The sequence below is a fragment of the Pseudonaja textilis genome, chromosome 1 (genome assembly GCF_049901715.1).
Source record: "Pseudonaja textilis isolate UNSWEBS1 chromosome 1, rPseTex1.2, whole genome shotgun sequence".
Taxonomy (NCBI): domain Eukaryota; kingdom Metazoa; phylum Chordata; class Lepidosauria; order Squamata; family Elapidae; genus Pseudonaja; species Pseudonaja textilis.
Window position 1 is genome coordinate 47,111,140 of NC_141990.1, and position 144,179 is coordinate 47,255,318.

The 144,179-nt window shown below is 37.5% G+C and overlaps 1 protein-coding gene across 5 annotated transcripts; it reads left to right on the plus strand.

Moving 5' to 3' along the window:
* The first annotated feature begins 28,894 nt into the window (after window positions 1–28,894).
* Window positions 28,895–101,627, plus strand: PROX1 (prospero homeobox 1). Of its 5 annotated transcripts, XM_087933343.1 has the most exons (7): window positions 29,440–29,751; window positions 32,052–32,199; window positions 37,974–39,764; window positions 49,544–49,652; window positions 51,335–51,472; window positions 57,420–57,614; window positions 93,677–101,627. In XM_087933343.1, the coding sequence occupies exons 3-7, from the start codon at window positions 38,041–38,043 to the stop codon at window positions 93,860–93,862; spliced, it is 2,352 nt and encodes a 783-aa protein (XP_087789469.1). In that variant the 5' UTR covers window positions 29,440–29,751; window positions 32,052–32,199; window positions 37,974–38,040; the 3' UTR covers window positions 93,863–101,627. The 5 variants fall into 5 exon arrangements, with proteins under 5 accessions (XP_087789466.1, XP_087789463.1, XP_087789471.1 ...); XM_087933340.1 differs by lacking the exon at window positions 32,052–32,199 and having other exon boundaries at window positions 28,895–29,751; XM_087933337.1 differs by lacking the exons at window positions 29,440–29,751; window positions 32,052–32,199 and adding an exon at window positions 28,895–29,432.
* Window positions 101,628–144,179: the final 42,552 nt, after the last annotated feature.

Here is a 144,179-nt window from a genome sequence, read left to right on the forward strand (position 1 = left end):
AAAAAAACAAGGCTTGAGGGGAAAAACCCTGTGTTAATTTCAACAAAATCCAGCATCCATTGTCCCTTGATAGTGCTATATTTTTTTCTAAATCTTGCTATGTTTCTAGTAAAAAGCAGAAAGATTTTTACACTTTAAAAACAGATTATAAAAGAATATTCCTTGAAATTTTCTATACTTTTTCGAATATTTTATACCATTTTGTTTTCAGAAAAAGAAATAAATGCTGTTTGGCACTCATGTTTCTTTTTCCATACTGCAAAATGGAAAAGTGGGGTTCCAGTTTTCATAACAATATTCCAGAGTTAGGAAAACATTGGGATTAAGCAACAATCTGCTTCCTCCCTAATATACACACATATAAAACATGGAAGCATGAACATGGAAGCATATATGGATTGGGTGGAAGCCCCCACCCAATCAAGTCACACCCCCACTAGCAGTTAAAAGGAAGAAGCAGCTGCAAGCTCACATCACTCTGAGAAGCACAGAGCCGAAGACACAAGCCTGAAGATGATGAATGAGACTTCATCGAAATGTTGCCTAGATACTTCCAATCTTACGCGGGAGAAAACCTGAATAACCAAAGATATATATATGTATATGTATATGTGTGTGTGTGTGTGTGTGTGTGTATATATATATATATATATATATATATAAATAAATAAATAAATGTAGGTACTATAATATTGTTCATAACCACTAATGTGAATTTTAGACACATATATAGTTTATTGTTTCTCTAATCGGCTACTTGTCTCTCAATATGATCCTGTCAAATAATGGAAATGAAACCCATGATAAAGAACATCCTAAATTATGTAGCTCAGTTTGATCAAAAGCTGTCAAAAGCTATAAGCTCAGAATTAGGAACATCAAGCTATGGATGTTGTTTCTCCATATGTTGTACGACCAAGCTACAATTTAGCATGTAGTTATATATTATCAAGTTTCAGACATTTCCTACCCATATAGGTTGTTCATAGAAACAATTCCTTGTCTGGGTACAGGAACACTAGAAATGGGAAACAAGCGGTTTTGATCTATGACTTATTCTAGAAAATAAACACGGAGAAGACAGGCAACCACTAAATGGACTAAGTGTGCTGACGATGACATACAACAACAAAAGCAAAAGCCAAGTATCCCGAATAACAGCAGTTGCACAGAGCTTGACCCCTGAAGCACCAAATGAAAGGGCTTCAGCTATAGAATACAAAATGGAGCAGTCAGCAGATTTTGAATGAACAAATGCATTGCAACTTTGGAAAACTCTTCTCTGTCATATTGTAGATTCTCTTTTAGCTATTCCATTAGATCCCAGGCTTAGCAGAGTTTAGGATTCTAAAGGCTGAATATTTCAAAGTTCCACTTTGTGTAGCTATGATTAACAGCAATACGTGCTTTGAACTTATTGGCATTATGTGAAACAGGGATAGCAATAGCTGAAGAGCAAATATTCAATACACCAAACATGACTTTCTATACCATGGAGATAAATTACATCTGTGCCATACTAACAAACTTTACAGCCATACCAGTAGTGTATATTTGATAGTTCCTTACTTGTGCTGATTGCTCTTGGAAGAAATGTGATGCCTTATAATGTAACAGACAAGCTCTACATATAACCCCTGGATAGGGGTGACTTTATCCATGAGGCAAAGATAAAGCTTGGAAGCTACTCAAAACTTTAGGATAGGAATGGACAACTATGTTTTTTTTCTTTCGAGTTTCAATCACACGATCACAGCCACCATCTTAACTTTTCATTTTACTTCTCCATAGTCACTCCCTATTTCCTGTGTTTATGTTCATAAGCTTAAATTACTACTTTTAAAGTAGCTATAACACTGAAATGAAAGTGTCTGTGGAGATTTTCAAACATCCAGGTCATGGTTGTCCTGAAGAGGCTTTTCAAAACTGGACTGGATTTTCTTGGGTTTTGTTTTTTCTTTGAAAATATTTCACTTCCCATCCAAGAAGCTTCTTCAGTTCTGAACTGAAGAAGCTTCTTAGACAAGAAACAAAAGGTTTTCAAAGAAGAAAAACAAGAAAGTCCTGTTGCCTTTTGAAAAGCACCTTTAGGTCTGTCTTTTTATATTAGTGTCCGCACCTTGTTTTTGTTTGTTTGTTTTTAACTGTACCTTGCAGACACCCCTTTCCATTATGGAGCCCTTTCCTTCTTCTGTAAAACCCCTAAGAACAATTTAGGGATAGAAGCAAACAAGGAACATATTTAAAGCTTCTTATTGCACACAATGCTCTCAGGCCAGATCAGGGCCTGTGTTCTTATTTCCAGCAAATAGCAAAAAGAGGACAGTTGTATACACTATGAACATTTGAGGATATCTTGCTGTTGAAAAATCTTATGTCTCTCCAGGAATCCCCAAGCTCTGAAATTCAGGAATGTATGTTAAAGATCTTTAACAAATAGTTCTCATCATCCTCACAGTCTTTAAGATTTAGGACTGAAAGGGAAGCAAAGATACAAGTCTTTCTATCAGCAGGATCATTTCAAAGTAGTTGTTAGTTATAAAATAGCAATTCTGGTATCAGGCTAGAAACCATCATATACAAGATTAATGAAATATAGAATAGTACATGATAAAAAGATCAGCAACAATTTCCATGCTGTTGGCAGAACTACAGTTCCCAAATTCTTTGCAGGAAACCACCAGAGCTAAGTATTAGACATTCAACTTATTCATAGCTCTGAATGTGGAAAGCAGAATTATGTCAGTGAACTCTGTATCCTGACCTCTTTCAAATAGGTAAACAGAACTATCTGTTCATAATCTCAACCTTAGCCTTTTTTCTTTAGAGCATGCAGAGTTTAAACTAGAAGCTCACTTACAAATATACAGATATCCCAGAATAGGGGATGGGGGGTAATTTCTTTTGCTGAGAAACAGTGCAAAACTGAAAACATTATAGAAGTAATTTAGCAGTCAAAATCTCCTCTAGTAGATTTCCAAAATACTAATGTGCAAGCTCATCTTCCAATGTTTCATTGCAAATCACAAATAGGCTTTTAAAGAAACTAATTAAGTTACAGTCCAACAGCAGAATGCAAATTAAATAATAAATTAGGAGTAACAAGTAAAAGCATGTTTTCAGGTTTCACGGAAAATCCTTGTAGCCTTATCTCTATTATTTTACTTGCTGCTAAAACACACAAACATAGAAAAAAAAACCTCAGATCGCTGCTTTTGGGTGCAATGTGGAAAACAACTAAATATAGCAATACTATACAGTGGGTGGGAATGGAAAACTACAGAAGTAGAAGTCGAGTTCCTGCTGAGGTAACATCATTCATTACATTACTATAATCTACATTGCCCTCTTCAACTATTTCTGGATATTACCCCTTGAAAATGACAAACATCTGATTAATGAGATAAATTCTGTTCTTTCATGTCTCTATAGACAGCCAATGGTTCTTTCAAGGATGATTTTTATGTGGGAGGAATAATTCACATTTCTTAGCTGGAGGATTTAGAACAGTTAACCTGGCCACTTCCACAAACGTCTATTCTGTCGCATGGATCAATTTTATGTCCCCCTTCCTGTCTAATATCCCAAATCCCTCTCACCTAAATACATTCTTTACTATTGAAAAATGTTGCCTTCTTCCAAACTTTCATCTGTGCAAGGATTTATGCCTAGCAGTAAGAATGACCCATTGACTTCAGGCACAAAATGTTCTTGAGTCAGAGTTACTCTGCTTTATAAATAAATTAATCAGGCAATTGTTTGTTGTTTGTATCACCGCTGGTTTCACTGGTTTCAGCCATACTTGAACACAGGCCCACCTCAGCTCAAATATATAGGAAAATAGCTTTGTGCAGTGGCAGTATCATGGCCAATGAGGTTTATCTGAGGGGCAATTATTACTTTTCCCAATATGTAAAAACAACAATAGAAGCAGTTATGTCAGGCATGAAAAATTAGATTCACACATGAAGGTCAGAGGTGGCATTCAGCAGGTTCTGACCATTTCTGGAGAACCGGTAGCGGAAATTTTGAGTAGTTTGGAGAACCGCCAAATACCACCTCTGACTGGAGATTTTACAGTATACTTTCCCTGCCACGCTCACCAAGCCACACCCACAGAACTGGTAGTAAAAAAATTTGAATTCTACCACTGGTGAAGGTTCAATTGAATTGATTTATTGCTTTAAAAAAATCTATGTGCAGGAATCTTCTCAACTAACAGCTATCACTTGCTTGGAGTTAGATAAAGGTAAACTTAATTGGGAGGGGTTGGACTTTGCTTGTGGCTATGTAAGGATTCAAGGCCTACCCCTCCTTTAACTCTGCCCCCGGTTTTGCTCTTCTCCTACAAGCAATTATTTTTTAAACAGTAAATAGTAAAAGCAATAAAAATTCTGCTATTTTCTGAATGTTATAGAGTGACCAACTTAATGTGTCAGAAAGAGTCAATAGAAGCTTCCCTCTGCCTCTTAATTTCTCTTTAATTCCTCTAAAGGGACTCCCTTGAGCTCGATTCTACATTTGTCCTTGTGATTTTCTTGGCAACACAGGCCTGTGTGGCCTACGAATCAGGGTTTCCTGGTGGCCTATCATCCATGTCCTAGCTAAGCTGTGACCCTTCTTCTCTTCTTCAGGACCACCCAAGGTCAGCCAGATGCTGCCATCAGCAAGTAGTGGGCAACCCAAACAATTGAAAAGCACTTTGCAAATTAAAAGGGCTTTGGAAATAATTGAAAACAACAATGCAGAGAAGAGGGTGACTGATGTGCTTAGGTTTCTACACATCATCAAATGACTTACAGTGAAATATTGCCAACTGTTATGGATAACAGGACAGTTCAAGATTAAATCAAGGATTCAGGGCATGTCATGAAGTTGACATACAGAAACTGCATGGCTTGGGGGGCTGTTGCTCTTACTGAACCGGCTGCCGGCCAATCCTTCGAGTGTCACTTACATCAGCTTCAAAGTAATCTGTTTGCCTGCCCTTCAAGCAAGAGATAAGATGTCACCATCAGTTAATAGAAAGTGGTAAGAAGGAATAATAGTAGATGGGGAAGCGGGAGGAGATTAGGAGGGCATGAACCATTTTTTCCCCTTAACAGCCATGCCCACCAGGGCCTTTCAGCAAGAGTCATTCATTGTTCTCCAAACCATGGTTGATTAATTCAAAAATAACTGCTCTTGAACTAAATAGGACATTTGGATTTTAGAAGAACTCCATAGAATCACCCTGTCTGTTGTTAATTAGGGCATCCATAGAGGCTGGTCAAAGAAAGTAAAGGGGACACTGTGGCTATGTGACAGAACTCTTCCCCCCCTTTTTTACATATATCATATCTGTAATACTAATCAAAAGAAGTGGGGTTTCAGTTGTGCAGTAATGGCTCCTCGCCTGACTTTTTGGCCTTCCCTCGTGTTCACCAATTCTGATAATTTGGAGAGTTAACCTAAGAAAAAAAATTGGACAATGTGTCTTTCCAAATGTGCCGCATAATGCTGTTAAGGTAGGCCTTTTGTAATGACACAGTAACTAAAATAATGATTTAGCTTCTCAAATATGGCACTCATGGACCCAAATGTGGTCTTAGACACCTATTTTGGTGTCTGCTGAGTCTCAGGCTATATTCTAATTTTTAATTTATATTATCTTTTAGCTGAAAAGAATGTTAAAAAGACATTATGTAGAGGCTTCGGGTTCTGTCTGTTATAATCAGATTGATTATTCTCTGAAAACTGAATAGAATTCAGTTAAATTTGGTGTGTGTGTGAGGGAAGGGGAAGCAAAAGAAAAATTGAGGGAAAAATGGGTGGACCTAAAAAATGGGAAGGGGGTCCCCCTACACATCCTTTTGGAAGAGGTCATTGGGTAACAGTTTGGAATGTTGGCAACTGCTCCATTCCAAGTCCCCTCCATCTTCCCTCCTTCTCATATGACTCTAAAAAGATAATTATAGCAATATTTCTCTGCAATTTAAGAAGTATGGACTCCCAGAATTTCCAAGGCATACATCTTAAAGCTGCTGAGACTGAGGGCAGCCCACCCTTTGAGTCCCAGTATATGAATACACACAAATACAAGCATAAGAGGGGAACAGAAATCTTGACACACCACTGCAATTGTCACACATTATTTATTATACAGAAGGAAATACATATACCCCCTTTGTCCACTGGTAATAAAGTACCTATTGAAGAGAAAGATTGGGGGTGGTGGTATCTATGATAACTGTTTTCCAGTACTTGAGAGGCTGTCATAGAGAAGAGGGGATTAACTTATTTTCCAAAGCACCCGAGGGCAGGACAAGAAGTAATGGGTGGAAGCTTGTTAAAAAGAGATCCAACTTAGAAGTCAGGAGAAATTTTCTGACGAGAACAATTAATCAATGGATTAGCTTGCCTCTCAGAGTTGTAGGTCCTCTATCGCTGGAGGTTTTCTAAAATTGAGTGCACAACCATTTAACCAGGATGGTATAAGACCTCTGGGGTCCCTTCTACCCCTATGATTCTATGTCTAAGTTCTACACTGAAAAGAATTCTGACAGGCATTTTCCTCACCTGAATTTTTTTTAAAAAAAACTGGAATTCTGGCAAACAAAATACAAACGTCTAGAAATATCTTGATTTCCAACAAATATTTAATTATTTATGATATCCTGACATTTCAATGCCACTCTACTCCAAATGGCTCTGAACAAGCACACAGCAAAAAAAGAGATTAATAACAAAAACAAAAACAACTCTGTATAAGCCATCTTGTAGTCACCTAGGGGCAGCTACATAAATTGGTTAAATAAATCAATAAAATTAAAAAAATACAATACAATACAATAAAAAATAAAATAAATAATAGAATAGAGTAAAAAATTAAAATAAAAAATAAAATAAAAATTATCCAGAATCTGATCATGTGAAGAATTTTGTTGTGGGTTAAACTATGCTAAATCTAAAACTTATCTTATGTTAGAAATTATTTTTGTAATGTTTAAGTAAGGGTAGAAGCTTAGAGTATGATTAATCCAATTAAAGGATGAGAAAAATACTATAAGGCTCTGGAGATCCTTCCTTTCCAGCTTTTTCTACACAGGCTCATTATCCCTTTCCTCTGAAGAGCTGCATCACTGAAAGGCAAAGTAAGAAAAATACTTCTTTGATACCACTTGGATCCCTGGTGTCTTCGTGGAGTTGACACTGGCATGCCAGGCTTTTCACAATAATACAAAAGTAGTTTGCGACTGTTTTCTTCTAGAATTTTTTTTTTCAATTTCCCAATTGAGACCATAGCCCAGGGATTTCCAGTGCTTCCCATGTAACAGCCCACTACAATAGTGGTAGGATTCAAAAATTTTTACTACCGGTTCTGTGGGCAGGGCTTGGTGGGCATGGCAGGGGAAGAATACTGTAAAATCTCCAGTCAGAGGCAGTATTTGCCGGTTCTCCAATCTATTCAAAATTTCCACTACTGGTTCTCCAGAACTGGTCAGAACCTGCTGAATACCACCTCTACACTACAACCCTGTTTAGCTTTTTGAAATCAGCCAATGTAATCTAGGTGCTGCCACCTAGCTGGAAGGGAGAAGGAACATATAAAACACTTGGTTTTATTGACAAAGTTATATCACATGTATACATCTTAACATAGTTTTATTGACAAAAAATGTCAATCCCTTTGTCAATAAAATCATGTCAATAAATCTATATATTCCTTTGATGTCTTCTTTTGCTGATTGTTCTAAGTACTTCTGGAAATTCTTGGAAGTCCGCTTCTCTTCATGCTCTGTTCACACAAAAATATTCTGTTCACATTTTAAGTTAAATAAATATGACTGAGAGAAGATGAGCCTAACCTATTCCCTAGAAGGAATTATGTATTCATAATTATGTATTCATGATCCATAAAAACTTTAACTCTCCTTTTTTATCTACTTCCCAGCTAGGTGGAAGTACCTAGATTGCAATTCAAGGGTCTCTTCCCTCACCACAAAATCATGGAAACCTTCTGGACAATTTGTAGAGATTGGGAATAGGGGAAACTGTTTTGCAATCGTTATCCTCGTTTCTCTGAGTATAGTTCCATTTAGTAGTAGTAGAGGAAGAGTTTTTATCCTAAGGTCCTATATTTTGGTTGCTTCAGATCTGTGCTCTTTCTCCTATCCCATTTAATATTTACCTAAAGTGGATATGTGTGTGTGTGTGTGATCTGCCAGCATGGGGACTGGAATCATCAATATGTAGATGATAGATACATATTTCAACCCTGGGTTGAAAGAAAAGACCTCATCCCAATGCCTGGAAATGATGAGGTATGGCTGAGGAAGAACAGACTCAGCTCAATCACAGGAAAGAAACATTACCCCTGGGATTAAAGCATTTCCAAGCCTGTTAGGATTTAGGACACAAAAGCAGGTAGAGTTCCTCTTAGAAGAAATGTATTATTACTTATTAATAAGTAATATTACTTATATTAATATTAAATTAATTACTTGATAATTATCAAGTAATTATCTAATAATCTAATACTAATTATCAATTGACTAACACTAATAATCAATTGACTAATAATCAATTACTTGATTACAATTACAAGTAATTGCAACCAATTACAAGTAATTGATTATTAGTTAAGTGTCAGGATTCCGGCAGTTACTCCAATTAAATCATGAGCCTTGAGCCACACAAGATTTATTTAAAATTAATATTCTATGTCTGGCATTTACCTGGGCACAGCCAACTCTGAGATACATAATTCACTGTCACCCTTGATCCTGTTTCCCCACCCCCATCCTTCTGGGTGTATCATCCAATGAAAAACATCCATAGCCAAGAGTCATCAATCATGCTCTCCAATTAGATTTTTGCCCCGCAGAAGCTTCAATCATCTAATCAGTCTTTGAAGAAAATATGAATGGAATGTACTTTCAATTCCACACTGCTGCCCGCTCTTTGAAACTCCCCTCTTCTTTCTGTTGTCAACTATAAAACATATATACAAATGTTTTATGAGTTGACATTAAGAAGTTGTGAGTGTATTCTTCACACAATGGTCTGGTTATATTATTATTCATATTATTTTAAACCTTTGTAGTGATATGGAATGTACATTGCTTAAAGTAATTTTTTAGCAACATGGAAGCCTAAATAATAAATGAAAAGTAAAGAAAACCAGCAACATAAGAGTAATGCCATAGGAAATTCTCAAAGGACAGAATAATCCATGCCAAACCTGTGGCTAGGCTATTCTGTTTCCTAAAACAATTACCATATTACTTGATCTATGTTAATACTTTTTTCCTTTCTTTTTTTTAACCTGGAAAACACAAAGGGGATTGGCTACTATGAAATGTCATCTGGTTTTTAGCAGCCAGGCATCCCTTCTTTGGGGTCCTTCATTCTGGGAGGAGCTCTACTGATTAGGTTTAATGAGACAACTGCAACTTGTAGTAGATTCAGGGGAGCAGAAACATTAATGCTTCCCATTTCTCTTAGTCATTCCAGGCAGAGGAACAAGACTCCCCTCACCTTTCAATATTATTGTAAGAACTCCAACCTAAGGAACATTGGGGGAGTCTCCCAGCATTTTACCTTCTCTTCATCCTCACAGGAGCAATCCTGTGGGGTAGAGGGGGCTGAGAGATAATAACAATATCGGAGTCATCATGTGAACATTGTGATGGAATGGGCAGTTTTATGTGATTCCTCAAATCCCAACCTAATCCCTGACTACTCTCATTCATGGTATTACTTGCATGGGCAAATCTCAAGAAAATAACCAAGATATAGTTTAGTGTTTGAAAAGCATCCACCAAGACCAGGATGGCAAACTTCTTTCCAGTTTCTAAAAATGCATGGTTTTGACTATGACATCACCAGGAAGCAATCTGAGTGAAGGCATCATTACTTTTAAGACATGGTTCACTGTGTAGCATAGGATGTAACCTTGTTTATTTATCAAATTTAGAGACCGCAATTCTTGTCCTTCACTTGAGGATCCATCTTATTCCAATCCTCTAAACTTCCATAAATAGGTTTTTAATCTTCTGTGGCCAATGAGCACCTATGATTCTTACTGGACTATATGTAGGGGATAAGCTTCTAGTTGCTGTTTTCTGCACAATATTTGTTATACCTCTGAAAATCTTGGGGTTCTCCCAATCATATTGCTAGTTCCTTCTTGTTTTTTATTAAGCGCTGTTTTGACATCAATCCTGTAGCTCACAGCTTGTTGGTTAAATTTGCTATAGTATATATTTATTTATGTATTTATCATATTTAGAAACATGGAGAAAAATGGACTGAAAATTTTTAACCTTCTACTGGGAGGTTCATAAGGAAGAAATGAGGTAAAGGTTTAATATTTTCCTTATCTTTTAAAAAAGACATTTTGTTTAATTCATCTGCTTCTTAATAATCTTCCGTCTTTACCTTTTCTGTTTCCTTTCCCATGAACTTTCTGGGGGTGGGGGGGCTGTGAGCAAGTAGCTGGCCATATAAATTTCATAAATAAATAAATATACATGCATACATGCATATATACATACATATATACATACATGTACTTCTTTGCTTTATGTTACCATAATGAGTGTTTTGGTTTTTCTTTGACATGACTGAAGAAAAGTCACTCCCAAGGAAGTATAATGCCTAATGCATTGGTTAATCAATTGCTTTTTTTTCAGTAACAATTATGTCTCTTTTCTTTTTCTTTCTGCATTTACTGTCCTCATTTTTTGACCATATTGATCTAAGGAACCATAAATTGTGCAGGCTTGCCACAGAATTTCATGCCTTCTATCTATCTATAATCTGTGCATTTTTGTAAAAAAGGCTGACCCTGAATTCCCAGTTCCAGGACGGAAATGCTTCCATTGGAACTGTGTGTATATGAAAAGAAAATGATTCTGAGAAAACGATTCTGAAGCCACCTTTGAAAGGCAGCAAAAGCAAATGCTCAGTCTACCCAGCCCTTATTTTCCCACGGAGAGCCTGAACCTTCAGGAAAGGAACTTGATTTGTGAAGGAACTATTAATTGGCCGACAGTTAATTATTAACAGATTTGGACAACTTTATCTTTCTATCAAAAGCTGGACCAAGACCAAACAGTATGCAATTTATAGTCAGAAAAGTCAATGTATCCACGTGCCTTTTAGTGTGACTTATTCCTTTCTTAATGCTTCACATAATTTGCCCCTGTTGCTACAGCCAAATCCCTCTCCCATGTGGTGTATTCCTCTCAGGCTGCCAACCCCTTTGGCAGCAATTGATCTGCAAAAGGCTCTACTGCAGGCAATCCCATGGGTGAAAGGGGAGAAAACCCAGAAGAAAAAGCAAGTAAATAGAAAAAGTCTCTCTATAAGACTTTTACCCAAGTCATGTTGTCCACCCGCCTTAACCCCATTTGGCAGACCAAGAATTACTGAAGTCGGGGTGGTGGTGGAATCCATCTGGAGCTGCCTGAGATAAGAGGCGTTCAGTGTTAAAAACCAGGCTTCCTCTATACCTCAGCATGGCCTTCCTTTGGTAAACAGTCTTCTTTTAATGTTGTGAAATGCTTTTTTTTTCATTTATCCAACAATAACGCCTATGGTGGAAGAAGAGGGAGAATGGAGGAGAAGCAGGGGAAATGGACAGAAGAAAAAAAGGGGGAGGTAATTAATATTTCCCAAAGAAGCCCCTCATCTGCTTTAAAAAGAACTTGTCTGCTTTCAGAAGTAAAAGGAAGAAGAAAGAAATAAGGAAAGGAGGGAGGGAGGGAGGGAGAGAGAGAGAGAGAGAGATCCAGCTTTTCCAGAATGATTTATGTTCCTTTCTTATCTAAATTATTGCTGCCCTTCTTTCATTAGCCATCATACATCAGGACAATACATGAAATAAACATTGCTGATTCTCTCTGCAGCATTTAGGAAAATGAACATTTCATTTTCTTACCAAGGCCACATGAAAGAAATGCAGCATCCAACTTAGGTTAATGAATGAATGAGATGCCCTTGAAGGTTACCTTTGTCCAAACAAAGGTCAGAGGACATCTTCAAAACAAAATATTGATTAAAGCAAGTTAAATGTTTTGACTGAAGGAAACATGAAGGATTAAAAAGAGGGGGGAAAGCCAAAATGAAGCTGCCCGGATAAGAAAGGGACAGGAAAAGTGGGGGGAGGGGGGGGGGCATTCATACCCAGACACAAAGGAAATGGTAGAAAACATATCTGAATCAGCTAGTCATCTACTAACAAGCTGTAAAGATTTCCAATGACAAGTTGTCACATTAGTTTAGTGAAACTGAAGCAACACTTATCCCTTTTCCTGTGCTTAATCTCTCCCTGCGGTCCACAGAAACATACTACTGCGTTTAATAGGATTAGGAGAGTTCACTTTCCCTTCTCATGAGCTTTTTCCCTCTTTCCCACCCCCTTTCCTTTGACAAATCTATTTTCACCAGTGCAAGAGTCTGCTTTTTCCTAGACATTTCTCCCTTGAATCATCATTCTCAAGAACCTCCACTCCCCTTCCCCCCCTTCCACATACACACACACACACACACCAGTAAGGTTCCTGGAGAAGATGGTAAAATGTGCGGAGAGAATTATCTTCATTATTAAAAGCTACCGGCCAGGTTATCCTGGTTGGGTTCTGCTCAAGGCAGTGAAAGTTTTTCTTCTTCAGTTCCATTCTGCACTTCATACATACAACCAGATCTGCTTTGGACCCTCTGGAATGTGTTTGGGAAATGGAAAGTTTGATCTATCTTGCTGGCTAACAATTGGGTATCATCCAGTGGCGATATGATATATTTTTATCCTGGAGGTTTTGTAATATGAATATTAAGTCTATTTATTATTTGTGCCAAACAGTCCTTAAATTGTAGTTTTGTTATCAATTAAAAGCATGTTTTTATATTTTTAATGTATTGGTTACCTTTCAGTGAGTTTATATATGACCAAAGTTTAGGCAGGTCTACCCAATAAACAAAATAAATATCTTTAAAGAAAGCTCCTGTTTAAGCTGTAGGATTGAAGGGTATGTTTGGCTAACTATTCATTTTTAGCTTGTTTCATTTGCTATTTGTAATACAGTTCTTTCAGCTGATCCCCTGTTCAAAAACTGAAATTCTGTACAGATTAAATTCTGGTTTTGACTACATCTGAATCTAAAGACAGTCTCTTCGTGATCCTACCCATTCTCTCCTTCTCCCAGAAGTAGGAATTTGTCTCTAGCTGTATTAATTACCCACAAACTGAAGACTCTGGAAATAAGATATCTATATCTCTAAAGAGCCAACTCATGGAACCTGGTGGACTGAGGATAGAGGTGAGGAAAGAAATAAAATGAGCATATTTATTTTTACTCTTTTCCCTAGTTTAATGAACATTGCCTCTAAATGCTTGGAAAGGACTAAGAATAGGGTCTCCTGCTTGAACTGGACTAAAACTGGACTCCCAAGGTCCCTACTAGCTCTATTCTGATTGATTGATTGATTGAAATGTGCCAACATATTATAAATGAAAGACAGTTCTTACAACCAAACTTTCTTTTTGCAAGTCCTCTGCTACGCAGCCTCCTCTATTTTCCTTCCCAACATCCCTTTAGAGGGTTAAGGAGATTCACTGAAGTGGAAACTATACTCTTCTATTCTGCAGAGGGGAGGCAGCAATTGCTCAAAACTGGAATCTTCAACCAAATACAACAGCAGTATTTGGTAGTACAGCAAAAGTAAACTTAGACATATAAACTGAAAGCTGTAGCAAAATGTTCTGGTTATGGAATTAGGTTTAGAAATAATCTTGATTAAAACTTTTGTTGCTGCTCAAGCTCACAATTGGCTTTAAAGTTGAACTTAGAAGGCTTATCATCCCTGAATGAATAATAAGCTCTGACATGGTTGCAGACTTTCACAATTCAAAGTAAAACTCATTAGCCCTTGCATATGTACACCTTGAAATGCCACCATTTTACATATGCCTAAAAGTCATTTTAAAAAAAACCCCATCTGCAATGCTCTAGAGCAGTGGTCGCCTACCGGTGGGCCAGGGACCACTGGTGGTCCCCAAGAAAATTTTGGTGGTCCACAGAGAAATGTCCTCCCCCAAAGCACTCCCCCGCAAAGCAATTAATACAAGCTGCACTGGAACACAAGACTGCACTGCACACATGGCCCGCCCACCCACTGACCCCCACCCTTCGGCCAAGCACAAAGCTTACTTTGAGTAGAGCCACGCGAGCTGGAACCGGAAGGTAAGACCAATGGCAGGGGAGGGAAATCTGCCCCAGGGAGGCTTGCTGATGGTGGGAAAGTCGGTCCCATACTCCAGAGCTGCAGTAGTCACAAGATTGGCCCTTTGGTCATCCCGGAGCAGCTCCTCCAGTCCATGGCAGGCCGGTGCACCCGGGTGCAGGAGCAGCTGCTCTGGGATGACCAAAGAGCCAGTGCTGTGACTACTGCAGCTCTGGAATATTCTACTGACTTTCCCACCAACATCAGCAAGCCATCGTCAGTCAAAATTCATGTTAGTTGTCTGTGGGATTTAAAATTATGAGTTTGGTGGTCCCTGAGGTCCTAAAGATTGGTGACCCCTGTTCTAGTCCAATCCCTTGCTCAGGCAGGAAACCCTATACCATTTCAGACAAACAGTTGTCTACTATGATGACTTCCACATCATTAAAAGAAACTTACTCAGCGGTTCATGGAAATCCCAATACCCCCAAAGGACTCCCAAATAGTGCAGGAGCTTTGCTATTTTAAACATCCTTTTATGTATTATTTTTTGTTTCTTTTTAATGTTTTTATTAATTGTTTTTATTAATTGTTTTTAGCTCTGTTGTATGCTTTCCAGATTTGCTTTTCTGTGAATTGCGCAACTATGTGTATTGGCTTAATAAATACATAAATAAATAATATAAAATCTGTTCCAAGAAATATATAGAACAGAGGTCTCCAAACTTGGCAACTTTAAGATTTGTGGACTTCAACTCTCAGAATTCCTCAGCCAGCTATGCTATGCTGGCTGAGGAATTCTGGGAGTTGAAGTCCACATGTCTTAAAGTTGCCAAGTTTGGGGGGCTCTGGTGTAGAGTATTGAAGGGAAGAAAAAAGCATTAGGAGGAATGGTAAGGGGAAATATGAATTAGTCAGATATCAAAATAATGGGATAAAATATTTAAATGGTTTATCGTTGTGATATAATGATTCATTAGATTGCAGTGGTCCACTGTTTCCAAAGTGCTACAGACGTCGGGTGCATTTTGCATGATTGTGCAACCTGATGGTGTTTGGATTCCAAGTCCTTTATCTAAGGGTATTGAAGTCTTCTCCAATCTGTGTGGCTGTGCACAGTTCACTTGTCTGTGTAGTTCTGTGCACCTGGTACCTTATTTCCTACTTGTTTAAAAGAAGCCATTGGGGGCAATAAGTCTTTAAAAAGTAGACAGAGGCAGCTTAGAGATAAACATATTTATTACACATAAGCTTTTGTAAATCGTAGCCCATTTCATATGATAGATTCATGAGAGTAGTAGCATATAAACACATAGAGCTTCCCTTGGGAAGTATAGAGGGAAAGATGGAAGGTAAATGAAGAGGTGTGAAGCAGAGAAAATTACTGATAGTGTCCATAACAAAGCAGCAGACAGGCGTGACAAACACATTCTTGAATTAAATAGCTAATTATTACAGTTGTTCTCTGCTTGAAAATGAATTGGAAGAAGTGCCCAGGACTCAATCTCTCTTCTATTCATTAAAACAGCCTGATTTTTCTTTCAAGCTTTAGTATATATAACCCAGAGAAGAAGATGAACACTACAGAGTCACACTGAATTTAAGGGAGCAACACCTTTTTTCCTTAGGCTCCTGCTAATGCCTGAAAAAGTGAGTTAAGACTGTGCTCATAGTTATACAAAATCCAAAACAATCTTGTGAAATCCTTTTTGAAGCAGGCACAATTGGGAGGTAGGGGACAGCCATAATCATGCAGGTGAAACCCTGCCCCTTCTTTACATGCACCCCGATGGGGATGGGCTTTTAATCACGTGGATGCTGACGCCATCTTGACTTGTTTCAACTCTCATGTGCCCAGGCATGAGATAAGAAAATGTGATCTTATCTTACTTCACATGCCATGTTGAAGATACTGGTCCAAAGCAATCCAGAATTAAAGGAATGGTGCTAAATGGTTTAATTTATTTACACTGAAGTTACTGAAAATGATCTAGAAGAATTCAGTAAGGCAATTAAAGGCTTATCCCATTCTGAATAATACTATATGAAGTTTAAATATTTTTCTAAGACTTTTCTGAAAACTTGAAAGACCCTTGGCTTTAATTGCTAAAGTAGTTATACCTGAATTTCAATAATATGATGGAATAAGCTATGTAAAAAGCATACTGGAGCACCTGTATTCTTGAGCTACTTCTTCGCTGTCCATTAGCAAAGGTTTACTTACCTTTTATTAATGAGCGGATAGCATGACATTTCTGAATAACCTCTTTCAAACACAACTCATGAAATCCAATTGTCTTGGTAAGACAATCCAGAGGCTTGGATTTGAGAAATAGGCATTGGATTAATTCACATTTAAATCTTTGAGTCGATTCCTTATCTCCACTGTTGGAGTTGGATCCCTATAAAGACATCCAGGCTATAATAAGGACTATTGGGAGGCTTTGTGAACCATTTGGCAATTCTGGGAACTACAAAGAGAGAGAGAGGAATGGTGTGATTGACAGATCTACCTTCTAATCAAAGAGAATGGGTCATCAGAAGCTCTTCAATCACAGTGCTTTGTGGGAAGGTTTTGCAGTACCCTTTTTCCGCAAATATCATTTAATTCTATTCAAAAACAGCAAAAGTTTCTGGCACGTTATTTTCTAGATAGAATTAAAGAGCCTAGTACCCCCGCCCCCCCAAAAAGCTTATAATAATGTGTAGCTTTCTTATACTAGTCAGTACCTATATCTCACTCCAAGCTTAAATCCCAAATCTCTGGTTCAGACTGAGTTATAATAGATGGGATGGGAATGGAAGGTATCTTTCATATACCAATTACATTTGCATTAAAATTTGTGGTTTGTGAACATACCCACCAGTTGACTCCTGGAGATTATAGTCCATGAATGTAACATGCAGGTGTCAAAAGCGCAGAAGTGGTTTGCCATTGCATTCATCTGGAATGTTTTTCAGTTTGCCAATCGAGATTTACAGCCCTGGTATAATCTGATGGTCTCTCATACAAATACTGATCTGATCTGACCCTGCTTAGCTTCCACAGCTAAAGAAAGTCATCTCACCTGCTGAGACTATTATCCCATTTAAGCCTAATTAATTAGCCTCTTCTTCTGTTTGAGTGGTTTGTCTTAATAAGGCAAAGAAAGAATGGATTCATCTTTACCAAAATACCCCATTGCACTGAGGAATTCTTATTGCACCAAGACTAGATTTTACTTTATGCCTGTCCAAAATCAGACCAAACTAAGCCAAAATCTTTTGAAATATTGCATTTGAAATTACCATAATATGTAAGATAAGATTCAGAATGCTGAAGCCCTACTTCCCCTATTCTACAGCAATAACTCCAACGTGGAAGCTCTCTGTTCCTATTTTAGCATTTTCATCTCTATCCCACATTGGTATTTATATAGGTATCTATTGATTTAAGTGTTCATCTATTTAAAATTGTATAAGTTTAGAAGATAGTGCTTCATTTAAATTATGTTTTGGGGAAAGATAGATTCCAATAGGATAGCAGTATTTTAACTTGATGCCCCAAATTATTGTAATAATTAATTGAATAAAATATCTGCCAGTGCAGCAATATCTACATGCCTCTATTTAGCAAAAATAGGACCAGTTTGGTGTAGTTGTTAAGGCATGCGGCTAGAAACCAGATAGCAGACATAACAGATAAAGATCACAAGTGAAGTTACAATTACTGTATACGGTTTTATTGCAATTCATGTCCATGCACAGGAATCTATTCAACTAATGGTTAGCAGTATTTTAGCGCTAGATGGAGTCAATGGAATTCAAGAGGGTTTGAACTTTGTGGCTATGTAGAGACTGTAGGCTGACTCTTTCAATTCCACCCTCAGGTTCTGCCAGGCCTTCTCTTAAATCATGAGACCATGAGTTCTAATCCTGCCTTAGGCACAAAGCCAGCTGGGTGACCTTGGGCCAGTCACTTTCTCTCAGCCCTAGAGTGGCGACATTGGCAAACCATTGAAAAATCTTGCCAAGGAAACTGCAGGGACTTTTCCAGGTAGTTTCCAAGAATCAGTTATGATTGAATGGAAGGGTGAGGGGGGGAATCTAACATGATACAGAAAGAATATTTGTCCAAAATGTGGGAAACGGTGCCAGTCAGTCAGAATAAATATTGAAGACCTTTTCTCTAGAAACTCTCTACAAATAATAACTTGACTGCTTGCCTTACAATGTTTAACTCAGTCCCGTTTCAGGAAACTAAGCATATTATTTCCATCTCTAATCATAAAACAACCCTATCTTCCATGCTTGGTAAAACCAGGTAGACAAAGAAGAAAAGAAAAGGAGATCAGACCTGATTAAAAAGCTGTTTCATGTTACCTATGCTATTAAATACTACAAATCAAATAAAAGATATTTCCACAGAGAACTTTCTTCCTTCAATTAGAATTTGGTATTCATCCAGATTCTTGTACTTTGAGCCCAGACTGATGGCCAAGGCAGAAATAGAGCTTAAATATATTTTATGCAGATACCTGCAAAAGATCCAATACCTATATTAGCATGTCTTCTTTCTTTTCTTTTTTAAGGCAGATTCGCTCAATATGCAGGTAGTCCTCAGTTTATGATCACAGCTGATCCCAAAATTTCTGTTGCTAAGTTGTTAATTTTGCCCCCATTTTACAAACTTTCTTGCCATAGGTGTTTAAGTGAAACAATGCAGTTGTTAAGTTAGGAACAGGGCTCTTTGGCAAAGTTGGCTTCCCCACTGACTTTGTTTGTCAGAAGATCACCAAAGGTGAACACATGATCCCAGGACACTGCAACCATCATCAATATGAACCACTTGCCCAGGATCTGGATTTTGATCACATGACCACAGGGATGCTGCAATGGTCGTAAGTGTGAAAAACAGTCAGAAGCCACTTTTTACTGTGATGTTGTAACTTTGAATGATCACTAAATGAACTGCTGTAAGTTGAAAACTGACCTGTATCAGTAAAATGGACACCTAACATCAAAAACATCATCAAAAAAGCACAACAAAGAATGTTCTTTCTGCGCCAACTCAGAAAGCTCAAACTGCCCAAGGAGCTGCTACAGTGGTGGTATTCAGCTGGTTCTCACTGGATCGGGCGAACCAGTAGCAAGAATTTTGTGTGGGTCACAGAACCCAACAATCAGCTGTAGATAAGATCAGCTGTGCTGGGATTTCCCTTGCTGAGGCCCATGAAGGCAAAAAATGGAGAGAGGAGCTCAGCCCCCCCCCCTCCATTTTTTGCCTTCCAGAGCCCCAGGGGAGCAAAAATGCCCCATCCAGAGGCACTTCTGAGGCTAGGAAGCTCCCCAAACGGAGCTTGGAGGGGTGCTGCGAACCCCTCCCGTGCTCTGTTCCTTTTCTTCCTGAGCCCCAGAGGAGCCTTAGGGGAGCAAAAACGCCCCCCCAGAGGCTCCTCTGTGGCTGGGAAGTTCCCCAAAATGGGTGGAGGCTGCAAAAAAAATGGCCACCCAGTCACATGGCCATGCCCACCAAGCCACGCCCACAGAACCGATAGTAAAAGTTTTTAAATCCCACCACTGAGCTGCTGATACAGTTCTACAGAGGAACTATTGAGTCTGTCATCCGCACTTCTATAACTGTCTGGTTTGGTTCTGCAATCCAGCAGGACAGACACAGACTTCAGAGGATAATTAGGACTGCAGAAAACCAACTACCAACCTGCCTTCAATCAAGAACCTGTATACTGCACAAGTCAAAGAGAGGGCTATGAAAATATCTACAGATCCCTCACATCATGGACATAATCTGTTTCAACTCCTACCCTTAAAATGATGCTATAGAGCATTGTACACCAGAACAACTAGACACAAGAACATTTTTTCCCAAATGTCATCACTCTGCTAAACAAATAATTCTCTTAACACTGTCCAACTATTTATTAAATCTGCATTACTATTGCTATTAATCCTCCTATCCTTCCTTTCACCCATCTCCTCCCACTTATGACTGTATGACTGTAACCTTGTTGTTTGTATCCTAACGATTTTATTGACTGTTTCCTAGTATGATTTGATTGCTTATTGTGCCCTATGACTATTATTAAGTGTTCTACCTTATGATTCTTGACAAATGTATCTTTTCTTTTATGTACACTGAGAGCATTTGCACCAATCACACTTGGCCAATAAAGAATTCTATCCTATCCTGTCCTAATACAGAAGACAAATAGCAAATTGAAAGGAAAAAAAGTGGGGGAATTTGTGTTTATATTGTAGGAGAGAATAAACCTTGCTGCTGGATAGAGCAATTAATAGCTTGAAGAACTTTTCCCAACTTTGCACCATCAAGAAGGTCCCAGATTGAGAACCCAGGGGGTTTATTCTGGGTCACCTGAAATTTTTGCAATGAAAATTTGCTTTACTATTTAAGGAAATAGAAATCAAGATAGTGGTCTGTTTTCATCAGATAGGGATAAAAAATAGAAAGCGGGGGAGACAGAAGAGCAACATTTTCAAATAAAATGTACCTTTTAACCAATGAGACTTTCAGATTCCTGGGCTTGAAAAACATGCAGCACTTTTTCTGATAAGGAATGAAAATTATTTTTTGACTTTCCACACTTGCTGGGCTTCCAAACCCATTCTTCTCACTGCACCTCATCAATTGCTGATCAGTCAATTAAAGGATCATAACCATAGCCATAAAGGGACAGAGTGATTCAGGGGCTAAGTCCCTGAACTTGTCAATCAGAAAGGTCGGCGGTTCAGCAGTTCGAATCCCTAGCACCGCATAATGGAGTAAGCTCCCATTACTTGTCCCTGCTTCTGCCAATCTAGCAGTTCAAAAGCATGCAAAAATGCAAATAGAAAAATAGGGACCACTTTGATGGGAAGGTAACAGTGTTCCGTGCACCTTTGACATTTAGTCATGCCAGCCACATGACCATGGAGATGTCTTCAGACAGTGCTGGCTCTTTGGCTTTGTAAAAGAGATGAACACCGCCCCCTAGAGCTGGAAATGGCTGGAACGTATGTGTAAGGGGAACCTTTACCTTTACCTTTACCTTTAACCATATATAGTGGAATATGATTAACTGAATATGAACAGCAGGAACAAAAATTCTGAATCCAAGACATGTTTGATTACAGTGAAACTTAGAGGTAATAGGCATATGTCATACAATGGAAACGCCACAAGCACGTCTCCCATTTTTTCAGGCAGAAGAGTGAACTGTGGTTGACATAGAACTTAATAATAATCCCAATACAGTATATCTGGACTGGAGGGAAAGCAGATTGGGTAAAATGGAAATAAAGGAGAGGATCTTCCTTTTAATTTCCATTTCCAGCCCAGACCATGCACTTGGATGAATAGTGGAGATCTTTCAGTTAAAAGATTGGACAGCAGGTGGTGAAAATGAGTCCAGGAAACCATTCTGGACTAGATAGCAAACAGACTGGCCTGTGACAAAGGGCATCTGCTTATTTTACTCAAGACCTCCCCTCCATGTGAGAATATTCTATGATGAACTTACCAAAGCCCTCAGATTTTTGGATATTATAATAGCAGAACTAAGATGGCAATTTATAAAAAGAAAGAAAGGAAGGGAGGGAGGAAGGAAGGAAGGAAGGAAGGAAGAAAGAAAGAAAGAAAGAAAGAAAGAAAGAAAGAAAGAAAGAAAGAAAGAAAGAAAGAAAGAAAGAAAGAATAGTGAGAGGACATTAAACCAAAAGAAAAGAAAATTTATAATTGAGAGCCAATTTGACTTAGTGGTTAAGGAACCAGGCTAGAAAGAGGGAGACCTTGAATTCTAGTCCTACCTTAGCCATGAAAGACAGCTGGGTGACTTTGGATCAGATACTCCTTCTCAGCCCACCTCACATGGTTGTTGTTATGGGAAAAAATAAGGGGAGGAAGATGTGTTGGATGTGTTTGCCATCTCGAGTTATTTGCAAAAATAATAAAGACAGGAAACAAATAAATAAATAAGTATGTAAATAAAACTCATAGGATGCACAGTTCTTAGGGTAGAAATACTGAAGATTAAGAGCTTTTTACTCAGGGCTGAAGTAAAATCAAAGTCATTCAGTTGCTAATTGTTAAGCAGCAGGAATTAGTTTAAGTCCAAAGTGAAACTGAAGTGTTCATAATCTTATCTCTATACAACACAGCATTATATGAAATTAGCAGTTATTCATTTTGTATCCTGGTAGATCAACGTAAATAGATGTTCTCAAGAAAGGTAGGGTTCCCGATTTCCAGATGAAAATAAAATGGATCCAGATAAAAATTGGATGATATGAAAACCTGTTTATATTTCAGAAGTTTAATTTTTTTAATAGACTTGGTATAGTGAAAATCACTTCTCCCCAATATGGTATCCTTAAGATTTATATATGCTGGATGTGCTGGTTTGGGATTCTGGGATTTGTAGTCTTAACATTTTAAAGGATGTTAGGTTTAAAAGCAGCAACCAATAATAGTTGAATATAGCTATGGAATATTTTCCCCAAATATCTTTCCAAATTGCTGTCCTTTGCATTCAGTAGGATTCTTGTAGATGTTAATATTAAGTAATGTAGGTATGAAACTATTTATGGGCCTCTCACATCTTGGACATAAACTGTTTCAACTCCTAGCCTCAAAACGACATTATAGAGCACTGCACACCAGAACAACTAGACAGAAGGACAGTTTCTTCCCAAATGCCATCACTCTGCTAAACAAATAATTCCCTTAACACAGTCAAACTATTTACTAAGTCTGCATTACTATTACTATTACTATTCATCTTCTCATCCTTCCTTCCACCCTTCTCCTTCCACATAAGACTGCATGAATGTAACTTTGTTGCTTGTATCCTTATGATTTTTATTGATTTTTAATATGATTTAATATGATTTTAGTTGATCGCTTATTATTATGGTTCCTAGTATGATTAGACTGCTTATTTGTACCCTTTGACTACTATTAAGTGTTATACCTATGACTCTTGATGAATTTTTTTTTTCTTTTTATGAACACAGAGAGCATTTGCACAAAGACAAATTCCTTGGGTGTCCAATTACACTTGGCCAATAAATTCTATTCTAATTCTATTCTATTCTTAAAAAAAAAAAAAAAAAAACGGTGTTAACTCTCTTAGTCCTCTGTTCCCTTTCAGGAAGTCAGTTTGGGTCTTGTCATTACAAGTAATGAAGAGAAGTGAAAAATAATATTTAAAATATTGGATTAGGAGTGGGAACATCTAGATTTAAAACCATCGTCAACCATGGAAACTAAGACGTCAACCAAGCCCACTTCACAGCTTTGCTGTAGTTGTGGGGATAAAACTAGATAAATTTCCCCCACTCCATTATAAGCATCCTTGGACAATCCCAAAGCATTCCAAGGCTTGTAATCATTTTCAAAACTATAGCACAACTCCTTCCTTCATGAATCAGACTGAATGACATACAAGATTCCTATTGAGAAGATTTCAGGGAATTATACCAAATCCTGCAAATTCATATTCCCTAACAAACCAAAGGTTTGAGGACTGTTTTTATTTTATTTTCCTTTGGATTGAAAGATTGTATTTCCAGTTTACAAGCCGTTATTGCTTGCTATTCATTTCCCTTTGGATTGTCTTTCTTCATTTTATATATCCATCCGTTTATTAGTCTTTAGATGCAGCACAAATAAAGATCACTGAGCATCCTTCGTGTCATATAAACAGTTGGCAAGCCATTGTCCCTTTTAGGAAGCACGCTAAAAACTACTATTGTTGTTGTTATTTCCATTTCTCAAAAACCGAAGCTGCTGAAACTGGAGCAGAAGGGAGAGGGATAAGGATGGGCCAAGTGCAGAACTCTTCAGAATACACGGTGTCCTTCTGGGATTCACTCTTTTCTCGGCTTGAGTGAAATGACTAGATTCTCTCTAAGCAACACCATCTCTCCATGTGGTTGCCACCATCTGTTAATGTCTTGATTTTTGGAAAGTTTGGTTGCCTGAGGCGAAGCCAGCCTTGGCTAGATCTCTGCTAAGAGCCAATTGTAAGTGGCTCTTTTATTGTCACGCTAAAAAAAAAAAAATGCTCTCTTCCCCCTGCCCCTTCTCTTCCCAAGCAGTGGGCATAGAGATGGGGACTGGGTTCAAATCCTTTACCTAATAGAGAGTGTCTGGCTAATCTGGAATTTCACCCACCTCTTAAAGTTCAACTGGTGCAGTTCTTCTAAATGTCCTCTCTGCCCAGCTTGTGTTATGGGTCTCTAAAAGGCAAGGAAACTGGCTTCAAATATAATCCAGAGGGAAGCAATTCCTAGTACTGGGCTGCCTCTCTCCAGGCTCCAAGAGCTGTGCTGCCATGGGGACAAGAGGGAAGTTATTTTACGCCATCTCTTATTTTCCCCTTTAGTCTTAAATCTTCATCTATAATGTGGGATCAATGGATCGGGAGCTAAATTCGCTGGGGGGTGGGGGAGGAGGAGAGCGTCCTTGAAGCAATCCAGAATGAAGAGAGAGAGAGAGAGAGACGGAGAGAGAGAATCTAAGGATAGCTTTATCTGTAAAGGAGTTAGATGTGTAAACCTAAAGTCGGTGCCATCGCCGTCGCCGGGACAGGGGGAAGGGAGTCCCAAGGAAAACAGTTGCGCAGAACTGGAGAATTTGCTCAAAGCGCCTTAAGAAGTCGCCAGGATCTTATCGACAAGCGAGTTTTTAATCACCGGGTACCTATTATGTTGAGCGGACGGGTTGGGAAGGCAGATATCGGTCATTTCGAGACCGAGTAACTTTGAGCGCTCAATTTCAAACGCCGCGGGCAAACCCTGGTTTGCCTACTTTGTCTATTTTCCCCGGGCATTTCTTGTCAACGCTGAAGCCGTCGGTTAAACAAACCGCGCTTCTCCAAGGGGTCAGAAGGCAGCGGAGGGACTCCCGCGAGGGAATTCCTCTCCGCAGCTGCCGACCGCTTCGCGGAGCGCGGACTAGGCTGTGGCGGGGGGCGGGGGGAGGTACGCGGGGAAGCGGCCCAGCTCCTCCTCCGCCGCGGGGCCTACCTGGAGGGGAGGGCAGGAAGGCGGTTCCGGACAGGTCGCGCTTAATCGGGCGGAGGGTTTCCCGGGGATCCCCGAAGGCCACCCAGGACAGTGGGAGCTGCCCCTGGGATTTTGGTTTTGTCCCTCGGCTCCTCGTCCTCGGAGTCACTCCCGCCATCTAATAATAAACCAGAACGGCGGAGACTTTGCGAGGGATACATTAACGGGATGCCCCGTTGGGAAGGGCGGCGGTCGGTCGGTCGGAAGGCGAGGAGCAACTCTGACGGCCCAAGGGAAAGGGTTAAAAAAAAAAAGAAAGAAAGAAAGAAAGAAAGGAAAAGCAGAAGTTGTCCGAAGAAGAACTTACAAAGTCCAACTCCTGCCCGCCACCCTCTACTTCTCCCCCCTCCCTTTCCTTCTTTGAAAACGGCCCTCCCAAGAGGTCCTAATCTTTGGTTTCCTCTTTTATGAGAAAGATAAGAAGGAGGGGGAAGGGAATCCTTCCCAAGGGGAACGAGGGGACTGCCCCGACACCGAGGACTTCACGCCGCCTGACTCTTCTGCCTCACCTAACAGATTAGGAGACAGATGGGAGAAGCGCGTCAGATATTCAGGAGGGTTTCTCCAGGGAAAAGGAAGCGGCGAAGAAAGGCCGGGCAGAGGGGAAGGAGGGAGGGAGGTGAGAGGGGGGAGAGGAGAGAGAGGAGAGGAGGGAGGGGAGGGATAGAGAGAGGGGGAGGGAGGGGAGGGATAGAGAGAGGGAGGGAGGGAGAAAGAGAGGGAGAGGGAGGGAGGGAGGGAGAGGGAGAGAGGGGAGAGATAGAGAGAGGGAGGGTGGGAGAGGGAGACAGAGGGAGGGGAGGAGGGGAGGGAGGGAGGGAGGGAGAGAGAGAGAGAGAGAGACCTGGACCTTCTTCATATTCTCCCGCAAAGGGCTCCTAAGGGCCGTTGCCAGTCCAGCTGAAATCCTGCCTGGACGGTCGTCTAGGGCAGCAAACAGGAGGTGATGGTGGGGGAAAGAGGTGGCCGTAACTTCTCAGCCCCAAGGATGAGACCCAGTCCTAGAGTCCGCGGCAGGAAGGAAGGGGCGTGGCCCCCTCCCAGGGACAGTCTGTCCCCTCCCGCCCCCCTCCCCGTTTCCACTCTGCTCTGAAGTAACTGGAAGCCGGGCGAAAGAGCCAGATCGCCCCCACCTCTCCGTCCTTCTCCCACGAGGACGGGGCCTTCCAAAAAGCTGGCCGCACTTTCCCCTCTTCCCCGCGTTTCCACGCGCGCGCGAAAGTCGCTGGCGCTTTCCGCCAGACCGCCCGAGGCTTTTTCCCGAGTGGAGGTCGCTCTTTGCTGGCGTTTTCAGGGATTTGTTTGTCTGTTTTAAAGGTGTTCGAAGAAGCTTTTTAGACGTTTCTTTTTCATCGCCTTTCAATGATTCTTCTTCTTCTTCTTCTTCTTCTTCTTCTTCTTCTTCTTCTTCTTCTTCTTCTTCTTCTTCTTCTTCTTCTTCTTCTTCTTCTTCTTCTTCTCCTCCTCCTCCTCCTCCTCCTCCTTTTACTCCTTCTTCTTCTTAGGAAATTAAAAGTGTGCTACCCTCTTCGGCTAGCTTTCTTAAAGTTGGAGGGCAGCTGTGGTGGGTGGGGAAGAAAGGAAGAAAGGGAGTGGAGTTTTATAGAGTGGGGGCTTATGCAGAATTAATAATAATAATAGCAATCCTAATAGCGCCAGAAATATGGTAGCGAGGTTTTAAAACGTGGTGTTTCATTTCAGACATGGCCGACTGTTGAATGCGCCCTTCAAGTCCTTTAAATGTACCATATTAAAGAAATCCAAACAATCTTCTACCTCCATGATTTTATTTTGTTTTTTTGTTTTAATGGAGGCCCCAACTCACGCGGATGAAGTCGGGGTTTTAAAGTCTATATTTGTGAATGTTTTACATAGACAAGAGTGGAAAAAAGGAGTGTATTTCTTGAATGTGTACTCAAATCCAAAGAAAGCATCGCCGTGCACTTTACCTTCCCCCCAATGATTAAACCCCCCTACTCTAACCGGGAACCTTCTGAACAGCCGATCTGCTTGAGGCGCCTGCCCTTAAATATATCTTCCTTCTTCTTCTTTTTTTTTCTTTTAAAGACAATTTGTAATGTTCTTTTTTAAGAAGGAAGCGACGAGTGAAGAAAACGTTTCTAATAGAAGAATGAGGTATGACCATACTTCATAAATTTGAAAGCGTTGTAGGATATATATTTTTTTTAAAAAGAATTCCACTCCTTGATATTCCTGATATCTTGGGGAAAGATACTGCTAATTTCCACCTTCTAATTATTTAAAATAGAAATTAAGGGTTTTGTTTGATGGCCTGCGGAAACCCATTGCTCTCAACTTTAGATGAGCGAGTTTGTTATTTCCGTACATTAAAGAACGCGCTTGTAATAAACAGGAACAATAATAGTTAGGAGGAATTTAAGATTGGACATCCCTTAAGAAGTAGAACTTGCGTGCAGGTCGTGAGGGAACAACGCCGAATTTAGGTGCAGAAGATGGACAGCGAATTTCTCTTGAAAGTTTTGAAGATATAATAGATATAATAAGGAGATTGGCATTGTCTACACCCTTCAGAGCCGTCCGAATCTGAAGCTATAATGATCCAGGGCTACAAACAGATGAGACACACACGGGAAGAAAGGACGTTTTTATGCGTCCATGATTTCAAGGGACTTTTTCATGTTGACAAGGGAACGGTTTTCTTATAAGGCGAGGGCTTCTGGCTGATCAGCCCCACCGACGGCTGCCTGCGTGCGCCCCGAATACCTTGACTTCGCGCAGCGCCACCCTCCCTCTCACCAGCCCAAGCAAGACCGCGCCGTCCGATCCACCAGTTTAGCGACACCCAAAAGAAGAAGAAAAAAATCTTTAAATCAGATTTATTCAAGGGAGAAGACATTCCCGCCGTCTTAAAACCTTACTCCCGGTATAGCACAGTTCAGAGAAGCCTTGAAAAGACCCTCGCCAATAATTCACACGCGCAATTTTCTGCCAAGCGAATGGCTTGCGCTCCGGAGCTGATCCTTTCGCTTTTAACCGCCGGCGGCAGCCTGGAGCGCAAATTGTTGGAGATAGCGGCAAAGAGCTCATCTAAGACTTAAGAGGTGAAGCCCTTTTGGAGTCCAGCTCGACTCCCGTTTATTTCTGGGTATGCAAGTGGGGTCGTTTAACACAGGAGAGAAAGAAAGACGGAGGGACGGACACACGCGCGCCAGCGAGCGCGCGCGCACAAACACACACGCGATGCCTAGAAAGATCAGATGCTTCTCCCGTGTTTTCGGCCAGTTGATTTTTTTTTTTTTTTTTGCGTGTGTGGTGGTGGTGGTGGTGGTAGTGGGTCGGGCTTTCACAGAGCCCCCCACATACACCCCACACCAAGGTGTTGGCGTACAGCAACTGAACCACCCGGCAAAGTTGAACTCCGAACTGAGCACAAATTACTGCCAAGGTCATCTTCCCCAGATTTGGTGATGAAGTTTCCTTCCCATCAGCAAATTGGGGGAGTGGTGGGCGGTGTGGGGTGGAGAAAGGGAATAGAGAGAATGCGAAGAGGAGGGAGGACAGATTCAGTTTCTCCTCTCTCTCTCTCTCTCTCTTTCTCTCTCTCTCCTACTCTCTCTCTTTCTCTCTCTCTTCTCCCCACCCCCTACTCCTCCCAAGTTCTGCGCTCGCTATCCCCCTTGAATCCGAAGGAGCTTCCCGATTGGGCGCTGGGCCTAGGCACGTCACTCAGACCGTGACGTGTAGTCTTCCTGTTTCCTTCAGCTGTGTCTTAAAGTAAATCTTGTTGTGGTGCGGAGCCCTCAGCTCAGCGAGGCTGCTCTGCTGCTTGCAGAAAGAAAAAGACAATTACAGCGGGGAGAGAAGAGCGCCGCAGAAGAGCTGGTTCTCCTCCCCTCTCCTCTTTCTCTCTCTCTCTCTCTCTCTCTGTCTGTCTCTAGTAGCCTTTCTCTCCCACTCATTACCCCCCTCCCTCCCTTTCTCTCGCACGCGGGCACTCTTGCTTTCACCCTCCCTTGTCCAGTTGCAATATTCATCAGCAGCCAGATTATCAAGGCGATCTGAGCATTTGTATGAGCGCGTTTTTCTCTCTTTCTTTTCTCTCTCTCTAACCAGCAAGAGCGGGGAGGGGGGAGGCAAAGACAGAGAGGGGGACTCAGTTTCTTCGCCTTTGGAACTGAGTAAGTACCTTTTTCTCCCTTCCCTTCTCTTGCTTTCTCTTTTGGGGAGGGGGGGAAGGGGTATTCTTGACACTGAGACGGGCTTGTTTGAAATACTGCTTGGGGGGCAAACTGTTATTCCCCCCCCCCCTTTCGTCTTTGGATACCTCCCCCTCCCGCCTCCCGCTTCTCTCTCCACGTTTCCTTTCCCGGTTTCTCCCTTCTGCTGAGTTTGTGACCGGAGTAAGATTGTTAGACTGAAAAATAAGCCGGCAGATGGTCCATATTCCGAAGCTTCATGGGAACCATCACAATAGTTTGGTCGGTGTGAAAGGACAAGGTTGGTGCGAAAAATGTCTTCTCGAGCCTTTCCTCAGACTGTCTTTCTTCTTCCTTTGCTCTTCTCCCCAGTCTTTATTGATCCTTTGTATTATTACAGTTTAAAGATGAGAAAATAGTTGCGAGGTGAAGTTGTGAGGTTTCTTTCTTATTTTTCCTACCTCTCCCCTTCTCTTCCCCCCCCCCCCCCCGCCCCCTCCGCAATCGGTCCTTTCTCAACTCCCCAAGTCCGGCCTTTCTTCTTCGTATTGTGTCGCTGCCTTTTTCTTTTTGTCTTCTCTGATTTGCTTATTATTTGCATGTCCCTGACTACTTCTCTCTCTTTCTCTCTCTTCTCTCTCCCTCCCTCCCCCTTTCTCTCTCTCTCTCTCTCTCTCCCTCCCTCCCTCTCGGCGATGGAGAGCAGTTTAGAAAGCACACGCACCAGTCAGATAAAGCAGACGTCTTTGAACACTCTCTCTTTTTGAGTTACCTAAGGACTAGGGGAAGAGTTGCGGAAAGAAGCTGTTTAGGGGGAATAGGCGATGGGACGCAAGGGAAGTTTTGAAGCCAGGTTGTTAGGTTTGGTTATACCCCGCCACTTTTCTGCGAAAGCGCCTTTTCCTTGAACCCATAGAGATTTTATTCTGGATCCCAGTAAATATGTACCGTATGTGTTGGGGGCGGGGGCGGCGTACAGTGGGGAACGCGAGTAGAGGTTGGATCTGCTTTATCCCAAGGAAGACTGCTGAGGCGTGCGCTGTATTCCCCCCCCACACACACACACCCATTAATTAGAATTGTTTGCGGTTTGTGGAGCGGCTGTCCCGCTTGCCACACTTTGCCCAGTCTGCGGGTGTTGAGCGCATTGTTGTGGATCCAGACTGAGGCCAGGTTTAAACTGAGCCGGGCAGTCTTCGGTGGGATTTACCTGAGTCCCGACTCCCTATCGACACCAAGGAGCCCACTCTTCGGGATTTCTTCTGGGGTTTTTGTGTGTGTGTGTGTGTGTGTGTGTGTGTGTTTTAAACGGTTTAATACCGAACGGGAGGGGAGGGGTTACCTCGGGGGTCTCTCGATTGACAGACAGTTCCTTCCAGAGTGATGCCATTGATCTGATGCCATTGACTTAGCAGGAGAGAGAGAGCAGACGCCTGCGCGCATTCTAATGCTGTAGTTAGACGAAAAAGGGGGTCCTTGACATCAGAAGCCTAACGAAGGGGCACCGGGGTTCCACACACACCCCTTTTTCCAAAAGCTTTAGATTAACTTGTGAGATTATGTCCACTTCGTGCACAAACTCAATACGACAAAGATAGATATCCCCCCCACTCTCTCTCTCCACACACCCCTCCCGCCTTTCCAGAGGCGACCTTCTTCCCAGCTCTGGTGCCCACGGGAGAGCTGCTGCAACGCCTCACTCAGTGCGCGCACTAACTTTCAGCGCGCAGTGCAAAAGTTGCTAGTCAAAGTGCCGGCTAGAATGGAAAGCTGGTCTCTTCTTCTAAGGAACTTCTAAGGCGGGCGGGAGGGCGGGCGAGCGAAGGGTATTTCAGGAGAAGGGAGAGGGAAGGAGGGGGAGAGAGAACCGGTTGTAAAACGGCGAGCGAACATCGGTTTGGGCTATAAAGCGGTTGTTGTGAACAGCCCCCGGGGGCCTCTTCTAACAAGGGCGGACGGGGAGAAGCGGAGGAAACTGTTCGTGCGCTTCTCTCTGGCTCCGCCTGACAAAGCTCCAGCATTGAAATTGTACAAGGGGCGCTCGGGTCTAAGTGCGCATGGGCAGCGTCGGACAGGTGTGTTGTGTCAAGAAAGACAGGTGCAAGTTTCCCGCTGTTGAGCCCGAGTATAACGTCTATTTATGAATTTATGGCGCTTTGTTTGGAGATGGTCGGGCTAAGGAAGGAGGGAAGCCCGGAGCTCTTTTGTTAGCTGGATTCTTGAGGGCTGCAAAGCAGGTTGTTTCCACTGTGAATTTGTAAAAGAGCACAGAAAAAGGATTTTTTTTAAAAAACGCTCCTTTTGCTCTGTGTGGTGTGTAAGGCAGTGCGTGTGTGAGTGTGGGGGAGGTAAACCGGGGAATTGCTGTTCTGCCTATTCTACTGGTAGTTTGGTAAAATCATTTGCTGTGGTAATTGGAGCATTGTTCTGTGTACATTTATTTGGAGCAAATGGCACTGGATTTCATTTGTAAGTTAGTGTACCCCTTGCTTTAAATGAAATATTTCCCCAAGTTAAATAGGAATTAGTTTGCAAAGTAAGGCATCCACCTAGCCCCAATTGAAATGATTTGACATCCTAACCCTATTCACCTCTCCTCAGAAATTAAGCCCTTCAAAATTCTATGGGGCCTATTCAAAGAATGAATTATGCGGGTACTTCTTTGGGAAGGATTTCCACTGAATGGGCTGGAGGTTATTTCTGAATGTATTTAAGACTGGGCCTTATGTCTTAATTAAGGTGAAAAACGGTAAGTGTGATACAAGGAACTTAGGCAAGTTTTGACACATTTGACACAAGAATATGTCAAAGTACTGTCACGGCACAAACAGAACCTGTGATATATTTTTGTGTAATGGATGAGAAATTGTGAACAAGCACTTTTAAAGGTGACATTCTCATCTATCAAAGATAAAATGCTGTTTTTCTTTTTCTTTCTTTTTTAAAAAAATCCCCTTTTCTCTTCTTCAAACCAATGCATGCCTCTGAATTTGCAAGTCTTTGGTCTGCACTGGAATCTGCATGCTTAGAGATGACAGTCTAAATGCAGACATATGCGAACCTGTCATTTCTTTAATTTAATGCCATCTGCTAGGTTAGTGGGGATATGAGAAATACACATATCTACTACTAGATTTTTTTTTAAATGGAAAGCATTGTTTTTAATACTTCTATCCACTGTTTTAGCAGGCTTAATATGCTTTAATATTAATTTAGTCTGTAAATGAATTTGCATGTGGCCCTATATTCTTTGTTTCTTGACTTGTTCTTTGCTAACTCTGCCATCAAGCATTTTATAAATGGTTCCCGTAAGTGGTTCCTCTTCTATCACTCATTTCACTGCTTTCCCTTCTGAAATATAGTTGCCCCTCCCCCCCCATGAACAGTATTAAGTATTTGACATCTCATATTTAAAAGAGATAAACTTTTTTTTTAAAATGAAAGCTATATAATTTATACTTGGTTACCAATTTAGGATTAAATTATATTAATATTAGACATTACCTCACACAACCTATTTAACATTATTGCTTAATAGGTAACTTTCTGCACTTTAACAGGGGAAAGAGAATGCTCTGCTACCATTCCAAATTGCTTTAATGGTCAATTCAAAATTATATTGGCATCTCTCAGGTGGCTGGGTCTTAATACTGAGGATTTCTGTAGCGGATTTCAGTGTTCAAAGTGTTTGGTCATGGATTACTTGACTGTGTTCCATTGCATGCTAGAGTAACTTCTCAAGTATGTGCTATGGATGAGTTGATTCAGTCTTCTGATTGGATGTCCCAAAACCTTAGGGAGGAGGGGAAAGTGTAGGGTGACCTTAGGTTAGGAATAATGTATGAGCAGTTGTTGTTATATGTAGTTGTTGATTTGGGTAGCAATTTTTTTTTTTAATGTTACATGAAAATGTTGGATTGCTAGAAAAATATTAGTTTATATATTTCTGATACCAATTCGGTAAATTATAGATATGTTTCTCCAGGAGATGTTTTGCCAATGTCTTCCAAAACCAATAAGATAGAACTCATTGTAGTCATCAAGGCACTACATACCTATATAGGAGGGAGAGAATGCAAAATAACTCACAGCAGCTTTTCCATATCTTGCCAGATTGGCCTTCTTGTGCCAATGATGCTAAACAGTTGTCTGCTTTCTTTGTTTTTTTTTAAAAAAATCATAATGATGTTTGTGTTATAACAGACATTTACATTTTTATATAATGTCATTTTTTTTAATCAGTGGTAGAAAAATGGACTTTATTTCTAAATTCCTTCAGAAGGCTGTATAATTCTATTGTATGGGAAGTGAAGCTATGCAAATTTTACATATCCATGCTTTGCACTTCTCTGAACTGCAGCAAAAATATTTTATGTTTCCAAGTCAGTGCAATGTACTCTACTTGCGTATGGCGTGTAGTGCTGTGTGCAATGAAGGAAAAAGGGTAGCTGCATTCTATGAGAAGAACTAACAATTTTAAAATATGCAGTTTTGCTTTGAAAAGTTCATTGCTAATTTTCACAACCAGCAGTTTATATCAGTTTGGACTTTAAAAATGAATTAGAAATTCTATTCTTCCTATAAAAAGTACTTCTTCTCCCCAGATAATTTCCCCCCAATTTCCATTCTACATATTTTAGATTATCTTTTATTTTAACTCAATCTACATTGTACCAGTGGAAAAGCAATTTAGCAAAAATTCATAATATACAGTATAATTGCTTTACAGTAGTATCACCTAAAACAATATAACCCACACGTGCTATGTATTTAAGATATGGAGAACTAATGACTGAATTGCCTTCTTAAATAGAATGTTTGTACTTGTGAGCAATGGGTATTTTTGTATACATATGTGTGATAATATTGGATATTCATATCTTTTGCAATATGTTTGTTTGGTGGATATGGTGGATTGGGAATTCAGTGAAATAGAGAAGAGGGTTAATTTCAGAAGTGCAATTTATTATCTAAGTTTAGAGAATATTTTTTTTTCCATTACATTGGGTTATTATCAGATGCTTTAAAAACAAGCGGTGTATGTCATACCACTCAGTAACTTTGAAAAATTGAGTCCTTGTGAAGTCCTATATAAGTTGAAGGCTCAAATAATGAAAGCTTGGCAAATAGGGATTTGTCAAGAATAACTTAAAGCTCAAACCAGTAAACTAAGCAACGATATTTATGTGAACCATAATGAAAGCTAAAATTTAAATGACTTCTGAATTACCTCTGGACAAGAAATAAATCAAGCTGAGCAGATTTGTTTCCTCTAAATTGGACAGGAGCAACTCTCTAATTCAATGACCAGTTTACCCTTCTGCATATATATATATATTTCTCTACATATCTAATAGGAAAATCTCACCACAATCCTTTCCAAAGATCTGATTCTTGATGACTCAGAATCTTAGATTTTTTTTTTTCTACAGTATTCTTTTTCCTTCAGAATGTTAATGCATTCTGGCCCTTTTCAAATCAAGAGACTGATCCAGAGGCATTTTTCAGCCCCAGTAAAAACACAATGTAAAATAACGATTTTAAGTTTGGAAGGCAAAATATTTTGTCATATAAGGAGATAGCATAAGTGTCATCGGGAATCAAGGAAACATGAAGAAAGTAGAAGACCAACTAACACGATCATTTATAAGCAATACTACTTGTTGTTTCCAGTGATAATCTGGCCTTCCCTTCTGATATCTCTTACTAAGCAAAGATGTAGAAGAAAAATGAATTCTTTGGATTATAGATCCATGGCATTGACCTTATGTCTTTTCTCAATTCAACAGTTTATGAGCTTTGCAGACATCCTATGTCTCATTCCACCCTTAAATGAAATACAATGAAAGGGGAAAGAAATTAGGAACAAACACTTTTTAAAGCATATTGGGAATACTGTGTTATATATCAGAAGTCCATTGAAATCTAAAGTTAAAATTTGTATTGCTCTTGCTTTTCCTTTTTGCTAATATCGTTATGTCCCTTCTAGAATGATGCACTCTCATTAATGCACCCCAACAACAAGCAACCTCTTTGAGACTTAGAGTGATGATGGATTTTGAGAGTGGAGGCAGACCTCAGAAGATATTTACATCAGCATATAATGACAGGCTACAAATCTTGTCCATGTAGGGGACTTTCACCCCTGCACATTTTTTTTGCCTTTTATTTATGGGCAAGGTTATTTAGTTGTAATTAACCTAGAAGCCAAAAAAATGACTTTCTGTTGTGAAGTGGAATGTTCCCATTAAATTAAATGAAGCAATGTATATCTGAAAATACACTGATACTAGTTTATACACAAAGGATCTGAACTAGATCCATAATCATATGAAATAAACAGAGAGAGAAAAAGCTTTTATATATATAAAAAAGCCACTGCCACTTAGTAGCGAAATCCCTTTTATCTCAAAGGGAATTGGAATCATTTAATTTCTCACATAATTCCATGTATGACATGATACAATAAAGTATCTTTTTAATTATTCTAATTATTAAATATTGGATCCTTAGGTCTTTATGTAAATTCAATCCCATTATATAATCTGAGACTGAATATTTTTATCTCAATGGAAACGATACAGGAGGAAAGACAGTTGCGTTAAAAAGTACACTGCAAAAGATTGCTGTGGTGAAACTGAATTTATACTAAGGTATAAATATCAGATATGTTTGATCCAAAGTTACACTTGCTATTGCAAAATTCTGTATGTGTGTTTGTGTTTCTTAGTAGCAGTTCTGAGTAAAACAACAGTGTAGCCTCCTTAGGAATACACTGCAAAAAATAAGAAATAAATGTAGCTGAATATTCCAAAGCTTGTACAGCATTTCTTAAAAATTATTTTATAACCTCCAAAATAATTGAATGATTGCACAGCCTTCGAATAATAAACAAACAAATATAGGTTTCATTCTAAAAGTTTTTGTAAGGTTTTGTTTTTTTTTGTTTTTTTACCGTTACACTTACAAACCCTGGCTATACACGCTGATAGCATAGATTATTTCAAGCTGAAATTATGCTTATTTGCATGGGTAGTCATTCTTTAAAAGCTAGCTACAGATGCAGTCCTAGGGAGCACGTAGATGTTTTTACAGGTGAACCGAAACAGATGGGAACAGATCCAAAAGTCTGAATGCTGCCTTTGGCAAGATACCCTATTATTGTGGAAACTGTGCACTGTTAAGCTAATGTGGAGTTTAATATTAGATAAACATAGTATGGGAAAAATTAATATTACATTGGTATAGTATTCAACTTGAAGGTACCGGAAGATGTCTGTAATGCTTCATATGCCATGTGAGTTTAGCATCATGGTTAATAAGTCATGAATGATGTCAAGAGCCTATTATAAAATGCAAGGAAATGTGTTATCAGTCTTCTTTTTTAAATTCTGTATTCCTGGGAAACAATGATAATTCCTATAAAAGAAAGGATATCTGCCTTTCTCACGCTATTGCTTGATGTTGCTTTCTTTCATCTCTCCGTTTCTTTCCTTCAGAATCATTCTCTCTCTCTCTCTCTCTCTTTGTATGTGTGTGCATGTATGCGTGTGTGTTTTACAGGAAGTAAGGTTTTATACAAGTACAATGTTGCATGAAATAATTATTTCAATAAGTCACCTGAGATATTATCTTGGGAAGCTGATGTAAGAAACAATGACACGATGCTGAGAATGCCTTCTTTCTAATTCATTCAAAGAACTTGATGCCACATATCTTAGTTTATGAAATGGGAAAATATCTCAAGGATGATAAATTTGGTTCCCTCCCCACTCCCACCCCATCTTAATCCTTTCTGGAATGTTTAAAAATGACATCATGGGAATAATATATTTTTGAAACTCCTATTTTTACTGCAAAATGCAATATAACATGTATTTTATAACCAAAATGTAAATTCTTCCTTAAATAGTTTTCCTGTAATGATTTCTAAGGTTTGTATCATCCTATTTAACATGCGTGTCTATAGGTATGCACACTGCACCTGCTCATACTTACAGATATACTGGAACACCCTTATAAAATTAAACAAAATTTCTGGGTTTAATCTCAAGTCTGTTTTGCAATTATATGTGATTTTTTTTAAAGCCCAAATTCTATATGATAGCCTTACCTAAGAAACAAGATATGCTTTCATTTTCTTTTGTGACATTATTTCAAACCCTAAATTTAATCAATTGGTTTTCAGTGTCTGTGTTCTTCTAATCTACAGTTTAGAGTTTTTTTTCCTAAAGATAAACAGTATTATTTTAGGCATTTGTGCAGAGAACCATATATTACTGGTGCTTAAGCAGTTTTTCCTTTCCCCCCTTTTAAAAAAAATATCTTAATCCATCTTAAACCAGTGGAGCAGAAATATTTAAAGTGTTTCATTTCAAGCAGAGTGCATAATAAATTGCAATAATTGTAATGTGCCATAAATCCCAGAGCCTATGCATTTTGCATTTGATTCAGGATTGAGGTCAGGAAATTTGGAGAAATTTAAAGAAAATGATTCATCAGTCCTTTTGTTCTGTTGGCCAGGGTCCCAGGATTCTTGAGCTGTGCCCAGCTGACAAGCTTTTGAAGATGGCACAATAACTGTTCAGTGATGCCTGACCATGACAGCACAGCCCTCTTAAGTAGGCAGACCAAGAGAAGAAGAGTTGACATTGGAGTGAAACGGACGGTAGGGACAGCATCTGCCTTTTTTGCAAAGGCGAGAGCATCGTTTTTTAGTGCCATGAATCCCCAAGGTTCCGAGCAGGATGTGGAGTATTCAGTGGTGCAGCATGCAGATGGGGAGAAGTCAAATGTGCTTCGCAAGCTGCTGAAGAGGGCAAACTCCTATGAAGATGCCATGATGCCTTTTCCAGGAGCAACTATAATTTCCCAGCTGTTGAAAAATAACATGAACAAAAATGGTGGCAACGAGCCCAGCTTTCAAGCGAGTGGCCTCTCCAGCACAGGCTCAGAAGTACATCAGGAGGATGTGTGCAGCAACTCTTCAAGAGACAGCCCCCAAGAGTGTCTTTCTCCATTTGGCAGACCCACTATGAGCCAGTTTGATATGGATCGGTTGTGCGATGAGCACCTGAGAGCTAAGCGTGCCCGGGTTGAGAATATCATTCGAGGGATGAGCCATTCCCCAAGTGTGGCATTAAGGGGCAATGAAAATGAAAGAGAGATGGCTCCACAGTCTGTGAGTCCCCGAGAAAGTTACAGAGAAAATAAGCGCAAGCAAAAGCTGCCTCAACAGCAGCAACAGAGTTTCCAGCAGCTGGTTTCAGCTAGGAAAGAACAGAAGCGAGAGGAGCGCAGACAGCTGAAACAGCAGCTGGAAGACATGCAGAAGCAGCTGCGCCAGCTTCAGGAAAAGTTCTACCAAATCTATGACAGCACAGATTCTGAAAATGACGAAGATGCTGGTAACCTCTCTGAAGACAGCCTGCGTTCGGAAACACTGGATGGCAGGGCGAGAGATTCTGTGGGAAGGTCAGATAATGAAATGTGTGAATTGGACCCAGGGCAATTCATTGATCGTGCAAGAGCTCTGATTAGAGAACAGGAAATAGCGGAGAACAAACCCAGAAAAGATGGCCTCAAGGAAAAAGATCATGGGCCCAACTCTTTCCATCCAGAAGGCAAGCACTTGGCTGAGACTCTAAAGCAGGAATTGAACACTGCCATGTCTCAGGTTGTGGACACTGTGGTCAAAATTTTCTCTTCAAAGCCTGTACGTCAACTGCCTCAGGTCTTCCCACCTCTTCAGATCCCCCAAGCAAGATTTGCCGTCAATGGGGAGAACCACAACTTCCACACAGCAAACCAGCGCCTCCAGTGCTTTGGGGACATCATCATTCCAAACCCACTAGACACCTTTGGGAATGTGCCACTGTCGAATTCCACAGACCAAACAGAAGCACTGCCCCTAGTTGTCCGCAAAAATTCATCAGACCAGCCTACTTCTGCCCCACCTCCTGGCAGCCATCATGCTGCTCTCCATCAATCTCCACTGTCCGCCACCACAGGGTTCACTTCATCTTCGTTTCGCCATCCCTTTCCTCTGCCCCTTATGGCGTACCCATTTCAGAACCCCTTAGCGGCTCCTTCTGCCTCCTTCCCTGGGAAAGACAGAGCCTCCCCAGAATCCTTAGATTTAACAAGAGAGACCACAAGTCTGAGGACCAAGATGTCATCACATCATATGAACCATCACCCTTGTTCACCAGCACATCCTCCTAGCACTGCAGAAAGCCTCTCAATATCTCTCATCAAGTCTGAGTGTGGTGACCTTCAAGATATTTCCGAAATCTCACCTTATTCTGGCAGTGCCATATCCTTTACAATACATAGCCCATATTCTGCAGGTTGATATGCTTTTACTTGGTAATGGGTACTAATAACTCTAATGTTGGGAGTGCAATAGGTGGGCATAACATCCATTATTCTTAACTTGTTATTTTTTATGAGAACTCCCATTTTATAGTCAATGAAGATGTTTATTACTGAATCTAATCCATTTGTCTTTTGAGACAATTTTAAACGGGTCCTTCTGAAGATAATCTTTCCTAAAATGCTTGACTTTAATCTTGATAAAGAGGTTGACAAAGTTCCAATGTAAGGCAGAATAACTTTGACTTTTAAGATGCAGGAAAAATACATTATTACCACATATTAAACAAAACCACAGCCATAAAACAGGAGAAATTTATGGAAAGGACACATCCATCCCCATAAAATTTTGTTCTGTTAATATTTGTGTTTTATAGCATTTGCTAAGAAAGCAAATTTAGGAGCTGTCTGAGAGCCATTTTGACCCTGAGTTTTGAGATGCAATAGCCCTGATTCCTTCTGTTCTAATTACATCCTGATCTATTGAATCTATTGGCTACCAAAGATCAATTAATCTGTGCAGAACATCTTGCAAACTCAACCTGCCTGATGGCAAAATATCAATCCAAATAAACTGAATCTCTTGGTAAGTGCTTCAGCTGCTTGTATAAATTGTCCCACAGTGTAAAACTTGTATTTGCAAGCATTGCCATATACGTTTAAATAATCTCTGTGCTAATTTAGTGGTCTCCAAAAACATACAGATAATTTTATATAATGAATATTAAGGTCCTATAGATAATATAATGAATATTAAGGCTTGCTAATACTATATTGTAACTTTTTATTTTTATTCAAAAAACAACAACATACTGCTTTCCATTAATGCAGCTTTATAAACTCTTCTTTTTTCCTCACTGCCATTAATAAAATAGTGGCAAATTAGTTATAGAGCTCTCAAATAATTTCCTAATTCTGGTGGTCATCTGCAAATATGATCTTTACCAGATTTACCCCTATAGTATTTTTATTGTTCCTACTGAAATCTATAAGTCTTACTTCAGAGTAGACATCCACCTACCAAATGCTTGAAAACTTGAAAAATTATTTGGCAGTTTGAATGTTGACGGTGAATGGGAGGAAAACTTATATCAGGTGATATCCAAAATCCAATATATAATCTTCATAATATTTTTTTTAAAAAAACTCACTGCTTCTGAATATAAGGCCCATATTTCTTCTCTCCAAATAAATGAGTGAAGTATTTTAAAACCTTGCATACATTTTTCAGGTGGATATAAAAAAGTGACATCAAACAAAATAAAGATGCAAGTATTGATGCATTTAAGCTATATTGAATCCTTTTCCCTGTCTCTCCCCCTCCTTCCCAAGTCCTCTTCTCAACTCCTATGCAGCTGCTGGGTATGCATGGTTAACCTTTGCTCAGCCATACACAGAAAATCTTTTGTCCTAATATACAAAAAGCAAATCATTTGGCAAAGCTTGAGAGCACAATTAGATATAGAACTTCAGCTGGATTAATCTTATAGGGCACATCTTTTTCTTTTCCCTATCCTTAAATTTGCCCTCAATTGTGAAAGCTTTAAGTAATATTTTATAAAAGGAACCCTGTGCATCACAAGGATTCTAAAAGAAGACACACATGTGATGCTGGATCATTGGCATTCCAATTTATTCATGTTCAATTGGAAGGAATTCTCTGCCATTCAAAGGGACATACTTCTAAAAAATATGTTCAGGGTTAGGATCCTCTCCCTTGTTTTTTTAGCTTACTCCTATCTATGCATCCAACTTACCTCCCAATATAGTCAAATACATTAGTTAAATCTGATCATTGTACAGAAAGTCATAATATAGACTCAAGAAGTCTTGAAATAAAGGCAAACTTCATCAACCTGAGATTACAATTGAGAGAGAATTAAATACAGTGTCTGTTTCAATAAGCTAAGGGAAAAGCCATTATTAAATGATGATGAAGCTTCATTATAAAGGAGTATTAACCGTACTGGTGCATTACTTAAGAACATAGGGACATCTGATGAATTGAAAGCTTAGGCACTTTTCTGCATAATAAAAATATTTAACAAAGCATACATTGATTTACAGAATGATAAATATATTTGTTTCAGAAAGTAGCAGCACTAGACTGATTTGGGCTTCAAAGATAACTAACCTTGACTCTAATTAACAGGCAATACCAAAAGTATATTATAGATAAGACAAAAAATCATCCTGGTTTAAAATAAAACAAAACAAAAATTACCCTAGGCAATTCATAGTGTTCTTCTTTGTATGTTATTTTAAGGTGTTCTTATAATTCCCACTAGAAAATTTGGTCTACAGCACCTTTAATCATTAACACATTGATCAAGATTTCACTAGGAATGGCAAGAAATATTATCCTTTAATGCCACTTCTAAAGGCTGTTCTTTAGAGATTCAAAAATTTGACAATTGCCTTGTGCTGATATTGCCACTGCAAAAGTTAGACTAACAATATAAATGGTAGTGAAGAAAATTAAACAAGAAAACTGAACCACTTTCTTATGTAGAAGAGTTGGATGCTGAAATGTAATCCTCAGACATATTAACAGAGCAAAATTAACTACATATTCAACCCAAGACCTGTAATTTAAAGTGCTTACAACAGGAATGGGCAGTAATGGACTTAATCACTTGTCAGATTTGCTTTATTTTTTGGTAACGTTTGAGATCTAAAGAAAAGTATCAAAATGTATATTAAGAATAAAAAGCAGAATGTTCCCTGACCATGTTTCCAATCTAAAAAATGTTTTCATAACCAGTATTATACTAAAAACAAAGACATCATAAAAGTCTTTTCTTGGTTATCCTGCTTTCTTCATTTGACTTTAGGTGGGAAGATATTTCATTAGCTGTTGTTAAAAGAACTGGGATACAGAGGCTTATGCATAGCTACTATTAATCAGAAGCCTTCCTATAGATCATGATCTATAATTCTGTGAGGAAGCATTCTCCTCCATTGGAGTTTCTGAATTATATATCTTTGCAACTGAATGTTTTCTGAGATTTATATGGGCCTTAAGTACATAAATGGTGTTTGAGTGAACAAATGAAAAAGGGTCATTTAATAAACAAAGTCATCCAATATATGATTGTGTCAGGATGGAGGGAAAAACCCTATTCCCTATTTCATTTAAGCCAATTAAGGGGATAATTAGGATCAGTTATAGAATTAACTCATTAAACAACCAGGGCTGATTTTGGCCAGCCCCATCTTACATAAATTTGACAAACTTTGGCTCCTTGTCACAATGAAGTTCTCAAGAAATAGATTTTAAGATCTATAGTGCTCTGCTCAAAATGAATTCCCGAGGACCTTGTTAAAAAGTCATTAACATTTAACTATAAAAAATTATGAAGCCATATCTCAGTTTGGAGTCCCACCAATCCACAGACAGATTTATAATTTGAAAATTAGATTTTTGAAATTGTGGCTTTCCTGTCAAAAAATCTCATAAGGACTACAGCATAACATTATTCATAATGTTAGAAGGCACTAGGTAAGGAAATAGGATTCATAACAACATTGACGCCATCAATCACTAAAAAGAACACTTTTGAACATTGCCAAAACTTTTGGATAACTGTCCATATTTTTGAAATAATGTGCGATGCACAGCTGTGTTAAAAATCAAATTTTTGAAACCATGTAGTTATCATTAAATCTAGGAGAAATCAAAGTCTGAATTCTACAATAATCCCATATGCCTTAAGGCTACTTACTTAATATTGTAAGCTCATGGTAAAGGTGAGTTTTGAATTTAGGATTTTCTGATTCATTGCTCATCCATCTACATATTTTCTGTTCTTTGCATTTCTCAAATTCAACTGTTACTTCAATATGACACTTTTGGAGAATAGCCATTTTACAGTCTCATCGTCATTTCTTCTCTGAGATTATTGTTTATGAAATCCAACTTTAATTTTCCATCATGGAGCTCAGAACAAAACTATTATCTGTGCAAAAATTCTGTCTTATGATCTATGACAGTTTGTTCTAACCTTGGCACTTTAGAGATGTGTGGACTTCAACTCCATAATTCTCAGTGGTAGGCACGATGATGGGGAATATTGGAAGATGAAAGTTTCTAAACTAAAGGGATATTCATATTGGTGAAATTTAATCTATACCTTTTTCAGAGCTCTATATTGTATGGAGGATGCAGTGGTAGAGACATAATTCTTATTCTTTATCACCCATGAATTCATATCCGCAGATGTATCACACAGAGAGGGATACCAATTGTCTCATAAGGCTATAATTAAAGGCACTTTGAGAATTTGGTATCAAAATTAATAAACCCATATTTCTGAAAATAAATATGCAATATAAGGACATTAATAATCATCTGTCTATATTCTTCATCTGATATTTCCAAAACACAATGTTATAAAATACCGAGCAGTTCCAAGTACTTAGTGAAGGACTGGTTTGATCTTGAATTCTGCTGGCTTGAATACATTTTTAAAAAAACTTTCTGTGCTTATGTATGAAATTTGGCAAGAGAAAATGCATAGGCCTCCCATGTATTTCTCATCTGGATCAGAAATTTAAATCTTCCATATATCCATTAAAAGTTGTAGCTTTTGGTACAGGTGTTATGTTAAAATTTAAAAAATATGATGCAGTTCACAATCTTATTGATCAGGTAATCTTACAGGTCCCTCTTGCAGTAAGGGCTGCAAATGTATCTTTAAAAGCATTGTATTCCCAATGAGGCATCAATTGTTTCTAAAATATGAAACTATTATGTTTTATGACAACAGCCCATTTATCTGGCTTATTTAGAGTCCATAGGAAAGAAAAACAGATAAGAGAGATGTGAGAGGTTGTTCTTGATCAGGTTTTTGTTCCACTCTGCTTTACATGGTGCATGTGTGTTCATGCATATGTATATTCATGTATTTATATATCAAGAGTTTTTCTTCTTCTTAAGAATAGCAGTTCTTCCCTTTGGAACAGAAAACAGCACTTCTCCTTGAAGAAGGTACCCAGAATAAGAATGGAAACCAAGCATGTAAAAGCCAAGTTCAGGTTTTCGGAGCAAGAGCCCATCCTGGTATATTTTGCTTTTACTGTAAAAATTTTTTAACCATTACCTTACTTTTTTTTAAGTGAAGGGAGAGAGTTAGCATGTGTATGCCACATTAAACAACATAGAAAGACGCACCTGCACCTGCCTCACAGTTCCTGTCTGCTTCATGAATGCATTGTGTATCTTTGCAAACTAAATATGTTTAATCAAATACTGAAATTTTTTATTCAAATTGCCAAAGAAACAGACAGCTAGTTGTTTTACAACATGATTTTCCTTGTCAGGCACCCTCTTTGCATCTCAAGAAAAGTAGCCTTGTTCAGCCTCAGGGTATTTGCATACGGAATATTAAGCCACAACAGTAGATTGTGGGTGTAGTTTTGTTATTGTAATACATCTATTTTTCTTCCCAAGTAAAGATTGTAATCTTTACATTTCTAGAAAGTAGTTTTATACTATTGAAAAACTTTGAAAGTCAGGCAGATAATTCCTCAGCAAGATGAGACTGTTTCAGTACGGAGTATAAAGAAGCAATACTAAAAAGCAGCAAGACTTAACAAATGACAACAAATCGGATCAGGGCTATTTCAGAGTAAAATAAAATCACTTGCAGTAAATGCATGGCTACTATACAGATAGTCCTCAACTCGCGATTACAACTGAGCCCAAAATTTATGCTGTTAAGTGAGAAATTTGTTAAGTAAGTTTTGGCCCATTTACAACTTTTCTCACCACATGTGTTAACACTGCAGTTCTTAAATTAGTAACACACTTGTGAAATTAATCTGGTTTCCCCATTGACTTTGCTTGTCAGAAGGACACAAAAGGAGATCACATGACTCCAGGACACTGCAACCGTCATAAATGTGAGTCAGTTGCCAAGCATCCAAATGTACATCACGTGACTGTGGAGAAGCTGCAATGGTCAGAAGTGTGAGAAATGGCCATAGGTCGCTTTTTTCAGTGCCATTGTAACTTGGAACGGCTACTAAATGAACTGTTATAAGTCGAGGGCTACCTGTACATCATCCAATGCACTTTGATTAAATCAACAGATGCCTTCCCACCCCCAGTATATTATTAATCATGTCTATAAATTTGGACATGCATTGATTCAAGCGGATGATACATAAGATAATACATATTGAAGCACTTGTCTGCTCCTATGTTCATATTTCTTTTTCTCTCTCTTTGTGTATATGTATATGCATGTGTATAGTGTGTGAAGGGATAAAAATAAAGTTCTCTTCTTGTAGCAATTCTGATGAGGAAGCCTCCTGTCGGAGAAAAAAAATATATTGCCGCATCCTACCCCATACTTTCTCTCCAAACTTCTCAGATCAGGAGGAACAATCTATCTTGTAAAAAGAAGAGCTGCAAAGATATATATATATATATATATATATATATATATATATATATATATATATTTATGTATGTATATATATATATATATATATATATATATATATATATATATATATATATATATATATATATATATATATATAGGATCTTTGGTTATTCAGTTTTTTTTCCCACGTAAAATTGGAAGTATCTAGGTGACGTTTGATGAAGTCTCATTCATCATCTTCAGGCTTGTGTCTTCGGTTTGTGCTTCTTCCTCACTCCGAGAAGCACAAAGCCGAAGACACAAGCCTGAAGATGATGAATGAGACTTCATCAAACACTGCCTAGATACTTCAGATTTTACGTGGGAGAAAGCCTAAATAACCAAAGATCCACATACAAATTCCGCGAAAACCTCAGAAAACAAATTATATATATGCATATGCATATGCATATGCATATGCATATATATATATATATATATATATATATATATATATATATATATATATATATATATATATATATATATCCTTCTTCCTTTAATTTTTTTTTCTTTTTGCCTGTTCTTCCCAATTCCCTTTCTGCTGCTGCTGCTGCTGTTGCTGCTGCTCCTGTTCTAAGCAGAAATACATTATGCTTTGTAAATATATAACAATCAGATCCTCGGGTTGTTTGAACACTGTTTTAGTTCAGCTGCAGTACACGGCTCCTCTGATCTTTTATGTTCCTGAGCAGATGTCTTTCATTAATTTATGGATTTATCATCTTTTCTTTTCTTTTCCCCTCCCCCCCCTTTTTTTTACACCTGGCAGCTGGTTCAGGTTTCAGCAGTTACTGTCTTTTGCATTAGACATACAATTGAATGTCATCTGTCTTCACAAAGCTATGGCAGAGTACTGAGGCAAGCAACATCAGCTGTTGGGGCAGAGCGTGTTTGCCTTCTCGTTGCTTTTTTGTCCTCCCTGCTTTCCTACCTCTTTTCTCTCTCCTCCCCTCCCCTTACCTCCTTAATATTTATTTGTGCTCATTTTCTTTCCTGGCCTTGAATGGAGCTTAGCTCGTGTTCAGTACAGCTGTATGTTTACTGAATCTATTCCATCATGACTCATTGTGCGTGTGTAAGTATCCTGGAAACAGGCAGTGCTTTCTTGGAAGAACGGTTGCTTTTCAGCACAAGCACTTAAAAGGAAAATTAACCAATTGGTCAACTCAGTTTTAGCAAAGGGTCATCTCACTATTGGCCTTTAAATGTTTTGCTATCTATTTTTAATAGTTGCTATTAGTGAGGCTTTTTAGCAATAATGTCATCTCTGAAACAAAGTATTTTGAAAAACAACACCCCCCCACAAAAAAAAGCAAAATAGGATTGCATTAAAAGTACCCGGCAAGGTTTTGAAAGCAAAAAAAAAAACCTTGAAAATTTGAAATTTGCTCATAATATATATTTTGCAGAATCTTAATAATCCAATAGTATTTAAAGAACTTAGATACGTTCATGATTAGAATATTGAAATTTCTGGGTTCCAATACCCATGTGGCCAACAAAATATACAATTGATTTTGGACCAAACTACCATCCTTCTGTTTACTCTATCCTTAATAGGCTGGTTTGAGGTTATATGGATAGTAACCTACAGATCAGGATGAATTCCTTTGAGGAGAAACAAGATACAAACAAAATAATGAAACAATAACAACATCCATTACTTCGCCCATTCATTTTCTTGTGTGCCTGTCACTTGTTAAAATGGATCTGCTTCGGAAAAATTCCCAACAAATGGTTTCCAATGTTAATTGCCTCACAATTAACTGTTATTTAAAGGTGTGAACATACCAGCATGTATGTACATGTGTCAATACATTTTCCTTCCCCTCAGTGAGTTGCGTAATAAAATGGATTCCATTGGAAAACTTTTATTTGTCCACGATTCGTATTGCTATTGTAGGTGATGACAGATTGCCACTTTTATTTTATATGTACATTTTAAGAGATGGCAGAAAGGCATTAATGCTCCTTTAATTTTCACTATCAAGCTAATGGAGGTCCTTTAAACTCTTCTTCTGGCACAAAATCTATGCCCATCATAAGTTATTTTTTTTTTCAGTTTTTGAGCATGGTCTGCAATGTGCTTATGCAAACCAGCAATCTTAAATAGTTGGGCTTTTTTTTATCATTGGAGAATTAAAATTAAGTTATTTGCCAGAAGAACAAATGAATACAATTTGCATCCACTTCATGTTTCAAAAATTCTACAGGCTACTGCTTTATTTTATTTTTTTAAACAAATTGATCCAAACCAACAACCTAAAAACAATAAAAAGTTAATTGTGGTGCACTGTAAATTGTATCAGGGAACTTGACAAATATTGCCTTTTAATATTTTTTTTTCACCATGTCGTTAGTGAAAGTGCTTCAATTTCTGGATCACTTTGAATTTGTTTGACCTTTCTCTGCTTTGCAGTGTGCTATTTAATAAATGACATATTTATATGTGCATACTGACTGACTTTAAGGGAGACAGTCTTCCAAGTAGCTACTGGGAGCTATCTTAATTGACCTTGTGGGGCCACATTGACTTTTGTCATGTGCTTCTTCATTTCTGATACATTATAAAGCCATTAATTTACAGAGGAAATGGCAGGGCCAGCCTGCTTCACAGATGTGACCAAAACTGCCCTAGCAGAGTACACAAAAGAGTGCCAAGAAGCAGTAAGGGGGAGGAGGAGAGGAGCACCAGAATGCCTGGATTGTTATAGTTAGTACCATATTCTCCTGGGAACTCTTTTGATTGTTCAGTTTGCAGACCTGAAAGGTAACAATATTCAGAAAACAGATAGGTTAAATGACCCCATATACTTTGGTATATCTATAGAAGAAGGTTTCTGTTGGTATTTTCTGCATAAGATTCATGTGAACAATGTGATGCTTAAGGAAAAGGAAACAGAGTAAAGGAAAGGCAAACTTTTATATGCACATATTTGCATATTTGTTTTCCTAGCAACAAATGAACATACATGTTTGCAAATGGCACACTTGAAATATTTCTTCCAATTCTTCTTCCAAAGAAGGAGAAATTTTAGCCATATTTTATTGTGTTGAATAGGAACTATGCTCAAGGAATTGTGCCACGAGATCTGTAAATTATATTGTAAGCTCAGATTCATAATTTTCAGATTCATAATTTCCCCCTTTCTAAGTAATTGTATATTATGCTAACTGAATACTAATTTAGTAGAAGTACAATTATTCCAAGAGAACTTTGTTGGCCCTTAATATTGAGAGCTGTCATTCAATCCAAATATGTTTTCCTTAACTCATTTTGTCCTACATGCAGGAAGGTTTGTCACCAAACCACTTAAAAAAGGCCAAGCTTATGTTCTTTTATACTCGGTACCCAAGTTCCAATATGCTGAAAACCTACTTCTCAGATGTAAAGGTAGGAAATGCTATTTTAATGTTTATTCTCTTCCTATTGATTGCATGTTTGAATGTTTCTTGAATGCCTATTAATTTTCATTTAATTTTGCTAATAAAATATTCTGACAAAGTTTTATAAACTTCCTGCCTGCCTGCCTGCCTGCCTGCCTTCAATTTACATATGTATTTATGAACTGTACTTTCTTTCTAATGTTTCTCTCTGACCTCAAATATGACATAGATATTAAGAAAAAAAATCAAATGCTGATAATTTCTATTAGTGGCATTAGCTTACTATCTGAGGGCATTCTGGAAGACAGATTTAAAATTCTCCTTTAATTGTTTTATTGCAGGCCTGTTTCTAATATTCTGCTTACATTAATGCCCACTATGGAGATCCCTTTTTCTTCCATCAAAAAAGGAATGCAACATTGAAATTCTCCATGCAGTGGCTGCTTAAAAACAAAAGTGATGATTGTCTCTTATTTACAACTTAATTTGTTGTTGATGCAGAGTACACTGAACATAAGGAGGATGAATAAACTGACAGATTCAGGCCACATTATTCAAATGAGAATATGAAAGCTGTCGACGTACAGCTGCATCCTCCCCTTATTCTAAGAATATTAGGACCTCCTGATATTTTTTTTCTAAAGTAATTGTTTCTTTATATCAACTTGATTTTTGTGTTAATCATCTTTTTTTAAAAAAAAACTAGTTTTGGTTCCAATTATTATAATGACATACATGGAATAATTTTGAAAACCTTTAAAAATAAACATCATATTAGTTTAAATTTGCTGTATTCAAATTCTTCTTATCCTGTCCCTTTCTCTCTGAAATTCTCTGCATATTTAACTCTATTCCCACCTCCAGACGCTAGCAAATCTGGATTTTTAAAAATGGCCTGCTTCTATAATAGAGCAGCTTTACAGTTTTCTTCTTATGTGCCCTTCTAAAATAAAACAGGTATTTTAAGTAGGGGTTTTCCTTCTTTTTATTAGCTGTCATTTTTTATTAATTGGTTTAATAAACTAAACCTCAATTCTGTATTTAATGTAACTAAAATTTTGTTTAATTTAACCATTACTGTCCTAGTCTTGTTAATATCATTCTTTGTGCTGGATTAATATATGGGTTTTTTTTTTGTTTGTTTGTTTGCATGGTACATAGAGTTAACCTATTCTGTCCAATGAAAATATCTGGAGAAACTGATTTAGCCATGATAATAGTTTGAAAAGCTGTTTGATTAGTAAGTGAACCAGTGAAGGTGTACAGGATGAATGTGTCTAGAGTGGTCAGTGGCCACTCCACATTGGCCATTCAGGCCTCTTAAAAATGTTTTGTCCTATATACTTAACCCACAACTGATTATTGTCTCTGAACTGTGTGTAACGAACTGAAGAAAAGCAATGCTTCTGTGGAAGTATTATCTGCAATGTAACAATGCAAAGGTTCTCTGTGGAGATTTCAAGCCATCACTACAGCTTGACCTCAGGATGGCTTGAGACAACCTCATGAGGACTCTCTTAACGTTCTGTTTTGTAGTGGATGCTAATTCAAGCAGTTGCACAGAAGCATTTCACTAGTATTTAGTGCCTGTTGTTTTTTTCAGCATGTGACAACCAAACTCAGTCTTCTTACAATGTTGCCAAGTTTATATGAAACATTTTGATGTTATGCCACCTTATATTTATATAGCATCATTCATCCAGAAGAAGCCCAAAGTGCTTTACAAACAGCCAATATAGGGATCATTCACCCACCACAGAAAGGCAACCGCTTCCGTGGTGGAAGGCAACAGCCATTCGGGGTCAGCAACATCACACACCAGTAGATGTAAATATTAGATCCATTCCTCTTTTCTTGGGGAGTGGGGTTGGAGGGTGGGTTTCCACGTTGATACATTTGGGATGTTTATTTTATGTAACAATTCTTGAGTGAAATCAGCTTCTCTTTTGATTTGCTCTGCAGATTTGTTCAGACTGATCTGGGTTAAGCTCCTGGTTCATATAGGCAATCTACAGAGTAGAATCTTGTGTAATTGTGCCCATCATTTCCATTTTTTTCTCTGTCTTAGTCTCTCATTGTCTGTGTGAATGTTTCTGTGTTTAGATAGGAAAGTTAGAAAGATAGATTTTTTTTTAAAATAGCAAGCTGTCACGGTAGGAAATTATCTCAAATATGACAGCAGTCTTTGCATTCTCAAATTAAAGAAAAAGTGAGAAACCTAGCAGCCTAATAGAATATATAGTACAATGATCATGGATACTCCAAATGGGGTGAAAAATACAAGAAAGTGATTTTTGTTGGTTTTGCTAGATCTCATTAGGAATCATTCTAGAGTATTTATTTCCATGTATTAACCAATAAATTTAGCCATAACTGCCCAAACTAGCTAGGACATATGGGAGCTGGTATGCAGCAAAATCTAAAGAGCAACAGATTCTATTTTTATAATGAAATCTTGAATCGTGTTCATTCAAAGCTCTATTAACTGAGATTCAAATGAACATTTCAATATCACTCAATAGACATAGTTTAGAATGAGCAGGATCTGTGCAATGCTGAAGGACTGATATTGTTTTTGAATAGTCTTTTCCAGATGTAAGAGGGCAAAAAAGTCATATGATGTAAAAATAGATTAGAGGCCCATGATGAGTTTCTTTTCATGTTATTTTGTTTGGAACTAAAATGCTGTGATGCCATTCATATGCCATGGTCTATACTAGGGGGCGCCAATCTTTTAGACCTAAGGGACCACCAAACTCATAATTTTATATCCCAGGGACCACTAACTGGTTCTGTGGGCATGGCCTAATTTGTGGGTGTGGCTTGGTAGGCTTGTGACTGGCTGGGCATGACTTGTATGTAAATATAATAAATATTTATTTATTAAAAAAGAGCAACTTTTACCCAAAATCAGACAAAGCAGGCAGGCAGATTGAGTTGCTCACAGAATCACAGATTCATTCATAAATCTATCTATCTGCCATTGGCTAGCTCAGTCTGTCACATAAAATTTCCTTGCAAGCAAACTCACAAAATTAACTCACCACACACCTTGTATGTAAATATTGAATTTTTTATTTAAAAAAAGAGCAACTTTTACCCAAAATCAGGCAATGTAGGCAGACAGTTTGAGTTGCTCACAGAATCATTCAGTGATCTTTCTATCTGCCATCGGCTAGCTCAGTCTCTCAAATTTCCTTGCCATGAGTCTGCACTGAATAATAGAACCTTCGGTCCTAAGGGAGGTTTGGCTATACTTAAAAGCAGAGCCGAAAATCTAAACACTAGCTAGAAAACAAGAAATCCAACCATTTCCTGCTTCCTAGCTAATCTAAATCTCCCGGCACAGCAGAACAGATGATAGTCAGAAAAAGGAAAAAGAGAAATTTAGCAGGCAAGTTTGCAGGGTAAGGAGTGAGTGGGAGGGGAGGGTTCTCACAGGCCATGTTAAATTTTTTTTTTGGGGGGGGGGTACTCTGGGGATAAAATTTCTCTTTGGCCCACCAAAAATTTCTTATGGCCCACTAGTGGGCCACAGCCCACCAGTTGGTGACCACAGGGGATACAACTTAATGCAGTATTGTCCATTTACTACAGACAATTCCTGTTGAACCCAAAATGGATACCATGCCCCAATAACTTTAATATCAGCTCATTAGCCAAACTATATGAAATAATGTTAATTTAAAAACTAATGGAAAATTGACAGTACAAAAGACGTATAATTTATTACTTATGTCTAATGGCAAGGAAATAAATTATAATTTCCACACAAAGTGTTGGGAAATAATTATTTGGGGTAACATATGTTACTTCTTTACAATCTGATAATTCCAAGTGTGATTCTGGAAGTGTTTAATTTTAACACATCTGGAAGGCACCATATTGAGAAATTTATATGATGCACTAATCATTATTTCAGCAAACTATCACTATCTGATCTAGGATATGTGATATGGTTGTGAGCATTGCCTTCATGAAAGAATAACTAAGTAAAAGACATAAGATCAGTTTTTAAAAAAATCTTCTATAGTAAAAAAATTTTATCACAAGATTTTGCAGCTGAGTTTTAGAACTACTGAATTCCTTGGTAGTACAGCAATATAGTCAATAAACCATTACAATTGTCAGATACATTGGTAGTTTTTGTGAGTATCTCATGTAAAGAAAAAATGGACAAAAATTAGGTTAAACTAAAGAAGTCTCTTTAACCATACATGGTCTGGTCTTACTATTAGCCAGAATGAAGTAACCATTTTGAGGACATGATCTGGAATTATTTTGAAATGACAGAAAATTGTTAGGCATTTAATTCATTATTACATTTATATATTCAAAAAGGGAAATAAATGTCTAAGGTGAAAAATTAGCTTTAGGTTGTATACATCTTGTGTTGATGATAGAGTGTCATTTGCTTCTTTGCCTCAGGCATCAGCATATCTTGGGCTATGGAACCAAGTTTTTAATGCTAGAGAAAAATATTTGCCTTCAATGTGGTGCAATTATTCCTGGAATTATTAGGATCACTTTAAAAGTTAATTGGAAGGGATTTTAAAATTGATAATAATATATTGCAGCAGAACACAAAAATGTTTTATCATCAATTGTGGCTATAAAAATTAGAAGTTGGATGGGTTGGTTGGTTTTTTGCAATTCATGGATAGAGTTCCAGGAAGTCATAGACAGGCCTTCCATATGTAGAAACTCGTCATTAAACATTGCTTTCAAAACCCATTTAAAATTCATTCCAAAAAATCCAAGAATCTTTCAGGTCATTTCTTGTACAACAGGAGCTTGAGTTGGAACTAAATACTTGGAAAATATACAAGGGCTCTTTGGATCACAGCCCACACACTACAATCTATCCTAATATGTTGCACAATAAATGTACAAAGTCCAGTTCAATGCCATGTGCTGGCCTATACAGGTCCTATGTTTAAAGCAACTTAGTTTAAATCAAAACTAATTTAACAAACTTTATGAAATAATGGAGTATTTTTCATAAAAATAAGCCCAGTACGTTTATTTGAAAATAAATTCAAATTGTTTCAAGGGATCAATTGCACTTAGAATTCTGAGAAATGTTCTTTGAGTCATAATGCACAGTTGCACTTTGACACCCCCCCTATTTTAGTTAAGGGGCTAAACTAAATAGAGCTGAATAAGATGCAAGCACCATTTTAACTTAAGGTGAACATATTCTTCTTAATTGGTATTGTAAAAAGAAATACCAGCTGTATCCAGTTCTTTCGCTCCACTTGGTGCCGATTTTAATGTGTAAACTAATAATTCTTAGACTGCTAAATACAACAGATTCAGTGTCATTTTAGCTTTGAAGAACGGGAGCTTCCAGGCTTTTCAACTCAGCATGTTAAATGATGTATCTCATTCCTTCCACCCCTTGAGTCAACTGCTGCCTAGCTAGCTTAAGGTGTCAGATTGATTTGTTTTATACATCTTTTGACCATGCTCATTGAATATTTAGGAAGTTTCTTCAGCCCATATTGAGGCTGAGGTATCCCGTGGGAAGCATTAATCAAAGTCACAGAGACTCTAACACTGTGGAAGCACAGACTCTTTATTGTAGCGATTAGTTTTTGCAGTAACACATTAACGCACTACAGAGCTTTTCTTTTATAGAACAATTGATCCCTTTCTTGTACTCCACTGCAGAAAGGAGGGGTGTCATGAAATAATTAACTCTTTAAAGTTTGGCAATTTAAAGAAGCCTAATGTATCTTTACTAAAATGTTGAGGCAAGGGCAGAGGTATATGTGTGTGCATGTTTGTCTACGTATGTATGTGTCCATCTATTTTCCTCATGCATTTGTGTTAACTTATTCTTCAAATGTTTTTCATATTATTGTCTTTGTTTCTTTAGTGATTATGTATGTAATTGCTCCATGTGTTATATTTCTATTGTCATTAGTTCTCCCCCCTCTCCATTTTCATGTCTCAACAATAAATATTAAATCTCCCTTTGTATCCTGTTGCTTAATAATAATATGTGTGCAACTACCTTTTTGTTGTGTTTGCTATCCACATTCATGACCATTCTAGGGTTCAGTGGCGGGGGGGGTCCTTTTTCTATTTTTCCTCTTTCCAGAACTCTTGTCCATATGAGACAATGTCTTGTAACAATGCAAGAGTCTAATCTCCATGTCAAAGCAATTTTCATTCCCCAGTGCACACCCTGCTATCATTTTGTAATGTTTTGTTTCTTATTCTAAAAGAATTAAAAAGGAACAGTAAGCTGTCACAGGGGCCTGTAGTCCTTATCTCAGTGTCTGGAAATTTGGACAGTGTATTTTACTACTGAGATAAAATGGAAAGAACTCCAAGTTCAGCAAATCATAATGGGTTTAAGTTCTATTGAAATCGGTAACCAGAAGATCAGATAACAGGGGTCCTTCAGTTGTCTTTTTAATCAGGTTCCCCGCAAGGGCTGAATAGAGACAGAGCAGACACACAGGGAAAATATAATTCTTGGATAGGTTAAGTACATGTTTGAACTCTTGCAAGCAGAAGCGATTTGATGATGACTTAATCATTTTCTGGTCAATTATCTGTAAGGACCCTTGCAACTGCATGGCAATTATGATGCAAGTTGGCCTTTTGGGAGAAACACCAGTCTCCCTGCTTCTGTTTCCTTGTTGCTTAGATTCTCTGCCATAAATTTTCATTCGTTTATTATCTTTGCTAGCATGGAAACAACTTTCTGTGTAGTAATTACAGCCCCAATGCACACTTTAGCTGTCATCTTGTTGGAGGCCTGGATGTCCTCATAGCCAGCATTTGATAAGTGTTCTTTGTTGATTTTTGATTAATGCACATCTCTTTCTGGGGGCCAGGGGAAGTGAATGCCTGTGATGACAAAAGGCAGGGGATAGTATATCAGCTTGCCTGATATATAGCTATGGATTTATTGGCTTTAACATGGCAAGTTGAGTTGCATCTGTCCTTTACACATAGAAGAGGCTGTCAATAAGAGGGTATCAGCTGCAGCATAGCCTAAATGACATCTTCAGTTCAAAGGTCATAGGAAATAGTAAGAAAACTCATCCTTAAAGATACCAACATTTTTCATGTTAGCTTTATTCCCTATGAGTTAAAGTGATGCATTACTGAGCTAACAAAATTTAAATTTAATATGCAGAAGGATAAAATTTTATAACATGTTCCCTCATTACTCTAATCAGAAAAATATGTTCTCTGTTCTGCCTTACGTATACCTCATTTAACTTTCAAAATCAGAGTCTATAATCTTGTACAATGTTAAACTCTTATTAATTGAGGAAGCATAAAAAATGACATAATAGGCAGCTCATGTTTTTTCCTTTACTCTATATATCATTCCATAAATGTTCTCAATAGGACCTTGTATTAATTTACTATTGATAGTGATGCTTTGGCTATTGCACAAAGCTTGGAAATCCAAGGCACCTGCTAGGTTAAGTGCCAGAATCTTGATAGTGGTGCCTAGAAATCTTGAAATATTTTCCATGCCTGATGCTGTGTCTAGTAGAACAGTAATGCATTGGATAGCAACTTCAGGAATGAGACTCAAAGAGTATTCTGCTATTTTAAAGTTTGGTGCAACATTTTTATATCATCTGGCTCAACCTCTTGTATCTCCTTATCCCTCAGGTTTAAAAGCTTTTGAAGATGTGAGCTTTGTGAGGGTAGGGAAGAGGAAGGGATGTAAGAATGCTGTGGGGAGGAAAAGGAGGAAATGTGAATGATCTAATCCTTTGTACTCTTTACACTTTAACAGTTCAACAGATGTATTACTTCTCAGCTCATCAAGTGGTTTAGCAATTTCCGTGAGTTCTACTACATTCAGATGGAGAAGTATGCACGTCAAGCCATCAATGATGGTGTAACAAGCACTGAAGAGCTGTCTATAACCAGAGACTGCGAGCTGTATAGAGCCCTCAACATGCACTACAATAAAGCAAATGACTTTGAGGTACGCACTGATCTTTCTATTCCCCCTTCCCCTGGGTTTATGGATAATTGGGGTGGGGGGACAACTACAGGATTACACAGTATTTTCATTTGTCTCCTCATTGGAAATAGCTCTTCTTGGGTAATGATGAAATGGATCCATAAAGACAAATCTAACTAGCCTACCTTGTCAGAATATGGGAAAGCTCTCTTTTGTAATAGGCATAGTTTAGTGGTATCACTTTCTTCTTCCTTTCCAACATTTTCTATTTGAATGCCAGATAAGTGTGCTTACATTATTATCTAAAAAGTCAGTCTTCATGAGCTTTTCTTGGAAATGAATATTTTGAGTGAGGAAAATGTACCCTATTTGCAAAATAAATAAAGAAACAAGGCAGAAAAGGTTGGTTGTCCTTCAGTTCCATCAAAATCATTCAAGAATTTCATTGAAATTTCTGGAATACATTCTGCTGCTTGATGACTTTCAATGTAAAAGCTCCTTATAAGCTAATCATCAGCGAGCATGAGTTAGCCACTGAGGCAACAGCTCAGCAGGTTTTGTTGCTAATGTGCTGACCCATAGTAGCAAATTCCTCAATGCTGACAATGCCATTTTGCTACATCCAGATAGATTCATGCAGAGATAAGGCAAGAGGAGAGTTTTGGGAGTTGTAAGGGTATGGCCCTGAGGTCTTCTGACAGTATATTAACATGAACTAATCAAACATGTTAAATATTGTATTCATTGTACCATATTGTAAACATGTACAATGTTATACTGGAATTTAAGCTTCACAGTAGGGTGGTCAGACGGTGATTTTGATTCTGTTCTGTTCCTAATGGAAGTAGGGTATGTGTTAGGCATTAAACTTCCTCTGAAACATTTCTCTTTCTAATTGGTGGCCATCATCAACATATCTGAAATTTTATATGCATGTTGTTATGTTTATATGTAATTATTTTTTACTACCGAGATTGACATTGCTAAGATTGAAATTAACATCTTTGTAAGCCCACTTCAAAACTTTATTTTAAGAGCAGCTAATACATTTCATATTTTCTACCCATGTGGTTTCCTGGATAAAAAAAATATAAGAAAGGTTTAGCAGTGTCTTCTTTCACAAATTATTAATTGATGTCCATGCTAAAGTGATTGCATGATTCCAGGGTCTTTCTATATTGCTGCTGTTTAATATATATGCCTGGATCAACAACAACTTGATCAGTGATTATAATTATAAAAGAAAAAGGATAAAGCTATTTATTAAAAGGAAAGGGATAGAGGAAGTCATAGTGCAAGTTTCATTTGCAATTTTACTCATTTAAAATGCTCTCAGTGCATGTAGCATTTAAGGTAGCACAGTACATATAGTCAATCACATACAATTGGAATTGAATGATATTTATACATAAATTTCTCCAGCTTTATGATCTTACAATTATCAACTGTGCTTCTCTTGAGAATCAAATTTGAAAAGTGAAATCAAAATGTGTTTTGTTTTTTTTCAAGAGAGCATGCTTGTAATTTTTAATAATAATGCAAACTTTGGACTAATGACTTTTGTTTCACAACTTGCAAGACCATCTACTGCTCTATGTTCTTAACTTTTCAACGGGACATTTTTTTGACACTAATATGTAGCATAAATAGCTAATGTTGCTTCTTCATGGCACAGCCTAAACCAAAACTGCTGAAGTTACGTCAGTATAAAGATCACACAAAGAAAGTAGGTCCTTCAGGACTTGATTTTGGGGGAACAGTTAAAGTATAAATAGCTCTTTGACCTACAAAACTCAGAACCATTCAAATAATTCGCTCCTACCCACTTAAGGGAGTTCTGAAAACGTTAATGGAGGCAGCACTGTTTTTCCAGTCACATTTTTTGCCTCAGTGATCTAAACCATGGAATTTGCCACTGGAGATATGACTGGCCACTTTGTCTCAGTTTTTCAGGTTTTTTTTTTACCCAAGGCTCCCTGATTGAAATTATTTTTATTGCTTGCTTTGTGGTAGATAGGTCCCAAAGTAGAAATTGGTGGCCAGTTACTATGAACTTATATGACCACAAACCATTACGAGAAAAGGCCAAAATCAAAAGTAAAGACCACTCCCTTTCTTTCCCTTCCCTTCCCGCCCATCCCATATCACCCCCTTCCCATCCCACCCCACCCGACCCTAATCTATCAAACAGGAAAAGGACAGCTCAGAGTATAGCAATGATACCTTTCTAAGATCAAATACATTTCCTCAGGAGATTGAGTATAGCCATCTATAGCTGTGTCCACAGAATACCAAACACTTTTTAATATATCTATGATTTCTTTTTTGATAGCTAAATGACTATTAACTAATTTTCATCTGTTGAAACAGAGCTTTAATTGGCTATGGAGTTTAATCACACTTGCATTGTAAAAGTATAGCTAGCAGGTATACTCAACTTCCATCTGTTCATAGAACACTGTATTCCATAGAACATAGTTAAAAAATAGTGTTCTTCATGTGTTCACAAGTCTCCTGTTTTTCACCTACCTTACTTATCTTTTTAATCCTGATCTGTCAATATTCCACTTGCAATTGGGTTTTATGCAAGGAGAAGCAACCATAGAGTTTTTCAGTGCAAACTCAGATTATCTAATACTATAGGTTTTGTACAGGGCAGATATTGTTGTCGCTGGTCACTGCAATAATCAAAAGCTTTAATAAAGATGACATTTTCTTGAAAGAATTTTTGACCAATGCTAGCATATCTAGGCTGAAAAAAAAATCTGGATGACCACCTACTTCCCTGTTGTTATTTATTGGTTGTTCAGAATTTTGCAGTTAAAATATAATAGTTCTGATGAGAATGGGGCTACAATATTCATGAGTCAGAAAATATAGAGACGAACTGGGAGGATGTTAGCTTTCCTTCCTGTAACCTCACTTATATCAAAGTAACTTATAGAACTTTCTATGTATACAAAATGCATGTGTGCATCATTTATGTCCATGTGCATACAGACCATTATGTGCAACCTTCAGAGATGAAACAATTGTGGAAAATAAAAGCTGTATTCATTACTTGGCAGGATTTATTCTAAAAATAACTCTCCCGTGTGAAAATGATACAAGATTATATTTAACTAAATACCGAAATGCCATTTTTTTTTCACTTACTCATATAATATTTCCTTTGCTTTAGTTTCAGGCAAAGAAATTTTAATTTCATTTTTAATAATAAAGCAAATCTTAGACTGTAATGTAGAATTCACTATATTAAATATTATTTATTCTCTTTTTCTATATACTGCCTGCCTTAAACTATCATAAGGTAGCATGCATTTTTCTTCCTTCTCCTCTTCTTATGATCCTGTGAAGTAGATTAGAAACAAGGACTGACTTAAACTCATCCAGAGAATTTCATGAATAAGAGATTTGAACTCTGTGCCATGAAAATATAATTCCAGTAAGTATAGTTCCAGTAACTCATAGTGCAAGTATTTTTTATTGGAACTGAGGTCCTTAAATACATGGCAAAGATTTGCAATTACTATTTTCAAATATGCACTGTTCTTTGACATGGAAATTTTCTTTTTTTTTAAAAGAGTACCTGCAATTGTCCTAAAGAGACTGTTAATGCATATAACTAAATCTGGAAGTATGCATTCCTGCCACATCAACAGAAATTGGATCTGAATACTCAGAGCAGAGGGAGCATTTTCTATATTTAGCATCATCAAAGTTTCTCCCCATTATTCTTTATTGCTAATATTTTAATACAATTGAGGCTGATATGCATTCCATTTTAAATAGCATAAATGCCTTTTATTTCTTCTTCTATCACCAAGTTAATGTTCATAATAGATACTTTAATGCAATATTAAAGAAATAAGGATAAAGTAAGTAGATGTGTATCTCAGAATCACAAAAGTCAGGTCTTGGGAATCTGTAAGGAGCCACAATATGTGGCATGAATGATATGGATTACATAATTCACATGAGAAGGGTGATGCAGATTTGTGTCAATTGCATGATGGTACTATGACATACAAAAGTTTGCTTACTGCAGATATCAATAACTTAAGTAAATCACTGTGTTAACAAGTCAGTGTTCATTTCTTTCTTTTTCCTTTTGGCTCTACAAGAATAGACTTAGCCTTAGTGTTGCAAGAAGATAAGGACATAGTAGCTTTCATAAGTGACCTTTGTGACAGTTCATTATAGTTAAGTGAGGCATTTGCAAAACTGCAAAATAACAGAAACTCAATGAAATTTAAGGAAACATTTCCTTCTTTCTGACTCAGGGACTGAGTTTCTCTGTTTGAGAAGAACAACTACATTTTTGGCCATCATAGGGGATTTTTTTAACAAAAACAATAAAGCTTCTAGTGATTTCCAGGTCAGTTCATGTATGTTACATCATAGACACAAATATTGAAACATATAGCATCTCTGAACAGTACAACAACAGAGATTTATTACTCAATAACAAGTGTGACTCTAGGCAGCTTACATGGTATAAATAAAATTTTTAAAAATGTATACCAAGGTATCATAATTTTCACAATTGTGAAGTTAATGAAGCTTACATTACAAAGACAATTCTTGTTGATCCAGTGACTTGTTGGTGCTTTTCATAATCAGTTAAGAAGTTTCCCCACTCCTGCTTTCTAATTTATTTAACAATTGGAGATGCTACAGACAGAATCTAATTTCATACATAGAAGTGCTCACTCAGTCTATGGCTCCAGAGGTAACCAGCAGCTTCTGAAAGTTTCACATACGGCCTCCAATGCTCTTGCCAAAATGTAGATGGCTAATAGTATTAATATAGTTTATTTAAATTAAATCAAATTTAACTTTTGTATGCCCCTACCCATTTCTTTTCCCAGCCACTTGTTAAGCACATAAACAATAATGCCATTACTCTAACAGTTTTAAAATATGCAGAGTTTATTACAGAAATATAGTAACATAGTAATATATATATTGTATGTACATTATATAACATTGTGTTTCAGGATTTGAATTTTTTATTTACTTTTGCTATTATTAAGGAAAGGTTTGGAATTTCTTTTAAAAAATGAAGACAAAATGTAAAAAATTGTGAATCAATTTTAAAATTGAAAAGAGACAAACCAAGGTTGAATATGTAGCTACTACAAATTAATCACTAAAATTCCATTAGAACTCCCCTACTTTTTCAATCTTTGTACGTGTCTTAAAAGTGATAATTCTACTGGTGCTTAAGAAGATTTGAAATGCAATGAAAATACATGTTTAAACATATTTTGAACATTTTTAGACCCAAATTTTTCATTTTCATATGTATTTATATTCTCTAATAAAAGATTAGGATCTGAGTCTGTTTTGGAGAGCTTTAAGTATTCTGAGCATAGATAATTATCTGCAATAGCTGTTATTGTTTTATCTTTTAAAAGTAAAAATGGGAAATATTAGAATTAAAATAAGTATGGGAGATTTTAAAATACAGATGGCTAGAAACTATACGACTTGAAAAAGAATATCTGATTTATCATGTCAATCCAAGCCAAGCTTGAAAGTGAGACTCCTGCCTTGTTTAGACTTAAACATGTCATAATATCAGATTTAAGGCTATACTAAATATGTACCTCAATTTATCATGAATACTTATAGGTATCATATGTACATACTGAACATGCATGTTTTTCAATAGCTACGGTGCTTTTAGGGTAATTTAACTGCAGTCATTTATTTCCTACATATTATGATTATTATTATTCTTCATAAGAATCTTATTATCTGCACCAGAAAGTCATAAATCTCATATGTTGAAGTCTGTGAATATATTTTCCTTAATAAATTAATAATGGATAACATTGAGGAATAGAAAAATTACAGACTGAATTTTTTCAGTTGTTGGTTTCCCTTCTTTTCCATTAAAATACATGCATGTTGATACAGATTGTAACTATATCATGGAATTTTAGGCAATATTTGTTTTTAGTATGAATCACTTTTCTGTCAACTAATTATATTGCTATCCCCAAACTGTTACTATGATAAGATGTAAAATGTGTGCAAGGATATGAAGGGATGGTATATAGCATAAATTACTGTTTAAATAGAATTCTCCTAAACTGAACCAGGCTCAGCATATGAAATAAAAACACACAACAGATACATACGTACGTACGTACCTACATACATACATACAGACAGACAGACAGACTTATTTGTCAATTACCAAATCTGATAAAGTTTTGAGTCAAAATGCTGCCTTGTTCTGATGTTTGCTCCCCTTGAAATAAAGATGTTCATTACTGCATCGAAAGAGACCCCAGATTTTTGTTTTGTTTGATGTGATGTGGTTAGATTTTATAACTCCCCACAATTTCCTCCCCCCTTTGGTCATTGAGTTACATTTAAGCACAGCAAGATCAGGTTTTAAACCTCCTTACTCACCAGCTCTATTACTTATAATGCTCCGTGACCTCTCTCAACATTCTTAAAGAAAAAGATACAGTGTAATGTCACTTTACTTGGCTTATTGTTCTTTGTTGAGGTGAACAAAGCATTTTCTACAGTGGTTATAGCACATAATTATACAGCTTTCAATGGTGGTGTCTTGGCACATATCGAAGTTCAGAAGAGCCTTTAGGAAGGAAAAAAAAGAAGTTTGTGGCAGCCTAGTGAAGGTCTCATCTTTCCTTCAGAAAAGAGTTCAAGGCTCTTCTGTCAGGCTTCCCTACTTAGAGCTTTTTCTCCTCCTGCTTCATAAAGTTTAAAGGGGATTCAGTGGAGTTCTGTGATCTGTTTCCTTTGAAAGATTGTTCTTTTGCACAGAGAAGTCCTTTGACTTCAAGAGTTCACAGATTCATGTCTTTAGGTATCATATGTCTGACCTTATCAGTTACTCTATTTAATGTAGGAGAAAAAGTCTCAAACTCCTTTGTGTTTGTCTGTTTTTCTGCCTCTGTGAAGTGATTTGGTGGAGAGAGAGGGGAAGAGGAGGGGGAAGCAAAGAAAAAGACCATCCTTTTTAAAACGCCACTCTGAGGCTGTTTCCAGCTGTAACCTACCCTGTGGCTTTTTTGGAAGGGGGTGGGGGGTGGAGAAGGCAGAATAGGCGTGCTCTGCATTTGGAGAGTTTTGCACAGATCATAGAAGGATACATGGCTTAGCAGGCATTAAAGCTCCTTATTCTTTCTCTCCTCGCTCTTGTGCCCGGAGTCCTGCTTGCCCACAGGTTCTATGAATTGTTTTGGGTGCCCAATCAGCAAGGCTGTTGAGCAAACAGGGCAAAACAGATCTGGAGATCTGGGCTGCTGCAAGTTTCCTCTTGTGTAGACCCCCCCCCTCCCCAAGGCCTTCATAATTAATGGTTCCTCCAAGCTGAGGAAAGTTCAGAGACAAGGGCTATTGTCTGACCTTGAGTTCTCCTTCGTTCAGCTCTTTTTCTTTACACCAAAAGGTTTATCAATAGGAGCCGAGAGCAAGGGTGCCTTTTCATAACTGCAGGTGGCAGGTGTTGCATTCAGCGGGAAACCTATCATTGTCTTGCCACAGTCTGTGGATTAAATGGCCTTGCAAAGTTCTGACAACCCTTCTCAGAACTGCCTTGCATTTCATAGGCGTTCCAGCAGAGCCATTTTGTGTGCTGTTCAGCAACTTTGATCGTTAGAACTTTTTATCATGTTTTCCCACTCGGGTGTTTCTGAGGTAAAACATTGTGGTGCCTCTCCCATCCCATCTGTGTTTTCTCAGGAGTAAGCCAATACAGGTGGATTTACTGCTGTGTAAGCACTATTTCGCTCTTATTTTTAGCATCCTTTCAAAATAGATTTGTGGTGGAAGGTAGCAGGGAAGAAATAATGGCTCGTTAATGGAAGCATTGGCTTGAGTTAGATAGACAGGTAGACAGACTCTCTGATAGGCTGGTCTCATAAATACTAAAACTTAAATTCATTGTTATAGCCACTGAAGTATCACAGGAAATAGTGAGTCTCTTTACTATAGCTATGCCCTGAAAGAATTGGCCTGATTCCACATTCAAAGAGAGAATAGCAGTACTGCCCATTGGGAAATATTGTGATATATTTCTGGGAAATATTGTGGTGTGTGTGTGTGTGTGTGTTTGTGTGTGTGTTGTCATTAGTAAATAATTTACTTTCTCTGTGTGAAATAAGAAGCTATTGTCCAGTATGTAAAGGATTGCTCACGTTGTTGTTGTTTTGGTAGCTTTTTCAAAATTCAACTTTCCACAAAATTCTTCAAAGATTTCATCTAAGAAGTCCAAATCAGCAGGGCCCACAAGTGGTTCAAATCAGGCAGTTACTACAGTGCAATCAAAGTCCTGCCCTGTGTACTTTCTAGTAACATTGACACACATAGAAAAAGAATGGGTCACACTGCAGCAATTGCTATCCTGCCGGTTTTGATTGCCCCTCCCAATGGACACTCTTGATTTAAATATTGTTTGTAGTGAATGAACAACAGCCCCAACAACCAAGATGGTTGGTTGCAGCTAAGCTATGTCACTGAATTTGCCTCTATAACTTATATGGAAATAGTCCAATGTGCATGAAAATAGAATTATTTTCTTCAGTACATGGTTTCTTCTAAATGAGTAATGAAATATGGGGAAATGCTACCCAAATGCAATTATTATAAGTCACTAAACTGGGTTTGCATAATTTAATTCAAAGAATGGAGGAAATGGTTATCTTACAATAAAGGAACATAGCAGTCTTTCCTGCAGTTATCATAGCTGATGAAACTATCAACGATAAATACTTTGCTATCCAGGTTTCCTTAAAAAAGTGCTCCTAATTAAAATTATAATAGCCTAATAATATCTATCAAACAGCAAAGGAACCAGCGTTTGCTAACCAGATTATTAATACTGTTTTACTTTCTGTGATTAATTTGGAATCCTCTGTGGCTTAATTATGTCAATGAACAACAACATAACTGAATGATATACATATTTAGTTGTATTCCCTGGTGGATTTAATAAGCTAAGGTTTGGTCAGAAGAGAAGATGTAAAAGTATACCCAAACAATATTAATACTGGTTGGAATACAGTAGTACTGCTCATATAACAATGCTCATATAACATCAAGAAAACAGATTAAGAAGGGGCATATCGTTAAAGAATGTATCAGATAAGCTGTCCATTCAAAAAAAATATTTTTCCATGTGGAGCTTTAGATATTTTGTTAAATTCTCATAATTACAGTAGGGAAATGGTTGCAAACTAGCTGGTTTAACACTCAATCATATGCTCACTTACCTGCAAAATTGCTCCCATCCCAGTTGAATTCAATAGGATTTATTCCTGATTACACATGTATGAGAGCACACAGTCTGTACCTCTGAACTCACTATGAATTATAATTATATAAAGCATTCTGCAACAGGTTTATCCAAGGGTTATTTTTTTTACTGTATGCAAGACAAGCATTGCTAGCATAGTGAAGCAAAATGGATCAAAAAAATGCAAAGTTACTCAGCTGAATTTTTCATGAATCAGAAATAAAAAAGCCACTAGTGAAGCAAAGAGCTTTGTTTGGAATCACCCTTGCAATTTAAATGCTGCATCACAGTAGTTATGTACATGAGCAGATATTTTTGAATTCAGGATTGTATAGATAAATAATGCCCAAACAATCTGTGTGGGAGAGAAGGTTGGGGAATCCAAACATCAGCATTTCATTTTCCAAAAGGACTTCAAAATACTACAGAGCATGGCAATAAAGCATTAGGATTTCATTATTATTTTTTTGCTATAAAATCCACAAATTATTCAGCAATGTAATTATGATAACATTTAGGCAGAATCCTGTACAAATAACAAGGATATTACTTAGGTAACTCTTATCAGGAACTTAGCTTGAAATAACTATTTGCCTATGGCTGTTCAATACATTAATGAATGTGGAATCAAGAACCATGAATTTAGTGGAGTTTAGTATTTCCAAGATATCTTGTCTAACGTAGGTGGGCATCCTGAAGTTCAAATGGAAGGGAAAAGAAAAAGATGAAAAACAATAGATTTGGGAGGATCTGAAATGGAAAATGGGCTGAGAATATTTGGCATGCAATTAGCTGAGATCCTGAGCCAAGAATAGAATCCTTCCATATTATCCTGCTGGAAAGCATGGGGTAAAATAGAATGGGATGACAACAAGAAAAATAATAAAGAGATGGTCCATCTACTCTTTGAACCTGCCTAATATTAGTTCCAGTTTTGCTCACTCTGATTGGCAACCCCAACCCAAAAGGGAACGTGACTATCTATAGTTGAGTTTCTCAACCTCAGGATCTTGAAGATGCTGGCTGGAAAATTCTTTAAGCTGCCAAAGTTGAGAAATACTGCTCTATAAAAATAAGGTTCTCTGCTGTGAGCATATTCACTAATTTACACACAATCACTAATTTACATAGTATGTTTTCCTTCTTCTTACACATTTGAATTGGTATCTTGTAGTCACTGGTTAAGTATAATAATGTATAAACGTCTCCTGCAACTCTTTTTTAAGTACCATTTTTTTCAGTTGAATATGCTAAAATATTTTCTACTGAATTTCTATTATATTTTATTGAAAATAAATGTCCTTTAATAATTGCTGACTTTGGATCTTATTAAATATATTGAAGTCAGAATTGCCCAGAATGTATGGCCTTGTACATAATTAAGATGTAGTTTGGAAAATCATATTTTTAAAAATAATGATTGATTTTCTAAATTGATCTGGGGATTATTTTACTTGGAGTAGTATATAAGCCTTTGATAAATATTAGACATAAAAATTATTTTCAATACTTCATTCCCTTCCTTCACTTCTCTCCTTGCCATCATTCATACAAAGAACTTGGCAAACATTATGAAACTCTGCTGACATTTCATTTTGTGTGCAATGCGGGGCAAGGGGAATTAAGAAATCAGGAAGAGTCTGAGGACAAGCCACACTTTCCAGGGTTGGCTCGGTTGAAGGTTTCTTTTGCTAGCATTTCATAGTACAATTTTAACTTTTATAAGACGGATCTGAATTGGCAGCATTGACGGCTATGGCTATTTCTTCCTCTCTGTGTGCTATATGCCTCTAAAGACTCTTATTTATTCCCTCCCATGTCACCTTGTGTACAGTCTGGCCTGTGACACTGATGGTGATTATGTCATTATTTTGCTCTGGGGGCTTTGGCACATCTGCAGAGCTGATGCACATCTTCTTTGTTACGCTGGCATACATCCCATATTGCAAATGCTTCATTAGCCTTACTGCCTGCCTGCCTGCCTTGCCAGACAAGAATGCCCAAACCCAGGCTTCTTTTTGCTGTGTTCTTTTGTGCAGTATGATGAGCCTTTATTCATCTTCCCAGTTCCTCCCTGTTTTCCTGAACTCCAGATGTCCTGAGCTCACAACTCTCCCTTAAAAGGATTGTGATAAAAATGGAGATGACAGCAAGTTAACCTTTTGTACACCAATCTGAATGCCCTAATATCTTTCCCTTGACTCACTTAAAAAAAGAAAGACTTCCATTTTATAATCATGCTTAGCACACATTTGAAAATGCCCATGACTGCAGAGTGGAACATATACTTTATATGCTGTCTCTTATAGTTTCCTCATAGTCTCTCCAAAAACTTATGACTATCTTGTTCTCGTGGCTGTAACAGGGAACCTGATATGAACACTTCTGTTAAGTACTTTGAAAATGAATAGTGTTTGATTAGGAGTTACGATAGACAGCACATAGGCTGCTCTCCTCCTGAGCATTGGAGCTGCAGGAACAAGATTCGAAGAACATTAGGCCTTAATGATATGCATGAATATAAGTAGTGTAGCTGCCTTGTGCTTCGTGTGATCACACACACACTGTTACTGTCCAAAGATAATCTGATCATAATGCTTTAAAGGTGAGCAAGACATTTCTAGGTACAGGGATGGATGGAGGAAGAGGAAAGAATGGCAATGGGTAACATATTGCTGATTCACAGTAGGTTGTGTCAGAGATGTGATGATTTTTTGCTAGTTTTTGAGTTGGAATGTAAGGCTTTACTTGTCCACTGGATCCATTATTTCAGTGATGACAACATTTAAGATCTCTTTTTGAGGAGCCGGCATGGTTTAGAAACTCCTTTTGACAATCCTGCCATGCCCTTATTCAATGAACTGCTGGCGGATAAATTATTTTGTCTCTGTAAAAGAGGAGGCAATGCCATGGAGCAGGAGATCTATACTTCTTTGGTTTCAGGGGCATCCTTCAAAATACTATGAGGGCGTGTCATCAAAGATCAGAAGTGTTTTTCTCAGTCTTGTTTTCTCGTGCAGTTTGAAATGAATGTGAAACTACTGGTTAATAATTGGAAGCCGACTCAAGAGAATGGAACCATCCATCTACTTAATATGCCATGTTACCCCTTGGAACTTCTCTAAAGCAGCACATATTGCCTCCTGCTTATAAATGATTTAAATCAAGAGTTTTCGAACTTCTTCAGAATGCAAAATGTATTACAGGTAGTCCTTAGTTAGCAACCATATTGGTTGATACCGTGTTTCCCTCAAACTAAGACCTCTCCAGATAATAAGCCCAATTGGGTTTTGGAATGCATGTGCTACAATAAGCCCCCCTCCCAAAAATAAGCCCACCCCCCCCACTGAGTTGTGAGCAGGAAAAATGCCATACATGCAAGTGCTGATTTGTAAACTTGCATTCTGCTTCTGCCTCATTTACAATTTTAGATACATGTGTTGATCCATTGTCTGGTTTTTTAAATTCTTTTTTAAAGCCTGTTACTATTGTAAAAGGTTCTATGGAACATACTCCTCCTCATGTACAATATTTTTTTTCTCCAGAATATTGTTTCATATCATTTGCTAGCCATTACAAGGGCTGGTTGCCACCATTCTTATATCACTACCCTTGTGAACATCTTAATCCAAAATCTGTTCTGGTAGTTGATTTATTTATAATAAAGTTGTTGCCCTATTCTCCCTAGCTACTTTACCTTGCTTCGGATCTCTCTTCTACATTTATAGGCAAAAGTGCTACATGCATGAATCTAATTTATACTGAATGGTCTTTTCACTATTTGGATGTTGCCGAACTATAATCTTGTTTTAAAATATTATGGTAAATTAATCAAATTTTAACAAATTAAATTTTCATGTGACTAAACTGTAGTGTTGAAGAAAAAGAAAGTGTCTTTTTTATTTGTATACTGCTTTTGAAGAGTTGCATCCTTTATCATGAGAAGAAAATAGGAGTGTCTATTCTAAAATGGTATCTGATGTCTACAATATTCAAAAGTATTTGTTATGTTTAATCAATCGAACCTAATCAATCCTTAAAATATTCTGGCCTTTGATGCATTAGTGTGTTTTCAATCAGAGTACCAACATTAAAACAGGCATTTTAAATTTTATTTTTAATGAATTTACCCAAATAATAATGACACATTTAAATTTTGGGCTGTTTATTTTAAATTTTGAAAGCAGAAATCTAGTACTGATATTTTTTTCTGATCAAAACAGTGAAGATTATTAGAAAATGCCTGAGAGTTGCATTCTAATTTTGCCATTTTCACAGTAGCTATTTATTACCAACACACTGAGTTTAAATTCTCAAAGTATAGAATTGGGTCTATGGGATGTAGGCTGCAAAAATCCATAAATCCACTAGATGACAGCAAAGAAATATAGAAAAACTTTGCTGCTATCTAGTGGATATTCAGATTTTGGCAACTCAATCTGTTGGGATACTGCTTCTATCAATGGGATTAACAGTAGAGACCTTGCCTATTTTCGAAGTAAATCTAATTTAGATTTAAAATTTTAAGATGTTTCAGGAAATAGAGATTTATGAAGGATAATTCACATTTATCCCGATTAATTGCAATGACCAATGCCAAACACAAGAGTAATCTGATGAGTCATTTTGGGTATTAGACTTAAGTCTAGTAGCCACAGAAGTTGTGTTTCTTTCAGGCTGTATAATTGTCCTGTTCTTTTTATAGAATTAAAAAAGTCTTCATTTGTCACCAATTCTAAAAAATCAAATAACAGGATTGAAATTCAGAGTCTTGAATAATTAAGTCTATTTAAAAATAGCAAGATTTCTTTCATAATATTTAACTAACTTTCACATTTAAAAAGAGAATAAAAGCGCTGCTAGGAAAGTAACATTAAAATATGCTTTTATAATGGTATATTGTTATATTGTGCCTTTTTCTAATTCTAATATTTTAAATAACAGCTTTGGTAAAAGAATATTTATGCATAAGAGAAAGTAACTAAATTTGGGTAATTGTTAATTTTAGGATTGGCTATTGCTTTTTAAATATATACCTTCAAAGACTTGAAATTAGAAGTGAGATTGAAAAAAAGTGAGATGTTAGTCCAGGGCACGATGAAAATAGTTAATTGGTACTGTTAAGTCTAATATCAAGAACTACAAAATAACCTTAGATAAGTCATTGTATTTGACCTCATTCTATCTGTAACAATAAATGCATCCTATATTTATTCCAATATTTCAAAAAAACACAAGATCCTATAAAAGGTCTTTCTGGGAAGTTCAAACATGGGACTTGGGAGCAAACATTTATTTTGCCCATTTCTTATGTCTACTGGATATAGTATTTTAGAAAGCTATTTAAATATGGCTGTTCTTTGAAGCATAAGTTTTAATAAGTTGGGAAACCATAAACTCACAAACTATTTAAGTTTATTCATTTTCATTCATTTATTTTCAAGTACAAGTTAAATCCTGTCAACCCGAATTATATTTGTTTGTCCCTCAAGAACTAATCCTACTTGAATCTCTTGCTTGCCCTAAGTGCAGTTTATCTTTTGTCTTGGGCATCTTCAGTCTAGGCATATATTAATAGAAGATCATCAGAGAAAACTGAATGGGTTTTTTTTTTCCCCTGAATGATGACAATAGAACGAGTGTCAGCACTATGGTCGTAATATAATATTCCTGCCATATTGCTGTATGGGATATGGAAAATTTCCTGCAGCATGAAATTTATAAATCTGCATTTTAAGGTATTGGATCTACTTCACAAGGTAGAATTTGCCTCTTTTTGGTGGATAGGTATGCTTAGGGTTTCATAATATATAAAAAAATCTAGTACATATCTTACCCTTTATTTCACTTGTTTAAATCCAAAAATGGTACTGCTTATACTGTAGGAGTAATCCAAGGCTCACAAAAATAGGTCTGGAGACATATGGGCTGCAGACTGCCCACCCGCCTCTAAAGTTTGGGAATAAAAAGAGCAACAGAGGCTCGTAATCCATCTTTCCTTACAAATAGGCCAGCATATTCAGACTTTTTTTTTCTCATGAGGGGGAGCTGTTTTAGATAGGGGAAGGTACCAGTAAGATGTGACTTAGAATTTTAATCAGAACTTACTAAATTTATATATTTTTTAAAAAATGTATGACAAAGTGTACTTTCCCTTTCCCTTTTAAACATGGATTATGGAAGAAAGTAAAACTGGTAGAAGAAGCAGAGAGCTTTGTGTGCTCAGATCTTTTTTTTTTTTTAAGTCTGCCTTTGAATCTCTACATATTCATCCATACTTGCAAAGCTAAATTGGACTTGCTTCCTCTTTTTTCTCCTCCTTGACACGTTCTTTACAGCTATATGTATCCACTGAATTCAGCCTGTGCAAGTAGAAGAGAACTCATTTGTTAAGGGATAATTTTAAAAAGCAAGGAAATTCACACATTCTTCATATAATAAGATAGAATTTGAGATCTTTTAAATAATCAAATACGGTGTGCAGCATGATAATGACATCCATCCATTTCTAATTCCAGTGAAGCAGATAAAGAGGATGAGAAGAAAAGGATCATAAGTTTAAGCAGATAACAGTGTAGCAAACCCTTTAGATCAAAACATTGAAGAGTGCTTAGGAAAATATCAGGGAGTTAGAATAGTTCTCATCCAGCTGCTGCTGTCTATTTTCAAAGCCATTTCCCCCTCACAAATATTATCTTGGGAGTGCTGAGTTGATTGCTAATGTTCCCATCCCCATATTGCAAATGGCTGAGAAATAATGACTTGCCTAAGGCCACCCAGTGAGTTAGTAGCTGAGCTGAGATTTGAACTAGAGACTCCCCAGTCATACTGTGTCCTCTCTTAACTCTCTGCTCCATAATATGGTGGATTCAGATGGGTTTTGCTAAAATCAGTGTTCTCCCATAGCTGGGGCCTTCTGCTGCTTTCTTCAACTCTAATCCTTACATTTTAAAACTCTTCACTTCGAAACCAATATTCTCATTTCATCTCTTCTTTATTGCAATGTGCTCTAGTTCTCCTGCAAAGCATTTCCTGTATGCTTAAGCTAACATTCTTATCTGTACTGAATCCAAGCTTTATCTTTCCTGATTTCCTTTTAAAAAAGACTGTTTCCTTCTTAGCTACTTTGCCTTTGCTATCTTAATTAAAGTGTAGGGTTTCTGAGCAGGGGGATCTGTTTTTCTCTGCAACATAAATAACATTTTAACACACTTTAATGTTTTACAATTGTAAATAGGGCTCTTCCTTCTCCTGCTCTTTTTTTTAAATAAAGGATGAAAATGGGCCAAGGACAATTTGATTCTTCTTGCAACACAAGCAGATTGAAACTTCATTGGACACGAGCAGCTATCCTTTGAATTTTGTAGAAATTTTAATAGCCATTTGTTCTAGGCAGAACCTTTGTTTTTCTGGGGGCAGAAGAAGGAATTACTAAACATCATTCAGTCAGACTTGCAGTTTAGGAACATCAATATTCCAAAGCCAGAAACACTGATTCTTAAGTGGCTTAATCCACAGATCTTGTCAGTACCTCTTAAAAGCTTACAAACAATAAAAGGGGTTGCAGTAATTACAATCTTTTTCTCATCTGCTACAGCAATGAATCTCGTTTGGTAAAGAAATCATTAGAGGCTTTTTTATTTGTTAATTTCCTACCTTTCCTTCAGGAGCTCATGGTGGTAAGCATAGAATTCTTTCTTCCCATTTTACTTCACAATAACCCTTTGAGGTAGGCTGGACTGAGAGATGGTCCAAAGCCACCAGGGTACTTGGCTTAGGGAAGATTTCAACCTGGTTTTTGGTGGTAGTCATCCATTTACCCACCTTTTTTTATCTACTATATTGCATTGGCTCCAGTGAAATGCATGGCAGAAGGCTTACCTAGTGGATAAGCAAATCCTGTTTTTTTCTGATTTTCAGGCATTTTTGTTGGTTTGACTCTTTATTTTGTGTTATTGTTCATTCCCATATTAGATCTGCATGCCAAATGGTTTGCAGATTCACAACAGCGTCAATACAATAATGTTAAATCACAACATAAACCATCATATCAGCTGAAAAGGAGAAGATCAAGGAGTTAAAAGTTAGGTGAGCCTTTGAGGCTGAAGCAAAGCTAAAATCAGCCCTGTCACAGGCCTGATGAGCTGATGAAAGAATCTAACTCTCAGTGACCTGCCAGATCTCACTATTTGGAAGTGCAGAGGCAAAATCTGTAGGGGATAGTTATTCCTTCAGGCTTCTCTGAGCAAATGAAAATATACAACAACTGATTAAGGACACTCTATTTCTAGTATCATGAGTAATAGCCATTGATAAAGCTAAATGTTCATATAGAATGTGAAGCCAACAAAGGCAGATGCCTTTAACAATATTTAATTGTTTACATCCTGCTGCATGTATTGGACTGTTTCAAAATCACAGTATCTCAAAGCATTTTCATTTTCAAAGTATTTTCACCAACATGTGGAAGGTAAAATCTAGGTAAGGTTGTATTATAAAAATCCAGGAAACTTGTATTTGACATACTGATGAATTATAGCACCAGTAGAAGCACAAATAATGTCCTGTGGTATGAAATTAGCTTGCCAAGAAACAAGTACCAGCAGGGATGTATAACTTACTGAATGGAGGGAGGGAAAAGGAGCTTTCCAAAAGAATCAGAACCCCTTTATTCAGATGAGTTAGGTACAATAGCATTCAGGAACAAATATTACACCATGCTTTTTTTCTTTTTTTTTTCCCTTGTAAATTATTTCACATTCTTCCCCGCTCCCTCATGGGACGAAAAATGTACCAAATTCAATACATCAAGTGACACCAAAATAATGGGGATGGGGTTTTACAAATTACAGCAGAAATTTCACATGATGTAAAGTAAACCTTACAAGAATATTGAATCTGAGTATCAATATCATTTCCCCATTGAAATTAGCAATTTAGAATGATGTTTTGGTTTTTAAAAAATGGAAGGAAATACTTGTGCTGCAGTATATGTATACTAATATATTTGGTTCTTGAAGCCTAAAGTAAGTTGTAAAGGATTGACATACTCTCTCACAGGGTCTCCTCAAAGTAATTTGAAAGTTTATAAAGTTTCTAATATTTTCCTTTTTATGGCCCAGTCTGTTTTATGTAAAGGAAATGTAATTTTTTTTGTTCTGTTTTTTTTTATTTGTGTTTGAATATCTTTAAGCAGACTTTATCTTTGCGATTACTAGGACACTTTACAAAGATATGACCCAAACAAAACTTCAATGGAAATGGACATGCAATAAACAGAACATATCAGCTAGTTAAATGCATGGATGAACAAAAAAAATATGAGGTGGCACTAAAAAGATTGTATTTAAATCTTCATAGGGTGGGTATTCCGTAATGGAGTGTTTTTGCTTTGTCACATTAAGTACACTTTGACAAGACAAGAACCTTTTTGCATTATCTGCACTCCAGAACTAGACCAGAGTATTAGCTATGCTAATCAGAAGCTCTCCAAGAACATTGAGATACCCTCCAGATTACAAACATTTCCTAAAGCAGATCATCTTAAATTAGTCCACATTTGTAAAGGAGGATGATTAATATCAGTCAAAACTCTACTACAGTATGTAGTCTCTCTCATTTTTGAACTACCGGTTTCAAAATTGGTTGAAAACAAAAACATGACAATAAATCCTTTGACATGATGATGTAAACCCATTATTGTCTATCTCTAAGACACTTCTAATAAGAATGTTGACATCCACTAAGGAAGGTCCTATTCTACCCCCGGTCCATGTGTGTGTGTGTATGTGTGTGTGTGTGTGTGTGTGAGAGAGAGAGAGAGAGAGAGAGAGAGAGAGAGAGAGAGACAGACAGACAGACAGACAGACATAAGTAATAGGAATAAATGGTCAAAGTAGCAATATAATTCCTAATCTAAATCAATGATATCTTAGTGAGGAGGAAGGTTGCTCTTCCACCCTTTGTCATGTTACAGTGTGTACTCAGAAGAAGAGTTGAATAAGACATAATCAGTATGTTGACTAGGTGAGAGCTACCTTATTAGTGGAATTTAGAAGCAGCATTTCTTGGCTAGAAAACAAATTAGCAAAACAACCCAACTCCAATTGATTTGGAGAAGGAGTAGAAAAGAGATAGCCTTACTGATTTTCTCTTCAACTGGCTAGATGTCCTATCTTCTCCCTGTTATATTGTCTTGAAATAAGGTTATTCCTTGAAATGGCACGTAATGAAAATTATCTTTTATGTTTCATATTTCTAATGCTGCAAATGTTTTAAATCATCTACCTTGATGTACTATTATCAGTATAAGGGGAAATTCATATTGCAGCACACAAAAAGGAAATTTCTAGCTTCCCTCCTGAACCTGTTTACCACCTATTGATATGACCTTGTACATTTTAATTCTGCAGTTTAAGTACTTTTCACCAACCTGAGATCTCTGGTCTCAAATCTTCAGGAGATAGAAACTAGTCCTTCTGGGAAGATAGGCCACTGACTGAATAAAACTGGAATTTGGAAAGGCTTTCCTATTAAAAATAAAGAAGCTGCCTTGTTAAAATTATAATTTCTCAAGGCATGGGAGAAAGCCTTGATTGCCGGAGAAAGCATGGGAAGCCTGCCATTCTAAAAATCTTACATTTCTGTAAAATTGCTAAGCAAACCTGTCCTGGCTTAGCCTTATCATATTTAAAGTATGTTTGTCCAGCTTTGTAATAGGAAGCAGACTGTTTGAAGGCCACATAGCTTTCAAACCTTGGTTGTGACACGCTAGCCCCATTTTGAAACCATCTTTATCTGGGCAAGAAAACTAAAAACTGTTTGACCAACTAGCTCTCTGTCCAGTTTATCTTGTAATATGCCTTTAGCTCACAGAGCTTATTGATTTCCTTAAATTAATGTTTACAGAATGCTGCTGAATTTTACTCAATGGGACATTGTTCTTTTGAAGCTTAGTAAAATACGAGACAGAATGTTTTTGCTCTTAGTTCTTGTACTAGGACTGATGAAACATTCTGATTTTTTTAAGGCCAGCCTTGAACTATAGCTGTTTCCTACAAGTATGTTTACTCTGGGTACATTAGCAATGTGACACAGTATTAGACTCCAGCATTCTACTCTGCTTAGACATCTCTAGATGCAACAGAGCTATCAGTATGCCAGAAATGAGAATATATTTCATTTTTAACAAAATATTCAGGCAGAATACAGGCTCATGCAATGTGGTTTAGCTTTGTGAAGGCAAGCATAACATAAGTAGTAAAGTTTGGCTTTGTATCTCCTTCTTCCTGTACGTGGAAAGTGGTTAACTTTACTTTTGAATAAACTACAGCTTCTTGTTAAGTCTAGTTTATTCTGATACTTTAAAAGCCAAATTCAAAGTCCATAGTTTGATATTCATTTATTCAAGTTCATATTGATAAGAAGGAGCCACAGCTTCACACATTTATTTGTGATATTTAGAAATATTTAAAATAGAATTTTTAGTCAATTCTACTTGTATGAGGATATTCAGCTCTGCTAAGAGCTTATTCTCGTAATACTATATCATGGTTAACACATCACACAGTAAGCCCTGTTCTAAGGAAATTGTCAGCCCCACTAGGTAGATCAGACTAGAAAATGCTAAAACTATTCTTTCCTGTACTATTCTTTACAGAATCTTGCATTGTGCTTCCCCTCCTATTCTTCATAGTGAATCAGAGAGGACTCACTTCTAAACACAACGTTGCTTCTCAGGACTTAAAACAAATATTTCAGCCTTCTTTGCTTATGTAACAATTCTTGCATATTTCTGTCAAGGTCATCTGCTTGATTCTCTAAAGAAATGATATAAAGCACCAGAGTTGTTTGTAGAAAATCTTCAGGTTTCCTTGATGTGTCACATCATTTGTCACATGCCCCACAAATGTTCTGGCAGTTTCTTGATAAGTATAAATAATAAACATCAAGACCTGGTTCAGAGTTAATAAACATGACAGTGTAGATCAGAGAAAGAGAAAGAGATTTAAAGAATTTGTGCTTGGTTTATTGTAAATTATAGTTTCCAGTTTCATCTATTAGGAGGCTTGTCCCTAGTCAGAAGACAAGCCTGAGGTTCAAAGGGGTCTTGGTAGACTTGAACAATGGGCCTTTCCATTAAAATGCAGATTAATTATGAGAAATGTAGGCTTCTATACTTAGGTAGGGAAAAAATAACTCCTTGGTTGTATTTGTGAATGGAACTTGATACACAACAATTTAAGCATTAGATAGAGGTGTGCTGCTATTATCTAAAGAATCAATATAATCTTGGGCTATATCCACAGATCACAGGAAGTTACACTTCCACTCAACACTATACTAGTCAAACTGCCCTCTGCAATATTGTATCCAGGATACGAAAGATGCTGATGAACTGGGAAGATTGCAGAGAAGAATAACAAATATGTTGAGGGATTTGGTGGTCAAATCCTCTGGTTAAAAGAACCAGATATATTTAGTCTAAAAAATAGAACACTTGAAAGTGTTTTTCCAGTACTCAAACTATTGCCATGGGGAAAGGGAGAAAGATTTTTTTTTTTTATCCATAATGCCGAAAGGCCTAAAGATCAAAGGATGGAAAATCTTACAAAGAAAGATTCAAACTTTAAGTAGAAAGTAAGTTCCAAGCAGTGAAACCGCCTGACTGCTGGAGTCATGGGTGACACACTCTCAGGCATGAACAACAAGACTCAAATGTGCAGGGATCAAACTATTGTGTTCTCCTTATAATACAGGAATTTCCACAGTATGGCAACCTACTCCTTGGAACAATTAGATAAGGCTCCAAGGAACTTAGGAGGAGTCAACCCTAGCTCTTTTGCAATTGCATAGTGACTTCAGGCTAGCTCCATGCTTGATCCTCCATGCCAGGTTGGGTTCTTCCCAATATAAGGTTTTCAAATGAAATTTGGATTGTGATTTATCTGGGATGGTCTGAGGATTCTTGCCAGGGTAGGAGCTTGAACTAGAAAACCTCCAAGTCATCATGGTCTTTTCAAATAAGATCCTTTTGGATCTTTCTCCCTTTTGATATTTTCATATTGGAAGCATTAAACTGCTGAAGTAATGTGATCCTGTCAATTTCTCCTTTCATTCATTTCCATTTGCCCTATTTCAATAAGGAGAATGTATTACAATTTGCATTGCAGAAAAAGAAAACCAAAGTGGCTGTGAAAGGACGATTTAGTAAACTCTGGATATAGTTTCTTAATTGTATCTGTTCTCCCCATTACTGCTCACATACAGGACAATATATTAGAGGAAACTTGATATTATTTAAACTGTCTCATTGAAATTAGTATAGCTCATAAGTTCTTAATAATCAATGTTGCAAGGTAATGTTGTTAGACTGAGAGATATATCTCATTCATATTCAGGCTCATCAAGTCCATACCAGGAACATCCTCATTCAAATCTACTGTGGGACAATATAGCATCCCCAAGCTTCATAACTTCTCAGTGTATTGTCAGCTGGGGATTATCGAATTCAAAGCCTGGCTTATACCAAGCAGATGAAAACTGAAGTTTAGATTTTCTGGGTCAGAAAATCCAAATTCAATTAAAACAAATTTCAATTAATTCCTTTTAAATAAATGATTTCCCAGTCTCAGTCTTATAAATGCTAAATAAATACCCATGAATTTGTGAATTGGGGCAACTAAAATTTCACAAGGTTTCATAAATTTCATCATTATATTTTTTCCAGTGCCTGGAGTCTGAAAATGTTGCTGATTTCCAGTTTAATAAAAGGCTAGGAATAATGAAATGATCTAACCATATTATTCTTGCCTAGCACTGTTCACTGGCAATAGGTCTCCAGACATCTGACCTGCAACATGACTTTTTACACCACAAATGTCAAGGTTTTGAGCTGCAGGGTTTTGCATGCACAGCAGGCATCCTGTTGCTCATCTGAAACTGCTACCCATGGCTTTCTCTTCCATCTAGACCAGTGATAAATTTTGTTAGACTTTCTTAAGTTATAAGATTTGTTATGCAAGAAGGTTTGAGGACTCAGCTTAAGGAGTGAGTTGAATTTTTCTATTATCTTTTATACACAACCTCAAAAGAATTATGCAGGTTCACAATATATGTTACCAAGACATCATAAAAGGACCATGAATGAACATAGCCAATTGAAGTAGCTGAATGTTTCTAAAGGGTTACTGTGTACTGTGAATTTTGAGAAAGCAAAAATGAATTTGCAGGGGGAAAGGGGGATCTGATTCATTCATTATAAAAACTGAGGTCCAAATTTAATCAGTTCATTTTCTTGCATATGGCAGATACTGGATGGAATTCCCTTTTGATGTTGTATACTTCTTGAACAGTTTCATACTTGGCAAGTTTCATTTTTTATAATTTGCTAGACTGAGGGCTGCAAAGCTAGACACATATTAATAGGCCCTTTTAGATTAACTTCTTCAAGAAGAACCTTCTCTGCACTGTGAATGAGAAATTTGCTATAATTTGTTATAATTGGAAAAAACCCAGAAGGCTTCCTAGAAACTCCTGTAAATGGGAGTTTCTTTTAAATAAGAATGCATTGGCATACAGCCTTTTGAAAGTTGGAGAGTTCTGTTGGGTAATGAAGAAATTATAATTGAAGTTCAAGCATTTTAAGTCATGCCTTTCTGTCATTCAGATTTTATGGTGGCTGCACGTCCATTCAGGAAAGACCATCCATAGTTTTTCTCTATGATGGACTTAGTCATCACTTCACTGTTTAGAAAGAAAAATAACAAAAACAACAACATGTAACTTTTGCATTTAATCAGTCCACAAAGTGGCTAAACCAGAAAGCTTGATTTTAAGATGTCTTAATTATACAGCCCAAATCAATTTAAATCATGACGTTTCGACTTAGCAGGTTGTTACTCAAGACTGTTGGGGTACTCTGCTGTGTTGTTTCTCTGAGAGTTTATATGGCCAAAAATGCTTTTTTTTAACTTCGGTTGTTTATCCTTGGTAAGAAAAAAAACAAGTCCTATTTCATCCTGCCCCTTTACCTAAGAGACGATGTGAAGAGTTACTGAAACTGCCAAGTTTATCTGTTTTAAGTCCCCTTTATCTGTAGTGCAAGTCCCCCAGCTTGTGTCATTGGTGTCAGGAGATAGATCTCTCCTTAATCAATATTTACTTAACAAACAGCAAGGGATAGGAGAGTTTGTTTAGAAGAATCATGTGCACATAAGGGTGAATGAATGCTTGGTTAAGTACTTCACCTGTTTGTCACTGTTGCTCTTTTCCTCTCTTCTTTTCAGCATTCAGACTTCAATTTTTGTTTCTTGCCCTGTGATAATGCTAAGGAACTGTGATCATGTTCAGAAATCATTTAATAACTCTCCCTAGAGAAGATGCGGTGCATAATACTTCTGTTAGTATAATGGCTAAAAGACTGGATTGTGAATCTGAAGGTTTACATTTTAAATATCTCCTCTGTTATAAACTGTATGGCAGCCTAAGTAATCCCATTCTTTCTCCATTTCATTCTCCCATCTGTAATATAGAGAAATGGAGTATTGGTTATAATTATTTTGCAGAACAGCAGCAACAAACACAACCAAGAGTCCTGTGGCATGTAAAGGACTAACAAACACATGATTGCATGTGTTTTTGTAGATAAAATTCTACTTGCTTCTTATACACATATTCGGTATTCCTTACATATGATGAACAGAACTGTTACAAAAAGCTTATATGGTAATAAATGCTATTATACTTATGAAATATTTTGGAAACTATATCAAGTTGTTAATATTAATAATAATGATAGATGCTGCAAACATGTCTTTTCTGCTTTTGCCCTTTAGAAAAACTGCTCTTGTTTTTGGAGGACTCCTGGCAATAACTCTCCAAGGTCTCTTCCAAAAGATCTTCAGGCTTAGATCTGTTACCATGGGAAAGGATTTCCATAGTTGTGGGGCAGGCTTATCTCTTTATGTATTCTTGCAGATCCAGCGTGGCACCTGGCAGCATTATTATTAAACAAATACATTTTATGTGCACAAAATGTGTTTTAAATACTTCAGCATAATTGCACTTCCTGCTGACTATTTTAAAATTCACTTCTAAACATGTTTTCCATTGTTGTACTCATATTTAATATTGAGAAATTCTTAGTTTATATACTAAGATAAGACTTCTCTATCTTTTTTTAACCCCATTACTTTCATGAAACACATGTTTCTGAAGGGATGTATATGTAGTAAAATGTTATCCTGAGCTGTCATTCTCTGACTTTTCCCCCTCTTTGAATCCAACCAGCTAGGCTAAAAAGTAGATAGAAAAGAGCTCTTTATCTTCTCCTCTAGAACAATTGAACCGGCCACATACAATTAGCTTTAAGGCATCTGAGCCTAGTTGTGTGTGCTTTTTTATTTTGTGAATCAGAGTTGTAAAAGCCATCTGAAATATTCATGCAGAATTGTCTGAGAAGCAGTTTCTGTTTTATTTACTGCACACTAGAACAGCCACAGTGGATTAGTTTGACAATACCCGTAACAAAAGCACAACAGCTGATGCGTGTGATGTTAGGAGGTGACAAAACAGTTAAAGTATGCTGCTGGCTACAGGCAAGCAGTCAGCAGATGCAGACAAAAGGGTTTGTGACAAGAATAACTCTCTCTCCAAGGCGAGCAGTCAAGAGTATCCAAAATACCAATACCCTTTTCTCCTTGACATTGTCTTCTTACACTCAGCATTTTATTGCCCTTTTATAGTAAAGAAACACAAACAAAACCAAAGTGCAATTCCCAGGGAGATCTGTTTTGACATAAAGGGGATCTTCCTTTCGCCTTTACTTTCCCTCTCCTCTGACTTTAAGGTGATTCAGTCTAGAGGAAAACCTGGCATAGGGGATAACTCAGGTGCTGCCTTTTATGCACACGCGCCTCTGGGATTAAGAGGAGCAATGCAAGGATGTTTTCTTAACTTTTCTCATCCCTTTCGGTTGAGATTGTACAAAGGTAGCTCATAAGTGATTGCATGGGGGGGAGAGAGAGAGAGAGAGAGAGAGCTTTAAAACCAGCCTGCCTGTTAAAAATTAACAAGGCAAAAAAACCAACACCATCCTTTAAACAGAGCAGGTTTTTTTCACCTTAAAGTAATGAAATCAATTTCTGCCACTAATAAAGAACAATAGAATTAGGTAAGACACATGGGTATCTAAAAATAGCAAGAACATCAGTTCTGCCTCACACACACACATACACACACACCACACACACACACACACTTCAAACAGGGAAAAGAAAAGCTTTGGTCAAAAAGTTGTAAAAAAATGGACCAGTGTCTTCAAAAGAGGAGAAGGTAGGAGATGTAAGAAGAAAGGGGGGGTGGGGTGGAGGCAAGGCTGCCTTCTTGCTAACCTTTGTAACTCTCCTTCTATTCTCTCTGACATTCATTCAGCTGCCAAGTGTGTTTGGCAAAAGCTGCAGCCAGCCAGCACACTTCCAGTGACCGCTAACCTTGGTATGTCCTGACACTTATGATGAGTATCTGCAGGACACAGAAGGCAGGCAGGCTGCTATGTCAGGCTTTTATTATGTACTGCAGAGGCTGGGGACAGTCAGTTTAATAAAACAAATCATCCTTGAAGGTAAAGCAACTGGGAGGAGAAGGGAGGGGGGCTGGGGAGGGAGGAGAGGGAGGGAAAGTCTTTGCTGCTCGGGCAAAAATAAAAATAAAGAAATAAACCTCCCAAGAAAAGACAGGGACAAAAGTGGGGAGTGAAGGACTGACAGCAAAGCATCCCATTTGAAGCTCTGGCATCAGTACAATTCTATCTAGTAGACAAACACCTTTTCTATTGGCAGATTAAGGTTTAGCAGAATAATCCTATAAGCATCTACTCAAATTGAAGTTCTATCAAGTTTAGTGGCCATTATTTCTGATAAAACATTGAAGCCTAAAGGCCTACTGGTGAACAAATCTAAGTCCTGTTGATGGAAGTGTAGGATTGTCATGCTTGATGTGGTTGCAGTGAAATTTTCTCTGCAAATTTACAATAGTGCCAATGAATAATTTTGAAAAGTAATTTGATTTCAGTTCTCTATATTAAGCAACATTCCACTGGAGAAACTTCTGAATGTGTTTAGCTGCACTATATTTAAATATCTGATCGAAAAAATAACCCTTCCTTCCTCAAAACTTTCTGGACTTTGATTTTAAAAGTTCCATGTTGAATAAATACAATACTGCTGCAGTTGTTACTACACTAACAGCAGTATAGCAGGGGTGGGATTCAAATTTTTTAACAACCGGTTCTGTGGGTGTGGCTTAGTTGGTGGGTGTGGTTTGGTGGTCATGTTATTGGTTGGGCATGGACAACTCAATATCATTCACATTGAGGCATGCATCTCCTCACCCGGCCTCTCATGACTGTGGGTCTGCTGCAACAGTCGTAAGTGTGAAAAATGATCATAAGTCACTTTTTTCAGTGCCACTGTAACTTTGAATGGTCACTTCCCACAAGCAAAGTACCAGCAAAGGATGGGGAAAAAACTCCAGAAACATTCCTGAGACAGGAAGTCTAGTCCTGCCAAGAATGTAATAAGGGTCAATGGAGAGGCAGTTTCTGTAAGCAACACCAGAATGTTTCCTTCCTGCCTTCCCTACAGGATTAGGCCAGTAATTTCTTCTAACAATCGGTTCTCCAAACTGCTTAGAATGTTAACAACTGGTTCTAGCGAATAGGTGCGAACTGGTAGAATCCCACCCCTGCGGTATAGTAGTAGTAGTAGACTGCCCAGAGACTGTCTGAGAATGAGATAGGGAATCTCTCAATTTGATAAATAAAGAATCTTATGATGTTCATAAAACCAATTGTATTAATTTTATGAGTTTTCATGATTTTCAGTTTATTTACTTTATTTCAATTGTTGTGCATTATGATAAGGTGTTTGGGAATTTTATGACATAATAGTAGAGCATTCTGTAATGCTATACAAAAAAATGATTACATCAGGGAGACCTTTATCTGCTTGCAGATAACGTCAGCTAATGAATTTGTAATCCAAGTTTATTTCTGAAGTATTTATGCATGATTCATAGAAAAGCAGATTGTATATATTATCTTAGCTGGGTACCAAGCCTGATTGTATATAAGGATGTTTGCTCATGCACATGAATCAACAGTTTTTCCATTATTAGTCTGCATTCCTGTGAAAACCATGCCTGAGTTTGTTCATAAAATGTGGCGAGCCTGCAATATTATGGTTACTTTCTGAAGTTAAGATCAAGTGAACATTTCCCCCGCATCAAGCTCTATTCTCCTTCCTGGCAGGAAGGTTAATATATTAAAGGAGCCTTGAAGGATAAGCAGTTACTAAATCTGTGGCTTCTATGGGAGCCATAGGACACAATATTTATCAGCAGACACCAGAAAAGTTGTTCTTTCTTTGTTTTACTATGACCCCATCAGTAGGAAATCATTCTAATAATACTTTCACATGCACTTTTGTTTCTTTTCCATATCTGCATATGAGTCCATTTTTTCCAGGCTATTCCAATTTACAAGGAACATTGTCTTCCCCCTTTCTGCGAGAAGATTGTGTGTCTGAAGTCCACCACCTCATTCCTCCTCTCAGCATTGTCTTTCTTCCAAATGAATGTCAAGTATTATTATTTGATTGACTGTAGCCACCTGATGCTAGGAAAATGTTCTGGGTTCATAGAAGGGATTGTTGTTGAGTCTATAAAAAGAAATCTGGACAGGGCTCTTATTTGTCACTGAGGCATTGTTTCTGCAGATGTTTCTGCTGGAGAGATGTTCAATCTAATAGGTGTAAAGATGTACTTAGTAGGTCATTCTTACTTAGGATCAGGGAAAAGCTGCCCCCAGACACACACAATTAGCACAGCTGACTGGTTATTTGCTCACTAGGAAAAAGAAAAGATCATCTAACTCTCTAATCACTCATCCATTTAAACAATTAGATGCTTTGCTTCAGAATGTGCATTCTCTTAAGAAATTATGACATGCACCTTATGAAATGGGAAGGGGAGGCAGCCTGTTAGATTAAGCATTGAACAATGCTAAATTTGTAAAAGAAGGGTGACAGTCATTACATTTCCTGACTTAGAAATCTTTCCATGCCAGCCAATCCTATGGTTTGTGGTGAAACAAGAGGGTTCTTCAGAGGTTTTAAATGCCTTTGACAACAATCAAAAAGAAAAGAAAAGAAAAGAAACTTCAGAAATATTGTTTCAGTATGAAGAAAAAAACAGGACCCAGACAATGGTGTGAAGTTTACGAACTAAATCTAGCTAATATGTTAATAAGGAATAAGTCAGGAACAAGCTTACTGGATTTTTAATTTTAAAAAAAATAGCCTGGAGCAGAAAACCCTTATAACCCCCAAAGGCAACATGGTCATTTATTTTGTGGTCATGTGGTCACTTATTTTGGCTACACATGAGGTACTAAAAAGCATTCAGTATAGGTCAATGATAGCAAACTATCAAAGGTGGCATGCCATAACGATTTGGGTGACACACCAGTGTTCAACATCTGACAACTATTTTCAAAAGCATGCCTATTCTTGTGCAATTTTTGAAGGCTGCGGCTCCTGGGTAAAAATGGCGTGTACTCTTGTGCAACCTCCAGAGCATCTGAAAATTGCACAAGAACGGGGGCATGGTTTCACATGGTTTTCAGACCGCAGAAGATAATTCTCTGAAGCTACTGCAAAACTAAAGGCCTTGTGCGACCTGGAGCATCCCTCAGGGGCCTGTCAAAAGAAAGAGAACACCACCTAAAGGTAAGCAGCACTGCTGATCCTGAGGAGAACTGGGCCACAGGGTGACTATGTTGTTTTCCAAGGCTCATAGGCCGGGGGAATGTGAGGCAGTATTTTGAGTGATAACAGTGGCACTAAGTCTGAAATTGAGGCCCAGGCTTCACTTGCTGCCACTGAGTATTGCTGTTCAAGGTAGACTACAGTAGATGGAATGGTGAGAGATAGTTGTTCCTCTTTTGTTCAGTGAGGAAGAGGTAGAACACACCATCAGAGACAGGTTAAGCATTTTCTGAAATTTTGCTTTTGCCAAGCCCAAAAGGCTTCTCAGTAAATCTCTTCAGCATACTATTTATGAAGGTTGAACCTACTTATCAGAATACAAGATTCTCTTTAAGTTTTCCAGTTCTATTTAACTATATCAGTATAAAATATTGCTCTCTTCTTCTTCTGATCCCAGGACTTTCTCTCTCATTCTCACGAACATATCCATACAAAGATATACACTTTTACAACCATTACTTCTTAGGAATGATTCCATTGCTTGTGCTTTGGAGAACTGAAATACTGAAAACTACTACATTTGAAGCAATTTTGAATTTTCTAGCTGTGGGCAATTCTTTTGGAGATTACATACAATGGCTATGCTGTGGTGCTATCACAAATTTGAAATATTCCTTACTTTCTAAAATCTTTCTCTTAGAGGGATTATTGTCAATTTATAGAAGTTTGAAGCACACGCTTTATAAGCACCATACACATTTTTTTGAAGGTATGCATTACAGATAGTCCTCAGTTAATGGCCATTCATTCAGAGACCATTCAGAGTTATGAGATTTTAAGACACTTATGACCAGTCCTCATAGTTTTGGCATTACCATATCCTCACAGTCACATAATTATGACTATGTGGGCAACCAGCTCATAATTACAATAATTGTAGTATCCTGCGGGCATATAAATCACCCTTTGTAACTTTCATAGCTGGTTTCCAACAAGCAAAGTTAATTGGGAAGCTGGCCAGGAAGTCACAAAGGATGATCATGTGACATCCTCATTTAGCGACCTGCAGTGATTCACTTGGCAACAACTAGGACTACTACAACTGCTGTTGCAAGTTGGCATGGTCGTGTGATCTCTCAGTTTATAACTGCATTGCTAAAGCAATGGAGTTGCCAGTCCCAATTACTGTTGTTAAGCAAGGATTACTACCTGTAACAGCCCCTTAAGTTCCTCCTGATTTAATATAACTAAACTAAATAAGTATGACCTCCATATTTGGCTACTCTTTATTCTGATTGTAGATAATTTATTATAGAAAGTTAAATTTGATTTAGATTCCTAGGGAATCCTATTATTTTTGGTCTGTTCTACTGCTTATTGCAGTAGACCAAGGGTGTCAAACTCATGGTGTCAGGGCAGCATCATGTGACATATTGGAACTTTTTCCCTCTTCACTAAACTGGGCATGGGCATGGCCAGCATGTGACACATTCAGCCCATAGGGCAAGATTTGACAGCCCTGTAGTAGACACTGTGCCTACAACCACAACACCAAAAATGTTTTATATTTACATTTAGAAAAGTATTTGTTTATATTCCTGTTTTGACATCTCCTTTCCATGTCATCCTTATTATCAAATATTTTGCGTGTATTTTATGGGGGAGTAGGAGCAGGGGTGGGATTCAATTTTTTTAACAACCGGTTCTGTTGGTGTGGCTTAGTTGGTGGGTGTGGCTTGGTGTTCATGTGACTGTCTGGGTGTGGCCAACTCAACTTCACTCACATCGAGGCATGCATCTCCTCGCCTAGCGTCTCATGACTGTGGGGATGCTGCAATAGTCTAAGTGTGAAAAATGATCATAAGTCACTTTTTTCAATGCCATTGTAACTTTCAATGGTCACTCCAAACAAGCAAGGTACCAGCAAAGGAAGGGAAAAAAACTCCAAAAACTTTCTTAAGACAGGAAGTCTAGTCCTGCCAAGAATGTAATAAGGGTTAATGGAGAGGCAGTTTCTGTAAGCAACACCAGAATGTTTCCTTCCTGCCTTCCTTACAGGATTAGGCCAGTAATTTCTTCTAACAACCCATTCTCCGAACTGCTTAGAATGTTAACAACCAGTTCTAGTGAATAGGTACGAACCTGTAGAATCCCACTCCTGAGTAGCGGGTAGGGGTGGGTGGACTCATTGGTTAACATTAGGCCAGCCAGTTTTTCACAGGATTGTAGGGCTGTTGAATTGTGGAACTGATTACATAAATTGGAAAATATTGGTTATCTTTAAGTGATTATTGGTAATCCTCACCTTACAACCACAATTGAGCCCACAATTTATGTTGTTAAGTGCGAAATTTATTAAGTGAGGTTTGCTCCATTTTACAACTTTTCTTGCCATGTTTATTAAGTGAATAACTGCAGTTGTTCATACCATTGTTAAGTGAATCTGGTTTCCCCATTGACTTTGCTTGTCAGACGGTTATAAAAGGTGACCACATGACCCTGGGATACTGCAATCGTCAATCGTCAATCAAGTGATCATGGATGCTGCAGTGATCCTAAGTGTGAAATATAGTCATAAGTCCCCTTTTTCGGTGTTGTTGTAACTTTAAAAAATCATTAAGTAAACTTTTGTAAGTTGAGGAATACCTGTACATAGTCAGCGATGTAATATTGGCATTTATTTATTTATTTATTAAACTTATATGCTGTCTATTTTGCCAAAGGCGATTCTAGGTGGCTTACAGTCATGAATATAAGATTAATGATAAGTAAGATCATCATCTGATTTTAATTTAAAGTCAAAGTTGGGTAGGAAAAGTCAGTAAATCTCTGATGATGGGGACGAATGGAGATATAACAAACACATTCTGAAATTTTATGAAGTTTAAATTTTACTCTATGGGAAAGGATAATTAAGAATTTATCTTTATATTCCTACCTTCCATACACAACTGTTTGGGATAATCTCTAGTTCCCTGTTAACTGGAATGTTCAGAACCGTAGTCCAAAATGTTTGGAGAAACATCAGACTATGGAAAGTTGGCCTCTCTTCTTTTCCTTAGTACAAAAAATAGCACTGATGGCCTGGCAAATTTGTTTCACACCTGCTTGACCCTGGTTTTCCAGCAATTCATTTAAAGGCCTACAGCTAAAGATACAGAGAATTCACTCAGCTATTCTTTCATGTTTTCTTCCTTTATCATTCCATTTTTTACCATATTTTCCAAGAGTTCTACTTATGTTCTGAATAATTGCTTTCTTCTGCCAAAGTGGCATTTGAAGAAAATCAAAAATAAAACTGCATTACTGCATTAAACCACAATCTTGACAACTCCAGAAAGTAGATGGTCCTAATCTAGATTTAAAAAAAAACAGAAGGCAGCTTCATATTTTATAGGAAATTCTCTTGCCTTTCTAATAACACCCATAAAAAAATTATTAATATTTGTCTGCCCTCCTCCTTACCTATGTCACAGTTCCGAAGGAAACAGATATAAAAACAAAATTTAGCAAATGCCTTCCACCTTCCCCAAACTTACAGATGCATATCTACTGCGTGCAACAATTAGGAAATGTTGAGGAAAGAATTTCTATAATTCTAGAAATTAGAAGCATCATATATCATTAGTTTCAATATTTATATAATTAAAATAAAACAAATGTGCTGACTGTTTAAAAGGTTTTTTTTTCAGTGACAACAAATTATGTCTTGACTGCCTTTCTAACTGTTTTCATTTAGTGTTTCTTTTGCATTGTAAATCAATTTATTTTTTAAAAAATGTGTCTAGTGTTTGGGTACAAATTCCATCTTTGAGTGTATTCAAGCAATCTCTGTGGACTTCAGTAGCTGCTGATCACATGTCTGCCTCATGGCAAAATCTTATTTGTGAAGTGCTTGTGTTTGATCTGCTACAGTGGTAAGAAAGTTCCAGTGCATTATGTATAGTAGAAGAAGCTAAATTTTCAAGCTTTCCACGTAGGATGCAAAACATTTGGGCCAACATCTTTGCAACAATAGGGCAAGAGGATTCATTAACCAAATGTGAAATTACAGACTATTTGGGGGGGTTCAAATTTTTAATAGATCCTTCTGGAAAGCTGCTTGATCCCTATAAATAAATAAAAACTTCTGGCACTATATTTTTTAAAAAATGATGCAACAAAGGAAGATAAAGACTTTTATTTCATTCCTACCTCACATTTTCTTTTTTTATATTACATTTTTTCACCTTCCAGCTATGTTTTTGGCCTTTAAAAAAATTACCCATTTGCAGGAATGGATGAAGAAATCCTACATGCAGAATTGTTTCTTTGGCTTATATTTTAATTGATTCTTTTTCCTTTTTTTAATAAAAAATACACACTTTATGGCTACTAGGTTTGAGGCAATTGCCCTCTTCTTTGCAAAGAATCTGTGAAGACTGTATTGTTTTTTTGTTTTGGGTTGGGTTGGGGTTTTTTTGGGTGGGTGGGGGTATTGACTGATCAGCTGCCTCAGGAGTGCCTATGCTTGTGCTGAATTCAAGTCCTTACTTTGAGCAAACATATTAAAATGTTTCATGTGAGTCAAGCTGTCAAGCTGTCTCATCAATATTGTTCTTTTCTGGCAATGACTTTCCAGAATCTCAGAAAAATCTTCTGCTAGCCAGGTTCTTTTCATCAAAATGGCAGAAGTTAAATTTGTTCCCCTATTTAAAGCAAAATATGAGCTCTGTTAAAGAATCAATGTAATTATTTTTCCTTCTGTCTAACATTAACACTCAGCTGCATCTTAATATGAGGAATTCTTGCAAAAATATGTTGTTGAAAAATGGGTTTAGAAACTACTCAGCCTAAGCAGCTGAAAGATACTTGCTTTCAGATTGTGATTACTCACAGACTTGTGAATTACTGATGCAGCCATCAATCTACACTCACTACATGCTTTTTAAAATGGAAAGGTAGCAATAAGGTAATGAATGATTCAAGGTTGCTTGTCTTCTTGGAACAAGTTCCTTTTCCCAAAAAAGATAGTAATGAAATATTATGAAAACAAAACATTCTTAATCACTTAGTTCCAAACATCACACACACACACACACACACACACACACACACACACACACACACGTGTGTGTGTGTATACATACTATATGTATATATATATATATGTGTGTGTGTATACATATAAAATACACACACATGTGTGTACACATACTATATATATGTGTGTGTGTGTATTTTATATGTACATACATACATACATACATACATACATACATACATACATACATACAATGAGGAATCTGGGAGTCTCTGAGTGTTACCATAATACAGTTCTGATATCAGTTACATTGTCCATGCCAATTGGGGCTGTAGGAAGTTGTGAATGAAGAAATTTTAAATGACTGTATCTTACCTATTCCTGATCTATGGTCATCACATGTACAGAGGCCTGTGCTGCATAAACTCATTTTAATAAGGCTTTATGTCTGAAGAAGTACCATTGATGGAATCACCAGAAATTGAGTAACTTCTGAATCAAGCTGTTAAGAGTAAAGCTTTATTGGATTCTCTCAGAAACAATTCATAGTTGCCTTCTTCTTTTGCTGATTTTTAGCATTAGTTGGTACCTTAGGAGCACACAGGAACAAAGACCAGAAGTTGCTTTTAGCACATGTTTAATGCTCTTAGAGAAAGTAATGAATTCGTATATGAGCATTACATCCTGCAGACCTCAAGGCAATCACCTTCCCCCCTCATTCCCTCCTTTGTTAATTATATCTTATAAAAACAGCACCCTTTAAACCCAGATGTTCATATTCTAATACTAACATTCTATAGTTCATCTTTACAAAGCTAGCTAACACATGTTTTAAAAGTTATTGTACTATATATAACAGCCTTGCCTAAGAGAATAGAGTCCTGCTACATTTAGAAAATGCAGGTGCTATGTAAGCTCCCTTTTGAAAGCAAGGACTTAGCTCAGTTTCCTTTGAAGATCCAGAGACTTGAAACTGAAAACTTTTATTAATGCCATTGTCTCCTTGTATCAGCAGGTTCCAGAGAGATTCCTGGAAGTGGCTCAGATCACATTACGAGAGTTTTTCAATGCCATTATCGCAGGCAAAGATGTTGATCCTTCCTGGAAGAAGGCCATATACAAGGTCATCTGTAAGCTGGACAGTGAAGTTCCTGAGATTTTCAAATCCCCAAACTGCCTCCAAGAGCTTCTTCATGAGTAGAGATTTTCCACCGCTATTTATGAATGTATTAAAAAAGTAGCAGACTTTCCCTTTTTATGCCCAAGCTATGTGTGGATGTGTGTGGATGTGTTTCTATATTAATTTCATATATGAAATCAGATCAGAATCCCTTGTGATTTCTTATAAGTTTAGGTCAATAATAAGTGTATAATTATTTTAACTCCAGCTTTTGTTTTACTTTTGCCTGTGACTTTTAACATTTTGGGGGCAAAACAGTATTGGGGCATTTTCTTCCCCTTCTGGTCTCTTTTCTTATCCCTTGAGAAGAAGAATGATTTGAAGTGTGTACAAGCCTTCTATCTATCTATCTATCTATCTATCTATCTATCTATCTATCTCTATCTATCCTCTATCACCTATATATTGCTCATTACTTGGTTGATTTTTCCCCAGATGTCATGGTAAAATTCTACAGAAGCTGATGGCCCTTTGTTTGTATTCAAAGCTCTTAACCCTATGGGGTACTTTCACAGCTAAGATTTCTAAATTTTTAATTCAACTGCTTAATGAAGGAAGTGCACTTTTTGTGTAACACTGTACAAGATATATAAATCCTCTTTTTCTTGCTCAACTGAGAGCAAAAGACATCATCTCTTCTAAGTTTTTTTTACTTTCCTTTTATGAGAACAATGTGTGCCCATATTTTGGCATCTTTTATTCTACTATAAGCACGTTTCAAGCTTCTTGAACCCTACTGTCAAGTTTGGGGGAGAGTTATCTACCTACTATTTCTGTTATTAGGAAATTTGGGGAAACAACAGTAGTGGCAAGTTCTTTCAGAAGGCACCACAGAGTTGAAAGTATGCTCTGTTCTGTTCCATGTTGGTTCACCACATGTTAGAGGGACTGGATACAAAATAAAGTAGACTGGAGATGGAACTGAATGAACCCAAATTCCAGAGTTGGAATGCCCTCATTTTTTGATGCTTGCCTCAGCTATATTTATCTAGCTATGTTTCCCTTTCTCCTTTCAAGCAAGGCAATACTGTGCAAAGCAAATGAAGGCAAGAACATTTGTAGTTTGGCTAATACAGTTCTGTGATATGGTCAGCTCCTTAACACAATAGCATTTCACTCTTCATAGAGTAAAAAAAAAGGGTTGCTGCTATATTGTCTTAATGAAACATTTTAAATTATTTTATTGGTCATGGGAAAAGATTTTCTATTGAAATCCATGGAATCCAAAGGGGCAATCCCATGCACATGCATTTGGGGACTAAGTCCAGAAGTTATTTCTAACCATATGTTTATAGAATGACTATGATGATTGATGAATGTTTTATTTTGGCTGAATTGTACCCTTTTACTTCATCACATTGAATAGTTGGATCTGGGCCATCTTCTAAATAGCATTTGATACAAATGTATTCCTCCCCTTCTTCTCTGAAATCTTTATGTGATGTATATATTTGATATTTCATATTTTTACCTGAAACATGTTTTAACTACTTTTTCATCTAAAAGTGTTGTAAGATATGTTTGTTTTGTTTTCAAATTACTGTGGCAAAAATGATATCATCTCAGAGTGCAAGAATACTTTCAATATATTAGAAATGGAATAGAAATGTTTTTATATAAAATATTGTTTAAAGAAATAGACTAGGCACAATATATACTGAAAGCACAACTCTGGAGAAGAAACCTGCATACAGTTAAGTGTTTAACTGTGCTAACTAACTTTCTAAGTTTTGAGCACGCTTCATAAGAACTGGATTGCACCTAAACATTGTGCAAAATTTGTTTTTCTGTCCCATTGGCTAGAAGAATAAACGCTAGTCACTTTATTCATTCCTCAGATTTACATAATTAATAACCAATGAATAGAAGTATTTAAATACTTTCTGTTCTACAGCAAAAGCTTGCACCAAACAAAACACGAGAGCAGTGCATAATGTACTAAAAATGGAGCTCTTCAGAGTTGTCCTGATATTTTCAAGATAATCTTTTGCAATGAAGAGCCACTGAGTCCTACTTCTGGCATCCTTCAGTAAAGCTAAACTCAACATGCCAAATGCAGAGCTGCCACTGAAATTGCTAATATTTCCATACTTTTTATGATATTAATCTAATTGCATACTGAGACCACAATCTTTCGAGTTCCCCACCAGCACTTGATGACACAAGGGCTGGCAAGTCCAAAACGTCCTAATATCCAAACACAGCAAGTTCCTTGCTGTTGATGGGAAGAGCTTATTTTAAGGCTGCCATTTTCAGCAAGGACAGAATATGTTTACTTCTTCTTGGATATGATTGTTGGTATTTACTGGACAAGAATGCTCATTGAAGTCCAAAATGGAATTTTATCTCAAAGTGACAAAAACAATGTTGATTTTTCAATGAAAAGCAGGAATAAGAGTGGTATGGCTCTAGCTGAAATGAATCCTGGATGTTTTTATGGTTTCTTCAGAGGTCTCTTTTTTCTTTTCTTTTCACATTGGGAAAGTGGTAGCGTCTAGTAGAATTACCTACATGCTATGGCACTATGTGTTTGTTGTTTTCGGTGTCTTTTGTACAGATGCAGTAAGAATTTATTGTTATCTGGACTGGTATTTATCATTACCTCTTGTCTCCCCCAGGAAATTGAATCAGATTCAGTCCTAACTGACCATGCTGGCAGTTTTACAGTTTAGCAGATATTTTCTTTAGGATCTTCCTTTTTTCCTCCCTTTCTTGAAATTGCTTTTTAAAGGAAAAACAAAACATAAATTGTATTTTGGCTTTGGAGAGTGAAAGTTTACCCCGTATACATTACAATAATAAAAAAGCTGACCTAGTCATTGCAATGATGCCTCATTTATAAATATTGCTTGAGAGACAAAAATGATTAAAAGAGTTGACAGTAAAAAGCCTTAAAACCTGCTGATTTTTTTTAAAAAAAATGAGGGCACAGGCCTTTGTTTAGTGACAGAGACACACAGGGTTTCTCAATATGCAGAATAGCAGTTTTCTTGGTGCAAAAGCTTTGCTGAAGCCAGCAAGATACACTAAAGCACACACTGTGTTAAAGAAAAAGTCCAGTGGGTCTTTTCATATAGAATAGCAGAGAATAACAGAGTTGGAAGGGACCTTGGAGGGCTTCTAGTCCACCCCACTGCTCAGGCAGGAAACCCTATACCACTTCAGACAAATGGTTGTCCAATCTCTTCTTTAAAACTTCCAGTGTTGGAGCGTTCACAACTTCTGGAGGCAAGTTATTCCACTGGTTAATTGTTCTAACAAAATGTGAATTACCTTTTTAAAGCTAGATTTCTATGTGGCCCCAATAAGCTGGATGAATTAATATTATGTAATACTTCTAGCTAATAAACAAAACAAAACATATTTTATTAATCCAGGGATAGGTTCCCATATTTGCTTTTCTTCTTGAATGTTACTTTTGATATTTTTATTCTGGTGATATATTCTCCAATATATCTGACATAAGAAACCGGGTTTAAGATCAGTTATTAAGTAGGATCTGAAATCATTATTGGAACATAGTTTAAGATCCTAAATGTAATTTAACCAACATTAAAAAAAAGCCATTTCTTATCCCTGATATATACAAGGAACTTCATAGTTCAAATCAAATCGAACTAAATTACCAGAAGTAGTTTAAAAAGAGAAAAGATTATGGGAAAGCATACCTACCCTTCTGGGAGTTGCTATTTCAACCCATTTGGAGCCAATCCAACTTTTTAAAAAAATGGGAATGATCATTATGATTACGTCCTTTTATCTTCTCATTTTTAAAGAAGTGATTTAAAGCTTGCTTCTGCTAAAGATTTATGGAAAGGTACAGGAGGCCTGAAAGAGAGACATGGTCCTCCCCTTATTACAGAAAGCTCTTCAGCTCTCTCCATATTCAAAACAACATGAAATCCTCTAACAGGTCACTTCATTACCCTCCTACTGCATCATCACCTTGGCCATGACCAGATATACCCAACTAAAGCCATACTTCATTTCTTACACACAATTTTGAAGGCAATACATTGTTAGTAACATTAGTTAGCGCAGTTTGTCTTGAAATGAAAGATGATTCATTGAACTCAATTACCTTTTGAAATTAATGCCGTTTATTTATTTGAAATGTAGCTTGTGGAAGAAGGAGAGCAAGTGAGGCTTCAGAACGCTCATGGGGTGGGGAGAGAACCAAGCAAACCTTGATTTGCTTTTTTAAAAAGATCTTACCTGATTCTTCCCTAGTTATTTCATTATAATGTCATTGTGTTGCCTTTCTGCCTTCCAAAGCACATTAGATTGAGCGTGAATTTTTGTTCTATTTTAAGGATATATGTTTTTCATCCTCCCAATTATTTTTTTAGCATTCCATTTTAAAAAAATAAAATGATCACCTCGTGCCATAGATTTTGTTGCCACGCTGAGACACTAGAGCAGCACAAGTTGCTGAAGTTGTCATATTATTTCTCCTGTCCATTCAAAAAGAAAAAGAGAAAGAGAAAACAAGAGGATGGCTTTACTGATTTAGAATTTGGAAGCATTCAGACCAACAATTCTATGAAGTAAAGCCCCGTAATCCAATTTCTCTAATTATATCTTCTGGGAATTCCTGAGAGAGAATTGTGGTCACCTCACCTCCATGAATCTGACATGGATTTTTTTTCATGAGTATTCTAATTTTTGATAATGCTGCACCTGATTACTGTTGATTTTGTAACCAGGCTTTCCTTGATCAACTTCTAATGTCAGGACACTGCAGCAAATGTAAAACTGAGACACGTCCAGCAATAGTAATTATTCAAATTGTCCATAGTCTATACTAAAAAATAAAAGATAGCAGCCATGACAGTAGAATCAAAGCTCTGCCTGTTTATGTACAATGTAACACGCAGAAAAAGTGCGTAGAGCTTTGATCACACCATTAAGGCCACTATTTTTCCTTTCTTGACCATTCCTGTGGACATCCCATCCCCATCCCCCAATTTTGTTAACAACAATAGATGGGACTAGGTTAGAAAAGACAGAAGTTACTTTTAATATAGGAAAATGAAATTGTCATATAGAAGTTGATTTAAAACACTTTTTAAAAAAGACCTGGGAATTCTGGGCTGACATTCATTTTTCTCTTCTTTCCTTATTTTCCCTACTACAGAAACTGGAGCTTATAGTGTGTGCCTAGACCTTAAATGCACCAGCGGAAGGATTAGATAAAACAAATCCTTCAAATTACTAGTACAAATTACCAGTCCCTTAACCAGTACAATTATTCTTGTGCCTTCTGTGGCTTACAATTTTCATATGTTTGGACCTTCCTTCTTTCCTTCACACAATTCCCCAGATGCAATAAACACTGGTTTTCTCTCCACTTTTTTTCCAGCTGTTTAACACAATGTTGATAGCTATGCACATTTTGTGTCTTTTTAAAGAAAATTAAAAACAAAAGCAGGAGAATAAGTTTTTGAAGAAGATAATTTTTAGAACAGTTTGATAATGCAAATTATTTTTTCTCAATTGTTTGAGCAGCATTCAATTTTGAAAATTTCTTGTAGAAGCCAATTTTTTGTAACAGTGGTGCAAATCTTGTGTTTTCTTAGCCTAACAAACAGTAGTATAGGAGCAATATTTCATACGTGTTATATATATGTATATACATATACATACATATATAACCATATACACACCTGCTAATATATATGTATATGTATATATACCTATACACACACAATAAGCGTGTGAAGTGAAACGCTTACATTTTTCCAGTGTAGATTAAGAACCTATTTTAGACATTTGTTATGCTTAGTGAGAAGAATGTTCTATTTGAAGCTATAAAACACTTAATTCTTACTGTATCTTTGGTTGTGTAATGGGAACGCTTCACATTAAATGATTTTTAAAAAGTGAAAGATATTAGGATGTAATAATTATTTAAGGAAGTGTTCACCCATATATTCTTGAGGTTTGCTTTGTGCCTCTGAGTATTACTTAATTTAAAGTGTTTTAAGTTTGCAGAATCATTGTTACTGTACCAAGTATGTGGGTGAACATTGATAGCCAAGGGGAATTTTTATAAAGCAATGTATATATTCAGCTTGAGGGCTCTTCTTGAACAAAAAGCATATGATTTTAATAACTACATTCTGAGAACATCTGTTAAATTTATAGGAATTGCTGCAGTAACTGCATAGATAGTTGAAAGCATTCTTTAAAACCCAGCTCAATACTTTTTAAAGATAGATTTCTCTCATCATGTATCCAGGAGAAGAGTGATCCACTTTCCGTAACATTACAGAATTTTTTTCTATGGGCACAATGTAATTTATTGGCAATGGATTCCTTCCTCCACAGGTTACTATTAAGTGAAAAGTAAAAGTGAAGATTTTGTGGCTTTAAATATAGGACTTTCACCAGCAGAACTGAAAGATATAAATATATATATATATATATATATAAAAAATATATATAAATAAATAATTATATATATATATATAAAAGTGGTTTGCAAATCCCCTCAAAGAAGCATTGTACATGAGAAGTATTTTTTTTTAATCCTCTTCTATTTGTCATGTGTATTATATAGTAATTATTGGTGTTTTAGTGCAAAGACTTCTTTTGGATATGTGTTCTGTGTTTGGAAATTTTAATAAACATTGTTTTTAAAAAGCTCCCTTAATGAATGTAACTGATTTATATTAATAAACAGTTACTATATTGCACTTAAATGTTCTGTTGAAGGAAATACAGTTTTGTTGGTTATAAACCATTGAAAATATTAAGAGTTTGACCTGGGATATAAACGTCATTTAACCTTTGAATCTTCTTCGGGCTAACTCTGTTTCAAACTATGAAAAGTGCTAAATCTTCAGCTATTTTCTCTACTCAGACAGCAAAAATGTCCAAGGAATATATGGTAAAATGTAGATAAGATGGCAAGTTTGTTCCCAGTCTTTCTACTCTAGACTTTGTTAAGGCATTCATATAATAGTATAGAATTTATTTAAAAAATGTAAACACACATATACATTTTTATCAGAAAAAAAGATTTTCATATTAATCTGAACTCAAGAATCAAAGAAATACTGTACCTTTATAAACTGGAAGAATCAAAGGTTAAGGCATAAATATTGCTGTTGTCCCAGCTACTTCTCATATGTATATAGTTACAAAAGTTACAAAACACTGCCTTTATATTATTTAGCAATATGTTGTAAATAGCTTTATCAAAGTTCTTTTGTAATAAAAACCCTTTAATTTGAAGTTAGTACAATAACTGAATTAATTGATTCAATTTTTGGATTATTTTTAATTTTATTATTTAGATAGAGGCAATTTCAACTGTGTGTGTTGGGGGGGTTGTTGTTGTCTATTGTTCTGAAGACTTTGCATAATTTATTGGTTTAATTTATCCTAATTTATTTGATGGTGTACAATTTTGTATTGCCAAGGATGTACTGTAATATTAACTGATGATGTGATAAAACATGAAGACTCCCCTGTCTGTATGGAGGGAAAAAAAAGGTGCAGTAGACAATTGACTGAAAAACTTACAATTCTAGCTTGGCAGCTACTAAATTGAAAAGAAATCAGGAAAATTTGTTTTTGGGGGGGAGGAGTTGGGGGGGAACTCTTTTTTTGTGTGTGTTTTCAGCTTTTGTATACTCTCCAGATCTTTACCTTTTTGCTTTGTACCACTTAAAGGATACAGTAGTTCAATTGCCTTGTGTGCCTTCCATCTTCTCTAAATTGAATGTATGTGCAGTATATATGCAAGCTTGTGCAAAATAAAATATAAATTATAAGCTCATTGCTCCTGGCTTACATTCTTACTAAAATCCTTTCCTAGGAAGTACCACTGTGAAACTGCTCAAAAGTTGGAGAAGAATTAAGAGAAGAAAGGGACTAAATTTGTAAGCACGCATGCTCCAGATTACTTCTGGAGCCCTGAATTTTCATATAAAATCCAATATAAAATGGAGCACATTTGATGTTCAAAAGCCCCAAATAGAATGTATTCTTTATGAATAACTGTATGTGAACCCAATTGATACAGCGTGGTTTATAAGAACATTGAAGAAAGTCTTCTATTTGTAGTTTCTTCAGCAAGGCTTGAATAAACAAAATGTGGGCATACTATGATAGACAAATTCAATCTCTGATTATAGCTGTCTGCCTCCCTACCTACACAGAAGGTTCTGATCAATTGTTTGTTATTCGCAGAAGACTTTTAAAATTACACATGAAATCAAGGTTAATAATGATGCCTGCCTCGTGGGAAGTCTCCTTGGTTTCCCCATGATCAGGATTTTGGCTGCTTGGTAGATAGATTTGTCTTACATGCTTACCTGCACACATATATGCAGATATGCATACACATATATATCCAGACACCAGTGGTGGGATTCAACATTTTTTTACTTCCGGTTCTGTGAGTGTGGCTTGGTGAGTGTGGTGTGGCTTGGTAGGCGTGGCTTGGTGGATGTGGCACGGGAAGGATACTGCAAAATCTCCATTCCCACTCCACCCCACTAACCTGCTTTCCAGCTCTGTTCTCCTGGGCAGGGCAACAAAAGAAGACCCAGCCAATCAGCTGGGACTCAGGAGGCAGAAAACAGATGGGGGCGGGGCTAGTCAGAGGTGATATTTGCTGGTTCTTCCTGAGAGAATGGTGCCCTGTGCTACACTAAACATTGATTGAAATAAGTTTTTTTTATCTCCTGTGTATTCCTAGAACTGTCACCAGGGAGAGCAATGAGGAATTTCACAGGCACACACTTTTTCACTATGGAGAATGGCTCCATTCCCCTGCAGTACTACCTGGAGGAAGTCAGTTGTCTGTAAGACACCATGTTTATTAATGGTTTGGGTAGCGTACAAATCCAATTAATAAACAATCACATCCTGCTCTCTCTCCTTCCTCTGTTTCTCTAGCCTATCACTTGATCTATTTGAGGACATAGTTCCTACCTAGAAGAGAACTATTTCCATATTCAGAAACAATCAGGCTGTCAAGTTTGAGGCAGAGCACACCTCTGCACCTATCACCTGTTAGTTGGGCATCTTGTCAGGTGGCTTAAAACATCATTTCAAGTGACTAGTTACACTCACTCCTCTCCAACTCTCCACATATTAAGGGGAACAATTATAGCAGGTGGTGTTTAGTGAGAAAGGAATGAAGCCAGAGGATCCACTAATCATTTTTCTTAACTGGTCCCACATTCAAACAGTAAAAATAGCACCATTTGCTCGTCTTGTTACTAAGGGAGAAGCAGAATCAGCAATGAGGGAGGAAAGCACAATTTATGCTGACATACTTTTCTGCCAAATCAAGGACTGGAGGATTGTGCTAACACAGCCCTCTGGTTGTGCCCTAAGAGTGCTGAAAGGTTTGGCAAGTGAACAGTAGAGTTTCTTGGTGGCTTTGTTAGCCAATGAAGAGTCATGGTAGATTTATTAGTTAAAATTACAACAGCAGTGGTGGAAGTTGTCATTACTGATGGATGGTAGACAGAATGCAGAGGAACACTGATTTAAATCACCAGTGACCTAATCTTGATGCACCCTACACAATTGTAATAGCAAAAACTGCTGACATCTTTCTTAACTATTCTTTACTATGAAATGAATCATTTATTGGACACATCGCCCAATGATGCTGATTCATTCAATGAGGGAGCCACTTTGGTTTCAAAATGTACTCCTTAAATGATTGATTGATTGATATATACTCTTTAAATGATTGATCCCCTGAAAACTTTATGAATGGAACCCAGAGTTATTATAAGAAATCTTAGGAAGAGCTCAAGAAAAGCTGCTAGGGATTTCAGATGGATGGTGGAATCTAAGAAGATTGTCTCCTCCATTCTTTCTACAACCACAAACATAAAGAAGAAACTTTGGAATTCCTTGGTCTATAATTCCCTCTAACTTTGAGGAACAAATCCCTAGTTCTCATGGGGTTTGTAGGCACATTTTCCACTGCCTGATTCAAGACAAAACAACCAGGAGACTCTTTATGTGTGCATGCATACGCACATGTGCATGCATCTGGAGAGAGAGCTTGCTATGTACTGTATATTCTTTATTTCAAGGTTACTTCTATTACAACATAAATGATTCTGCTAGCAGTAGAGGATGTTCTAGAGACCTAGGAAATAGAATCCATGCTTGAGTCTTATTAAACAGCACCTTTTCTGTAAGAGCCCAGTATCCCAACCTCATCTACCATTTTGATTTCCACTTGGACAACATGGCTATCGTACAACATATGTCTTTTTTCTTTTGTACTTAATGAGCATTCCAAGGGTACTAAGAAGAAATCACGTTCCTATTTGAATAAAATATTTAAAATTTAGGCATCAATAATATTTGTTTTCAGTTGTCTTCAAGGATCATTCTGGTTGCATCGACTGTTGATTTTTAGAAATGCATGCTTGCCCTAGGAAAATGTTTATGCTGAGAAAAAAATGCATTTTTAGATCCAATACAAATGGCCTGTTTTCCTTTGTAACAGGCACAACAAATGGGCAGCTGGGGGAGGTGACAAGGGAGAACACTTGATGGGGAAAATCCTGTGGCAACAGTGGCCAGTTTCATTATAGCCTTGCCAGGCTATGAAACAACTCTTGGGGCCTGAAAATCCTATTGCCTATTAAAACTGGGCATGACCGTTCTTTTTTATGCTTCACCAGCCAGAGATAGAACTGGATCCTGGGGGAAATAAGGAAAAATATTTATTACAAGTGTTTAACACCTTTTAGTACAAACAGCTATCATCAGTGATAATTTTCTGCCAGCATGCTGCAAAAGCCAAAGAGAATCTTTTATACATCTAATAATTGTCAGAAGAAGAGAGACCAATCTTATCCCCAATCTTAATCAAACCAAATCCATATTGTCGGAGCAAAAGCATCTGGATTCTTATGGTTGGCCTTTTGGGGGGGGGGCTCCAATTTGCCTGTCTCTCTTCTCTCCTCTTATCTTAAAAGAAATGTATTTATAATTGCAAGACAAGCTACACCCGAGATTCAGAATAAGTTAAAAGCAGAAAGTTGGGTACCAACCTAATAGATAAGTTGGAGCCTATAAAAGTCATACTCGAGCATCTGGAAGGGAAGAGGTTTTCAGCCTGGAATGGAGAAAGAAAGCAAAAGTGTTTTCTTTCTTCTTGCTCTTATCAGAACCCACATACTAAGAGAAGGCTGGATAGCAGACAGCAATAACCTTGAAAGGAAGTTCAGATGAAGAGCTTCTGTGGATCAGTAAAAGGCTCCTGCCAGGCTTTCAGGTTGTAGTTTCAGGGTGTGCTGCAGTTGGCTCGTATGTCTCAGAAGAGCTGATTGTTAGATAGTCAGAAAAGTTGTGAGCTAGTGAAGAGCAGAGCTGAGCCACAACACCGAGTGCATCGATCTGCTGTTTGGGAGCAGCAGAAAAGCTAGCAGAGCCAGTTATGCATTTATCAGGGCACCACTGGTTGCATTTATAATAATTTTTGCTGGCTAATATTTCATTCTGTATTCATTCTGAGTGCCCTATCAGTTGAAAGGTGTAGGGTAAGTTCTGAAATAAAGTCTTCTTTTTGAAAAGGCTGGGATCAAATTATCTACCACAAGGGTGTCAAACTTGTATCGTCATGGCATCATCATGTGACAGAGCACAGCTTTTTCCCCTTCGCTAAATCGGGTGTGGGTGTGGCCAGGACATGACACATCTAGCCCTCAGGTCACGAGTTTAACAGCCCTGGTCTACCATATCTCTGCAATAAGTTACAAATAGTTTCTTAGTGAGATCATATAGATGCCCAAATCCTCCTGGAATAATTTTTTAATCCAGGTGCATTTTGATTATTTTCCCAGGTAGTTGTAAAAAACCGTTACTGTGCATCACATACATTTTGCAGTACTTGAAGCATTTCACATACATTACAAGTTATCTAGTATTTTATCATTGTCATGACATATCTTAAATAACTTGAATTAATAAAAATATCTTTATTTAAGGTAATTCTGAGAGAGAGAGATTTGGAAAAGAGTGGATACCAAAGCAGAAGGAACAAAATGCTTTCCCTCATGGCGAACATGGCCTTATTCTACTTGGGGACTGAGTCCACTTTTCCTCAATTTTGTCTCTGTTCCTTCTACTACAACATGTCTATTTGAGGACAAACTATTTTCCTCCCAACAGATTTGGTTTTATCTGCCATACATTAACAATGTCTAGCTTTCCCCGTCCCAAAAAGTTATGAATGACCCAATCACCTGAAAAAAAATACAAGTCATTGTAGTCATGCTGCATGCCATAGCTTTTCTCCATTCTGGTGCAGTCTTAAATAAGGTGGTAGGAATTGTAGTTGTTCATCGCTCCTTTGCATTTTTTCTTTCTTGTCTTCTTCTACCTTCAGTATTCTATTGAGTAGGTACAACTGATACACACGAGAGGTCAGATTTTGTTTTGATGCCCAATCTAACAACCAAGCAGGCATTCTAGGCAATGTATTACAGTTTGTAAAAAGTCAAACAAGCATTAGCTGTGTGGTGATGGGAACTAATAATATTGAAAACAGCAGCAGTTTGGGTGTCACTACATAATGGATAAGATGCATATTGTCTCCAACAATTTGGATCCTCATTTTACCAGTCTCGGAAAAATGGAAAGCTTGAGCCAGTCAGGATCGAACTCCTGGCTGTGGGCAGAGTTTGTCTGCAATACTACATTCTAACCAGTCTCTGCTAACTAGTCAAACTTTGAACACATGAGCATCATTGGTGCATTCAGTTGGACACATATCTAAGGAAGACTGTTTGGAGGAAATGTCAAAATGGTGTTTCACACATTACATTTGTCTGGAATAGGAGGGCAACCTATGATGGCTCTGACAATCCTGGAAGAAAGGTTGCTGGTATGACTTAATTACTATTAAAATATTTTAAGTATTTAGGTGTAACTTGCAAATGGATTTTAATTCATTTTTCAGTGTTGGTAGATTTCTTCCCTCCTTTCCCATTTCCCTGGTTCAGTGGCAATAATAACATGTAAATGCAAAAGAGACTAGACACACACACACACACACACACACACACACACACACACACACACACAATGATAACATGCTCCATTCAAAGCAATGCAGTGGGGATGTAATACTCAGTTATGAAAAGGCAAGCCACTTGCAAAACCAAACGAGGAATAATCAGGGAAGCAGCAGGGGAGGGGGAGGAGAAAATGCTGAAGAAGAAAATTATCCCGATTTCTAACTCTACTGGAAAAATGTTAAAAGTTATTGCCACACAAAGAACCTCTTGAACTGCTCTGGCTTCCAAAATTTCTGCTGCACTCTCTGCAGTTACTTGTGTATGGCAGAAGCAGCATCTTTGTATTATATGAACAGTCTGCTTCATAATCAAATACCATCTGTCGCTACATCTGAACTTGTTTTCAACATCTGTGCATTCTGGTCTTAACAAAGCTTTAAAAACTAATTCAAAAACTTTCACAGATCACTGGCTAAATATGTACATTTACCATCTTTCGCCTTGCTTTAAAATATTTCTTTGCTTTTTTGCCACCCCTTGGCTGCGAATAGTGAAGACGCAAGCACTGAGAGGCTTTATTAAGCTTATTTTCTAACAGCCTCGGGTAGCCAAGTGCAAAAAGGGGACACTTGCTCAGGCACCGAGAGGACCCATCATATCCTTTCTTGGTGCCAATACAGTCCCTTCCTGCCAATGAGAAACCTGAAAGTTGATCAGCTACCATACCCCAATTACTCAAAATGACACTACAGATAAAACGGCAACCAAGGGGAGAATCAACTGTACGGCTTATATGCTGCTAAAGTGTGTCTGAACAAATGGCGAAGTAAAATCCTGAGAGCTCTCTGGAGGATAAGGATGTTGTTACTTTTCACATGCTTCAGAAATGGGAAGTACATCTTTACCGAACTTTGGGCCAACCCACTAGCAGATGTTGACCAGTTTTGCTTATGTATACATCAGTTGCAGAACACTAAAAACAGAGATTAGAAATTTTAATTTAGTCAAGGCAGTTGGGCTAAAATGATGGCTTTTGTTGAAACCATTAAATAGAGCTGCCTAATGAAGTACAGTACTGAGCTGGCAGAGGGATTTCTGATGGGAACACGGCTGCCAATTCCAAACGGCAGCCTTGGAAAGGGTAAAGAAGGAAGCGTTGGAGTCTTTAGCAAAAGTGGAACAGCACAACAGCCCTTGTTGAAGCGGCTTCTGATTTCACATCAGAGGAGAGGACAGCACTTGGATGTGATTACTCTGACATTTTAAGCAGACCCTGGAAATGTACCATTATGGGTCGGCGTGCCCCCCTCCTCAGTCCCCACTCCTATATTTCTTCTTTCTATTTGTTCAGAAAGGAAGCTGATCACAGAAGGTGATGAAATGGTCATAAATTCACATTTCAAAGGTCATTTGAGTTCAGAGCCTGAAGATGGAGTATGGCAAATTCTTTAGGCATAAGGAAAAATAGTGGGGGGGAGAAGTTGTGGTGGGCAGTCATTCAGCCTAGTGACTGATTTCATTACACAATGATGTTTGCCGATTGTTCACAATAGCTATTACCAACTCCAGTTCCATTATTCTTCCATTTCTTAGTGTTAATACATAGGTACTGAATGGAAAAAAATAACACATTGACAGTATTAAATGAAGCAGTCACCATTAACTAAATGTTGGGCAACTGGAAGGCTCTTCTTTATTAACCACATATATGTTCAACATCTACAGCCATATAATCGCACAAGTTTCTCTGACAAATTTCCATTGGTCTCAAGGTGCTCTGCAGTTGAGGGAGGCGCCCTACCCCCACAAGCCAATTTCTTCATAGTTTCAGTCTGAGACATTCATAGATCTAGCTTTTTATTAGCCCCTTGGACCCTTTAATAATGGGTGTGCTGACACAAACGAACAGCATCTATAAAATAGCATAGAGGCATTTCTAATCATCAATGTGTCTAATAATCCATGTTATATGTTTCTGTTGTGTTATCATTCGGCTGAGGGCTTGCCCTAGACTGAAAGGTGTTTGAGGCCAAGAGCAATTTCAGATCCCCTCCTCAGATTGGTTCAACATTTCAAACATACACAGACATATAAATACAAATGCACACAAAGACAAACTGATACCCCATCTCACAAATTAGATGCACATATCCCTTGTAATTTTAACCTCTCGCTTTTCAGTAAATTGGGGTGCCATCAAATATTATCTGAATGCAGATTGGAAAATGGCATCTGGCAGGTTTGCTGTGTTTGTTGTAATGAATAATAAGCTGTACAACTTTTGCCTTTGTCTTCTGTTGTCAATAAGTTGCCAAAAGCTGTACAAGGGAGTTAGGGTGGAGGATGTTACTTAGTTGATGGCATCGGAAGAAATGCTCCTTTCCCTCTGTGATGCTGCCTCCATCCAAGTTGCTGTGAGCAAGGACACACCCAACTTCTGTTTAATTAGACAGGTAGCCTGAGGCAGGATGTTCTGACAGGCAAGATTTGATCCTCCCTAATGGTATTGTGAGGTGCCACTCCTTTACTTTCTTCTAGATGAATCAGGGGTGGCTAACCTTTCTGCTTGATGATCACATTCCCATGGCAGTAATTGCCGTTGGGCACAGAGAATGGTGGGCTGAGCTTAAGCAAAGAGCAGGTGGGGCTGGTGTCCAAAAGTTATGGGTGGGACCAGATACCCATTTGTTTCTGTTTCTGACACTCCTTTTTTTCCCCTCTTCTTATTCTTTTTATCTTCCACTACATGCAGGATGGGGATGCAGGAGACAATTGCTTTCATCATCCCAGAAAAAGTCAGATGTAAAAGGCAAAACATCTGAGTCACACCCATTCCCATCATGGAGGGATCCATGAAGCTAAAAGCCTTCCTTCTTCCAATAATGGGGAGTATTATCTTTACAGAGATTGTAGCATTCTCACCTGAGAATTTATGCAATGTCCAGGTGAGATCATAGGAATCTCGTGGGAACAGAAAATGTTCTGTGATTGTTGAGGGATTTGGGGAGGCACCTGGACCATTGTATGAATTGTATGCCATAACCAGATGGAGATATTTTGGAAAATATAGTAAAAGTAAAGTTCCAAAGAAGTTATGTTGGAAACATAAAGTTGTATTCCCTGTTTCAACCTGTCATATATAAAAGATCAATCAGTAGAAATATCTGAAGAGAAGATATGAAAACATGCAAAACCTGAAACAGCATAGGGTTAATTTGTCCCAGTAAGTTATATCTTTGTAATCATGTACTATTATGGTCTAATATTTTTTGATGGAAAGATGGATTTTTTTATGGAACATTTTAATGCATTCAGATAAAACAAATCCCCAAAACAAGGAAGAAACATTGTTCACTAAATACATTTTCTTTAAAGTAGACTTCATCAGCCTACCAGCAGTCAACTTGGGATGTATTGAACTGCAGCTCTCCAATTCTCCAGCCAATGGTAGGATGATGATAATAACTCTAGTTCAACCGATCTGGAGGGAGCACAAAGTTAGGAAAGCTTACTTTAAATGCTTAATGTTAACTGGATATTTAATAGACTGGCTTTGAATTGGCTTTAAATGTTTGTGTTCCATGTGACCAAGATATTCATGTGTATATTCATCCATCAAACGCAATAGTGCCCAGATGAATATTACTGTGGTGGATGTTTCTGTCACTTCTCCCTTGATGGATTTTTGGCATATAAATATATTCATGAACAAGCAGTTCATGTTTTATAGGACTTTCAAATCCTTAAATTCTTCTATATGGTTCAATCAGCTTGCATACTAGGTTTTCTTTTGTTTTGAATTCAACTTTTTCTCCAAGAAGGTCAAGAAAGATTATATTCTTCTCCTACCTTTCCTATCTTGTGGAACCATTAATTGAACTGGCTCTCCTAACCTATATTTTTTAATTGGGTACTCTCTCAAGGGGGTCAAGGAAGCTTATGTAGATTTTCTAATCCCACTCCATTTTATCTTTCAGAATAACTCTAGAGTAGATTATGCTAAGAAATAATGACTGGTCCAAAGTTGCTTATCATGTCATACTTCATTTGCTGATTCTCTACTTAAAGGAAAGTAAAATTCCTATCTACAATATTTGAAATACCTAGCATACTGGGCACAGAGGTTCCAGAGTAGATGCGAATCTTCCTTACTAAGAGGTTTCAAAATAGAATGGCTGACAAGTGTGTGTGTGTGTTATAGATTAGAAGCATGGACTCATGCTTGTAATATTAAATACAATCTTTTTGCATGCTTTAACAGCAGTGTTTTGTATCCTTAAATTTCAAGTAGAAACTCAACAGCATAACTGGATGGCAACTGCTCAGTTCACATAAAAGATTTATAACCTCCTCAAGTCTGTCTTTCTTTTCATTTTCTCCATCTGCACAGTAGAACAATGACAGGATTTTTTTTTTCCTTTGTAAAGGCCATCCAGGCCTTCACATTTAAATAAAAGCTCCTTGCACGATTGCTGGATATTCTCATCCAAAAATACCCCCTTGGCTTTCATCCTAGACACACAAGCACCCAGTCACCAGACTTTCAACTGTTGTGAGGACCGTATTGTTATTCTCATAATTTGAGAACCTACTTGTCATCAGTTCCCCAGTATTTAATTTTTCATAGCGTTCTCAGAACCTTTCACATATTTGTTTTGATTTGTTCAATATTGATCCTTTCTCTGACTTTCAGCGAGCTATCACCTTCCCCGGCTGTTCAAAATAAAGTGCCAAGCCAGCAGTTTGCGATTTTGTCATAATACATGTGTTTAGATATCTGAGTTGCTGTCACAAAGCTTTTGGATCTCACAAATGTCACACTTGCTTTTTTTTAAATTCAGATTTGATTTATGCAATGCAATGACTGTGGAAGATAAGGGTCTTCCCTAGTGGAAATGTAATCCTTCCTTTCTACTGTTCAATATTGTGCTGATTGAAGAATCAAACTGTTACCTTATTTGGGCACAGGTTAAAGGAGAATAAGTGTAGGGCTGCATTACATGGATTATGTTAAAGGATATTCTGTGGTTTATATACAGACTTATCAATTAGTTTTTGTTTTTATTTCTTTAGAAATATACATATATATATAAGTGTGGATGAGTGTATCTAGATATGTGCGTACATATCTAGACTTTCCGACATGGCTGTTCTACTCCAGTGCTTGTATCTTTTCTGTGAGGGTAGTGATGACTTTGAACCAGTCATGGGGGTATTATGTATAGTACCAGCCTTCCCCATCTTAGTGATATCCAAAGTTCTCATAAGTCTTTACTAATTAGAAGGCCTAGGTCATCTTCTTACTCCATTGCAGATACACCTCACCCACCATTTCCAAACCTCTGCATTGATCATGATGTAACTCACAACCCAATATTGATGAGTATTGGAGAGTTTGATATGGGTTTCTGTCATTCTCGGGTTCAGAGTCATCACTGCTCTGAGAGAAAGGATACAAGCAGTGTAGATGAAGCAGCTATATAGGAAAGTCTTGATATGGGAATCTGTGAGATTCCTGGCAGCACAGATTACTATTGGTCCTGGCACATAAGGAAAGTATGAACCGTGGGTTTGGTCACTGACCAGACAAAACTACTAAATGTTTTCCAAGAGACCATCTACACACTAACAACTCCCTCTGATCGCATCTCTTTGGTCTTAAAGTGCTAGAGCCCACTGTAACTACATAGCCAAAAAGGCATTAAGAGTTGTTAACCTAATCCTACGTAGCTTTTTCTCTGGTAATATCACACTACTAACTAGAGCATATAAAACATTTGCTAGACCAATACTTGAATACAGCTCATCAGTCTGGAACTCACATTATGTATCTGATATTAGCACAGTTGAGAAAGTCCAGAAATATTTCACAAGAAGAGTTCTCCACTCCTCTACTCGTTGGAGAATACCTTATGCCACCAGACTTGAAATTCTAGACCCAGAAAACCTTGAATTACGCCGTCTTCAGTCTGATCTAAGTATGGTATATAAAATCATACATTGCAATGACTTACCTGTCAATGAATACTTCAGCTTCAACCATAACAACACAAGAGCACACAATAGATACAAACTCAAGGTTAACCACACCAAACTTGATTGCAGGAAATACAACTTCAGCAACAGAATGGTCAATGTCTAGAATATTCATCTGACTCTGTGATTTCTTCCCCAAACCCCCAAAACTTTAACCTTAGACTGTCTACTATTGACGTCACCCCTTTCCTAAAAGGTCTGTAGGGGGCGTGCATAAGTGCACCAAAGTGCCTACCGTCTCTGTCCTATTGTTTCTTTTATTTTTCTTATATGTACCCATTTCATGTATTCATAACTATATATATACTTATACCTATTATCTTGTAAGCGATTGACAAATCAAATAAATCAAAATCAAATCAAATGAATAAAGAAAGATAAGAGATCATGCTATATTACTGCTATGGAAAATAATTATCTTATGAAGTTTCTGCTCATTCTCTTCCCACTTGCTTTCAGGGGAATATAAGCATTTATGAAACTCTCACGGATGGTGTGTGATATGCTTTTGGACTTACTTAGTTATCAGTTTCTAGTAGGATTCATTCATTCGTACATTCATTCCCTGAAGAAGTAGGGATGACATTGCAGTGAAGATCAGTGGCCAGACAATGAATTCTGGCTGGTTTAGTCTCTCTGTAAAATGGACTGTTCATGAGATTACTCCAGACAGCTACAGGAATGGAGGTTTGTGAGTTAAGTGATTGGGAATTGAGGCATTTTAACCAAGTTCACAGCCATAATGCATCCTGTATGGACATAAGGTTTGGCCAAGCCTCATTTCTTTCAAATGTAACTAATTTACAACAAAAGAGATTTTCTGAGTGGTAGGATAAATCTTCCACTTGGTGAGTCATCATACTTTCTGGTTTACAAAGAAATTAAAAAAGCAACTGCAACAAGATTATTGTATGCACAAAGATGGAAAGATTCAGCACAACCTCAATAAAGGACTGGTTGGTAAAGATAATGGCATATTCTAAGATGGCTAAACTTACTTCTTTGATCAGAGGAAAGACAAAACCTATATTTATTTCTGATTGGACACCCATTATGGACTTTTTGTGTGAAATAGAAAAAAATTAACTTACCATTTATGGTTTTGAAGATTAGAAAGGATAGATTACAGAAAGAAAAGAACTATGTAGAATAGAATAGAATAGAATAGAATAGAATAGAATAGAATAGAATAGAATAGAATAGAATAGAATAGAATAGAATAACAGAATTGGAAGGGTCCTTGGAAGTCTTCTGATCCAACCCCATGCCTACGCAGGAAACCCTACACCACTTCAGACAAACGGTTATCCAACATCTTTTTTAAAACTTCCAATGTTGGAGCATTCACAACTTCTGGAGGCAAGTTGTTCCACTGATTAATTGTTCTGTCAGGACATTTCTCCTTAGATCTAAGTTGCTTCTCTCCTTGATTAGTTTCCACCCATTGCTTCTTGTCCTGCCTTCAGATGCTTTGGAGAATAGCTTGACTCCCTCTTCTTTGTGGCAGCCGCTGAGATATTGGAACATTGCTGTCATGTCTCCCCTCGTCCTTCTATTCATTATTAGACTGCACGTACCCAGTTCCAGAAATTGTTCTTCATATGTTTTAGCCTCCAGCCCCCTAATCATCTTTGCTGCTCTTCTCTGCACTCTTTCTAGAGTCTCCACATCTTTTTCACATCGTGGTGACCAAAACTGAATGCAATATTCCAAGTGCGGCCTTACCAAGGCTTTATAAAGTGGTATTAACACTTCATGTGATCTTGATTTGACCCCTGTTTATGTAGCCTAGAACTGTGTTGGGTTTTTTGGCAGCTGCTGCACACTGCTGGCTCATATTTAAATGGTTGTCCAGATTTTTAATGGAGAAAACTAGTTCACCTTCTACCTTTTTATGCATACTGTACAGCCTCTTTTGCCCAAGAATGGAGAAAGGTTCAAATGAACACCAAGATGAGAAAAGCTGAAAAAAATGGATAGAAAAGCAAGTAACATAATAGGACTAAAATAGATATGTGTATCTTCTTTATAATAGAAACATTTCTTTTTTCTGAAAGATAGCCTTTACGTTTATTTAATTTAATCATTTATTTTCTTGGTTTTACTCTTGAATGTTCCTTTGTAAAGTATTTTTTAAAATACTTATCAACCTTTTATTTGCCATTTTTTCAGATTTGTCCTTTTTTTCCCCAAGAAAATGATTACTGAATGCAAAAAGAATTACTGCATTGTATTAATGTATACCTTAAGACAATTACAGTACATAAATTGCATAAGGTTACATCCAGAATTGATTTGTATAATCTGGACTTCATCAAACTTGGAGGGCAGACCCAACCCTATCTTTATTCAGAGGTGAGAAGCCACCTCATCTGGCAGATGTGGGATGGAGTAAAGTACTGGAGGTTGGGGTTGTATGTGCTTTGCCGTTTGTGCTGAGGCTGTTGCTGGCAAATATGAAGGGAAATTCTCTGTTATATCAGCATTGAGATATAAAACTCAACTTTCAGCCATGTGGCTTTGTTGAACATTCTTTATTTTTTAATCACAGGAAGTAGTATTTGGGGCCAGTTTTGCTCTAGAGCAAGGACAAATACAAGGACAAAGTTCACATACTGAACATCTTTGTTGAAACCAAGAAGCCTACCTACGCAAAAGCAGAGCTGGTGACAAAAGGGCCTACTCCCAAGTAATGATTTCCAAGTGTCAATAAATGAATGGTCTTAAATTGTGTAATTTATCCTGTTTCTCTATGCTGAAAATTTCTTTTATAAGTTAAAGAATGGTATTTCATTGATCAATTTATTTTTTGTTTACTGAATAGAACATAAAGATAAGAAAAAAAAGTAATAAAAGAGTCATCTTCTAAGATTAAGGACAGAAATTTTCCAATCTGTGAATTCTATGTAGCCATGAATATCTTCAATTAATTGATCAATCAATCAAGGTGAGTGTCAGACATCAATGTCAAGTTCTATTCAGCCATGTGCAATCAGTTCTTCATAACATCCTCTTCCTTTGCAAAATGCAGCTATGGAGACTAATATCTGCAACAGAAAGCAAGCTGAAGGTTGAACTCCTTAACTCTTGCAGATCAAGGTGCTCCTGGCCCAAGCAGCTCTCCATTTAGCCAGCTAGGAGTATTTGTCTATTTCTTCTTGCTAGTAGAACTAGAGGCAGATTTCAAACAATAAAGAGCCTTTCTCTCTATACACACAGATGCAGACCAGTCAGTTATATCCAACTATTGCCAGCAATATTATATTTTATTTTTATACACAGCTATCAAAGGTGCCCCTCAAGTCCTGCTGTACTACCTTATTGTGGCAGGGGGTGTTCTTGGGAGAGGTGAGGGGGGAAAAGCCAAGAATATACGCTAAACAAACATTTACCCCAGCAGGATCAACAATGACATGTAGGTCATCCCAGCTGCCCAGTTAAGGCAGGGAGGCACCTATAATGGGCAGGAGAAATATCAGAAGATGCTGGAGGCAAATAATCACCTTAGTTACAATGGCAAAGGCATCATTTCATACTGCATAGGAAAGACAGTAGTAAACCACTCCTGGATTTTAACAAGAAAATCACATGGATAGGCAATATAAAGTGATTGATGATGTGGTGCTGGATGATGGCCCCTCAGGTTGGATGGCACTCAACTTGCTACTGAGGAACAGCTGAGGATCTTTCTGAGTACTAATTGTGTTTATGACATGGCTAGATTAAAGCCTTCAGGATATCTAGCTGTGATATTGCTATGTAGAAAAAGAAAATCCAAAGCTGCAGAAACAGAATTACAGTTGGGCACATGGAATGAAAGAGGAATGAACTCAGGAAAGCTCAATTCAATGAAATAAGATATGAATCAACTACACATTGACATTTTAGGTGTAAATGAATGGAAATGGATTGGAATTGGGCAGAAATAATCAAAATGTCATACATTTTACTAGTCACAACATGATAAACAAAGAAGGAAATGAGTTGCTTTCATGGTTAGTGAAGTTTTAATAATAGAACTTGGCTACAATGCAATCAGTGACCAAATAATATAAATTAGAATTTACAGACAAGTTTTTAATATGACAATTATCCAGTTTAACAGAATAACAGAGTTGGAAGGGACCTTGGAGGTCTTCTAATCCAGTGTTTATGCTCCAGTCACTGGGGCAAAGGAAGAGGAGGTTGATGAATTTTATGGTGAAGTTGTAATTGTCAGAACATGCAAACAAGATATATTGCTTGTGGTTGAAAAACTACAATGTCAAATTTGGAAATATCAACAAGGGAAACATAAGTGCACTGTATAGCTTATGAAACTGAAATAAAGAGCTCATGACCACATAACCACCATTTTCAAGGAGAATATCAGGAACTGCTTTGAGTTCCTGAAACTCATTGGTTGAGAACCAGAGAAATTATGGAATGAAATCAAAGAACTTTGATTTTTCACATGTGAAAAGAGACTTCCAAAGACTAAAAAAATCAAAAATAGCCAACTGGATATCAGAACAAACCGTGGAAATTGCCAAAAATAGAAGAGAAACCAAAGCCAAGGAAAACAAAGATTTCTAATAAAGAATCTCAGAGGGTTATTAGAAGAGACAAGAAGCAGTTTTACAACCTCTGTAGACATCAAAGATAGAAACAGACCTGAAAAAAACAAAACCGGTACTCTTGCCTCAAATTAAATGATATCAATGGACATATAATAACTGATTCCAAAAGATCAAAAACAGAGGCAAGAATATACTGAAATTCTGTACAGTAGAGGTGTAGCATCTGAGATACCTTAAAAGATATTATCTATTAACATGTAGTAATAGAAGTTACCAGCAATACCATTAACATCTCTAGAAGTAGATGACCAAGTTATGTCAGCACTTTGGTCATAACCAAGTCAGAAGGTTACAATGATTGATGGAATAGCTACAGAAATATGGAAAGCAACAGAAGAATCTATAAGTTATGCTACGCTATGCCAGCAAATCTGGAGAACAACAGAGTGGCCAACAGATTGGAAGAGTTTAGTCTACAGACCAGTACCAGAGAAAGGAAATTTAACAGTGTACACAAACTATCATATAAAAATCTTTAATTTAACATGCTGCATCATCCAATGCAGATTGGAACCTTGTATAGAACAGGAGATGCCAGATGTTCAGGTTGAATTTTGAAAAGACTGAGGAATACAAAACATTACTGCTGATGCAGACTGCATAACTGAAAAAAAGACCCAAAGTCAAAAAAAGAGAAGACAATATATGACTGAAAGAAGATCTTCAATTTTGTTAATCTGTGGATGTCAAAAATGGGGATCTCAGAGCATCTCCTTGTCCTCATGAAAACCCTATATACAGATCAGGATATTCCTTGCAGTCTTCTGGTCATTAGTACTCTTTCTGAGAGTCATTGAGACCACTTGGATATTTATCTGTGCCCTCAGGGTCACCTGAATAGTGCCTGAATAGGTTCCACACCCATTTGTACTATTCAGATGACCCTGTGGCACAGAACACAAACACTAATGATGTAAGGAAAGCACCATAATTGTCCTTTTCCTGGATTGCATCACAATAATGCACTCAAAAAGAAAACCTCTCTACTCAAAGGAACACACAATAATCCTAGACCTGTCCATTCAGAAATAAGTTCTACCAGGTCAGTGGTTAGTATTGCTGTAGATGGTTTGACATCAATTTGTCCAAAGGATTTCACAACTATTTGAATTCTCTGTCATTTGTCCTGCTCTGAGTCCAGCAAGCTTGTGTTGGGGAGACTTTTCAGTATAAATGCCTCCTGAGAAACGTTCCATGGGGAAATTGCCAACCTGGGACAGCTGCTGCCGAGTGCCTGCTGTCCCTTCCTGCCACTCCCCCTTCTTCAATGCAAGTGAAAGAACGCTAAAAGATGAAGACTGCTGGGGCAAAGCCAACAAGAGCTAAAGATCTTGCAGCTGGTTGCACCACCTGGGCCTTGGGCCATGCCATAAGTGGAAGACAGAAAAGATAGATAATTTCACACTCAGGGACACAGCGTAGAGAGGTGGCTGTGAATCATTCTGCACTCTCTTCAAGGACCTTGTGCTGGGCTGTGGAAGGGATCCACCAATGAACAGAGAGAGAGCCGTCTTCTCGCTGCCAAGACAAATCTGTATTGCAATAAAGGATCAGATGCCCCTTTTTAAGGGATATTTTTTCATAGTAAGTAGCCAATTCAAAATAGCTTATAAAATTTCCTTTTTGGTTACATAAGAAGCCATTAATTTTCATTAGTCCATGACATAGTTTAAATATGATTTTTTTAAAAAAATGGCTAAAATGGGATATATATTTTTCTTAGATGAAGGAACTTTTCTTAGAGCCACTGATTAATGCAATGCAATTGTACCTATTTTATTCCCTGACAATGAAGTGAATTCGGGTGGGTTTAATCTAATAAATCAGTTAGCTGAAACTTTGCACTAGACTGTACTATACAGTTTTAAACGTGCCATTTCCTTGTTTCATTTTAATTCTCATTAAAAATCATTAAAATTCTGAGAATTTTAATGTTCAGTTCATCTATTCCTAGTGAGCAATGACAGATATGTCTAATGTGAGTGCAACATGCTGTTAATAGAGAGTCAGAATCAAATGTCATAAGCCTAAATATTTAAAAAAATAAGACATGACAGGTAAAATATTTCTTAGCCATGAGAGTTCACTTTAAATATTATGATGGGACATCCATTCAAAGACCTAACAACTTTAATCAGCTTTACAGCATCTTTGACTGGAAAAATACATATATTGTGTACTGTCATTGTTGCTGTTGTTGGTAGTGATAAATCTAGTAGCTAGAAGCTACACTGATTTTCATCCTTCCTTCCTAGCTTTTCTTCTATATTAGTTAGAAAATAATCACTGATTTGTGTAGTATAACATAAAAAAGGATACAGAAGTCATTTCATGCTGTGATTTAAAAGAAGAAGATCACACATTAATATGTAGCAAATCATGTGCACAAAGAGTTTTAAATGACCCAATGCCATGCTCAGATGTAGGGACAGTATGCCAGGGAAGACACTAAGAGCAATACCTCTCTTTTACAAATTGGCCTCCCTGTGGGAGAATTAGCATCTGACCTTGCCCAAATGCAACACTATCAAATCTGAGCTTTGAAGATCCATATAACCACTAGTTGCCAGCAAAGAATTATATACATATCTCTCCAATGCCACCAAGTTCTGGGGATTTTTGCAGATTTGCCTTGCCTGCTACTATCAGCCCAACTAGGTAGATCAGACCAGGAAATCAATTCCATGGGAAGACTAAAACTATTTACATCAAGATTGGTCATAATAATAGAATCCTGCAGCATACTGTATTTCCTGCTCCTTTTTATAGTTCAGTGAATTAGAGAGGCATCTGCCTGGGTGACTTCCAGATTTATTTCATAGTTTATTTCAGTCCTGTTTGCCTAGGCCAGGGGTTAATAGATAATCAGAGTTGGAAGGGACCTTGTGGGTTATTTGGTCCAACTGCCCACCCAAATGAACACCCTACACCATTTCTGACAAATGGCAGTCCAATCTCTCCTTGAAAGTCTCAAGTGATGATGCTCCCACAACTTCCGAGGGCAAGCAGTTCCATTGGTTGATTGTTCTCACTTTCTCTCTGTCAGAAAGTTTCTCCTTATTTCCAGGTTAAATCTCTCCTTGTTTAGTTTCCATCCATTATTCCTTGTCTGGCCTACAGGTGTTTGAGAAAATAGCTTGACTCCTTTCTCTCTGTGGCAGCCCCTCAAATATTGGAAGACTGCTATCATGTCTCCCCTGGTCCTTCTTTTCACTAGACTAGCCATACCTAGTAGACTAGCCATACCCAGTTCCTGTAACTGTTCTTCATGTTTTAGCCTCAAGTCCCTTTAACTTTAAGAATTGTGTACTTCAACTCCTAGAATTCTCCAGCCAGCTGGCTGGAGAATTCTGGGAGTTGAAGTACATAAGTCTTAAAATTGCCAACTTTGGAGACCTCTGGCCTCAGCAATGGTTCCTGCATATCTCCATCAAGATTATTTTCCTTACTCTATACATATACTAATTAGTCTCGCTTAAGATTTCTAAACATTTTGTCATTGCTCCTCCCTTTAGTGTAATCTTAATATACATTCCTCCCTAAAAATCCAAACACCAAAATGAATACAAATCAACAATGAAGACAATCAATGAAATTTTGGAAAAAGATGGATTTATTATAAGAGTAACTAAACATTTCTTCACACTTCCCCTGGAATGGGTCTGTACTTCCTTCCCCAAAGGTAGGTACATCTCATGTTTTGGAAGAAAAGCAACAAATAGAAGAAAAGTACATGAGGTCTCATTGAGTGCTGAGGCCATTTTCAGGCCTAGTATTGTAATATGAACTATGAACCACAGAAAATCAGTTGACAAGCCAAGGAGGAGCACATGAGCAGAGAATTCAAACCTGTGTAGAAGCATCCTGAGAAAATGTTAAGATATTGTATTAAATAAATCTGGTGAGCAAAGAAGTAAGGTTTGATGATATTTCACTATTATGATCACTCAATACAAATTATTTTCTTACAAGTGAAGTTCAGAGGAAGACTGCATCATTGATACATCATCTCTGGTGACACAGTGGTTAAAGTTCAGTATTGCAGCCAAACTCTGCCGATAGCCTGCAGTTTGATCCCGGTGGGGCTCAAAGTTGATTCAGCTTTCCATCCTTTCAAGGCCAGTAAAATGAAAGCTCAGATTGTTGGGGGCTATTTGCAAATAATACTTCTTTGTTGTAAATTATCCAGAGAGTGCGATGGGATACTATAAGCTTAAATGCTATTGCTATTCATATCTCATTGAATATTTCAACAATTCCACATCCAGGAACAACAATCAAGTAAGTGGTTCTGGACTTTGAAGAAATCAGAAGTCAGGGACCCCCAGAAACAAAAAATTGTAATATTAAGAAGACTGGCTGACAGTTCTTCTGGTCCCAAGGGAAATAATCATATGCCATCAATGTGTCTCGGGTGGCAATTTGTCTCCAGAATGCCAAGATTAGACAGCTAGAGCAATGGCCCCTGAACTTTTGGCTACCAGGGACTGGTTCCATGGAGAGTGGTTTTTCCTCAGACCAGAGAAGGTGTGAGGTGGTAGAGGTGGTATTCAGCCAGTTCAAACAGGTTCTGGAGAACCAAGAGCAGAAATTTCGAGTAGTTCTGACTGGCCCCACCGCCATCTATTCTCTGCCTCCTGAGTCCCAGCTGATCAGCTGGGTCTTCTTTTGTTGCTCTGCACAGGAGAACGGAGCTCAAAGCAGGTTAGAGGAGTGGGGAGGGAATGGGGATTTTATAGTACCCTTCCCCTGCCACACCCACCAAGCCACGCCATGCCCACCAAGCCATACCCACAGAACCAGTATTAAAAAAAATTGAATCCCACCACTGGTGGTTTTGCATGCTGCCTGCATTCTGTGGATGGGCTTCAACTTGTTTGTGCGGCCCTGTTTCTGGTATGCCACAACCTATAGTGGTCCTCAGGAATCCCTGAGGCAGAAGCAAAGTTTTATTTTGTGATCATTGCTGAATACTTTAGAATGAAATATAAATGAAAGCATGCTTCCTTCATTTTGCAAGCAATTTAATTCAATTAAAAATAAATAACACTCTGTGGCTCAGCAGATATAGAGATATTAAATATTGTGCTTAACTTCGCTTCAACTACATTTAACTACAAAGTGTCATTTCAGCAACACGGCTAACACCAAGTAACTATATCCCTATGGCATAATTTCTCTACCCCTCATCAAATCCATGAGCCTGCACTCCATGAATATCAGTTCTGCTACTTTGACCTGCAGAGACTGCTGTCTCTACTCCGTGTGTCACCTAACATATCTTACACCAGGGTCTAATTTCCTTAGAAGAAAGCTATTTTGGAAAGATTTAAACAATCCAGCATGGACCTCGAACTCTCCTAGCATGCAGAGACCTAGGAAAATGAAAGTATTTGGGGACTTTGAACAGATCAAATGATAAAACTGTACAGTGGAAAAGTGGTTAAGATTCTCTTTCAATCTATTGCTTATAACTTCTGGGGTAATAAGATTGCTCTTCAGCATTTAGCGCTGCATCAAGTTCAGAGAAGCAGAAGCGGTGAAAGACAAACAATAACAGAAGGAACACAAGAGAGACTATCACATAATAATAATCTCATAATTTTGTGTTTAATGAAGACATTGAGTGTTGGAGTAAAGTTTTTTGTTGTGGCAATTATTTTTATTATTTTTGGTTTTTGTTTTGTTAGCTTTCTCATGCAAGTGATTTCTCTATAAAAAGATAGTCCTTCACAACAAAGGGTTTGGGGTTTTTTTGGTCACTGTCACTAAGGAAAAGAATTGCCACAATCATTGGAAAGCAATGATGGTGCCAGGTGGTAGTATAATGTAAGAGGATGGATGGAAGAAAAGGAGGGAGGGAAAGAGGGAAGGAAGGGAGGGAGGGAGGGAGGGAGGGAGGAAGGATTTTATTTACTGTTTGATAACAATAACCAGTGCTCACTGTGAATATTACTGATATATCATCTGTCTCCAAGAAAATTAGTGAAGAGTTGGAATAAGTTGTACTCGTGCAGATTTTGGGTTAGGGATTGAGGGAAGGCTCATACGATAATTATGAATTTCTCCAACCAAATCAAAGTGTATTTTAGACTGAATTTATATACTATGTTTGGGTTAGTAATTACCAAAGATGAAAGCCAAAATTCAGCAAAGGCAGTACACAGCAAAGAGTTTTGGTAATTTGTGTGTGATAAGATCTTTATGCCACAAATTTGAAGCAACAACAGGAGCTGATTACTACAGATAAATGATTAAAATTGGGGGGGGGTTGACCATCTCTAGGTAGAAAAATGCATTTTTACCTAAAGACCCACGTGTTTGGAGATTTCCCAGCTTGTTTTAATTTCTCTAAGCAAATGAGAGCCCTCAAGGCTCATTAGGGCTATTTACACAGTTCTTAACTGGAAAAAATTAGATCTACACAAAAAAATGAATAAATAAGTAAACTAATGTGAAATATGAATGAGCTAATCATGTTTGAAATGGAGTTCCAAGTCAGAGAGATGACACGCTGAAAACTCCAGCCAGCTGAGGCCATTTCTTTGACTTGACTTCCCCTTGCTTACTATTAAGGAGACAAGTCTGTGGGGAGAAAATATAGAAGAATGGAAACCAAGAGTGAATACACACAGAATTGGCAAAGGACAGAAACCAAGGATGAGGGGGGGAGCCAAATCCCAAACCTTGAATCCTAATTCTCTGCACATAAGAGAAGAACAGTTAAGACAGAGGAAATTTTTGTCCCTTTCTTCCATTTGCCACTTACGATAATGTCATGACAAAACCAATAGAATCCAGAAGAAAGTAGCATCCAGCATTCAATTTCTTGTTAGCAACAAGCCTGTGCGCCCCCCCCACCCCGCTATTTTTTTAGCACAAATATATTTTAAAATATGGAGAATCCTTACTTTGAAAAAGTTTAAGAAAGTGCCTTCTGCTAACCTATTAGTATGTAAATAGCATCTTATAGTTTCTAAGGCATTCGTAAACAACGGCAGGGAGTTAAAAGCTTCTGTTTCATTTTCTCACAATGCCCTATAAGTAGCATTATTCAAGAGCTTTGCAGAAAATTAAAACCATAATTCTTCTCAGAATATGTCCTTTCCCCAAACTGTGATTAACTTAACAAATACTACCAATATAGTAATAATAATTGCTACCAACCTGTCTTCAATCGAGGACCAGTATACTGCACAAGTCAAAAAGAGGGCTGTGAAATATTTACAGACCCCTCACATCCCGGACTTAAACTGTTTCAACTCCTTCCCTCAAAACGATGCTATAGAGCACTGCACACCAGAACAACTAGACACAAGAACAGTTTTTTCCTGAATGCCATCACTCTGCTAAACAAATAATTCCCTCAACCATTACAAAGTTTGTACTACTATTACTGTTAATCTTCTCATCACTCCTTATCACCCACCCCTCCCACTTGTGATTGTATAATTGAACTTTGTCGCTTGTATCCTTACGATTTATATTGACTTTTCCTAGTATGATTTGATTGCTTATTATACCCTATGACTATCATTAAGTGTTGTACCTTATGATTCTTGACTCTTGACTCTTGATGAATGTATCTTTTCTTTTATGTATACTGAGAGCATTTGCACCAAGACAAATTCCTTATTTGTCCAATCACACTTGGCCAATAAAGAATTCTATTCTATTCTATTCTTTCATAATTCTGAGTCTCAGCACCTCTTGCTGTAGATATGCAGTGGCATTCTGCTATCTCAAGATCAATTTATTTTTTACTGCTGCCTATTCCATCCCTATACAGATAGTCCTTGACTTATGACCATAATTGAGTCCAACATTTCTGTTGCTGAGTCATTTGTTAAGTTTTGTGCCATTTTCTGACCTTTTTTTGCCGCATTTGTTAAGTGAGTCACTGCAGTTCTTAAGTTAATAACCTGGTTGTTAAGTGAATCTGGCTTCCCCATTGACTTTGCTTGTCAGAAGGTTGCAAAAGGGGATCACATGATCCCAGGATGCTGCAACCATCACAAACAGGAATCAGTTGCCAAACATCTGAATGGGAAAAAGATTCATAAGTCACCTTTTTCAGTTATGTTGTCACTAAATGAACAATTGTAAGTTGAGGACTACCTGTAGTTGGAGGATAACATGGGTTAAAACCAGAAAGGCAAAGCTACTCCATTAAAAATTGCCATTTCCCTGCATAACCATAGAGCCAGGGTGCAATTCAATTGGTGTAACAGTTTCCTCCTGAAAAAGTACCTTTGGGACAACCCTGATCTAGATTAGGGGTCTCCAATCTTGGCAACTTTAAGACTTGTGGACTTCTACTCCCAAAGTTGCTCAGACAGCTTTGCTGGCTAAGGAACTCTGGGAGTTGAAGTCCACAAGTCTTAAAGTTGCCAAGGTTGGAGACCCTGATCTAGATGACTGAAAATCTCTACAGAATTCAAGATATAAGTCAAGAACTGAGAAAGGGAAACCAACTAATCTTAAGATAACCTTTATTGTCATTCTTTTCTGTTGGCACTGTGGCTTCGCACGCGCACAGAGCATTTGCTAATGACCTTCTCCAGCAATCCCTGTCTGTTAAACAACTGACGTGCAGCAATCCGCTGTGCCGCTCGAATCAGCTGAGCTTGAAAAGCAAGATATAAAGCACAGCCTAGAGCCCAGGCGAGCGGGTGGGCCAAACAATTGATTGTCAGAGCAAACCGAACCAGTTCACTCTCAGCTGATCCTCGGAGATGCTGGTTTTCCCGAACCGGGCCAAACTGGTAGAATCCCACCCCTGCATAGAACTCTAAAGCATATGCTGACTGAGGAAATCTGGGAGTTGAAGTCCACAAGTCATAAAGTTGCCAAGGTTGGAGACCCCTGCTCTAAAGCACTGGCCAGTTCTATTGAGGCTCTGGGGTGGTGTCACTACTGGAAGATAGGGTAAGCTGCCGTTGGATGTCTGTGAGCATGTTGCCTGTGGAAATATTAGAAGCCCAATGGCTGGTTTGAGAAGGCAGGGATAGTATGGTTTTTCATTTTCATATATGGGGGGAAATGTGAGTTGCTAAGCGTCTACCAGAATTTAATTGAGCAACATTTTCATTCTTTTGCATTGCCACATTCAACAAGAGTAAATGATCTTAGCACAAAAAGAAGCATGCAGTGAATGTAGGCTTAGATGATGCCATTAGAAAAGACATAACAACCTTAATTTGGTACACTAAACATTGCTAGATTCAAACTCAGACTAAGTGATCAGAATCTTTAGGGAGGATAGACCCACTAATATTAACCTTGTGAACTCTCAAGCTTCCTCTTTCTGCTTTGTATTCAAGATAGATAGTGATTAATATTAATATGCATTCATATGTTAAGGTGTAGGTATATACATATGTATGTAGATAGCGTATCTATATGTATGTTATATATGTATACACTTTTGAGAGCAGGCAACTGAATTTCATTTCTTATGTATGCCAGAGTGCCCACAGAAAAGAATGACAATAAAGGTTCTCTTAAGATTAATTGGTTTCACTTTCTCAGTTCTTGACTTAAATCTTGAATTCTGTAGAGATTCTCAGTCATCTAGGTCAAGGGTCTCCAACCTTGGCAACTTTAAGACTTGTGGACTTCAACTCCCAGAATTCCTCAGCCAGCAAAGCTGTTGAGGTCCACAAGTCTTAAAGTTGCCAAGGTTGGAGACCCCTGATCTAGGTCGTGATTGTCCCAAAGATGCTCTCTCAAGAAGCAACTGGACTTTCTTGTCTTCAAAGAAAAAACAAGAAAGTCCAGTTGCCTCCTGAAAAAGCACCTTTGGGATAAATCTTGAATTGCTTCTATCCTGTGTGTGAGTCAGACCCTTGCTCATAAGGTATATGTGTAGGGGGGAATTATTGTTCCCTCATCTCTATTTTTAAGTTTTGATTGTTTGTTTGATTGATTGATTGATTGACTAAATGTATATGCTGTCTGACTTCCAGTGACTCTGGGCAGTTTAAAGTGATTCAAAATATGACAATAAAAACAAGAAATGAAAAAGAGTAGAGGCAAACAGGGTGAAAACAAAAGAAAGCAACCTAAGTGAAAAAGGGACTTCAGCCATCCCCATCAAAGGCCTGGGTAAAGAGGCCCCTTCAAAACTCTAACATTGCAGGTATTTCTTATCTCAATGTGAATTGTAATAATAAATCTTGGACGTGGACTGTGCAGTCTTTCTGTCAGAACTTCAGCTTATCAGACAGTCAGGTTATAATGTGCCTCTAAACTTGTGATGACTGCAGGCTCATCCTGCTGCCTATAAATTGTGCCATGGGACCCAGACCCCTCACTAGAAAGGTTCTTCCTATTTTCAAGAGTTTTTGTTTTTAAGAATTTTCAGTGTCATTAGTATATGATTATGGCAACATAATGCATGCATTAACTATGAAACATGGCCTGGGGTCTTAATACCTGGGGCTGTGATCTGTGCATCTCTCCCAAACAACAGGACAGCAGGACTGTTTTTGCATTTTGATGAGCAAAGTCAAAGAAAACATAATTGCTGTTGCAAACAACCTTGGTCATTTAGTGAATGACACTTTCTTTAAGCTGTTTATTTCTGCCCTTCTTCACTCTGTTAGAATTGTTGCTTGCACAAATCTTTGCAAACAATTTGAGGAAATCTGTATAGGAAAAATAAGAATTTTTCATTCATGCTTCCTTGAAAAATATTTGTAGCTTATTTACATTGTCTTTCTAGCATTTCCAACTGAAGATGTGTTGGGTGATTCCATTCAACCATCTGCAGTAAGTGACAATTATTACTTTTAAAGCCCTGTTGAGAATGTACCAGGATGTATCTGGCAACGTCTTCCCAGTATAGAATCTGTCTGGTCTGCACATCTAAAAATGGCCTCTTGAGGGTTTCCATTTCATTGTTAGGTTCATAAGATATGGACCAGGCAGCAGACCTTCATGGTAGTGGCCCCACACTTTGGACAACACTTTCCTCAGTGGTAGGGATGGCTGTAAGCCTCAATGCATTTTGAAACAAATGAAAACTAAGAATGTTTTCACACCTTATTGCTTCATGATCCTTGCCAAGTGTCCGTTTTTTAAATAGGTTTTTGTATTCTAGCTTTATTTATTACTATCCACTCAGAGTCTGCTAGGATTAGGATGGTATATAAATACTGGAAATAAAATAAACAGAAGTGGAGAGGGAAAAGTGTAACTAAATAAAAGCACATGAAGGAAGAGTAAGCATTATACTTGTAAAGCATCCATTCCTAATAACTATATGTTAAATAGCACCTCCGGGACCTATAACCTATAACAACTGTACTTAAATTCCCTCTCCACAAATTCAATTTACCAGCTTTCCAATCTCATCTCTGATTTGTAAAACATATCTCCAACGTGTAACTGCTGGAATGCTGGCATCCTATAAAAGGAGATACCACAATCGCATAAAGCTTTCTTTAACTGTGTTTGGTAAAAGGTATTTTGAAGTGGGGAACAAGTGAAGACAGTAACATAATCTTCAAATTAGGCAACATCAAAATTTAAAAACTCTCCCAAATTCTTAGCCAAAAATGACTCCATCCAACATAGTTCTCAGACTCTCCAAAGAGTCTCTGCTGGCTACAAAAAAGACTTAGATTTGGGTTGATTCTTGCAAAGGTTTTTTAAGAAGTGGATAGTGAACCTCAACAACAGAACAACCAAATATATCACACTGGCAAGCATTTCGTATATCCAGTAAAACAAGTCTGAGACATTTTGCTTTTTCATTCCACAGACAACAGCCAACTGATAGCAGTTGATTCTGACTTTGGAATTCAAGATAGGATGGTATCCTGTAACACAAATGAGACAGTAGTCTAACTTTAGAGAAGAGACTGGGAATAGACAACTCTATTCTCCAATGCAAGGAAAGCGCTAGAGGCTGCTACCCCCAGACCTGCTGCTTAAGGCATTCATCTCCCTCTGCCTAATGGTGGAGCTGTCCTTGATATGAAGTCCAATTCTGCCTAGATACAACCAAGTTGTTTAACTTAGGTCACATTGGCTGTTTTTGACCAAAAGAAAAGAAACTCTCATGCATGATCTGTCCAAGGCTCTTCAGGGTCCTTAGAAGAGACCCAGCCTTTACGAGAGTTTATGTATTAGAAATGCTTGAGAAATGTGACACATAACAAGACAGAGCCTAAGAAACACCCGGCCTTTCCTTTTGTTTCCTGCTAGCAGTAAGGGATGCATGGCAGAATGGTTTTGTTGCTAAGCAGAAGGAAAAGCATGAAAGATAAGATTCTCTTGTCAGGCTTGACTAAGCACCTGTTCAAAACGGCAAATAATGACCACTTCTTTGCATTTGCCGGCCTTTATAGAGGGAAGTAGATTTCCTGTAAACATCTACAAGATTTCCACATTGTCCTTGCCAGTCTCTGCACATTAGCTCTGTCTTTGCAATGATCCCTATGAAAAGCTTGGCAAGACTCGGGCTTTGGCACACAGAGATCATTGTCTTCAAGTAAGCAATGTTTGCATACTTGTGCTATGCCATCTGTGCTGTTTTGACTTATAGACCATACTTAGACCCAATCCCTAAAGGTATTGTTGGGATGCAACTATTATTTCCAGGCTAGCAACAATGCCAGGAAATCACAGCCCTCCTATCATAAAATGCCAATGATGGGAGGGGGAGAAGAAGGGGGCTTTTAAAAGCTTGCTGTATTGCTGAAAGGAGACCATAAAGCATGATACAGCAGGATCAAGAAGCTGAATTTCACTACCTGAACTATGTAAGATTTTTGTATTGAATCAACCTCATAGCTGAGATCCTGATTAACAGTAAGCCATGATATGATTTACTCTGGTTTATCAAAACAATAAAGCTGCTTGGTATATGGGCTCAGTCTTTATTCTGTGCATCTGAAATACAAGGATCCTTGCAATTCTCCCCTGAGAAGATAATTCTGCCCTTTATCTGCACTGAACCATTCATTGTTGAATCTTTCAATCACTCTTGATTGAATAAGCCTGAACTATCTATCATGGGGACAGTTGTCCATGGCATGAATCCCTAGTGCATCTCTGGCAAGCTCCAGAGATGACCTTGGAGAAACTATGTGGCAACAGTTACAAAGACATGTTTTAAGCCTGGAAAATTTTAGAAACTCAAACTGGCTCTGCCTTAATGCCATGAGGTATAAGGCAGAGGGAACAAGAGCACAGTCACACGTTCAAAATTCTGTTAACTATAATGCATATCGGTAAAATTGACTTCTAATCATTCCAGAGGAATCTGTTCCTTGTCCTGATCTACCTTGAAGGGCTGACATTGTATATGATATCTTCCTTGTGTTCTGTTTCAAATGTAAACCCCCAGCAACACCCACCCACCCACCAAAGGAGAGGGTAAAGTCATAGACAGGTGGTTTCAGCAAAATAATTCAAAAGTGAGCAATATAAGTCAAGGTCAAGTCAATCAAAAATAGATAGTACCCTGGACAGCTCCATGCAACCCAAAGGATCAACTCAAATGTTGCTTCAGCAAAGGCAATCCTAGTTAAAGTTATATTTGAATGATTAGGCCCACTTTCATTAAAATAAACATCTTCAGTCACTACACTTAGCTAGATTCACTTCATGAACTTCTGTGTCTTCAGTGCACTGTGGAGACTGTACCTCTGCTGTATTCAGTAGCTTGGTATTTACATAGCCAAAGAACAGAAATAGTAGTATTTGAATTGGCAAAATGATCTTTTCTTATGCTGCAATTTCTGAATTTGGGGGAAAATCTGGTCTGACATTTCCCCTGAATGCAAAATGGGAAGTCAGACCATGGAATCATTACTTCTTTTTCTTGTTCACACCATCTTCGTTGGGCATTTTGAAAATTGCTGGCTTTATTTATAGCAGGTGTCTCAAATGATTTTTCATTGTACTGTTTCCTTTAGTAATCTATAGTAATGCCCTAAAGCTTATTTTACAGTTTAAATATTCAGAATGATCTATGCATAATTGGAAGTTGTGCATATTCTGAAGCAATGACAGGGACCATCCAAAGCCACAAAAAAAATTAAAGAAAATATCTGGTCTCTCCAATCCTGGTATGGCATGTTTCTGTATATATGATTGCTTTGTATAGACACAAACTTTGCACAATTTTCAGTTATGCATGTGTGTCCTTCTGAATTTTTAAAGCATAAAATACATTTTAGACATTCTACAAAGGCAGTGCCGTACACTGATGATGTAGAACAAGTCAATTCAAAGTACCCATTACAAGTAAAACAAACAATCCAATTTTTAAAAAGCCAGTGAGGTCATTTTGGTCTTCATAGGTTTCCATAAGACTTTGGACCTCTGACCAAAGCTCATATCACTCATAGGGGGACCCTATCTAACAGGCTTCCTCCTTGTCCTTACTCATTTACCTAGGAACTCAGTATGATGGCTTGTAGAATGCCATCTGCTAAGGATGAAGGCAATTAACGTGTTTTTTTTAAATTAAAACAAATATTTTTTCAATTGGGATCAAAACGCAGATAAACCATTATTGCTGTTATATACGCTTACTTCCCAGCCTTTCTCAATATCCATGAACTTTAAAAGCAGCCTCACACGTAATTCTGAAATGAAGGTGGTATTTTTGTGTTAGTTGATATGCTATGTTGAATACAATGTGCACAGCTGCAATCCCCAATACTGTATCACAGGCTGAATTGCTGATAGTATCACTTAATCACACATCATGACCAGTCTGGCTAGGTTTCCCTATTTGGCTGATAATTGCAGTCTACACCAAGCTATAGAACAGAGTGACCTGTCCATCTCTGACTGATACATCTTCATATTGCATAAACCAGGTGTAGCTTTGCAACCATAATGCTAAGAATGGAAATTTAAGTCCTCTAAAACACTATAAAATAATAAATTAAGCACAGGTGCTCACTTAAATGTACCATAACATAGACATGGACCTCTGTCCACAGACTACACCACTTTTTTCATATGTTGAAAATTAAAAACAATAAATAGATGGTCCAATCAAAAGAAGAAAAAATACATATACGGGACTAAGAATATATATTTCAGGTGTCTGAGAAAAGAAAGAATTTGCCCCAATAAATCTTCGTAATAATCCCCGAGATACTTTTTTGTCTTCACTGAGAATCTGGACAGAGAGAAAAATAATATTCTAGCTTTTTTGGAATCAAAGACAGTTTCAAAGTTGGAAAAATACCCCAAATCAGTCCAAAGGTAAGAAGAGTTTCAACATGTTCTTACTTTTTTTGTTGTTGCCATAACTGTATTGGCTTGATAGCAAAATGTCAGGTTTCTGACAATAGTTGTTTTGGCAGTTTGCCATGTAGCTCCCAAAAAAAAGAGACTGAAGAGGTCAACACATTATTCTGTTAACCCTGAAGATTTTGCAACTCACATTTGCATCTGAACTGTAAACTATATTTGTACCTCATGGAGAAGCTTGTGAAATTCATTGCATATGCCACTACTGATTTGAACTATTCCTCCCATATGAACATGCATTTCAGAATGCAATTATACTCTTAAGTTTTTCTCACTTTTCTGCATACTGGGATTCAGCTGCAAATTCATAGGTGCACTGGGATACTTTTAACATGTGTATCCTTTCGATAAAATATATTAAGAAGTATAGATTTTGAAAGAAAGTGCACTTACAAATGCATATAATAAGGAAAATAGATCTTTCTGTCTGTGATTTGAATGTGTCTATGTCTTTAAAAGTAATAGATTATTACAGAAATGAGACAGAAGGAATTTAGGCATTCATTTTGTAAATTCAAATTTTTTTTACTGCCAGTTCTGTGGGTGTGGCTTGGTGGGCATGGCGTGGCTTGGTGGGCGTGGCAGGGGAAGGATACTGTAAAATCTCCATTTCCACCCCACTCCAGGGGAAGGATTCTGTAAAACCACATTTCCTCCCCACTCCTGGGGGAAGGTTAGTACAAAATCCCATTCCCTCCTCATCCCACTAACCTGCTTTCCAGCTCCGTTCTCCTGTGCAGGGCAACAAAAGAAGACCCAGCCGATCAGCTGAGACTTGGGAGGCAAAGAATAGATGTGGGTAGGGCCAGTCAGAGGTAGTATATGCCAGTTTTCCAAACTACTCAAAATTTCTGCTACCCATTCTCCAGAACTGGTCAGAACCTGCTGAATACCACCTCTGAAAATGGCCCAAACTAAAAGTGATCCGGCTATTCTAGCTCCAAAAATATTTTAACTTTTGTACATGCTATACGCATAATTTCCTGCTGCATACAGAAAAACTGCTGGGGCAAATATCTACCCAGTATTTTCTTCCTAGGCCTCTGTATCAGAGGTGGTATTCAGCAGGTTCTGACCAGTTCTGGAGAACCGGTAGTGGAAATTTTGAGTAGTTTGGAGAACCGGCAAATACCATCTCTGACTGGAGATTTTACAGTATCCTTCCCCTGCCATGGTCACCAAGCCATGCCCACAGAACCAGTAGTAAAAAAATTTGAATCCCACCACTGCTCTGTATGTTATTTTGTGGAGCCCCAATCAAGTAGCATATGAAATCTTGTAGTGTAGACATGATTTTCCAGTTCTAATGGGCAGGTCACTATCTACAAAGTGCAAGGTCTCAAAATAGGCTATGCTTGCATATGTAATACACTGGTATTCATCAAATGGGCCACAGTTCTCAGCTGCATGAAAACTCAGTGACAAATTAATCTTGCCATAAAAACACCTCTTACTGCTCATGTAAATATTGCTAATATCCTCTGTTAGCTGCATAACCAGGAAAGGTTATAGCTCCTGTAGAAATAGATATGCATATCAGGCAAATTGTCTTAAAAACGGTTTTCTCTCTACCAGAATTCTTTATTAGCAAAGAGAAGCTGCTAGGGCTACTTGAGAAAACAATTATGTGCTGACATTTACCAGGGGCAACCAAGGTCATGTCAGGTATTTTGTACCAAGTGTGTGCATGCAAATGTCAGGAAAAATTACAGGAGCCGAATGTTCAGCCTATTTCAAGGAGTTATGATAAAATAGCTCACTTCCTACTATTACCTTTTCCCTCTTCTCTGTTTTAAATGGACAAAGCAAATTTGGGGGAAATGCAAACTATGCATATGTGCACAAGTGTAAATAATATTGGCCTTGGAATAAAAAAAATAACAGAAACAAATGGTTCGTACAGTGAATTGTTCCTGCTCACACCTGCAGTTTGCCGTATTTAAAGTCCATAGAACAGATGTAGAGCTTTAAAACTCCAGATGTCGATAAAGAAAAGGCTGTTGTGAATCTTTTGGGCAACCCTATCATCTATTGCCCAGTCCTCTCATTTATGAAACACCTGAAATCTTAATCAGGGAAGAAGATGGATGACAACAGGCCCATTGCAATTACAATATTGTCTGCCACCTCCAGAGCTTTAACAAAATATGAAAATGATCTGGCTTTGGATCTTACAACTCTACCCATGTGTAAAATCTACTTTTAGAAGGGCGAAAAATAACTCCAGTCTAGAGGGATTGTTCCGCTATACCCCGCAACTAGACTTTCTTTTCTCACATCAGCCAATTAATCCATACACTTTGTATATTCTTAAAAGCTCAAAAGAGGGTCTGCCTTCAGATACTGAAAAGGCTACTCATTTCTGGGTTCTTTTCTTCTGTGCCTAGAAGAAAGTCCCACAGATGTTACATAAATCAGTGAAAAGCTTCGCTTGGGATTAAAGTATCAGTGGGTATCAGGATCTGACAAGAGTGGAATTAAATTGCTTTTCAAAACTGAATTTAAGAAAGAACAATCACCATTCCGAGTTGTGTACGCCTGGATTTTATTTGGTTTGGCTTACTTTAAAAGCACACAGTCTTGCTGTAGCTGAACTGTCGCTGTCTTAAGTGTAAATCCCACCTAAACATCTTCTGCTGGACACAAAGAAAAACAACTTTCCTTGCTTTCTAAATTGTACTTGATGTTATGAAAGAAACAGCAGGCCAACTTTGCACCCGGATCTTCCCTAGTTCTCTATCTAGTATTGTATATAGTGAAAATCAGATGACTCACTGACACCTAGTGGTTTGTGGAAAAAGTGCATTGAACCTTAAAGGGAAGGCATTTTGAATATAGCACTTCTGAATCATTTCCTGGAATTCTGAACTCCAAAAGCAGATAGGAAAATCCGGTTGAGAATTGCTACATAGTAGATACTATGGGAATTACCTAAATTAGGCAATAACAAGTTCTGGCAACCTAGCGTGGCCCCTTCATGATTCTACTAACGCAATGTGGGTTAGTAGAATCATGAAGGGGCCACGTGAGATAGAAAGTGTGGCCATGTTGGCTGTTAAGAATAAATACTATGACCAAACATATCTCAAGACCCCAAACAAGCTATTGCAAACATTCCTAGGTGTGATTTCTGAAGGTCTAAAGGAGGCTTTCAAGTAGCCTTGTTCAGAAGAGATCGTTCCCCTTTTTATTCTGCGTTGGATCTCTCTTTAACAAGCTTCCACCCATTACTTCGTCTCTTTGAGTTCTTTCAGCAGAGTGAAACTGGATCTAAATGCAAAGTTGATCCTGAACTTACTCTACCTGCCCTATTTACTAAGCAGCTTCCATGGATTGCAAATAGGAACACCCACGCCCCCACATTAGCAGATAGGACTGAACAGCTCTCATTTAGCCATTTTAATAGTCCAGCTTGTTATATCTAAGTTCATTACCGCAGCAATGAAAACAAGCCTGGCATTCTCCTGGACATCTCAATCCAGCTGAAGAAAGTCCGCCATCCACTCACAGTGCAAAGAGGCAGCAGAGCCCTTTCTGAAAGAAACCATGGCTTCTTCCATATGCAGAGGACAAGATGGCAGGCCCGCTTGGTCATCAGGAAAAGACAAGAGGCACCTTCTGCTCCACAAGTTACCTGCAATCAGGTTGCACTTTCAGTTGGTCCGTGCTGTCTCCTTTTCCAATCAGAGGAAGCTTGCCTGACTCTGTTTCAGCCATTCTTGAAGGCAAGTAGAACAATTCAGTAATGGACTTATAAAAATTGCACCAAGTTGGCTAGACAGCATCCCTGGCTTCAAAGATATTCCTTATTTATGAAAAGGCCCAAATTCTATGCTTGGTCCTTTAATTTGCTTTTGTTTTGGTTTGTTTTCATGCCACAATTATACCCTACAGTATGTGTGTTATTATAATCTTCTGATTACAGATTTTGAGACTTTAGCTTCATATTGTTCTCAGTGTGATCAGTTTCCACCTCTAGCATATTATCAGATCTCTGGGATTTATGTATTTATTAAAATAAGTAACTGCTTTTCTTCCCAAAGGAGTGCTGAATTTAACACAGTGCAGAGAAATAAATACTCCAACTTAAATGGGAATTTAAAATTATCACAACAATATATCTTAAATATTAAAAACAAATTACTAGAAGACGCAAAACAACATGCTTGCAAGAAAGAAGAATTTGGATATAAATAAATTGGGACAATTATGCTATAAATCTAACCAGTGAATTGGAATCAGAATTGGTGTTGCAATCACCAAAAGACATTCCATACCATCTAAAAGAAAAATCTTTCACAATGCTGGCTTGAGTTTTGCTTGGACTGCTATTTTTTACTGATTGAGACCTGATTGAGTTTATATTAATATTAATGTCATTTATATCCAATCAAAGAGATCTGGTTCCATACATCAAACTTTGCAGAATCCTAGTCTCCGGTCTAAACGCTATTTGTATATAGAAGATTAGGATGTAATTCTCTCCGAAACAAAGAAAGATGGCAATGACAGTCTGCTACTGCAGAACAGAAACCTGATTTCAAGACACATTTTTCTCATCTTAACTCATGGAAGGTGAATCCCATGAATGGGGGACCCATAATTATCAATAAAGACCTTTCTGTCTTTTGATGTATATTTCTGGAGTTAACTGGTATAAACTAAATACCTCGATAATGGTACAACTTATAATAATAACAGGATAACTCAAGTAGGTTCTGTAGTTCTCCATTTCTTATGCAACATTTCCAGATTCTGATTCCAAATTCTGAATAGAATTTTGAAGGATTTTGTTCATTAATTTTTTGAAGGACCAATGATTTTTCAGTTCCATTTTCCAAGCTTCTATCTTAGATCATAAGAAAAGAGGAAAAAGGCTTCTGGTTTGAGCTTCTTCAGCGACAGACCGAAACCTCGTCTCTGCAAGGCTTCAATCCGTGCTCGTTGCTGGAGCACCCCGAGCCAGCTGGTTTTGGGCCTAAGCTACCCCGTAGAGGTGATGAAGAGGGGGGAGGCTGCTTGCAGGGTTGAGGAGAGCCTCATCTCTCCTCCCCAGCTGGCCATTACTCCCTTTCCCGAAGGCAGTTGCAGTGGTGGTCAGAAATGGCCACCACAAAGAAGAACTCGACTGGAAAAGAATGTGCAGGAGGAAGATAAGAAGAGAAAGTTTTGGTTGACCAGGTCAAACAGCAAAAGCAACAAATAAGGTACCCTGGAATTGAAACTATTAAAAAACAGTAACATTGTTCCCTAAGAAGATTTTTAAGCTGCGAAGGAGGGAGAAAAAGGAAAAGATTTGGTTTTCTCCTTTTCCTATACTGACAGCTAAGAGACTTAAGCAAGAAATTGGGAAAAAATCCACTTTGACATCAATAGGCATTTAATGCTGAAAATAAAAAGTCAAAGGGATAATAAAGATTTCTGGATAATTAAAAGCTTTTGAAAACAGGAAAGGAGAGAAAAAGAATAAAAGGGCAGGATCTGGAAGGGAGGAAACTGCCTGGAATCAAAAAAGAACTTACAGCAAAATCTCAACGAGACTTCCAAAAGATACATTCTAACTGAAATATCGCAACAAAAAACCCAGGAAGAGAAAGTCGAAAAAGAAATAAGAAGATATAACTTGGGACTATCTGGATTACTTGATGATTTCTGGATTCTTGGTTATTATTTTGAATGACTAAAATCAATCGGGTGGTTGTTTAAAACTTTTTAAAATGGCTCCACTTTTAGAAGAACTGAAAATGGAACTTAAAAAGTACAAAGAAGATGCACAAGAAGGGAGAGGTTCTTTTGGCTTAGTATTTCAGTTTTTAGAAATGGAGGTTTGGAATTATGAGAAACAACAAGGAATGCCTGCAGAACAAGAAGATTGCGACAAAGAAGAAGCCATCTTTAATGAACAAGTAATCTTAGATGGTGGGGGGAAGGAAAGGGGAGAAAGAGAATGGAAAGTTTAAGATTGAGAAAAACAACTCCAAAAAAAAAAAGAGTGAAAAATAAGTATAAAATTAGAAAGCAACAGAAGAGGGAAATGCAGAAGAGAGAATTAGAACTAGAGAGACAAGGGGGTAAAAAGGGAAGGGAGAAGATGAGAGGGAAGAAAGAAAGGAAAAGAAGTTATAAAGGACAGAAGCAAAATATAGAGAAACAGGGCCTATTTAGAGATAATGGGTGAAAACTTAATGGAAAAAGGGATTCTCCAAAAGTACATAAGAAACAGAAATAATTTTAGAAAATATGAAACAATGTATGATTAAAATGTCTGATAAAATAGCTATCGTAATTCATTGGAATGCTTGTCAATAAATAAATGTAATAAAAGGTATATTTAATGATTTATAAAACATATGTGAAGAGAAATAAGGGAAAAATTAATTATGGAGATTATATGTGTTTTTAAGGAAATATGATATTTAATTGAAAAGAAGTGTTAAAGATGTTAAGATTTTAATGATTATTAATGATAGAACTGAACTGGAATGGAATGAGGGTTTATAATTACATATATTTACAATCTTTCTTTTTTTTTTTAAAAAGAATATAGTGTGTATTATAAGAATATATCAAGCAGAATTCGATTGGAAGTTATGTATTATGTATTATATTGAAGGTCATAAACTTAAGGTATATATTGAAGTTTAAATAAGAATTGAATGGATGTAATTAAAAGATATAAAGGTGTCATACTCCAATTAGTAACTACAGGAGAAAATTTGTTTAATGAGAAAAGATAATATGAAATTGAAGCAGAACAGATAAAAGTATAAATATAATGATTTGAATTGAGATGAGATAATCAAAATAAATTGAAAAATTAAAAGAGGGGAAAAACTATATAGAAAATGTAAAATAATATAAGATATGGAATAGAATACAAAAAGGAGCATGAAATTGAGTTTTGTGTCTGTATAAAGAAGTTCAACCCGGGAACATGCTATTTTCAAAAAAGATGTTTTGCTTGTATTTTGTATGTGTGAAAACCCAAATAAAACTTTATTAAAAAAAAAAGAAAGAAAGAAAGAAAGAAAAGAGGAAAAAGTCATATTTCACATTAGAGATAACAATGTGGGCCACAAATATTTGCATGATATGTATTATCTTGCTGATAATACCATTAACATTGAGTTAGCCAAGGAGGTTTTTTTTAATGATACAACTTACTCATTTATTAGAATTAAAGTCTTTTTTTCTTACAAAGATGTACCAGAACTTGAAGGAACACACAATCTGGAATTATAAAATATAGTTGCATCTATCCATTGAGATTTCTGGGACAGACAATGAAGGGTAACTTATTTCAGAGAGCTATCACTGCATAATATTTTAAAATTTTCATGGCGTGTATTCTAAACATGAATTTCCATTAGAAAACATCCATCATATAGCTGCTTCTGAATCTTTGAGAGGCTAATGAAATGAATGACTTGGATTCGCTTATAGCAGAATAAATAGAAAAGCCTAGGAGAGTGAGTCATCAAGAAATTATTTCTAAAGGAAATAGAGTTGTTAGAATTTTTTTTGTTTTTCTTGTTAAACTTTCCAGTTAGAAGAATTTTTATGCCAATATTTACCAACCTCTTTTTAAAACATACAGCACAGACCTATAAAGTAAATCCTAGTGAAGAATAAATGGGGTTGCACATTTATTCAAATGTGGCCCCTCAAAAACTCTCAATTAGCCAAGATCGAACTGCCCAACAGATTGTGCTATATCTTAGCATAATGTGTGAATCTAATGTCTCACAAGGAGTATATTTATTCATCCTCCAAATCATGAATTTTGTTACAACCAAACCCATTTATTATAATGAGCAAGTCTGAATGCAGTCCTTCAAGAATCCATAGGTACCCTTAGCCCTGAAGCTTCCAGTACACTCTCACAAAAATAATTTCATTTCAAATTATTTTCTTATGTTGGACTGGGAGGGGGCATGATTAGAGAGAGAGACAGTGCTGTGTACAGAACCATTTCCCTTCTTCCTGCTCTCCTTTTATCTGATCCTCTTCTTAAAGGTTTCTTCTTCCTTCTCACTTCTTCCTTCATCCTATAGCAGTGGCACTGAATGCTGATGAGATGATAAATGATCCAACCCCAGGCAATCATTTTCGGATAATTAGTTCAGTGACTGAACTTCGAAGAGTCATTTGTTCCCAGCCAGGAAGCTGGGATGGTTACTAGACACTTCATTTTGTGTCAGTTTTGGAGAAAGGGTGTAGATTAGCTAAGCACAGACACTTCATTTCTCATCGGGGATTTTCTTAGCCAGAAGTAAATAAATAAATAAAACAGAATTGTAGTGTGCATGGTTTAAATAGCACAGTTTTATCTATCTCTACTCTCTTTGATTTAGAATATTGTCTTTTATTTAAATCAAAAAGAATAGGAATATATACAAGGAGCAGAACAGTCTAAGTATAGTAATCAAGTGTAGTGATTCCCAGAGCTCAGTAAATATTCAAAATCAGTCCTGAAAGAGGCCCATGAGCTTTCTTAGAAAAAACGATGTATGTGTTTACAGCCACTGCCTTCTTTAGGAGGGAGGGAGGGAGAAAGAGGGAGAGGAAATGGGAGAGAGAGGGAGGGATGGAGGGTGGGTGGGAGAGAGGGAAGAATGGAATGGATCATCTCGCTGCTTTGCAATTTGGCAAAATGGTTATTTCAGATGGTTTCCAATCCATGGCATTCATTTAAAAATTCTGAATGTGTCCATCAGCCTCGAAAGATTGAGGAAGGATCTATGCAATGCAATCTCCTATCATACCATGAAGAGGCTATTAAGCTGTATGAGAAAGTTCACATTGATTTCATATATTTGTTTTCAAAAAGAAAAAAAATACTGAAACCTTCAGATTTTTAATGTAAACCTCTGATGTGGGATTTTCACTCTTTCTTCTCTATCAAATCAATCTACTCAAAACTGTGATTGGCTTTCAGAGGAATGTTGCCACCATATTCCCATTGCTCTGTTAAATGCACCAGGGAAAACTGACATTAAACAGAGGTGTTCCATGGGTGCATTATAGTACCCATTCTCAACAAGCTTTTGGAGATGAATTTTAAAGCCATATGAAGCTCACTTATTCAAAGTTTCAACAAAACAACTCTTTCCATATTCAACAGTATGTAAATATAAGACTTGCCCTGGTGTTGTTGTTTTTTCCCCTCATGTAAATTAAGATGCAAGTGATCTTCAGAAATATATTGATGCACAATTAGTTTTGCTTTGGCTCAAGAAAACTTTTGTCACCTTCTGTGATATCAATTTATTTAAACATAGATTGTGTTTTTATTCTGTCAGGAATCCAATATTACCCTGGACAGATTTTTCTTCCAGTGTAACTCCCATGAAAATCCTTTGAGATAGGCTAGAATTAGATAGGCTGAAATCCAAAGAGTCAGTGACTAGTTGAAAATCCCAAAGTGGGCCCATTTGTATGACATGGCTGCTGGCAACAATGCTTTAGCCACAAATGTTTCTAGTGATTCCTTAATCTCCTCTAAGTGGCGTGAGTGACATCATTATGGTGTTTATTATATTTAACTGTGTTTATGTGAATCCAATACCTTCAGTTATAATCATAACTACAGGAAATAGTAAAAATAAACAAGTCAAGATAGCAGCCATGGTGGTTTGGTATTGAACCTCTGCCTTTGTGATGCATATAAAAAGCAGGAGGACCCATTCTGATCATCACCTTAACTGTTTGACCATTTATTTTATTTATTAAATTTATATGCCACCCATCTCCCTGATAAGGTGACTCCGGGCAACCTTACCCTGCAGACATTCCTGATTAGAATAAATAGATTCTATGAACACATCTTAAACCACATAGTGAATTGTTTCTGTTCTTACCAGAAGTATATACAGTGGTGGTATTCAACCGGTTCTCACCGGTTCAGTAGAACTGGTAGCTAATTTTTTGTGGAGTTCAGCAAACTGGCTGAATAGCATGCCTCGCCACTCCTGCCTTGCCTCACCCCTGCCCTCTCAGTCTATGAATGGCCAGAAGGTGAGGTGAATGGCCAGGTGAGCAGCCATACGAGCACCCGGGTGAGGCCAGGAGGCCAGGCTCTCTCAACATGAGTGACATCAAATTGGCCATGTCCACCCAGTGACCACCCAGCCATGCCTACCCAACCAGTCATTAGGCCAGAGAACCAGTTGTGAAATTATTTGAATCACACCACTGAGTATATATCAAGCAAACCTGGCATGACATGGCTGCCAGACTAGAAAAAAAAGTGGATGTTTTGCAGTAGCATTGCTCACAAGGAGGACTGGCTGGGTTCACCCGCTATTAAAAATATTGACCAATGACTGCATCAGTTGAACATATCCACTGAGCTAAGCAGGGAGAAGCATGGGTCTCATTGACTTTGGCAATGGTGCAAAGGTTGTTTGACATGGCTTTTTGGAGAGATTCTTTGTTTTTCAACAACCCGGCCTACAGCTTGCCTAGTGATCTTTCATCCAAATGCTAACAAGATGATATCTTAGCTTTTTGTGATCCAGTAAATGCTGCCACCTAGCTGGATCTTTGACTACTAAAATAGGTCTGATATTTGATCTTGCAACAGGCTACTTTGAGTATTAGTTCTTATAGGCCCCCTTAAGATGATGCAGTTATTATCAAAAATAAAAATGCCATCATTACTTCATATTATATCATAGAAATGAGCAGCTCTCAGGAGTTGTAACATTAGCAAATTTAAATCACAGTGAGGCTGAATGATTAACCATCCCATTTCTATCTCATCAAGGGAACATAACCCACAGCAGTCTCTTGTACTCAAATTCAAATAGCAGTGGATCTTACCAAAATCTGAATGTGGATCCCCCACCTCAACTTTTGGGTCTCAGATTAGACGTTCTGACACCAATACCTGCAATCAATTGTTAATAAGGATTATAGAGAGAGTTCTACAAATGGAACGAATGAACAAGAGAAAGGGGATCATTATTTTTAATTTAAATAAATCAATGTGCTCAGAAAGAATGTGCTCCATGATGGGAAGAGAGAGAAGGAAGGCAAATGGGAATAGTACCCTCTTGCTTTAACAATAGCCCAGTAGATGCAAAATCTAAAAGATGGTCTACTCCTCCTCTTTTTAGTTCAGTAATAGCAAATAACTAATTATGCTCCTTTAAGTTTCAGGAGCATGGATGGCTCATTCTTTCTTTAACGCAAATTAGGGAAGAGGGAGGTTTGATTCCCAGAAGGGTTAATTTCCAAGCTGTCTCTGTTCTTATGCACATCTAAAAGGATGGAGGAAATATCTTTTATCACTCAAATCCCCCTGAAATTTAAGAGCAGCTGGGGATTTTTAAAAAGAAATACAGATATGATTCATTAAATTCATCTCATTCCAAAGACACCTTCCTG

Bases quoted from the DNA above. Each gene is read 5' to 3' on its own strand.
- PROX1 (XM_087933340.1), top strand. From the start codon at position 38,041: ATGCCTGACCATGACAGCACAGCCCTCTTAAGTAGGCAGACCAAGAGA. The intron at 39,765-49,543 runs CATATCCTTTAC...CATTTTGTCCTA, and splicing joins TCACCTTATTCTGGCAGTGC to CATGCAGGAAGGTTTGTCAC. The intron at 57,615-93,676 runs GTACGCACTGAT...TTGTATCAGCAG, and splicing joins ATAAAGCAAATGACTTTGAG to GTTCCAGAGAGATTCCTGGA.